Source organism: Mytilus californianus, unplaced genomic scaffold (genome assembly GCF_021869535.1).
Source record: "Mytilus californianus isolate M0D057914Y unplaced genomic scaffold, xbMytCali1.0.p SCAF_22, whole genome shotgun sequence".
Taxonomy (NCBI): domain Eukaryota; kingdom Metazoa; phylum Mollusca; class Bivalvia; order Mytilida; family Mytilidae; genus Mytilus; species Mytilus californianus.
The window spans coordinates 3,899,149-4,007,506 of NW_026262671.1; the positions used below are offsets into that span (position 1 = coordinate 3,899,149).

The following is a 108,358-nucleotide window of genomic DNA, read 5'->3' on the forward strand; positions in this document are numbered from 1 at the left end:
CGGAATGGATTTAAGTACAATTTCTACCACCATATTAAATTTCAAAAGAAAACAACGATTAACTTGAAATTTGTACATAATGTGTCCTGGAATACTTTTACATTAATTTAGCAAATGCAAGCAACATCGATCAATGATATCATTTTTTCCGTTTTGCCAAAAAAAAAATACTGCAAGAGTGTGCCGCGTTGAGGTTATAAAGACCTTTGCTTTTAAACCCATAAAGCCCATTATTTTTTTTTCTTAATTGAAATTAAACATGTCACTTCATTCTGCAGCTCCATTACTTAGACATGAGGGTCTGAACGAAGTTTTTCATTTCTGTACCCATTTTTATCTGTTCTTCATATTTTTTGCAGATTTACATTCTCTATTCTTTACTTTTTACCAAATATTCTATTTTTTTATGTTTTAATCCAATATTCTAATTTTTTTTTATGTCTTAACCCAATATTCTATTTTTTATGTTTTAACCCATCATTCTCTTTTCTGTAAACCCCATCCAGACCCTAAACCATTATCTTTTTAACAAGGGCAACTTATGGCAATATTTATCAGTCAAAAAACAATTTTTTTTCATGTATTAGTACATACGTAAGTAAGTCACTTTAGTCTGTAGATAAAAAGAACTAAAATTATATATTACGAAACATGAAAATAAAATTATACATTACGAAACATATGAATAAAATTTTATATTACGAAACATAATGGCGACTGATTCATTGGTTGGATCGGTTGTTGACATTAAATTAATTCATGTGTAAATATATAGGACGTTCCAGATTAAATCCCACAAAGGTCACGAACTTCGTGAGACCTTAATGATAGTTGTGAAATGACCCTGTAAAATATTGTCATGATGATATATCGATTACTTTCCGTTATTTCGAGAAACATAGATCATTGAAATAATTACATCTTGCCAGGTTGGGGAGGGAACAATCCTCTAATATAAAGTCGAAAACTTAGTAAACATTAAGCGACCGATCGAAAAAAAAATATTTAGATATTTTACTTCTATTTGAAACAATTTTGCTTCCTTAACTCCATTCATTCCATTTCATTAATTGTACCACCACGGCAAATATTATATTTTTCTAAACAAACAATAGATACTTGAATCCCATAATCGATTTAGGGCGTTTTGTTAGCATGTTACATATTTCCGTGGCAAACCCTTATCATATATGATATATTCTCTTTCCCTGAAATAAAATTTATGTATCCAATGCGTCAAAAAGGATATCCATTGACCTCATACTAAAAAAAGCGCATGCAAACTTTTCAATATATTCAAAAGCCATCAATTAAGAAGGCAAAAGATGTTGTTGGCTATGGAACGTTGTTTTAGCATGCTTCTGCTTCTGCAATATAAAGGCCCCAATCAGCAAACTTATTATACTGCCATGGGTTTGGTTCGCACACGGAACCACCCCTCCCCCAAAATATTTAATTCAGTTTTGTCAGGCTTTAAAGACCTCGGCTGACGATGCTGATACAAGAGGGTGGTAATGGGGGTACCTTCATGACGAATAACGGTAAAAAATCTTGCCAAATGACGTTAACGTTAATTTTTGGTGCATGACGATAAAATGAAGACTTTCGTCAAGACGATAAAAAGATCGACAGATTTTGACGAATCACGTTAATTTTTTTCCAAAAATAACGGTAACGATAATTATTTGAGACCTCTGACGAATCACGATAAGGATATGTTGACGAACCACGGTAAAATTTTAACCAATTTGACGCTAACGGTAGCCGAAAATGACCATTTGACGCCTGACGGTAAGGGGCATGCATACCCTCATACAACCCCAGGAGGAGAGCGTTCCAATATCGGATGTGACATGTTCCTGCAAGTCTTTCAAGCTGTCTGCATGGTTTTGTTAGCTTGCTTTTATTGTTTGTAAAGGCCTGCTTTAATTCTCTGCAGAAAAAGAGGTATTTGAATGTGCCTACTGAACTATGTACCATATGTATTATGTACTATGTGCTAAATGAACCTTATATGCATCATGGACTACATATGCATGTTCTAAATGTTCTATGTACTATGTGGTACACGTACCTTGCACTATATGTTCCTTCTACTATATGTATTATGTACTATGTGTACTATGTGTACTATGTGTACTATGTGTACTATATGTATTATGTGCACTATGTACCATGTAATATGTGCTGTATGTACTATGTGTGATATGTACTATGCTCTTTGGTCGGGTTGTTGTCTCTTTGACATATTCCCCATTTCCATTATCAATTTTATGTGTGATATGTACTATATACTCCGTGATATTATGTACTATATGTACTATGTGTATATAAGAGCTCTTTTCGTATATTTTGAATAGCTGCAGCAAAAATACATACAGGATCAAATGTTTTTTTGAAAAACCGTTGTTAGGGTATCTATTGTTGCTGTTTGCTACATTTTACATTAGAAAAAAAAATGTGTAAGGACATGGGCCATGGTATACATATGTATTAATTGGTGTGTTCTTGAAACGGTTTGGACTCTAAAAAAAAATGAGGAAAAGAAAAATATTTTTTTTCAAGAAAAAGGGAAATCCATTTTTTTTGTTCTTTTGAAACACCGTGATAAAAAATGCTAGTATAGGTGAATGCTAGTAAATTCATAGTCCCCATAATCACCATGACGACCTAGTTCTGGAACTTCTTATCATTTTTACTAAGCCGAAAATTTCATAAGAGCTGTTTCATATCAACACATAGACACAACAGTCTGAACATATCACTTTAATAATAAGACAGTTGATCCACAACTAATATGTCAATGTTTCTCAGGTCACTCGGAAAACCGTGTGTACAACAAAATTTAAATTTACCTTTCAATGAGAACACCGTCATCATAGAAAAAGCCACATGTGACCGTGATTGAAAAAAATGGGTCCAGATGTGCTATATACATATTTTCATTTTTTTTGCATTTTTTCAATGCTACTAATGTGCTTACGATGTATACAAAATTTTATAATGATATCTCAACTGTTTTTGAAAATAAGACACATCCTAATTCTGCATGCGTTTCCGTACATTAAATTTTTAACTGAAAAATGTGAAAATTCAAACGAAATTCTGATTAATTATTTTCTGTGGCAATTTAAAGGTATCAAATGAGTCCAACCTCAAAATTGCATTTTTCATAATGATTGAAAGTGTTTACCAGCGTAATTGAGCTGCTTTCCCATCATGCAGTTGGCAGAACCATCAAGCTGTTTCTCGTTGGTCTACGTTCATTTTCACATATCGATGACCAACTATTTTGATAAATAGCTCCAGTTTATACATAATTGGCTTTCAAATTTTTGAGTTCGCGTGTTCCCGGTGGAGATTTATCCAAAACGCGCTTTGGACGTGCGAAAATTTACAAGTATTATTTTCATTCAAAATTTTAATAGCTACTAGTATTTCAGTGAGGTACGTAATGATTTTAGAAGGTCTGGATGAAAGGGTCTTCATTTTTCAATTCTTACATTTTCAGGCTATTTTTTCTCTTTTATTTACCATCATCATCAATTCTTTATATTTTAGCACCCTATTATTCTCTTATCTTTGTTTTGTGTGCCTTATATTCTTTCTTAACTCTTATTGTTTTTACCAAAGCATGACGGGAGTCTTGGTCTTATTTCGAAAGGCAGTCATGAAAACCCTTGCTAATGTTTGGCGTCCGTTTGGCTCTGCGGGATGAATAAATACGCAGCCACATACGATCAGAAAAGTTTGTACTATATATGGTTTAAATTATACTCTTTTAGAGTCCTTCATTGATGGAGATATTTAACATCCAGCAATAACTATTACATGTACATTCTGAATATGAATATGGTATGATATGAATATGTATCCTGCTTTGCTAAATACTAATATGTTTTACCGGATTGGTTTTGTTTTACTTCGCAGTTAACAGTCCCTGTCCAGGATAACATGTAACCCAACATGGAAACATTATTCCTAATTCAAGCTGACAAGTTTTTACGTGCTTTTACAATTAAGTGAAAAAAGCGAAAAAAAGAATAAAATAACTTAAACCCCTTTGATTCATTGTGAAATCACAATCCCCCATCCCCTGCACCCAAGCTCCCATGCTGTTGTTTCAGTAGTTGTATTATCAGTTTGTTTAGGTTAAATATCAAATATCATTTATGTCAGTCAATTTTAGAAAAAAACACAATCTGATTAAAATACAGATATAATTCTTGTGTCAAAGCTTTGTTTACAAGGCAAAGCTTCGACACGGGATCTGTATTTAAATTAGATTGAAAAAAAAACATTGAATATATGTACCCATGAAGTTATCGATTTATATAAACAAGTTTTAGATCTTGGAGGGAGCCCATTTCGCATACCGAAAAGAGAAAAATGAAAATATATATAAACTTCCAGAAATAAAAATTACATGTTTTTTGTAGAATAAATGAAATCTTTGGCTTGTGTCGTTATTATTTCAAATAATCTATCGTTTTGTAAAATGTCAGTTTTCATGTTACACTTCAACTGTAACTGATTTTTTTTAATTTGCATTCTACGTTTTTATCTGTACTTTATAATTACCTTGGTTCTAAGGTTCATATCGTATCCACGCTTTACCTACTTATACGGATACGTGTAACTTTTTACTACAGGACATTAAAAAATTAAACATCACGAACTAGATCGACGTAGAATATTCTGGAGAAACGCAAATTACATTCATTCTAGATAGAGACCTATTCATACCAACAGGGTTTTAAGGTTATTTTTTCGTCCAGAATCAACTCAAGTTTAATGACAGACGAATTAACAAAATTATGATTTTTTAAAATAAATATCTGACATCAAACTGAGGCAATGATATCATTCCTTTCTCTTTTTAAAACGGTTCGCACTTGATGAACGTACGAATGCTACGAAATGCACTAGAGGCTCTAAAGAGCCATTTTTGGTAAGAATCATCATGAAAGGGCAATAACTCTATAAAGATAATAGACAAAAACTAAAAAAAATGGCAAAAATATTTATAAAAGGAAAAATACATACTCTTCAACTGTTTGTACTATTTGCTACATTTTACCTCAGAAACGAATTTTATGTAATAGCATTGGCTGTGGTATACTTATCTTGGCATAAATTGTTGTGTTCTTGAACATTTGGCATTGACCCCCCTTCCAAAAAAAAAAAATAAATGAAAAATAATAGGTGGCTTTATTTTTTTAAGAAAAAGGATTTTTTTTTTGTTCACACATTTTTTAAACAGTACTTTTAAAACACTATTGATAAAAATGTCATATATTTTAACATACCAATACTATCAATGAACACTTCCTTTTCCTTGATCTTGATATCTATATCTTTAACGGGAAGCTTAATACCAAAATTTACGATAAAAGAGATGATTTTTCATTTCCTATTGTTAATTATCCATTTTTAGATGGTGACGTTCCCTTGTCACCATCTTATGGTGTTTATATATCTCAACTTGTTCCATTCACTCGTGTATGTAACAACGTATATGATTTTAACGAAAGAAATCTCTGTATTACTTCAAAATTATTACACCAGGGTTTTCAATATCACAAACTAGTCAAAACATTTACTAAATTTTATCATCGGTACCAGGACATCATTCGTAAATAGACATCGTATACGTTCAGGTATTTCACATCCAATCTTTTATGGTAATATTCTATACAAAGCACAAAAATGTCGTCATTCACCTCGCAAGCTAACCAAACCTTTAAAGACTTATTGAGAATGGAGATTGTTACGATACTGTTGTCAGGTCATTAAAGATGGCATATTTTGGAATTAATATTGATTCACTCATACTAGGGTCTTTGCATCGGAAATAAACACATTTATTCTAAAACCAGTTAATGGCATGATACGGGTTATGCTCTTCTCGTATTTTTTATGATGGTATGATACTAAACCCTAACGGTAGGGATTGTGCTTGATTTTCATATGATGAAGACATAATCTTTCAATCAGTTTAATTGAGGTCTGGAGCTGGCATTATCAGTAACTGCTAGTAGTCCTTTGTTAATGTATGTATCATTGTCATTTTGCTTAGTTTCTTCTGTTACATATTCTGACATCGGTCTCGGAATTCTTTTAAACTGAGTTTTACTGAACTAGTACACATTTTTGTTTAGGGGCCAGCTGAAGCCCGCCTCAGGGTGCGGGATTTTCTTGCTGTGTTGAAGACCCATTGGTGGCCTTGGGCTGTTTTCTGCTCTTTGGTCGGGTTGTTGTCTCTTTGACACATTCCCCATTTCCATTCTCAATTTTAATACAAGTAAATTCATAATAATCACCATGACACCTTAGTTCTGGAACTTCTTATGATTTTTACTACGCCTATATAAGTATATATATATATATATATCATAAGGGCTGTTTCCTATATAAACACCTAGCACAACAGTGTGCAATCGTCACATTAATAACAAGACAATTGATCCTTAAATAATATGTCAATGTTTCTTAAATCACTTGGAAAACCGTGTGTACAACAAAGTTTAAATTTACAATGCAATGAGAACACCGTCATCATAGAAAAAGTCGTGTAAGGATTGAAAGATTAAAGATTGAAAGTGTTAACCAGTGTAATTGAACTGTTTTTCCATCATTCGTTGGTAGACACAGATCTACAGCCAACTATTTTGGTCATATATAGCTCTTATTTTTACATTACTGCCTTTGAAATCATTCTCAAGTTTTTATATTTTAGCACCCTATCATTCTCTAATCTTTATTTTTTGTGCCTATTTTTCTCTATTAACTCTTCGTTTTTTTTGGCTTATTTTTCTCATTATATATGCCCGAAGTTTTACGGGGTGTATAGAAATATGGTCAGTCTTGGTCTTTTTCAACTTGCAGTAAAACTCTTGCTAAAGTAGGGCGTCCGTTTTGCTGTGTAGGATGAATTAATACGCAGCCACGTACGATCAGAAAATTTGAATATACGGATTAAATTATATTCTCAACAACTTCCCCGTCCTTCATTGATGGAGATGATTAACGTCCAGCGGTAACTATTAATAAACATTTTGAACATTATGATATAAATATGTATCCTGCTTTGCTAAATACTGGTACGTTTAACCGGATTGGTTTCATTCTACTTTTCAGTTAACAGTCCTTGACCGGGATGAATTATAACCCTACATGGAAACCTCATTCCTAATTCAAGCTACCAAGTTTTTACATGCTTTAAATAAAAGCAAAAAATAACTTAAACCCCTTCGATTCATTCGGGAATCACGACCCCAACCCCTTTGCACCCCTGGCGCCAATGCTATCAATCGGCAATTCTCGGGTGAATCCGCTACTCTCAGGTACGGAATCGGCCGAGTTGTGACGAATGCAATGCTATATGTCGAATTCATTTCTGCAGTTTTTCCTGTTACAGTAGTTGTAGTATCAGTTTTTTTAGTCAATTTCGAAAAAAACACAATCTGATTAAAATACAGATCTTGTGTCAAAGTTTTGTTTACAAGGCAATTTAAAGCTTCGACACGGGATATGTATTTTAATTACATTGGAAAAACATTGAATATTTGTACCCATGATGTTATCGATTTATAACAACTAGTTTCAGATCTCGAAGGGAGTCTATTTCGCATACGCAAGAGAAAAAAAAAAAAAAATATATAAACTCCCAGAAATACAAATTACTATGTTTTTTTGTAGAATAAATGAGATCTTTGGCTTGTGTCGTTATTATTTCAAATAATCTATCGTTTTGTAAAATGACAAATTTTCATATTACCCTTCAACTGTAACTGATTTTTTAAACTTTTCATTCTACTTTTGTATCTGTACTTTATAATCACCTTGGTTCCAAGGTCGGGGAAATACCTATGATATGATCCATATCGTATCCACGCTTTACCTATATATACGGATACGTGTAACTTTTTACTACAGGACATTAGAAAATTAAACATCACGAACTAGATTGACGTAGAATATTCTGGAGAAACGCAAATTATATTCATTCTAGATAGAGACCTATTCATACAAACAGGGTTTTAAGGTTATTTACTGCCCCAGTTTCAAGACAAGTTTAATGACAGACGAATTAACAAAATTATAATTTTTTAAAATAAAAATCTGACATCAAACTGAGACAATGATATCATTCCTTTCTCTTTTTAAAACGATTCGAACTTGCTGAACGTACGAATGCTACGAAATGAAACTAGAGGCTCTAAAGAGCCATTTTTTTTGTAAGAATCATCATTAATGGACATTAACTCTATAAAGAGTTAACTGACAATTTCAGTCATGTTGAAATATTTGTAGATCTTGTCCTGTTGATCATTATTGCTTTCTAAAGTTTCTTTCTACATTTGTATCTATTACATTTTTCAAGATAATAGACAAAAATGACAAAAACATTTTAAAGGGAAATAACTCCAATAACGATGATGGCTTATTTGTAGATCTTGTCTTGTTGATCATTTTTTCGAAAGTTTCTAACGATCTATCATATTTCAAAATAATAGATAAAAATAAAAAAAAAAATGGGAAAACTCGTCATTAAAGGGCAATAGCTTCAATAAGGAGTCAATTATTATAAATTTTGACTTGGATGGAGAGTTGTCTCATTGGCACTCATACCACATCTTCTTATATCTATCAATTGTCGATTTTGTCCATGTTGACTTATTTGTAGAACTTGAATTGTCGATCATTTTGACTGTCTTAAGTTTCTTTCTATCTATTATAGTTTTTAAGATATAAGACAAAAAAGCAAAAAAATGGTAAAATTAATTGTCATTAAAGAGCAATAACTCCAATTAGGAGTCGTCTATTTCAGCCAAGTTGATTTATTTGTGTATCTTGTCTTGCTAATCACTTTTCCTAATACAGATTTCTCTGTATCTATTATAGTTTTCAATATAATAGACAAAATGAAAGAATGATAAAATTTGACATTTAAAGGCGATAACAATTATAAAAAATCGTCTGACAGTTTTTACATTAATGGAAAGCAGATAAATCTCAACATTCTCCACATTTCTGCCTGTGTCAGATTTTCTCTATTCATATTATGTTCCATTTTCAGCCATATACGCGGGGTCATTGGACACTTTTTAAAAAGTATTTACCCCAATAATGATTGTGGTCAAGTTTGGTTAAATTTGGCCCAGTAGTTTCAGGGGAGAAGATTTTTGTGCTGGGGAGCTCATTTCCCAAATCCCACTTTTTTACCACCTAAATTGCACATTCCCACTTTTTGTATCCTCTAGATCCATCATACCCACTTTTTACAAATATATTCCACATCCCCACTTTGTAACCCCTGGATCCATCATATCCACTTTTTACCCCTATATTCCACATCCCCACTGTGTACCCCCTAGATCAATCATACCCACTTTTTACCCCTATATTCCACATCCCCACTGTGTACCCCCTAGATCCATCATACCCACTTTTTACCCCTATATTCCACATCCCCACTTTGTACCCCCTAGATCCATCATACCCACTTTTTACCCCTATATTCCACATCCCCACTGTGTACCCCCTAGATCCATCATACCCACTTTTTACCCCTATATTCCACATCCCCACTGTGTACCCCCTAGATCCATCATACCCACTTTTTACCCCTATATTCCACATCCCCACTTTGTACCCCCTAGATCCATCATACCCACTTTTTACCCCTATATTCCACATCCCCACTGTGTACCCCCTAGATCCATCATACCCACTTTTTACCCCTATATTCCACATCCCCACTGTGTACCCCCTAGATCCATCATACCCACTTTTTACCCCTATATTCCACATCCCCACTTTGTACCCCCTAGATCCATCATACCCACTTTTTACCCCTATATTCCACATCCCCACTGTGTACCCCTAGATCCATCATACCCACTTTTTACCCCTATATTCCACATCCCAAAAGAGTGTCATCCCCCTCATTTATTATCAATTGAAATGTTATTTTTTTTGTTATGCTTTGTTTTTATTCTTTGTCACAAACAACCATATGCTTATATTTTATGACAAAAAAGTATTATCATTATTATACTCCATGCAACCAACCATTTATCGATTCGGATTTTCCGTACATCGTCATTGTCGTAAACTGTGCCTCGATGGCCGAGAGGTCTAAGTAGTCGAACTACTGTATCACCTGTTCATCAATGAGGTTGTGAGTTCGAATGCCGCACGTGGCAGGTGCGTTCGACTCCAATCTTAATTGACTAGGATTGTCAGTTTTCCTACCGAAGGTTGGTGGTTCTCCCCCGGCACTCCTGCTTTCTCCTATAAAAACTTACCGCCACGACATAGCACAACAGTGCTGAAAGTGGCGTTAAACACCAATCTATCAACAGGGTTGGCAAAGTATTACCCGGGCGGGAAAACGTTTTCCCGGGCTAGGCAATACTGGGTAATATATGATTTTTCAAGCTTATTCTTAAACAAAATAGTAAAGACTTCTTTTCACATTTTGGACGTTTTGGACATTTCAGGATAGCTTGTTAATTTCCAAGCTTTGTTAATATTATATTATTAAATCCAAGTTGAAAAATGCATTTTATTGCAGTGTTTAAGTGAATTGTAAATATTAATCAATCACTTATTGTCGTAAATAGGATACCGTAATCTTTTCGAAATACTTAACCAAAAATAAATTGCATGCAGAGAAACAAATTATAAAATAGGGAAAGACTCTTTATCAAACATGCTCGTTTCAACTATGATAAAATAGTCCAATGACCTTCAAATGCGGAAATGACTGAGACTATAATCAAAGTAACCATACAAGTAGATACGTATGTGTCACTGTTAAAACAATTGAGATATTATTCATCTTGTATTGATGGTACTCATAACAATTATGTGTATATCTAACTCGTGTATAGTATATATGATGAAATGTAACCCAGCCTGTTGAACATCTGAAATTCAAGACCGTTCAACTGACTAAATCATCTCGGTCCTCGCCGGGAAATTTTGTCGCAGATTTGATAAAGGGAAATGTAACTTACACATATAATTACGAGATGAGATTAGGGAGCTACCATTTGATTTTTATGGGGGGGGGGGGGGGGGGGGGGGCTAGGATGAAATTTGAAAAAAAGGCAGGATGAGCAACTTGGCAAAAAAAAGGTAGGATGACAATTTATGTAAAAAAAAGTCAGGATAAACTAATAAAAAAAAGGCAGGACCGAATAGAGTGAAAAATAAAAATGCAGGACAGAATTACAACTAAAAAAAATGCAGGACAAAAATTTTCAGCCTAGCCCCCCCCCCCCCCCCCCCCCCCCCATAAAAATCAAATGGTAGCTCCCTTAGCCCAAAGATGTGTTTTTCTTAAAGTTTTTTCGTAAGTCCGCTTGTTTATACAGATTTTGTTGTTCTTAGATAAAAATAAACTGAAATAATGAATAAATAAAGTTAAGGAAATCTTTTGTTAATCAAGAAAATTTGATTTATTAAGGAACACTTGATGTTTAGTTTATAGGTATGAGGGTCTGAATTTGGGGTTCACAGAATAGAAAATAATTGGAAGAAAGGGATAAATGGGTCAAACAATATTTTCAAAAGAATTGAGAAAATATGAAAATATGCAAAAAGATAAATAATAGAGAATGATGGTCAAAACAGATAAAGAATAGATAGATTTGACCTAAAAACCATCTAGACCCTAAGCTTTGTCCTATATCAGTAAAAATGGTCTATACTGATGCGTACTTTGCTAGATATGATGTTTGAACATAATCAGAAAACACAACTTATGTATTTACCTAACAATACGAGACAGACAAACCGGTCATTGGGGCCGTCTTAAACTTGCAGTAAAATGAGAGTTTTTTTTTTGCTCCGTGTTGAAGGCCTTATTGTGACTTTGAAATGAAGAACAGCAATAAAAGCACTGTTCCTTTGCTTTACGTGTGATTTTTGCTGTGCATGTACGGATTTTTGTGTCATGGATGGATACCCCGTATCCTTTATTTTCTATTAAAGTATTCAAAGAGGTATACCCTTTTTCCCGATTTTTTTCACACCAAGACCGTTCTCGAAAAGTCTTTCAAATTTGTTTTAATTTACAGTATCATCTTTTTACGAAAACTTTGAATTTCTTACAACATTATAACATATTTCTTAACACGTCACCAAATGGTGACCAAAATTGCAATTTTGATGGAAGTTTGGGAAATTTTGAGTATTTATTTCAAAATCGACTTCGGAGAACATTTAAAATGTAAAATTCGATTGAAAGTATTCTATTTCAAAACACATTGAAATTATTTCGTCAACGATGTCCTTACATTTATCGTGAACTTTGTTGTCGACCTGAAAATGCATGACATATTTGACACTGGACAATAATCTGTCAATCCTACATTTTTGAGTAACTATAAATTAACGAGCATTTGAAGGGTGATAAGTTACTCGGATTTCTTTGATTTCTATCAAGATTGTTTTCGTTGGGGACATTTTTTTTAAAAAACAAACGTTTTTTTTTTTCTTTTGTGTGTTCTGTTACTTGCCCTTTGTCTGTTTGATTTTGTTTTTGGTCTTTTCAGTGCTGTTTTGACAACATGACTGTGCAAATTGAATATTAAAAATATGTAAATTGATATTACAATCAGATCGGTTGTTGACTTTTAAATTTAGTCATGTGTGAACATTTGTAAGGACGTTACACTTGATAGCGTGAGGGTAATGTAGTACAAGAGTAAAGGTTGTACGTAAAGGTTGTACTGAAATGACCAAAATGGTGTTGTGAAATATCTTTTGAAAAAGTAGCCCTTCCCATGGGAATGTTATTGTTTACTTTATAGTCACAAAAGATTGACCCTCTGAAGCCAATTTTCACAGTCATGTTTGTTCGAAGAAGAAAATGAAGCTAAAAGGCGAATGTTCCAAAGCGTCCTTCAATGATAGATTAGTGTACAATTGAAAAATTCTGTATCATTTCTTCTCCATCTTCTTCTTCTTCTTTTTCTTCTTATGAACTTCGCAATTTAAGCACGATTTAAGTACCTGAAACAAGAATACTTTTCTGATCTATATATCCCCCCTCCCCCCGAAAAAAAAACCAAAACAAAGCAAAAAAAGATATGTTTCATTGAAAGTTGTTTGCTTAACGTTCAGTGGAAAATATTTCATGCATATTCAGGACGATAAAACGAAAAGATGTCGATCATCAAAGAAAACCTGCAAGTATAAGATGTGTATCAGAGTTAACATTATTCAGACATTATTCAACTTATTCTGCTAGTTCTTATTTTATTTTTTATATGTTATATTCAATATAATTTGTGTGGAGAATAGTACATGGCCCATGGTAGCGTGTGCGCTTTCGATTGCGAAAAGTCGCGAATACAATCCACGGTCTGACAAACCAATGACTTAAAAATTGCTATTTTCAGCTTTTGCGACACGATTGTGGTAGTTAGGAGAAAGAGCAAGGACTGGTTACTTCGGATTCGTGTTAAAGTTTCGGGGGAAGGTGGCATGCTTTCCTGTTAGCTAGTATATCAAAAAATCTGACTCATCATATGCGTCAGTATGCTACAGTGCAGAATATTTCCATATTTCATAAACATGGTATCGTCCTTAATATGCATGTACTATTTGCCGCTGGACGTAAAGCATCAAAATCCATAAATATTTGTATAATCTAATTGGTCGAATATCTGAAATGTTTTACCATTGAACTGAATTATCTCGTTTCCTGCCGAAAAACTTCGCTGCAAATCATGAAATTTTTAAATACGTTTCTTTCATAATATTTTTAGTTTAACATGTACGGAGTTTATATTCACCTAACAATAGTTTGTCGTGCATATAAATTATACTTACTATTACCATACTGAATTTAAGGGCTTCATGTGTGTTTTATTTATCTTATTGCGTGATTGTTTGTATTGTTATGACTTGCATATATCGGTTAAAAACTCAGCAGAGATCAAGTTATGTCTTTATTATGTACGCTATACCGACTTCGAATAACGATTTTTTTTTATTTATCATTATGATATTAAGTAATCGAAAATTAGAATTTCTAGGTTTACGTCACGTTCCGACAGAGTATATCACCATGAAATGTTCTGTTTTTATATTGTTTTTCACCATGCAATCAATGTCGGCAAAATCTGATCCATATATCTACACTGACAATACCGTAATACGCATACACATTTAGATATACATGTGAAAAAGGGAAGAGTTTATTCCACAAAAAATAAAAAAAAACCGTCACTAAAAATTACAAGGAAATTCATTTCCACAATTCACCCGAACTCCCTGTCATTACGGATCCCAACTCTACCCCATTAGGGATCATCAGCGCCCAAGCAGACTGAACCCGACTTGGGTTTGAAAATATGTATATTAAATTTCGCGCATGAATAAACTTTAAGATAGTTGACTTTGAGTGCAGGTAGTGTATTAATTTCGACAGGTTGCTTGGTTCAAGTCTGTCCTCAATCTAATGAAAAGATAAGTAACGGAAAAGGACTCATAGCTCTACTCGAACTACTACAAGTCATAAGCGATGCTCGTTTTGTCCGTATCAAATAAATACTCTTCATTGAAACTGGTACTAGTATCTCCAAGTCTCACATTCAAACAATTAGAAAATCATCACCTTCTTTAATGGTATTTACATCGAACGTCATTTACACCAAAAGAAAATTGCATGGAAAAAAATAATCAAATGTATACATGTATGAGAAAAGATCTGTTTTGAATTGCAACAAATATCACCCAACGGCCTTCAATTCAGGAAGAAATGAGTATATACAGTACTTGTGTATGGTAATGTGTCATGCTAAACTACATGTAGTCACGTGTTATTCATGTAGGTACAGAACATACTTAAAATAGTATGTTTATGATATGTACACCCGTTGTCACTAACCTCAAAGGTCGAACAAATTATTCAGTGACGTAATTTTGGTTACCGACTTAATATGATAAAACAATTTCAGTTACATAATTCAGGTCTCCGACGAAATATCATAAAAAACCTATCCATAATCTAGGACACTTAACATTATCTGCATGCATCTACACATGCGTCAAGCCTTTTTTTTTTGTATACATGTAGATTATACTCCTTCATACAATAATACAAAGGTTGATTCAAGGATACACGATTCTTATAGTCAATGGTAAATTATGATCGCATGAAGCTCTCTACAAAATAACCGCTTCAGTAGCAGGGGCGGATTTAGGATTTGAGGTTAGGGGTGGCGTAAACTTAAATAAATTTTTTTGAGGTAAAATTATCGAAATATTCTTTATTAAGCTGCTTTGCAAATTTTAGGGGGGGGGGGTTGCACGCCCGCCACGCCCCCGCCTGAATCCGCCCCTGAGTAGTTGTTCATTTCCCTACCCGGCAACGAATAATCCAAACTTATATCAAAGAGTTTAAACAATGGGATGCGGGATGATTGCCATTAAGACAACTACCCATAAGCAATTTTAAAGATGCGAACAATTAAAGAACATTACAGAATAATTATTATACAGATATGGGTATTTGACGAGCAACATAAGTACAGCCATCATAATAGTATATACCCGTCATTATGTCGCAACAATCGAGTGGTACAGTTAGGGCTGACAGACAGATAGATGGCCCATTAGTGATGCAAAAGTTCCATTGTGTTTTCTAATGATACTGTTTATTAAAATAAATACATCCAGATTCATGTTCACTCTAAATCAAGCCTTACAAAACAATAACCACATATAATAGAATAACATCTCATATCATTGGGAATTATCAATATATAGTATTCCATGCCATTTTTAAAGCATCAAACGCACATTATTACCACGGGGGGTCTCAACATGGGATTTTGGGTGCAGTTGTGCAGCTGGGAATAACCCCCCCCCCCCCCCCCCCCCCCCACATTCATATATTGAATAATTGTGAAATCCTTACCTATACATATATTTCACAGCGAAATCATAACCCATTCAATGAAGATCTTTGCACAACAAACTGAAAAATTATGACCCATTGATATATCACAATTGGTCAATTACTACCTATTGATATATTTCCTCGGTAAAATTGCACCCCATTGATATATTTGACGTATCAAAAAAGGGACCCATTCCAGCGGCTTATATGTATATACCTTCATATAGGAAGAGACCCCCCCCCCCCCCCCCCCCCCGTGATTATTACATAATCATTCACTATCTAAGTTTTCTAAATAACGATCCTTTAAGGCAGAGTAAAGCAAACACACTATCTAACTGCCTTAATAACTATATCCAATAAAAATAATCGCATTCCTTATATACATACGCCCTATCTAGTTATGATTTATATCTTTCCTCCAAACTTTCTCCTATAGCTTTTTTCTAATTTAATATTCTCTTACCGCGAAGAACTTAACAAGAAATGTAAAAAGAACATTTTGTGTGTGTGTTTTTTTTTTGCTGTGCATGTATTGATTTTGTGACATGGATGGATACCCCATATCCTTTGTTTTTCTATTATAAATAAATATTATACCACGCATGTATTCATGAGTTACAAAAACGTTGGGACACTATAGATATAAAATCACAGAAAATAGGAGTTTTTGGTATCTTCTCGTATCCGCGCTCTCTTTTGATCAAGGAGGGGGGCAAGGGGGGATCCAATAACAGCAAAACAGCAAATTGATTTGGCTTAAAACAGATAACAAGGAATTGAAAAAGGATAAAAACAGATAACAGTAAATGAAATATTAAAATCAGTCGGGTCCAGGACCAATCTAGCATATCTTATTATAACCCATTTTAAATTCCATTTTCTATGAACATGTATTTAGAGTTATCTAGAACTGGTTTACTCAATATATGATAATAATTTTTTGTTACCGCAAAACTAGTAGACTCAACCCTTGGATCACTATATTTTGTAGATGATCTACTTTTGAATAAAGAAGGTCTACAGAACAGTATAAATAAATTTAGTAGTTTCTATGAAAATTGGCAACTTACTATAAATATAAATAAAACTAAAACCATGATTTTAGAGCCACATATTGCCAAAAGTGTAGGTTCATTTCTTAACTACAATGGTAATATATGATTAAAAATGTATTAGAATATAAATTCCTATGAACTCTTATAAAGAGTAATGGTAACCTTATTTCAAGTTTAGAAGACCTAGCGAAAAAGTAAGAAAAGTCATGTTTTGGGTTAAAGCCAATGTAGCTTCATTGGGAAATCTCCCAATAGAAATTTCGAGTAATCTTTTTGATAAAGAAGTTCAACCAGTTTTAAATGATAACTCGGAGATACAATGTATCCTCTATGGATAGCTATATATTTTTTTTCCCTTGTGTTCATTTCTTTTAGAATTGTTATTTCTTTGCTATATTATGTTTGTTTTTGTTTTTTGCACAAACTAATTATGTTTTAATATATGACATTAAAGATAGTATATGATAATGGCCATATGTTTTCCTTTTTGTAATATTAAGAATTGTTTGAATTTAATTTTTACGTATGGGGATACATGGAACATTATCCCCATATATACATAATAATCAAATTCGACCAATTCTTAATATTACAAAAAGGAAAACATATGGTCAGGGATACCTGATCAGGATAGGCCTAAGTCCATACGACCTTAACAGAAACACCTTTTTAAATAGAGCTGAGTCTGTGTCCCTTATTGCATAAATTTTATACAATAAGGAACACAAGACTCAGCTCTGTGATTCTTTTCTAAAAATACACACACTATTTAAATTACAAGCATGCATGAGTTTCTTTAAAGGCACAAAAATAAATGCTGAAAAAGTATTCCATAACAAAAAATAATTATATATAGAGTAAACCAATTCTAGGCAACTCAAAATACATGTTCATAGAAAATGGAAATTTATTACAAAGAATTATAAAAAGATATACTGGAATGCTTCTCCGAATAAGGGACCACCATATTACCAGTAGTAAGACCCAAATGTTCAACGAGTTTCAATTTCTACCGAAGATTGGTTATCAAAATGCTAACATTCCAATTTTCAATAACAGTTAACAGCAAATACATTCTCACAATAACAGATAACAAAAAAAATATTAGTCCTATAACAGCTAACAAGGAATAAGACAATAACAGCTAACAGCAAATATATTTTCAGAATAACAGATAACAAAGAATTAAATTACCCCAAAACAGCATAACAGTTAAACTCCTTGCCCCCCTCCCCCCTCATAAAGTAGCCGGGAATAAATCACATTCCTGATATGTTGCAGCATTTTCCAAATATTTCTCGAATGGTCAGACTTAAATTATGTGTATCGAAAGGAAGACATTACCTGCTATTCACCCATCACCCATAAACAGGCGCATGTTGGGAGAAGGGGTGACAGTTTTGAATGATCTGTAAGACAAGACCTTCTTAAATAACCTTGACTATCGACAGTCATTTATCTATCTCTTAACTGCACTTTTGTAAGCTTAAGTGGTTTGGCAATGCATTTCGTATAATTTACAAAATGGTTTGCTCTCCTGTGATGAATTGCCTATCAAAAACCAAGGTACATTTAGAAAATTACGACAGCGGATTGAATAATGTCTGTCTTAAATAAAATAATCATATGACCTTAGATTCAATAGTTCTGCAGTTAAGAAAAACAAATCAGCGTTATTAAAGTACCAAATCCATATAAAAACAATGAAAATGAATCAGAATGAATTGGGGTTTTACCAAAAGAAGAAAAGAAAACCCTGCATTAATCAACGCATTTATAAACTCGTTGGTGGATATGACTATAGATATAGTGTAGATAAAATGTCTTTGCATTTAAAAAAAACTACACAAAGCAGTCGCAAAATATGAAAATAATTTAGTAGACTGATTAAATTTCTGTGTGATGTCATACTTTAATGGGGAAATGCCATAACAATATCAACCCACATTGTTTATTTAAAATACAGTATGAATACTATCTTATTTCCTATATCCGATCTATTTTTAAAGCGTAATCACTGTTTATAGGGTTATACAGGTACATGTATGTAGTTATTCATTATATTGTTTGCTTTATTGTTTTAAAGGACAATGCAAAATTACAGTAAGGCAAAAGTGTAAAACCCGAATATTTTAGTAAACTGTACTTTCGGAAAGAATAAAGATGATTATGGAAACTTTTCCCGTAGTCTTGTTTTCGAAACTTATACCCTAGCTGTTCCAAGAAACCTTTTACCTTTACTGATTTATCGCATAAAACGCCCTCTTCTAAGAAAGAATATTTTCAGCGAATAAAATAAAATCGAGTAAATAGTCATTTGCTACCCCGATAAAACATTACTACCTAGGAAGATCAAACGACCTTATGTCATTGACAAAACCTTTCGGAATTTTGGGTCTTCACTCTGATCAAACACATGTGAAACGGTTTCTAAGAAATGAAGCTAGATGTTTACACGAGTCTGTATCACTTACTAGACACAGTTCGTTCTCATCAAATCTTATACTAGTACATATAAAGGAGATATTAAACATCGTTATCCCGCCAGAAGGTTTAAAAAGTTTGTAAAATTTTATTGGAACAAGTATGTTAAATTTTATGCAAATAATTTAGTTCTTCACCAGATGTTTACTTTAAACACTGATAAGTGATAAAAGTGGAATCCTATAGTTTCTATAAAAGGCCTTAGATGAGGTCCAATCCCCGGTCTAAAATTGGTATTTGCTGATTCTCTACCAAGCCTGTAGCATTTGAGAAGAAGTACGGATCATGCTCGAAGTTAAGATAATGTTTGCACCTATATGGTGGTATTTTGTCATGTAGACAATGTACCTTGTGAACTAGTAAGTTTTTACCACGTCTGGTGCAAGTAAAAAGAATGGATTGGTCAAATGTCATTATGAATTTAAAATTCAATTCACCATTGTTTGCTATCGGAGTGTTAGCTCTCATCACCGCCTGCCTTTCTAACACTAGAATACTGGTTTTAAAATACATTCCCATCTTCTGTATCCTATGATTTGTTGCCCTCTAGCTCTTACTTCTTAAAAATATTAGCAAAGTGGGAAGACGATTATTTGATGAAATGATGGCAAACAGTTGTAATTAATATTAAATGGTATAGACCTTTGAAATACTAAAAATTCATTAGCATTTAGAACTCGATCTCATACTACCTGCACCTACCAAACTTATTAATTTTCAAAACTTAATGTCTTGGGTGAATATAGTCGGCAGATGCGGATCCAGGATTTTGAAAAAAGGGCCATTGGGCCCCAAACTATACAAAATTTGTACTGGAAGCGGTAAAAAGTCTGTATTAACCATAAATTAAGCTCCATAAGCACCATAAAGGGGGGCGGCACCGCCCCCCCCCCTAAATCCGCCCCTGGTCGGTCTAAAAAAACCAAAGCTGATTCTTATTCAGTACACAGTCGATCAGCATTATGCAAAAGCTTGTCTTAATACTTTGAGTATTTAGTCCACAACAAAAACCTTGTGGTTAAATGCATTCTAGCACTATGAAAGTCATCCTGTATACCTATATATAAATGATCGAAAGACCGGAGCATGCAATTGAACAGTCGCAGCTTAAAAGGTTTTGAGAAAACTAATAAGTCCTTTTTATATGATACCTGTATATACATGTAATTGTAATTAACTCCGTCAGCAGAATATATTAACTCATGAAGTACCCACTCATACATTCTTATTTAAAAGCGTGATCATAAACAGAAAATCAGGCTATATAATTTTCAATGACCTATTATCAAATCCTTACGTCATTAGATCTCATATATCAAATGTTTCATTATTTTTGTCAATATACCCCGCGATACTGGCCAATATTTGAATTTGCCTTGTCGACAGGCTATATTGAGTTCAGTTACAATCCTTTACTTACGCAAAACGTTTTTTTTTTCTTCTACTTATTACATATCAAATTTTGAAAACCAGAGATGACATCACATCTATTAATATGCAGTTATTGACCTCTTTACTGTCACAGGTAATTAGCCAGAAGAAGACAAATTTCGCAATAATATTATTGACTTTGATGCTTTACAAACATGGAATCATCGAGTTCTTATCTTTAAAGACAATACGTAGAATTTTATTTATCACTTGCTTGTTACTTGTTGGCATCAGGAATTACATCGCATTCCCCTTCTGGGGGGGGGGGGGGGGGGGGGGGGGGAGGGAGGGAAGGGGCAGAGTTAAAGTTTAACAGGAAGAAAATAAGAAATTAAATTTGACTGCGTAATTTTGTTTTTGGTGGTCAGGGAGACAACTACAATATGCAAATAGAATATTTAATACCGGACTTGGTAGATTTACCTCCCTTATTCTGTATTAAATAAGTAGATTCTTAAAACGTCTATATATTTTTTCATCGTTTTTTTTTTGTTTGAAACATGTAAGTAAATGTATTCAAAACGTATCTTGCATTGATAGCACGATTTCCCTTTTCTGCTCTGACCATCTTTACAATAATTTGTATAAAAGAGAGAGCAAAGGAACATTCAAGTTAATAAATCGAAAACTAACTGACAATTGACAAAATAAAGATAAAAATATAAATAAAAGTATACAAGCTTCCTTATCTACATAAGCTTCGGCTAACAAACAAATAGAAGTTGATTGGTTGATTTTTGGTGTTTAAAGCCACTTTCAACAGAATGGTTTTATCGGGGGAGGGGTTTTATTGGTGGTGGAAGCCAGACCTCCAGAGAGAACCATCGACCGACCTTTCGACAGGAAAAGATTGGAATCAAACGCACTTGCCGCGTGCGGGGTTCGAACTTACAACCTCAGTATTGACAGAACAGTGATACAGAAGTTGAACTACTAAGACCATTCGGCAATCGAGGCCCCAGTATTAATAGACAATTGGAAGTTAACCATTTGAATCACAGCAAACATAATTGTTCTTTTTGCAAAGAGATCCAATATGGATCTGGTTTCCTTACAAAACTTGGCTCGATAAAACATTCGTTAATCAATTTAGAATACAAAAAGAACGTGGTTAAAAGTCCAAAGCTAACTTTTTTCATACTCCGCAAGTGAAATAAGATCCAGAACTTTCAGTAACGTATCTACTGCTTTTACGTTAAATGCAATCCTGCAGAAAACTATTATTTTAAGGTTGGAAATAATGTATTAGAATAGATCTCCGTCAGTGAAACAACACATTGATATGTAACTGACATCCATTACCTATAGATTTCACATTGTTAAGCCTTTTGGGAGTGACTCTTAACAATCCAGAATGTTGATACAGTAAGATGTCATGTATAGAAATAAAGTTCATCCATAATCAACTATATGTGCCATATCATTCACATGTTGAGGACTCAGCTTTTGTCTGAAGGTTCCTGAAAGGTTTATCCATAAATGTACATCAACCGCAGCAAAATCTGCCGGTTTAATAAACTTTTTTGTCTTAGGGTGTTTTTGAACAAAGGTTTATTTCCAATTCATAAATTGTCATTTGTACTTAAACTAAGGTAACGATGACCTCTGTGCAAACCAACAAACGTTGTTTTTAGAGTGCTGGTGGATAATGTATAATGTAGATAAGACCTTGTCTAATGCACAGAACAAACCTGCAGTGAGTTCTTATGCAGAAATACAAACAGAAAATTTAAGTCTTGCTTACAACTATAACTTAGCGAATTGACGTTCATCTCCACAAATACTAGACACAATGATTGAATAACAAAAGTACAATCATAAATTTGTGAAAAAATCTATTAAGCAAAAACAAAATGTGTATACTAATTCCCAAACTTGTTATATATAGGTTTATAAATAACATAACCGTAAAAAGCTGGGTGTGAAATACTACTTTTTATTGAATCAAACTTCTACAATAAATCTCTTTATTTGAAATATTAAATTTAGTAAAAGTTTTTACAAATTAATATCTTTATTTCCCTGCAGTAAAATATATTAAGTAATAAAAACCCAAAAAGGATTGGCTTAGGTATAGAAATATGGTCACCTTTTATCATCTGGCAATAAATTCCATGTTTAAGGCACGATCGGTCAAAATACGGACTTCAGGTCTGATGCCTGGTGTAGGGAGAGTGCCGAGATCTCTGCAAGTAAAAGTAAGCTTTGCTCCTTGATAGATCCATATGGTAGATGGTCTCCGCCATGTTGTAGAGGAAACTTATATGCCATATGACTCACACATGTGAAATATGCAAAACATTCAAAGTCAAGACCATGACTGAGGAGGCAGTCAAACAATATCCATGAAAATGAGATGTGCCAATGCTAATGCATCTACATACCAAATACCATCGACCTACCACTAATGATCGCCCTTTAAACAAAAGTTTCAAAGTCAATAGACCATGACTGAGGGGGTGGGGCCAAATAATCTGTATGTAAATGAGATGTGCTAATGCTGACACAACTGCATGTCAAATATTATTGACCTACCACTAGTGGTTCTCCATAAACTGACCTAATCACAAACTAAAACATTGTTGAGGCTGCTGCCGTCGCCATTGGAAACAGCATAATTAAGTCTCACTTTTGGATTCCATGAAGGTGACAAAATACTATCTGTTCTTTAATAGTTGTAACCTCATTTTATATATGTGCTTCCAAAAAAAAGTGATTGATGTTTTAAAGTGGTTCCTCGCTTTTTACTTTTTAATTCCAGTCACCAGTGGATAATATTATGTGCACATCAAGACAAAACAATGCTTAGCTGGATTTTAAATGTAATAGTTCACAAGAACAAGTCCTACCAGAGACATCATTTGGACTCTGATCCTATCAGTCTTTGCTCTTACTCCTAAATGCTCTATGCTCAGCAGAAAAGCAGCAAATACCAAAAAGAAGCTGAAACAATTGCTATGCTAAGAATACCACCACCTGTAAATCAATCTACATGAAAACATGAAGTAGTTGTTTGCCAGATTAGAAAAGCATTCACACCATACAACTTATCACTGTCTGGTTGCTGACAAAATATGTAGTCATTCTGTTCAGCAGTTCATGAGAAAAGTGTGACAAGAATGTTATGGTTTCATTCAACACATTTTAAAATCCAAAGAACCAGCAAAAAGGAAGTAATTGGCAGATTCGATAAGAGCTCACATATAACATATTATCATTGTCAAGCTGCTGACCAAAATATAAAGTACTGTAAATTCAGAAATTATTGCAAGGTTTTTATAAATGCGAATAATGCGACTGGGCGAGTATCGCATTAATAAGAACTTGCCTTCTGAAGTTTATATATATATCTGTATGCAGATTTCCCTGAAATCGCAATAATAAATCTCGCTTTTTTGTCCATTCTTCAAAAATCGCAATAATAAATGCACACGATAATTTCTAAATTTACAGTAATTCTGTTCCGTTGTTCCTGAGAAAAGTGTGACAAAGTATTTGTTGGAAGAATAGAAAAGGTGAATGCAATATAGCTCCCACTGCTAGCGGAGATATAATTTTCTTCAAGTCTTTGTTTTAAGACCCTGACAGACATTGAACCCACAACCCCAAGAATTAAAGATGACCACCCTTACACAACACAATTTGGCCAGGGACAATTAAAGAAGACAATACATTTATAATTTTTATTCAGATAGCACTTTTATATTGCACAGTCTACTGAATCATATAAAATTATCTTCAGGTGAAATATACATTGTAATAAAAGTGTTATAATATGACTTGCTCCTTTGGCTATTTTGTCAAATATGTAAGCTATTAATAGAGATCAAGCAATGAATTTCTTTGTTTGACATTAGCTTTTTTCTAAATAAAGAAGACTTTAAAAATAATTTCAAAATTTTTATTGTGACTCAACAATTATCTGAATCGAGTAACAATTAGGAAATGCTGAACAAAATTTGATGAGCAGTGATAGAGAGAGACTATGATGAATAAGTTCTTTTTGAATAGTGGAAGACATTATGATGAATTTTTATCTCATTCTACAATTGACCAAAATATCATTGGCATTTAAAAAAATTGTCCACAGAAGAAAATGAATATTCTTTTGCATTTTATAACTTAAGTAATTAAATATTTTAGGTATAAAATTATTTCCTTAAGTAAATAAAATGGCAATATGAATTGTTATCCTACTGGTCACACAGTTTATATTTATAACAAGATACTAGCACCATCAAACGCTTCACGTTACTATACAGAAACTAATGTCACTCAACGAAAAATGTCACATAAAACAATCATGAAGATAATAAAATTATACAAATGAGATAAGTTAATAATAATATGATTAATATCATAAATTAAGATTAAGCCCAAGATGAATAAATGTAAGTAATTCTAATAAACTTAATCAAAGTATTAGCAAGCAAATAAGTTTGTATTGTGCTCAACCAAAACTATGATCTATGCCAGATTGAAAGAGTCTTCAAATTGGCAAAGGACTATTTTTACTGATGTAATGTGACATGTGTGACAAACAGATTATTGTTCCCAATTTTTTCTTAACTGAATAAAAAGTAAAGTGCAAGTTTATTGTACCCTCTATATATTTTTTGGCAGAATATAACACCATACATATCTATAATATTCAATATCAATTTAATCAATCTATTTTAAATATTTTATATTAATAATTCATTATTTAATCTTAATCTTTTTGTTGCATAGACGAGACAGAAAGTTACATCACAAAAATATCAAGTGTGTGTTATGAAACATTTTTGTCTTCTTTTTTTTTTATAAATGTACAAAGTAAAAATAATAATACTTTTATTGAGCAGAAATTATATCGTAGCTCTGATGTCAGAAAATAAAGTGATTGGAATGGCCTGATATGAGTTATCTCCCTTTGTGGCACTTCCTCATCAAATGCTGTCTGTACAATTAGTAACAAACTTCTTGCCGTTATAGATCGTCTTGAACTGTTCTGGTAATGGAAATTCTGTCTGTAAAACAAACAAAATCATTTGCTACAAACTTGTTTAAGTTCAACATAACTGTTTGTTTGTGTTTTGGTTGTTTGTTGCCATGGTATTGTCAGTTTGTTTTCAACTTGTGCATTTGAGTATCCCTTTGGTATCTTTCGCTCTCTTTTACCGATTATCTTGGGATTTCGTCAATTTATGTGGCTGATGGAGTTGACGTTTTGTATCAATTTTTTTAATTGTTAAAAACTTGGATGGTATACAATTTAAAAGTTATCACTGAGCAGGCAATGTTCATCTATTACCTAGGGTAAAATAATTTACATGACAAATAGTTTATGAATTTCATGATGTCTTAGTGTTAGATAAGAGACATTTTTATTATATTGGTTACAATGAAATATTGTGATTTCCCAGTTAAATCAAAACTGATAATTTTGCATGTGAAATAAATCCAATAATTTCACTCCTCTCCCAATATACAGCTTTGGGTGTTGTCAAGACATTGTTTATACAGGTATCGGACTCGGACTTCTTTTAAACTGAGTTTTACTGTGTGTATTGCTTTGTGTTTGTTTTTTCTACATTGGCCAGAGGTATAAGGGGAGGGTTGAGATCTCACAAAACATGTTTAACCCCGCCACATTTTGCACCTCTCCCAAGTCAGGAGCCTCTGGCCTTTGTTAGTCTTGTAAGATTTTTAATTTTAGTTCAATTATATGTTTTGTATTTTAGTATGACGTCCATTTTCACTGAACTAGTACACATTTTTGTTTAGGGGCCAGCTGAAGCCCACCTCCGGGTACAGGATTTTCTCAATGTGTTGAAGACCCATTGGTGGCCTTAGTCTGTTTTCTGCTCTTTGGTCGGGTTGTCTCTTTGACACATTCCCCATTTCCATTCTCAATTTTATATACATAAAAGTTCTTTTAAACAACTTAATTCTGGTTATAATGATCAGAGCTAATAATAAAGTAATAAATATTCAACCAACACAGTACCAATTTAAAAGCGTCAACTTACAAAGTCTCCATCATCTTTAGGAACTAGTATATTCATTTCAGAGGATTTTGATGTTATAATTTCACAGTTGAGTGAATCTTTACTTAAGTAAATCATACATCCATCAGTTTTATCTATAGAGACTGTTGGCATAGTTCCTTGAACCTGAAAAATATACAAATATGTAACCTAAATATTGCCCACTCCCATTGTCATCATTTTTGTCAGAACTATTGTACACTTCTGGTCGAGGACCATTTATCGTCACCAGTCAACTGCATTTTATGTAATAACAGAATAGTTGCGGTAATATTCCATGCTGCTGTTAACATTGGTTAACTTCAGAAAAATATTTTTACTGACAGGGAGTTTTTTTAACTTGTTTGAGGGGAGATAATATCCAGCTTTTCGTTTGTTTTCCTTTGCATTTTTGTACTGTTGTCAGGAAAGAACATTCAAGGGGAGGGTTGGCGCCCAAACACATTCTGTGTGTGCCTGTCCCAAGTCAGGAGCCTGTAATTCAGTGGTTGTCGTTTGTTAGTGTTTATCATATTTGTTGTCGAGCCTTCGACTTTTGTCGAAAAAGCGAGACATAGCGATCCTACATTCCGTCGTCGGCGGCGTCCACAAATATTCACTCTGTGGTTAAAGTTTTTGAAATTTTAATAACTTTCTTAAACTATCCTGGATTTCTTCCAAACTTGGACAGAAGCTTGTTTATGATCATAAGATAATATTCAAAAGTAAATTTTGTAAAAAACAAATTCCATTTTTTCTGTATTTTACTTATAAATGGACTTAGTTTTTCTGCCAGGAAACATTACATTTATTCTGTGGTTAAAGTTTTTGAAATTTTAATAACTTTCTTAAACTATCCTTGATTTCTACCAAACTTGGAAAGAAGCTTGTTTATGATCATGAGATAGTATCCAGAAGTAAATTTTGTAAAAAAAAAAATTCCATTTTTTCCGTATTTTACTTATAACTGGACTTATGTTTTTCTGCCAGTTAACATTACATTCACTCTGTGGTTAAAGTTTTTCAAATTTTAACAACTTTCTTAAACTATCTTGGATTTGTACTAAACTTGGACAGAAGATTGTTCAAGTTAAAAGCTAGTATCTAGAAGGAAATTTTGTTAAAATTTTGTTCCATTTTTTCTGTATTTTACTTATAAATGGACTTAGTTTTTCTTCCAGTTAACATTACATACAGTCTGCAGTTTAAGTTTTTAAAACATTTATTAGATTCATAAACTATCCTGGATTTTTACCAAACTTGGACAGAAGCTACTTACAATCAAAAGATAGTATAGAGAGGAATATTTTTATTATTTTTTTTTCTCATTTTTGTTGAGCCTGCGATTGACAGCAAAAGTAGGCGAGACACTGGGTTCCGTGGAACCCTTACGAATTTTTTTTCCTTTATTGTTTTGTACATAAATGAGGTTGTTAGTTTTCTCGTATGAATTGTGTTACATTTGTCATTTCAGGGCTATATAAGCTTGCTATGTGGTATGGGTTTAGCTCATTGTTAAAGGCTGTATGGTGACCTATAGTTGCTAACTCTTACATCATTTTGTCTCTGGTTGCTCATTGGCAATCATACCATATCTTCCTATTTTTATTGTTATAGATATCGCCTGCTATTAGGAAATAAAATCTAATTTTGGCAGGCCTCATGCTTGTTGTCTCCCAGGATCTCATTAAACATCCATGTTATGTGAATATGAACATTTAAAACGCAATCTTTTGTTCTAATTACGGGAAATCTGTTCCAGTCAACTACTAAACCTCAACACCCAAATGATAGCCAAAAGGATTGACACTAAATAAAAGATGACTTGATATTCCCAAACAATGCAGCAATCCAACAACACATGAAAATGATATCCATCAATATGCAGTCTTTAACAATAAACCCAGTCTTTTGTATTGTCTATAAAATAACTTTAGCAGCATACCTACTTGTAAAATCCCAGAATTGTAAATGGGGAAGAATAATAAATTAGATATTATATACAGCAAAGCAATGTAAGAAAGATAACTCTTACCTGTCCTTTAACACTCTGACAGTTGACAAATTCTAATGAGGCTAAAACATCATCAAACGCTATTCCTACTTTTTTACAGCTATCTGTTAAAATAAAGATTATTTATTTGAGAGATATAATAATATTGTTGTCCTATGTGAAGTACTGAGGATTCATTATTATCTGTTGGATACAAATTTTCATGGATTTCGTGGGTACAGGTGAACCACGGAATTAAATGTTCAACGAATGACAAATTTTCTATAGGTTTGTATGCAAAATCACGAAATTAAATATCCACAAACATGTAAGTTTTCCTTAATTCACAAAAATAAATTAATCCACAGTACATACAATGTATATACATATGATTAAACACAGTCCACCTTTATTCATATGATTAAACACAATCCACATTTATACATTTGATAAAAGTTTAACTTCAGTAATAAAAGGAAAGTGATATTTTTTTAGTTTCAGTTTTTGAAATATTACATAGATGGGTTCAATTTCTATTTTTGGTTGTGCTGAAACTTTAACAGGTTCATTTAGTCCTGAATTTGTTTTTTTTTTATTAAAAAATAAGTAGATACCAAGGAGATATAACAGTTGAATTGAAAGAAGGACAGACAAGGTTGTGGTTTAATTCAGTGGTTGTTGTTTGTTGCTGTATATCATCAGTGGCAGATCCAAGGGGGGGTGTTCCAGGGGTTGGAACCCCATTTTTTTGTTTGACGATCAATGCATTTGAATGGGGACATATATTTGGAAACCGCCCTTTCTCCTGGGTTGGAACCCCCCCTTTTAATAAACAGCTGCGCCATGAGCGCATGATACGCCCGTCGTCTTGTGTGTGAATTTTTATGCAATAAGCATAAATAGTTTCTGACATACGGCGTGACATGCGAAAACCCTCTTTTTTTTTTTACAAAAAACTCAATATCTATAAAATAAAATTTTGAATCAAAACCAAAAAGTATACAGATCTTTAGATAATATAACTAAGAAGTGTGTAAAATTTTAAGCAATAATCATAAATCGTTTTTGAGATACGGCGCGACATGTGAAAACACCCCTTTTAAAAAAAAAAATCAATATCTCAAAAATAAAATTTTGAATCAAAACCAAAAAGTATACAGATCTTTAGATTAATATAACTAAGAAGTGTGTAAAATTTTAAGCAATAATCATAAATCATTTTTGAGATACGGCGCGACATGTGAAAAACCCCTCCCCCTTTTTAACAAAATACTCAATAACTCAAAAATAAAATTTTGAATCATCACCAAAAAGTATACAGATCTTAAGATTAATATAACTAAGAAGTGTGTAAAGTTTTAAGCAATAATCATAAATTGTTTTTGAGATACGGTGCGACATGTGAAAAAAAACACACACCTGTTTTAGTTACTAAGTCCCGTAACTCAAAAAGTTTTAATCTTATTTTCACCAAAAAGTATACAGATCGTTTGACCATCATAAGAAACAACTATGTTAAGTTTCATGAAATTTGGATAAGTCATTCTCAAGTTACGGTGCGACATGTTTACGCCGGACAGACAGACGGACAGACGGACAGACAGACGGACGCCGGACATTTGTATAACATAATACGTCCCGTCAAAAACTTGACGGGCGTATAAAAATGGCTGGATCCGCCCCTGATCATATTTGTTTATAGTTCACTGTTTAGTACTTAAATCAGGCTGTTAGTTTTCTTGTTTGAATTGTTTAACATTTGTTATTTTGGGGCCTTTAATAGCGGACTATGCGGAATGGGTTTTGCTCATTATTGAAAGCCGTAGGGTGACTTATAGTTGTTAACTTCTATGTCATTTGGTCTCTGGTGAAGAGTTGTCTCATTGGCAATGATACCACATCTTCTTATTTTTATAATTAAAAACACAAAAGACAAGAAATAGTCCATCTAGGATTAATTGATTTAACCTTTTCTCAACTTGAATAAAAGAGCTTACTTTTTCTTCCGTAGAATAAAAGATTTAACTTTTGCTTGTCTAGGAAAATAGAGGTTACTTTTCTTACCTGAGATAACAGAGGTGACCTTTCCTTTGATAGGATAAGAGAGTAGACCATTACTTTGATAGGATAACAGAGTTGACCTTTCCTTTGATAGGATAACAGAGTTGACCATTCCTTTGATAGGATAACAGAGTTGACCTTTCCTTTGATAGGATAACATAGTTGACCTTTCCTTTGATAGGATAACAGAGACGACCTTTCCTTTGATAGGATAACAGAGTTGACTATTCCTTTGATAGGATATAACAGAGATTTGACCGCCATTACTGGAAATCACAAAGGTTCCTGTAAAATTTTGACCTCACAATAGAAAATGTCTGATGCAACAAAGGAATAGTGATTGTTGTACGATGTCAATAGTTGAAGTGTCGCAAATTCTCTGGTCAAGTGATACAGAGTCCCAAATAGCGATAAGGTCTATTATTGAGGTGACTTTTCCTTCCTCCCTCCCATTCAAGAGGTGACTTTTTCTCTCTACCGTAATATAAGTCACTTTTTCTCTCTACCATTATAGAGGTGACTTTTCCTCCCTACCATTATAGAGGTGACTTTTCCTCCCTCCCATTAGAGAAGTGACTTTTCCTCCCTCCCATTAGAGAGGTGATTTTTCCTCCCTACCATTAGAGAGGTAACTTTTCCTCTCTACCATTAAAGAGGTGACTTTTCCTCCCTCCAATTATAGAGGTGACTTTTCCTCCCTCCCATTAGAGAGGTGACTTTTCCTCCCTCCCATTAGAGAGGTGACTTTTCCTCCCTACCAATATAGAGGTGACTTTTCCTCCCTACCGTTATGGAGGTGACTTTTCCTCTCTACCGTTATAGAGGTGACTTTTCCTCCCTCCCATTAGAGAGGTGACTTTTCCTCCCTACCATTAGAGAGGTAACCTTTCCTCTCTACCGTTATAGAGGTGACTTTTCCTCCCTACCGTTATGGAGGTGACTTTTCCTCTCTACCGTTATAGAGGTGACTTTTCCTCCATACCATTATAGAGGTGACTTTTCCTCCCTACCATTAGAGAGGTGACTTTTCCTCCCTACCATTAGAGAGGTGACTTTTCCTCCCTACCGTTATAGAGGTGACTTTTCCTCCCTACCATTATAGAGGTGACTTTTCCTCCCTCCCTACTGTTACAGAGGTGACTTTTCCTCCCTCCCTACCGTTACAGAGGTGACTTTTCCTTCCTACCATTATAGAGGTGATTTTTCTGTACCTAGGATAATAGAGTTGACCTTTCCTTACCTATGTATTATAATATTGAACTTTTCTTACCTAAGATAATAGAGTTGACCTTTCCTTTGACTATGATTGTACTATCAGTACATTTAAAGGCGTAAACTGTCTGTTTTAACTCTGTATTATCTATAACAATGTTTTTGTTGCCTTTTTGGTATTCCTGAAAACAGAAATATGACATGATTAAAATAAATGGAGAATGTGACCATGGGACACAGATGATGCCCCTGCTTGTATATAACGTTATAAAGGGACATAACTCAAGAACGGTAAAAGTGACACCACCCAAATTCGAACTTGATCTGAGTTTTATGGTAATAAGCATTGAGTATAAGTTTCATAACATTTGTTAGTTAGAGAAAGGACAAGGGTAACACTTAATGTCCCCTCTGCTGCGACGGTGGCATAAATATCTTAGAATTTTCATTTCAAATTGTTAAATCAACATAATAGGGTACTGTAAACCAACTAATTCTTGCGAATGATTTATTTTCATGAGTAGATAAATAACAAGAATATAAATCGTTATGAATATGTAAAACTTGGATCTTTCCTTATTCAACTACATCAAGTAGATTTGACAGTCATGAAATTGAATGCAGAAAAGTGGGTTAGAAAAGGCTAAACACGAAATAAAGTATCTAAGAATATAATTTGATTTACAGTATATTAAAATAGATCAAAGACTCAATGGCTTGGATGCTCAGAATGCTTCTTAACCCTTACCATGCGGTGACCGTCATATGACGAGATTACCCAAACTACCGTTATTTGGCTCCAATGGCTCTCCATACTTTTAGAGGTCAACTATATGACATTAATTTCGAATTTGATGCATGCTCCCTCAACCTGACGCTATTCATTGTCATGTTTCTCAAGTTAAAGGTGCATTTTCAGAGCAAATACAAATTTGGAAAATTGAAATCGAATAAAACTGGTTTTTCTGGAGGGGTGGGCTTCACATCGGTATCAGACACACGCAGTTCAGAGGACTAAAACTTTAAAAAATAGTGTAAATCCGCGGGAATATAACTACTGATCGTGTTTATTATTGAAATCCACTTAGTGAATGACTACTTCCGGTTGCAGGTCCAGTTGAAGCTAAAAAACGTGAAAAATCAAGAAATTCTGGATTTTTGGTGCAGATGACCTTCTTTAGACTGCTGTACCAAGATCAGTTTGACTCCGACCTAAGCTTTGTTGTGATTAATGTGTTCACTGGGGTCCACTCTACATGCAGACTACAGTAAGATACATCTATCAGCATCCCTCGGTCTTCCTGGTCAAGAAATAGGACGAAAAACTTGTCAAGATTGACGCTTTTTGCACCTGATGACCAACTTTGGGGCAAATTCCTGCCCAGCCACCCCTGCCTCCTCACCCCGACCACGCCACCCCGTGATCCCCTATCTTAGATTTAAAGGAATCAATATGCATCAGCAGCAGGGTAAAGCTCATTTGCATGTAATTTGTATATTTTTGCAAATAAACTAAAATTATACATTTTCTGAAAACAATTCAGCATGGTAAGTGTTAAACTAAAGCGAATGGTCTATACTGAACATTTTCATATAAAATGCAAAAAATAGAAAAAATCTTTAAACAACTCCATAATGGAAGGAGCACAATTTCAATAGGTTTGCAAATTTTCTTTGAAGTCCGAAAGATCTTCATTCAAAACAAAAATTGGTACCATCTTTTGAAATTTTTGCTGAAAAAATGACCAAGTTCTTGAGTTTGGAAAATTCCTCTAACAATTCAATAATAGCAGGTACACAACTACAATATGTGTGCAATCTATCTGGGAAGTTTAAAGGATCAGGGTTGAAAACTGTAGGAGGAGATGATTACGCAAAATATGTTTTGTCTTTTGTCAATTTTGCCAAAAAAAAAAGTTTCAAAGTCTTGAAAAAATAGGAAAACATTCTTCAAACAATTGCATAATAGCAGGTGCACAACTTCAACACATGTGCAATATGTCTGTGAAGTTTCAGGCATCTAGGTTGAAAACTGAGGTAGGAGTTGATTTCACAAAATATGAATTGTCTTTTGTCAATTTTGCCCTGTATAAACTAAGTCTGGAAAAATAGAAAAATACTCATCAAACAATTCCACAATAGCACAACTTTAACATATGTGCAATCTTTCTGTGAAGTTTCACAAATCATGTTTAAAAACTGTAGGAGGAGTTGATTACACAAAACAGGTACACCCCCTCCCCCCCTCCACGGCCAACATAACAATATTAAATCTTACTTTATGATATCAAAATTGAGTTACTTACAACGGCCCATTTTTTATTCTGTAATTCAAACACTGGTGGTTTATCAGCTGCTACAGGCTTGGCTACTGGCTTGACTGCTGTAGCTGGTGCTGTAGGTTTAGAGTAAGGCTTTGGACCCTGTTGTGTGGCCTTGTATGGGGCTGGGCCTTCACGAAGTTTGGGATTCTTATGTGTTTTCATATCATCTGTTACTTTCTTCAATCCTGAAATATATATCTACTTGTCAACATGGCTGTCAGTATGGTAAATATCAATATCTATACTACTAAAATAACGAGGTCCAATTTGTAAGCCCGCATTACGTAAAAATGACGAATCAAAGAATATAACTAATATAGGATAATGGTGTTGTTTAAAAATTACACCATTCCAGGCCCTTTTGTTTTCCACATAATTAATATTACCAATAATTAACAAGTTCAGGGTCGAAACCGATACCGATACCAATAGTATACGTCACATGTAGTTTCCGGTTGTAGTTACCCGTTACCTTCTGTAAACACCTCCTCTATCAGGAGAACCTGGAATTCTTCCAGTAGTTGTTTTATATCTATGTTACACTATAGTACACTATTTAACAAGTCTGTTTTCTTCCACCTCAATACCACTATTAATTTTGGTTAATTAGTTAAAAAATTTAATTTAGTTTATAGTAAGTTTATTGTAGTAAGAAAACAGACAGATTTTGAAGGAGGGAAAAGTGTACACCTTACAATCAGCATGACTTTATCAGATGACAATACGAATACTAAAAATCCAGGATTAAAAAAAAGGCATAGGTATTTTAATTCAGTCACAGATCCGCGATGTAGCGGGTGTGTTCTAGTTGAATGTAAACTGACAATGGTAAGCGCTATTCCATTAAAATGTATGTGGGAGGGTAGGAAGGGACTTTAAAAATATCCCTACAACCAAGAACCATTTTTTAGATAATTTTGCATAATGGTAATAGACACATATTGAAAAAAGACCCATGACCCACATTCAATAATCAAACTTTCCTTCCTACCCTCTCACATACATTTTAATGGAATAGCCTTAATGTGAATTCAATCCCATGCTTCAATTTATTGTCAATTAAGGGGCAGATATAGGGTGCCCAGTAACCTTTATGACACTAATTCAATCCCATGATTCAATTTATTCTCAATTAAGGGGCAGATGATATAGGGTGCCCAGTAACCTTTATGACACTAATTCAATCCCATGATTCAATTTATTCTCAATTAAGGGGCAGATATAGGGTGCCCAGTAATCGTTATGACACTAATTCAATCCCATGCTTCAATTTATTGTCAATTAAGGGGCAGATATAGGGTGCCCAGTAACCTTTATGACACTAAATTTGTGTGTTCTTTTAGATTCTTCATATTTTTTTACTTTTTTGTGGTTTTTTTTTACGTCTTTTTCAGTTTGGCTATTGCTGTCTTCATTTTTCCTCCTGTGGTTTCAGATTTTAAATGGCCCTCCTTTTTGTGATTAAGAGCAGTAACTCTAACTTTTACTTATATATATATATGTACTAACCTTTAGTAATATCAGTTCCTTTCTGAAGACTTTCAAACAGCTGTGCCCTGCTGTCATCTCCTCCATTATTATCACCTGCCTCAGGAGTGGGAGCTGGTGGGGGTGGTGGAGGTGGTGGGAGTGGAGCACCACCTGGTGGTGGTGGTGCTCCTCCAGAAGCTGGTCCTGATTTGGTAACAGATAAGGCATTACCGCCCTGAAAATAGAAAAATAATATTTAAACTTTCAGAAAAGAAAAAAATTATGTGATTATACAAAAAAAACTGTGAAATATGAAGGAAATATTCTCTACAGCTGGTTTGAAATGTCCATTCAGTAAAACATGACCCATGGTCAAGTAACAACTACCCAGGGCTTACAATAAGGAGTGCACTCTCTTTGAGTGGTTGTCAAGTTAAAACAGGCTTACAATAAGGAGTGCACTCTCTTTGAGTGGTTGTCAAGTTAAAACAGGCTTACAATAAGGAGTGCACTCTCTTTGAGTGGTTGTCAAGTTAATACAGGCTTACAATAAGGAGTGCACTCTCTTTGAGTGGTTGTCAAGTTAAAACAGGCTTACAATAAGGAGTGCACTCTCTTTGAGTGGTTGTCAAGTTAAAACAGGCTTACAATAAGGAGTGCACTCTCTTTGAGTGGTTGTCAAGTTAAAACAGGGAATCTCCACTCTACCAAACACACTTTTTACACATAAGTCTACATTATTTTAGTGATTTAGAGCTTGCCGTACACTGTGGGCGCATTTCCATCATTGAAAACTGTCTGATGACTTCTAGATGTTAATCTTTGATGAACTTGTATTGTATTGTATTACCTTGCTGTCTCAAATAAAAATTAGGAAATATGTTATGATTGCCAATGAGACAACTATCCATCGGAGTTCAAATGACGAAGATATAAGCAATTATAGGTCGACGTATGGCATTTGACAATGAGAATTGTTTTTAATACGCATTAACTTGCTTTTCAATTGCATCATGATGGATTATTTAGCAACTTTGTGACAATTAAACCATAAATAATTGCTACTTTAACTTTCAGTATAATTTGGGAGCATTAAGCTATGGTTTGCTCTTTGGCACTAAGAATTAATTACAATACTTAAATGGATGTACACTCTTTTTTTAGGGTTCAAGATTCACTCCACTTCAAACACTCTAAGAAACTATCATCATGAAAGAGAAATCATTAAGTTTCAATCAATTTACCCACTCTTTAAATCTTTAAATTGATAACATAAAGTGGTAGAGTTCCTGACTACAAAGAATTACATTATAATAACAAGAGGTTTATGGAGAAGAGAAACTTAAAACAACTGGATTTCAATAGAAATTTGTTCAAAATCTCCTCTCTAACAATAAACATATGTGAAGATTAAATAAAAGTGAATCTGAATTACCTCCCTTTGGCCATGTTTATGTTTTAAAATCTTTTTCATCTTAATACGATTATCAACTTTTTTTTTTTACTAATAATAGATTCTACAGTTTTCTGTTGGATAACTCCATTATCGGCCTGTTTTAAGGCACTAGATTTTATTTTGAATATTAGGTCTAGTAATACTTTGCCTTTAATAAAACAGCCCTTTTATTACAATACTTCATCTAGATGTTTGCTGGAAGGTTGAACTTCAGAGATTTCACTGTATAGCAAGAGTTAAATCTATATATATTCTTTGATGAATTTGTGATATAAACATTCATCGCTATTTTGTGTATTTTTCCTTTGATCTTTTTTTGTGATAATTTGTTATATCACACTACTCGCTTGAGATGGAAAATTATCGCCAGAAACTTAGGGCGCAAGTGACGTTGTCAATGAAAACATCAACGATGTCATAGGCAAAATAGCAATAAACAGATTATCAATGGTCTTTCAAACTCGAGGATGTTTCTCAGCTTCATCTCATCTCAGGGCTTATTAAAATCGCCCTTCGATGAGATTGAATATGATAAACACCCTCTCGTTTGAAAAACCATCGATAATCTATAACTACCAAAGAAGACACATGGCTATGTGGTAGTAATGGATAAAATGTCTTCTTACAAATTATATCAATCATTCCTTTATTCAGAAGCTGAGTTTCAAGTTAAAAAAGTTACAGACAGATGAAAAGAAGGACAAAAGGATTGCAGTAAAACACACACTCTGTGTTGTAAAAATTAACCACTTTTATGCCTTAATTGAGTGTAGGAGAAATTATTTTAACAAATGAACACTCCATAACTGGATCCAATAAACGAAGAGCATGCATGCTCAGTATATATAATGTACGTAAGCTATAAGGATACCAAAAGTTCACAGGTACAACAGCTGACACACAAAAATAAGTTTTAATTGACCAAGTCATATGTTTTCACTGTTTTCCACAGATGCTATGTAAAAACATATGCTGCTCAAGCGTCAGAAAAGGCATGTGGGTGTCTTCAAAATATTTACAATACAATGATTTCTAATTACAAAAAGATTCTCAAATCTTCAATCTGGATTTATCTCTTACAGCAACCTGAATATTTTTAAAATTATTACAAAGTATTCACATACAGTAGCCAGCCCTACCTAAAGTTAACACTCTTAATTAAGGAAGGATTGATTGATTGATTGATGTTGTTTAATGCCACTTTCGGCACTGTTGGCTATATCATGGCAGTCAGTTATTATTGGTGGAGGAAGCCGGAGTGCTTAGAGATAACCAGTGCTGAGTTTTGAACTCACAACCTCTGAGTGTTGACAGGCTAGTGATCGCAGTAGATGAACTACTTAGGCCACTCGGCCACTGAGGCCCCCTCTAGTTAAGGAAAGCACATGTACTAAGTAACCTTTCTTGGTTGATTGACTGTTGTTTGCTTAATGTCCAGTGGCAAATATTCCATGCATGTTTAGGACAAGAACAAATTAACAACAAATCAGAGAGGTTACCAGGGTTTTGCAATGTGAGTCTAGCAAGATGAATTAAGTGTGGATTATTTGGATTGCCACTGAAATAATTAAGAGAACATGTTGGGGAAAGCAAAAATTTGCCTTGCAGTAAGCCACCTGAATACTCCTCTAAGAGATATAATAAAAGAGAGGCAAAATGTACCAAATGAATATTAACTGTCTAAATGTTGGTAGCTAACAAAACAGCTTTCTATTTGTATGAGAAAGATGCATATATATATATATATAGCAAAAGAAATTTTTGGTTAATGGTTGTAGAGTTAATTGTATTCTAATTTTAGTAAAAAAAGATTCACAAAATCCCAATTTTCTGCTTATTTTTCTAATATCATTTTTTATAAAATAAGGAATATGTCAAAAGATTTTGTTTTAAAAAAATCTAAAAATGGGTAAGCATATACTATTTTCAATTTGGCATACAAAATTTAAGTTTACCTTTATATTTAGTATTTTAAACTTTAAACAACAAAAATTTTAGTTTATGTCCATTTATTCTGCCCTTCTTGGTATATATATTGGCTTCTGATGAAGAAAGGAAAGAATAGTTCACATGCCATCAAACATTTCTTATTTGCAAAAAATTAAATACCAAGCATTTTTTAATTAATAGGTTACTGAATTTAATTAATTCAAACCTAATCTAAAAGTCGTTCAATTTTGTTTCTGGCAAATCACTGAAGAAATTTCAATGAACAGTATAAAACAAATTAGTAAAATTGTAATCTGTCTAATTTACTCTCAATGAGGCTTGAAATGATAAGGTCTCCACTCAATTATTCAAACATTGAATTGACTCTGACTGAATCAAAATTTTCTATTTCTTTTTTGGTGCATTCTGACAAATCAAAAGGAGAAACAAATAAAATGAGATAAAATGATTAAATTATATCTTTTCTGGAGGATTAAATATAATTTAATTGTCTGCCATTCTTCTGATTTACAAGGTCAAAGTTTGATGTTGGTCAGATTTTATAAAGTTCACAATTTTTAACTGACTTATTTATGTAAATGCCATATTTTTCAAAGAACTGCTTTAAGCACTGCAAAACAACAAACAATCAAATCTACTTCATCTTGTAGACATTGGGATTATCGGTATTTGAATTTCCTTTGAAGATTAATGTACAATTCTTAATTATATAAAAATCACATAAGTACATAAACCATGATTTCTTCATCTTTTATAGCATTTAAAAAATTGCAAAAATCTATACACATTTTATTTTGAATTCCCCCAAAAAATGAGGTTTGCTATATATGTCAACTGTTTATTTGAGATGAATAACAGCAATAAAAACACATTTCCTTTAATTTAAGTTTTTTCCAAATGCCTTTCTGGATACTCAGTGTCATGTATTGATACATTTGTATGTCACAAACCTTCTTTCCCTATTGTGATAGATATAGCATTATATAAGGTGGCAATTTTAGCTGGTTGCAAGCTCAAATACTTGAAGAACTTTCTAATTAATTCCTGCAACACTATTTTCTACTCATTTATACCTAATTGAATCAATATTGAAAGAAACCTCACTAACTGATCTACAGCCACCTTTATAGTATATAATAGTCAGAAATTGAAGTTCAGGTAATCATTTAGGCTTGTTACTGAGTGGTGGGCACGGTGCACACACACACAGAATTGAAAAGAATAGTACCTATATTTCCTAAGTCTGCCAAATTTTCCTGTACCTAAAGTCCCTTACTTTTTAACAAAATGAATTCACCAATATACCGTTTAAAACTGTCCTCACCCTTGCTGATTCCCACTGGACGCTAACCAACCAACAATCAATCAATTAATCACCCTTGCTGAACCTCATTCCCCCCTCCTAATTCATGATCCTCCTAACCTTCCTCTTTAACTTCTCATTCATCATCTTTCACAAGACAAAACAATGACCTTGAACCATCCCCTGCCAAGTTAGGTGACATTCATTAAGACGGAGCAGATTCTAACAACCTCATAGAATGAAAAACATTTGTATTATGTGTAAGACAAGCTGTTATTATTTGTAGAATTATAATGAAACAATGCATTAGACAAAAAAATCAACACTTTAACATCTTAATCTCTTTTAAAGATGGAAGATGGCTTCAGATTCAGTAGGTCGCCCAAAGGTGTCGGTGACATCTCAGCAATCGTTTACTTTGCCGATAAGACTCATCTTGTGATTGTTGTTGTCAAGAAAAAGAAAACTCATCCAAGATACCAGGCTTATAATTTTGTATGCCAGATGAGCCTTTCATCTATAAAAGACTCAATGAAAAGATGCTCAAATAAAAAAGTTAAAAAATGGAGGACCCAAATTCTGAAAGAGGATACCAAATAATAAAATCAGGTGGTCTATGTCAATTTTTGTCAGATACATTAAAACTCTGTTTAAATGTAAGCCCTTTCCTAAAAATGGAGAAAGTCCATTCAAAAATGAGTATGGTTTGGATTTGAGTTCTTCAAAAGTATGTGCCAAAAAAAAAATTAAAGACATTTAGTGATTTAGACAGAGTTTACATACCATTAAAAGATCAATTACAGACAACAGAGACAACATCACAGAGAGGAGTACAAACAAGTTATTGTGGATTCATTATTATTCGTGGGATACTTATTTTCCTAGATTTCGTTGGTACAGGTACTACGAATTTAAAAGTTCAACAAAGTACACCATTTAAATAGCCTTATATCCAGGCAAAACCAAAAAATAAAATATCCCTGAAATTACAGTTTTTCCTCATCCAAGAAAATTTGTACCAACGAAAATAAAAGTATCCACATATCACCTAATTCCCATCAGACATTAGATAATGAACTTTCAATAGTATTATTAATTGCAAAAAACTTGAATGTCCTAATAACCAACTGAAATAATTGACTTTTAATTGCATTTTAAAGCCTCTGATTCATCTTAGAAATTGCAATGATCGGTTTTCATGGTTTAGTTACATTCCTAATGGGGCAATACATTTCTACAACTGAACTTTCTTTTTTGTCTAACATCATTATTATACTGCTAAAATTAACTCTTTCAATACTAATTTTTTGAACTTTGACCCATGAAACAACAAACACTAAGAATTTTCAAATGGATTTAACAGGATCGAATTGTTCCTCATTTTAACAAGATCAAAGCTGGTATATAGTCAGCAGATGTTCCCAAAACAGCATACTTATAGAACCTATTTTGGGTCATTCCACTAAACAATCAAACTTCAATCTGAATCTGAACTTAAATAGTCTTTAATAGTATGTATTGTTTTTAGAACCCCATGAAACATCCCCTCCCACTCTCTATGGGTGTGCTATTTTTCAATTGTTCATGGGTATTAATGTTAGACAGGAATGCTGCAAAATTACAATGTCCAAACTCTGATTTCTAAGGTGGAAAAATTCTGGTTCCCCAGAATAATTTCTGAACCCCTCGCGGTTTCCATCTTGGTTTTGTTAAAAGTTCTTATTCGCCTTCGCAATGTCTATCAACACTGTCTTATAACAAATCTTTAAATTTCAAAGCACATCAAATTTTAATATTCATTTACATTATCATGATTATCAAGACATGAACATCCTAAAAATTGTGAAAATGTGATTAATTTTGTAACTTTTATTGAATAGATAAACATGCATGTACATTAAAATTTCAACAGATAATATGCATAAAGCAAGAGCGTTAAAATTTTAACAGATTATATGCAAAAAGAAAGAGCATTAAAATTTCAACAGATAAAAGGAATAAAGAAAAAAACTAATTTTTCAAAATGTCTTCCATCAGATCTGGAGTATTTAACAAGCAGAAGTCAGATTTAAAATAAAAACTCAGTTCAGTTATCTCCCTTTGTTTAAGTACTCAACAATTTATTCTTAGATCAATGTTCTGCAATGCTTATTATAAAAACAAAACACTCTAAGATTTTGACCCCCCACTTCTTTGTACCTGAATAAACAGATGGAAACCAGAAAAAATCTTAAATTTCTTCAGGAATTTAAATAAAATTGATTCAAAGTAAATTCTGCTTATTTTTCCATTCATTTTCTCCAAACACCTTATGTTCTGCTTAAATGATTTTCAAGATTTTTATAAACTTTTCTAGGCAGAAGGATAAACACTGAGAAGTGCTGAATGTGTTTACATTTTGTGGGTATTAAATAAAAATAAATAATTAATCTAGCAAATGGTTGGAAATCAACCATCTTGAAAAGTTCAAAAGAACTTTTATTAATCATTTTGACTTTCTTTTCAATCATTTGTTGTATTTCTTATCTATGTCTGGGTCAGTTGGTTAGCTTTTACTTTTGCAAAAAATTATTTAATTGTTTGTTCCACAAATGCTTTACTTTTCACTTCAAAGTAGGCTACCAAATTCATTGCTGATGATTATTCTAATTTTTAACTCATTGTTAAGAAATTAACAATATCCATTTCCAAAATTATTCTGCAAGTACATATTTTCTATTTGGGAGTCCTTTTGTCAGACTAAAAGCTAATAAGTGTAGGTTTATAAAAATTGTAAATCTGAATTTATCACCATCTTGTTTTATACTTTATAGTGGTTTTAACATTCAATCTGTTTGGTTCTTTTGAAATGAAAAAGAGATAATGTCCTTCCTTCAAGGTTACTCAAAATAAAGATCTACATGAATCAAAGAGTTGCTTCTAGGGGTCTGGATGTTTGAACCTCCTCTTTCTTTTTCTTCAGATTTTTTTTTAATCAGTAAAATTGATGAAAGTAAGAATGTAACTGCCCTTTGAAGAATTTCTGGATCTGTGCTTCGAAAATAAAGGTCACCTGGCACTCTTGTGATTCAAGGTATTATAGCAGTCTAGTGTCTACTCGTTTAGAGACTCAGGATTTTCCACTCCCATTGGGTCTCTGCATGCGTTCGTCTGGGTAGGCAACTCCTTGCGTTTCTCTTTGACTCTGTGCATGGATCCATCAGGAAGCAACAGATTGCAAGGTCACCAACAGAAAAGTACACACACATTGTTTGGCAAGATAAATCCAGACAAAGATATGGAACATAAACACCAAATTCACAAAAGACAAAGACACTTAGAGACATTAACAAATACCAAAGAGATTCCTTTGTTGGGGTCAGCACAAACACGGGCTTTCTTTTACTTTACGCGTCCCAACCCTTATAGAGCTTAACTAAGCTATCCTTAACTCTAAACCTTACCCTAACCTATACCTAACCCTTACACCAACCCTAATTCTAAAATCTAACCATAACCCAAAACATCCCCATACCTAACCATAACCATAAATGTACCCTTAGCCTAAAGTTTAGGGACAGTGTAAACTATTTCACTTATACAGATCTACTCCCTCTAAGAAAAGTCGGCTAAAGAAAATATTTAATCTGTTATATAACCAGTGAAGATAAGTAAGAAAGTGTTGCACTCCCGCACACTTTCCTAATAATGTGATGAGCATGCACGCGAACACATTTTTTACACATTTCAACATGCCTGACTTTTTTTAAATTCCAAGATATCTATCAATTGCTACTCATTAAAGTAAACATATACTGTAATAATATAAAACTGTTATTGAAAGATCAGACGCAGGCAAGATCTGTTTTATACCCAAGACAATTTATTTGTAAATTTTGAACTAATTATTGGTGTTATACTTTAGTATAAACTATCTATCTTTCTAAACTGTAGGATATTGAATAGACAACATCGGAAATGTGTATTAGAGATTGGGTTGTCATTAGTTTAGAAAATCAGGAGAAAGCAATTTGGAGAAAGGAGAGGATCTAGGGAAGGGGAAAGAAAAATATATTCTTCTCCTTGATGTTAAGCATTCATCAATCAATGAAATTAATCTCACAGAAGCATGCCTTCATGCCTCTCTCCATTGGTTTGTAAGACTGTGCTTAAAAACTGATAATTTTTTTTAATTGTCCATTCAGAGCCAAGGAATGACAGATAAACCAGTCAAAAGAAACAGTCTATAAATATCTTTAAATGAAACATGAAGAATGAAAACAAATGGGTATAAAATTGGCACCCAAATCCTATAAATTTTATAATTTTGTTATTTTTTTACTCTTAATTGATTGATATTTTTCAATTGAAAGTCATGATATATTTCAGGTTTTAGTTTTTGTAACTTGAGTACAAATACAAATGTGAAAGATTATTTTTCCATGAGAATGATAATTTGTCACCTTGATGGAATTAGAAAGCAAGATTTAAGTCCGGATCCAATAGCAACAAAACTACATATGTCACATTCATCATGTATGTATAGCCATATTTTTCTTTGTTATAGATTTCTTCTGGATTAAGGAGTCAAACAAGAAATATGTGTCCATAGGAAACCATTCCATGATCACTCGATCACATTTCAATGTTCAGTAAAATGGAAAATCTTAGTTAAAGGGGCACTAGCTACGAGATATATAAAAAATCTAATATACGATTTTTTTTGTTCAATCATTAATGAAAGTGAAATAGTGAAATAATTATTTGCTTTTAGCCGCCAGTATGGTTCAATTTTGTCAAAATAAGCTAAGAAACATTCATGATGAATTATTCACTTGCAAGTGAATAATTCAACCTCATTGAAACCGTATTCATGTGAACTTCAATTTAACCCCTTAGCTAGAGATGGATAACACGTGAATTGTATGTGTAGAGTTATTTAAAGGAAAAGAATGTCAACATTGAAAGTGAAACAAAAGTAAATCATTTGATTGACTGATCCGATCCACAAAAAATCATTCTTATACAGGTAAAAACGATAATAAACATATATTTTTAATCTATAATATGAAATTAAACAGACCTAGAAAAATCCAATAGCACGAGTTCGCTTAATCTATTTATATCTTTATTTATGTTTAAATCGCTTATATGGTCATCGGATGACTTTGGAGGTCAACTCAATAGTTAATTAGATGGTACGTGTCTAAGACTAAAATACACACGAAACGAAGCTACGTGTTATCATGCCCATGTCCTGTTAACTGTTTATTTTAGACTTTTAATAGTTTGGATAAATGTTTTACATTGTTATAAAATAAATATGAGAATTTGAGTCAAATCGGTGAACATGAATTTGACAGCTAGTGCCCCTTTAAACCTTAATTTTGCATATATTTAAAAAGTTTACATCATAATGAATACAGGTATGTGTACTCATTTAAGTTTCAAGTTGATGTGTCCACAACTCCAGGTAAAGTTCTTTTAATTAGCTTATAAACCAAAACATTAACCTACCTAAAACACAAACTTAAAACTAATACGAGGGTCTGGATGGGGGTCCTTCATTTCTGTATTCTTTAATTTTTTAGGTCTTTTTTGCTTTATTCTTTATAATTTAGCACCTCATTATCTATATTCTTTATTATTTATGTCTATTTTTCTCTATTCTTTATATTTTTTGCTCATTATTCTATATTCTATAAACCCCGTACCACACCCTCAAATACGGGGCGGACAACAGACAACTACTATCTAGTTTTGTAACAGCAAGATAGATGGATAATGGGTGATGTAATCTAAGACAGCAACCCAACAGATCTTTCATAGTCTCCATTTTTTTTTTTGGTATTCACAACTCCCAGACTGTTTAAAGATTGATATCATTGACTCCTTGATCGTTGTTGAAAAGTGAATTAAGACTTATGAGTTCTACATGTCTACTTTGTTTGCTTATTTTGTGTCGTGGGGTTGCTGTTTCTTTGAAGTTTATTGACTCCTTGTTCATTGTTGAAGGATGAATTAGACTGTTTGTAGTTCGACATGTCTACTTTGTTTGCCTATTTTGTGTCGTGGGGTTGCTGATTCTTTGAAGTTTACTGACTACTTGTTCAATGTTGAAGGGTGAATTAGACTGTTTGTAGTTCTACATGTCTACTTCGTTTGCTTATTTTGTGTCGTGGGGTTCCTGTTTCTTTGAAGTTTACGCTAAATCTTCTTTTATTCATAGCATCATAAAAGCAGAAAAACTTGTAGATAGTTTATTGTCTAATGAGTGAATGGAACCTGCTTTACCAGAAAGTATAAGCTTTCAAAGAATTATAAGCTTATAATTTCCATTCAATTCTATCTACCTCAATGATTCTCTCTAGTCAAGACAGCAAAATAAAAACAGATTTTTTAAAAAGATAACCTTTTCACTAAAATATAAAACATGGAAAGATCCTAGCGATTATTTTCACTTTGATCAAAATCGTAAATGAGAAAACAGATGGTGCTTCTAAAAAAGAGAATTGCGAGTGTTCTGAAAATTGAAATTTAATTGCACTTCTCTGTACAGAAGAAATAAGAATGTTTATCAAAACATGAAAGTCAAAAACAGCTTTCAAATGTAAAGCTATACCAAAGAAAAAATTAAGAAGAGTCAATTTGACTCACTTTTATCATGTGTATAATATTATGAACTAATTGTTCTGAAAATTACATCTGTTTTATAAGTCGAAACTCTTTAATTGATTTGATAATTAATTACTGTATAATCAAGAATAGACTACAATAACTACCATTTAGAACATTCTTTCGATTATGATGCAGTTGTTATATAACTACACAGAAGTTAAGTAATTTGGTCTTAAAGCTAAATGTAGACTATTTTAAGGTTCAATATCGTGTTCTGCATAAGTTATATAAGGAACATTAACATAACATTTTACCCTTTAGTGCCAAAATATCACCAAATGTACATTCAGTCATGCCCTGTAAAAAGTTTTTAACTTTTAACATTTTACTTTTTCTTGAGAACCAGATTTTAATGTACAATCAAACCTGTATATAACGGTCACCCTAGGGACCAAAGAAAGGTGACCTTTGAATTAAAGTTCAAAATGGATAGTTGTTACTACAGCGGGACAAGTAGAGGGCTTTGGTTAAAAGAGGTGACTGTAAATGCAGGTTTGACTGTATATAGAAGTTTTTTTTGCAGAAAATGACTGTGCATGTAGTGTTTTTAAACTTTGCAAAAACAATAAAGTTTACCAATCTAAAGGGACATAACTCTTAAATAGTAAAATTGAAAATCAAACTTGAACTGCATTCCATGGAGGATAGTTATGTTGCAAATTTATAAAGTCTAAATCCACAGCAAACAAGTTATTGTCCTATTCTTTTTAGTGTTAACCAATTTTAACTGCTCCAACTTTTGGATTTTACTTTGAACTATATGTACATTTGCAAAAATTGAATGTATGAGCAATATATCAAATAAACAAACATTTCAAAATATTTGTCAGACTACAGATTTATTTGAGATCCAAGTTTATAAAAAGTTAAGAAATATATTAAGGCTGCTAGTGGAAAGAGCCAGAGTGTTACAAAATATATTTTAAAGTTCAAAACATGTAAAACATTCTAAAATACTGAGATAATCAAGGATGTCACATTTGCAGCGTTCTTATTTGAGAAGGTCTGTTTGTTTTTGTTTTATGAGTTATCTAAGTGCAGAACGTGGCAAATCAAAGATAGTCGTTTTCTTTATTGTCAAAATAAACTCTCATCTGATCGCTGAATTTCATCAAGATATTATTTCAAGGCATATTTTTTCCTTTTTGTATTTGTTTTGTTCTCGCTATCAAAACCAAGGGCAGATAATTAAATCATGACCATCCAAACAATTGAACTAAACAATGAGCCAAGTAAAGGTGTAACTTACGACAGGTGAAATTTATTATTGGGTAATGAACAGCAATATATTATCAATTCTTATCATTGATGCTGTTAGTTTTAAAGGGCCCCGAAGGTAGGTTTATGTTTTTTATTTGAGCGTCACTGATGAGTCTTTTATAGAAGAAATGCATGTAGGGCATACAAAATGTTCATCCTGGTATCTTTGAAGAGTTTATTAACATTAAAAAAAAAAAAAAAATACATGAAAATTTAGTGCCTCTTTGAAGACTCCAATAAGTTTCAACTTTATCATCAAGAATGAAAAAAATACATTTCACTGCTAACAAATTTAAAGTTTTTATTATTTCATAAGTAATCCAATAGATATAAGAAGATGTGGTATGAGTGCCAATGAGACAACTCTCCATCCAAGTAAAAATTTATAAAAGTAAACCACTATAGGTCACAGTACGGTCTTCAACACGGAGCCTTGGCTCACACCGAACAGTAAGCTATAAAGGGCCCCAAAAAATTACTAGTGTAAAACCATTCAAACGGCAAAACCAACGGTCTAATCTATATAATGCATGAATAAAAGGAGATGTATGACAAATGTCATGGAAGGAACCTGCTCTATCCAAAAAAGATTTTTACAGTGTAGTGTACTACTTTTGGGGCAAATTATCTCAAAATAATGGAAAAGTCTACCGGCTCTAACTCAAAATATGGACAATTTTATGTTATGGGGGTCTATAATTCAGTTTGACAGCTTCAGACATACCAAGACTGCCGCCAAAATATAAATAAACAAATACCTAGATGTCAGCATTACTTCTACAAAGTGAACACAACATATAACATCAACACCCTATTCTCAGACTTTGGACAAATGAGGTCAGGAAGGACACCAGTCAAACAGTCAACACCATGTTCTCTCCAGTTTCATGATTGACTGATTGTTGGTGTTTAAAGCCCCTTTCAGCACTCTTTGCTATATAATGGCGGCTAATTTTTATTGGAGGAGAAAGTGGGGATGCTGGAGATCGAGAACCATGACCTTTGGTAAGAAAACTGGCAACCCTTGTCAATTATTAAAGATTGGAGTCAAATGTTAGTAATTGCTGAAGATAAAATTACACCACTTGGCCACAGAGGGCCCCTTTCTCCAGTTTTAAGTAACTACACTCAAATGAAAACACGCATAAGAAAAAGAACAAAGACAAGAAAGACTATACATATTCACATTAAATAAATTAAGTCTTGCCAAACAGGATAAATTATAAAAGCAATCTACACTGACCTCATTTAAATCAATTAGTCAATTTAGACTTGATCAAGAATGAAATCTGTAACCCCAATTAGCAGATCATTTCAAAACCAACACATAAAAGTACCTTCTTTCACAATAAGCTGTTAATAAGACATTAATTACCAAGGTAAAAGATTCATGGAAATAATTAGCCATCAATCAGCTTACATTTCTATAACAATGAAATATAAAATTGTACCTGCATACTCTTGCCTTTTTTTCTCCTCAATAAACCGACAAAAGTATAGTACTAAAACCCTATATATTATCATCTTTCAAATCCATGCCAATAATTATAAGTAACTGATTTGTATCTGGTATCTGATAATAATGATTCCAAATCCTAGTTTCTCTAAACCACTAACCTTGATAATACAGTGTATATTAATAGTGGTAATTATAAAGGTATCTTTTTCAAATCAGAGGATGTAAAGCAACACACAATTATGAATGTGACCTTGAAGGAACTTTCTTATCTACACTTTATAGTGTAAAAAACTGCAGGAATCTTTGTTGAATCTGTGTGGTTTTGTTTACTTTTGTCAAGATCCAATCAATTTTGCTGAAATTTACATCAGCCAATCAGAAAATTCTCTTGGAAAATTGGAAATTGACGTTGTCAATCAAAATTTGACTGGCAGTTGAGGTTTCTTATCTGTTTTGAGATTTTTACTATCAGAACATAAATAAGTAATTTATTAGTTTGGCGTGTGTCTGCGCTATAGGTTTCACAAATGTTGTAAATAATTTGAAAAGAATTACATCAACATGTTTCTTTGTAAATGTTAAGGAGATTTTCATCTTGATTTCAATTTTAAAGTGTTGTAAGTTTCCAGTTTGGAATTTAATAGCTTGTTCATTTCAAATCTGATTTGCTGCAAATTTGTTGGACTTTTTTCAGTTTTTGTGAAATATCAAATAACGCACAAAGTATTTCAATATTTGACATACATTTGCACATCTTTTTGTTTAAGCACATATTGTTTTTTAATTACTTAATTACCTCTCTTTCTAAAGTTTAAAGTTAACATGTACTCTTGGCTATTATTAGCCTTTCACAAAACTGATAATACAAGAATTAAATAATTCTATGTTTGTAAAAACTGCAGACTCATCACTATTTGTTGATACAGTAGAATAATTGTCTCATCCTGTGTTTAATAAATATTGAGGATCTTGAAAGATGAACCATACATATATATATATGTTACCAGGATAAATATTAACTTAGGCTATCATTTTAAATTATAGTTTTTATAATAAAATTGAGAATGGAAATGGGGAATGTGTCAACATGGTCAAAGAGACAACAACCTGACCAAAGAGCAGAAAAAAGCCGAAGGCTACCAATAGGTCTTCAACACAGCGAAAAATCCCACACCCGAAGGCGGGCTTCAGCAGGCCCCTAAACAAAAATGTGTACTAGTTCAATGAAAATGGACGTCATAACTCATTTTACTTGAAATACCAATTGTTTCCACAAGGATTGTTTTGAAGGGGGTTCTCTCAAAAGTGGCCAGTTTTACTTTAAAAGAAGAAGATGAATTATTTATAATTTCAAATCACAAGTCCACTGCAGAGAACATGCACATTTTACATGACTACAAGATCAATAATTCAAAAATTTAAACAACATATGGACATTGTTTTTTTTCTAAATACTGGTATATTTTGAACATTGCTATTTCTTATTCTAAAATGTAAAAATAAGTTCTGGTAAGTCAGATTCCGCTGTACAAATGATTTGCCCATACTTTAATCATTTTTCCCGAATGACTTTTATATTACTAATATTTATATACTGATTTCCTAGACACAAACTTTGATGCTTCTCTGATCAGAAGAGAGAGAGTCCATCTTGCCATAACACAAGCTGTGAAAATATTCCTGTTTACAACAGAGTTCCACTGCACTTATATGCTCTGATAACCTTTAACCTTGGATGTACTGTTATCTCTGTATACAGGTATCAATACAGGGATACAGTATGATGTTTACATAAGATGCTGATAGATATTTTTTTAACGTTTTCATAAAGGTACAGAAAACATTGATTTGCTTAGCAATTCTTAGGGTAGAGTAAAAAATAATGCAATATTCAGATGAGAATTAACTAAAAAGCATACAGAATACACCAAGTTATCAACTAATCCAACTAAAATTAATTCCTGTATGACCCAAATGACCAGTTTTGGTATAAAAAAACTACTTCAAAGGCATTAAAAAAAAACATTGCCAAAACACCTTGATACATTCCTGGAAAATAAACACTTGATAATTTTAAATTTAGGGAAAAGGGGTATGTAGTAGGTTAATACATAATACATTTCAGGTGAATTGTTACACCTGTGCATAGTGGGCAAAACCTCTTACTGGTTCCCTGTGCCTATCCTATATATATACATATAGATTGGACCAGCAATTTTTTTTCAAATTCATGATTTACCTTAACAAAACACAAAATAAGTACCCCAAAAAAATATGTCTTCTAAGTGGAACTTACTCTTTATAAAATTAAAACTACTGGTATTTGTTTAGTTGTTAGATGTCTTGGACATATATTATTTCTAATTTGTTGATATTACCCCACAGATGTGTTTTTCAATGAACAGCTGTAGCATGGTCAACATCCTGCAAAGAATTCCGCTCAAGCGCAGACCCCTTGAGCTTGTAGTGAGGTAATTAAATTCTGCTCTCTGTTAAAGGCTTGTGTGACTTTGGGATGAAGAACAGCAATAAAAGCATTGTTTCTTTCTTTTGGTTTTTCATGTATGTAGACTGATTAACATCCAGTGGCAAATATTTCATGCATGTTCAAGACGAATGTGTATGTAGAGATTTTGTGACATGAATTGTTATGTCAATCCTTTCTTTTCCATTATATATATATATTTTAATTTAGACTTAGATAATTCAATGAAGAACGTAACATTCAAAGAAATGAAAGAGCAAGAAAAATATGTCAGAAACAACCTCTTGTGAACTTTCAAGATTGCACCAGCTCCATCCGTGTCTTTCATTACATTATGCATGATACAAAATAGAGGTAACATCACAAATCATCCGATTACAAACAACTACATAACCGTAATTACTTTTTTCTTTTTAATTACATCTTCCGAGGTCAAATACCCATCTAATTAACTTCCTGAATCTTCATCTAGGAAACGAAAATTTGAACAAGTTTCTATGATTCATCAACACTTTGGAAATGAGATTATTTCTCCATGCCCGAACAGGTTTAGGTAAAGTATTATATGAATTTTAAGGTATCAGACCATGTGTTTAAGATATCATCGTGAATCGAAGCATTCTCAAACATCACCTCGGATACAAGATTTTCTGGAGGAAGTGGGAAGTTTCGTGGTACATTGTATTTCGTTACAAATAAGTTTAATAGGAAAGACATATGGCACCTACTAGTTGTTTTCATTAAAAAAGTTTAAACATTATCTATTTATTTTGAAACATAAGTTTTGATTACATGTCAAAATTTTAATATGAGCTGAGGGTAACGACCTTGGAACTAGGTATGTAACGACCTTGGTGCTAGGTATGTAACAGAGTGATGTAAATTCAGAAACTTTTGCAATGTTTTTATAATTGCAAATATTACTAAATTACATGTTTCAGACAAAAAACACAACTTGCATTTTAAAATTTTGATAGCATTATTTCTATTGCAGCATTACCTTAAATCGCTATAATTAATCTTGCATTTTACTTTATTTAAAAATTCAAATATCAAATGCCACAAAATTAACAGTATGTGTGGGTTTTTTTCCTGAATAATAACTTTTTACAATGACAGACAATATCCAAAAACAAACAAGAAAAGAAGAAAGATTGCCAATTGTTCTCACAAAAAAAAAAATTTCATTGTTCAAAAAAAAAAGTATTTGTGATTAATGTAGTCTGTTTCCAGAAAGCCTTTAAATGTTAAACTGAGGATCCAATATCTGACTATACTTACAATAAATTTAAGTATATGATTTTTTTTATAAAATGAGGTATATCAAGAACTTTCTTATCATCTTTCCATAACAGCTTACAACATAATCTCTGTAATTGTCAAACAGCTGTGTTTCACTTAAAATTGCACTAATTTACTGAAAACGAGGGCAAGTATTCTTCAGGTCTAACTGATATACGTATCAGTCCACCAAGTCTCAAACAGACTGCTTGTTGGACAATGAAGATATAGTGCAAATTTTAGTGTCAGTTTTTACGATTCAAATTAAGCCCTATGGCCAAGGCCAGTAAAAATGTTGTCTGACCAGAAAACTTTTCCTGCAAAGAGGCCTCACAAGCCATACAAATTTAAAAAAAAATTACAAAAGAATAATTTTCCGTCTTTCAAGTAAAAAAGTTTTCCTTGAAGACTGCAGCTAAACCTGTGATAAAGAGACTAATGATAAAGAAGATTTATAAATGTACATTTTAGTCTTTTTCTGACAGCTGGTAAATTTAAATTATTCAAATCTATCAACCATATACAAGCCACACATGACCTATCATTTGAACAAAATTAATTGTTTGAAAAGGCAGACTCAAATTTGATAAGATTGGTAAGAATCGAGTAATTTTCATTCAAATATGATTTCTAACCCACTTGGGGGCTAACTTCAACTCATTAAAATGAGATACTGACAGTAGCGAACAGCTAGGAATTTCAAATCTGAAAATTTTGATCTAAATAACATAAATCGCTGGCTCGTAATCTTTTGAACAGGTTAAATTTTATACTACAATCAATGCATGAACAGCCTTTTTTCAAGTCATTAAAATTTCGTTGTTATTTTGTTTACAAGCTTGAATTATTTTTATAAACAGCTACTTTTTTGTAAGTTTATGAGAGTTTATTGTTTTAAAGACTCTTCAGTTTTTTTTTGCAAATCTATGGAAGACTAAAATAATGTTTTGTTTCAGGAGAGTCAACAGATGATAAAGTGTATTACTACCTTTTGTTAAAAAAAAAACATGCAATGGTAAAATTATTCAGGGCTGTTCCAGATTTAAACACATGGGGAATGGAGGCACTCAAATTAATAAATTGTGGGTGGTTACATTTTCTTTTATAGAATTTTGCAAGAATGATGAAAAGTAAAATAAAAAAATTATACCAGTACTTTAGTAGTATAAGTATGCTTTTGACTATAAACTATAACAGCCTTTTCTTATTTTTTTTACAGGTGAATGGAGACATGTATTCTCTATAGACAGGTCAATCATACTTCATGTCTAGTTTTTACATAAAAAAATAAATCCAAGCAGGTCGGGCAAAACAACATTAGGTGATCACTAAATGCCTATTTATAAATATGGCCGAGTTAAATGGTCCATACCTTTAAACCATTAACCATCTCAATGACAGATGGTCTTTTTTTACAGGTGAAAGCTTACCTGTGGATTCCATGACAAGCCTGTGGTATGGTTTTCTTTGATGTAACTCTGAAGTGTTGACAGAGTGGATGACCATGCCTTTACCCAGTTAACATGGTTCTCATCTCTGAAATATAAAAATGTTAGTCTTAGTTTTTAAATTTTCTGTACAGAAAGGTCAAACTTTGAACCAGAGAAAACTGACCTTATAAGAATGGTGAACTTTGAATGCAGGATTAAAATACATAGGTATTACTGCCAAGGGACAAGACGAGGGGGACCTGACAAGATAGGATTGTAATCAATAGAGACACCTTTAAAACAGGTTTGACTGTATTTACCAGTTGTGTCAAATCAAAACAGATAATTGCATACATCCACGTCATTTCTACTCTGGTGGTTAGTTGTCTTGTGATCTCCTCATTCATAAACCAACATCAATGACAATGGTAGGTTAGTTTTGGGGGATTTTGCATGTCTAATAGAGGTCAGAGGTTAAAGTTAACTCTAGGGAAATGACCTTCATACAATACAACAGTAACATTTTTTTTTTAATCTAAAGATATATTTTATAAACTTCTAACCCTGTGTTTTCTAAATTTGTCCACATTCAGGACATTTAGACTTAACACACTGAGATTTCAAGGACTATAATTAATATTCATAAGTATATATTTTTTTTATTGAAATTGTCTACTTACAAACATAGGTTTAAAAGAATATTATTAATATTCATAAAGTATACTTATTTGTTTCTAAATTTGTCTACATTTTATAACATTTAGACTTAAACACTTAGGTTTCAAGGAATATCATTAATATTCATAATGGATATTTCATTTTTTAAACCTAAAAAATCTTCATTTGTCTTCATCCTAACATTAGAAAAATCTATTCAATTTATGGGTTTAGTAGCAGGAAACAAAACAAACCCTCAAACTTCGATTATCAGGATAAAAAATAAATCTACAAATTTCCTCAGACTAAAGATATCTTTGTTTGATTTATTTAATGCAATGACAGAATATCTCCTTACAATTTAAACTATTTTGTATCTTTCAATGATTTTCAATTCTATCTAAAATTATTCGTCTCAAGTTTAAACTTTGATTATCAGGATAAAAAGTAAATCTACAAATTTCCTAGGACTTAAGATATCTTTGTTTGATTTATATAATGCAATGACAGGAATTCTCCTTACAATTTAAACTATTTGGTATCTTTCAAAGATTTTCAATTCTATCTAAAATTATTTGTCTCAAGTGTAAATGGATGTTAAAAATGAGCTCTTCAATAACACTTAGTCTGTTCTTCAATTAAGTAAATAAAACTTGATTTATTTTAAAACATCTGAAACATGTAAATAAAACCTTCAAAATATCTGTACTTTTAACGAAAAAAATTTGTTTACAAGATAATCGCTTTTTTATCAGTTTGAACTGATGAAATCTTAAATATCATCTTATCTAATGAGTTTTTTTTTTAACTGAAATCCAGAGTTATCTTTCTTTAGCTGCAAATTTTTCTTTAAGACAGAAAGATATTAGACAAGTAAGGCATTGTATTGATTATATTAAAAGCTCTACAGCTTGAAATAATGTTGTGCATCTGTCCCAAAAGAGTTCTTGAAATCTTATTTTCCATGGTGATCCTTGAAGAAAATCTGCTGGTCCTCACTATTATTATTTCTATTGCAAAATTCCGAAAAATTGTGTCAGTCCTTTGCAAAATTTTGGTGATCAAAACCTTAGGACCACCATTTTTTGAAAACTTTATCCAAAGTCATTCATTTTTTTTCATTCATTGTTTAATTGTTATTAATCAGGAGGTTAGTTTTTTTTTCGTTTGAATTGTTTCACATTTGATCATGATGGTGTCATTTATAGCTTTGTATCTGGTATGGGTTTTGCTCATTGTTGGTGAGCTATAATTGCTAACATCTACGTCATTTGGTCTCTGGTGGATAGTTGTCTCATTTGCAATCACACCACATCTCCTTATATTCCTATTATGGCAGCCAGAGCCATTTACTTTAATTAGAGATTAGAAATATAAGACAGATTCATTTATATATAGTTAAATTCAACAGGGAAAAAAAAAGCAAGAGTTTTCAAATCTTAAATCTGAAAATTCCTCAATATTTAATTGGCTAACCATTAAAAAAACAAAAAATGAAGATTATATTGACCTGTGGAAAAAACATTGACCACAGATTTTGTCCTCGATCAATATACTTCTGTTTGGTCAATATAATAATGTTTCATTTATACCATAGGAATAGAAACATCATTATTGTATAATATATTAAACTGTCTCAATTCTAAATTTATAAATTTTACTATAATTATAGCTTTAGGTTTTTAACTTCCTTGAAAAAAAATCAAATAATGTTTATCACTAAAAGTCTATCATAAATCTATTCAGGTTCACAATTCGGGAAAACAAATATTGTGAATACTGTAAATTCGTAATTTTTTGCAAAAATTGTGAAGGGAAAAGTAACGCAAAAATTAACTCCATTTTAAATTTTGATAGCACTATTGATATGAAAACTTCATAAAATCAAATAACAAAACTCAGATTTGTGTCCATTATTCAACAATTTCAGTAATAAATTCAGGCAAACATTTCTGAATTTACAGTATTAAAGCTACTATTACATCTGTAAGCAGGGTTTTGGCAATAAGTTCAACAAATGAAACCAGCATTTAAAATCTGTTTAAACTTCGGATAAACATTTCAACACAAAATCTTTACAGAGCTTAAAATTAAGCACTGTAGAAAAGCACTACAAATTGTCTCAAGATGATTTCAATTTGCACAAGAAAGCCATCAGATCTACCTTTTCTTAAAAAAAACAAAAACACAAACAACTCTGTCAAAACAATAAAAGAAACCAATTTGCAGAAAAGATCTTAAATAATTCTGAAGTTTTAAAAGAAAAAAGTAATGTAAAAACATCAATTTTGACAAGTTAGAACATAAAGAAATACCTTTTCCAATACCCTTAATTTGATATACAGATCAGTTAAATGTTTTGAGTACTTGATAATTAGCACTGCAAATTTAAAGCATTAAAGTGAATGATAGATGGATCGTTTAAGTGTTTTAACAGCAGGACAAGATAAAACACCATTCATCCATTTTGCTGATGCAGGTGAAAGTTTGAGGGAGTTTTTTGTTTACAAAGTTTGAAGTTTAATTAGCAATGAAACATTTATGATGTTTCTGTAATAAAATCATTGCTTGCTGGTATTTTTTAATTGAATAAGAAAGAAAAGATGGAATGCACTGTAATGTCTGTCTAGTTTAAAATCTGATAATGATATAAAGGTGATGGGAGTTTTTGTCATTTTGTATGTTATCTCTCAAGATTCCTTGCAATGTAAAAAAATAATTAGTTCAGTTTCCAGTTTCCATATATCTACTCGAAATTTTTAAGCCATTTTTAGTTAAGAACCACTGAAGTCCAGAATATAATATGCTGTCTACATTTGATAAAATTATAATTTCTTAGAATTTCAGTATAAAAGCATCACTAGATAGGGTTAACGGATACCAGTTGACAACCAGAATACAGCCATAACCACATGAACTTACTTCCCCTTGTAATCTTTAAGAACACGATTGGAGTAAAACATGCCGGCATCAGCCATATCTTTGACAAATGGTCCTGGTGTTGGTGCCTATCAAATAAAAACACACACAAAGGCATGAAAGTTTCATCAATATATTAATTACTTCACCTGTTATTTTCATATTCAATATTCCTGTTAATATATCATGTATATTATATGCAAATTAAGTTTTTTTTTTTTCTGTCAGGGCTAAAGGTCTGTTGTTCTCTTCAGCTTTCTCTAGCATTTAAATCTAGCCACCACGATGTAACCAAATGTGATGAAAGTGAAAGTAGCATTAAACACAATCAATCAATAGTTTGTCAAGGTTCTAAATACAACAGTTTCTACATTCATATCAGTCTATTTAATTGGTGAAGAAAATCAAGAGTTCCAAGGTAGACCACACACTTTGAGAAGAAATTGACTAACTCTATCAAATACCAGTACTTAGTTTTAGTAAATCTTGCTTTACTGGCAAATGGCTCAACTCAAAGTGTTGTCTGAATCACTATCCAGCGGAGATCCCTCAAAATATTACAATGCCTGAATCACTATCCAGCGGAGACCCCTCAAAATATTACAATGCCTTAATCACTTTCCAGCGGAGACCCTTCAAAATATTACAATGCTTGAATCACTATCCAGTGGAGACCCCTCAAAATATTACAATGCCTGAATCACTATCCAGCGGAGACCCCTCAAAATATTACAATGCCTGAATCACTTTCCAGCGGAGACCCCTCAAAATATTACAATGCTTGAATCACTATCCAGTGGAGACCCCTCAAAATATAACAATACCTGAATCACTATCCACCAGAGACCCCTCAAAATATTACAATACCTGAATCACTATCCAGCAGAGACCCCTCAAAATATTACAATGCCTGAATCACTATCCAGCGGAGACCCCTCAAAATATAACAATGCCTGAATCACTATCCAGTGGAGACCCCTCAAAATATAACAATGGCTCAATCACTATCCAGCGGAGACCCCTCAAAATATAACAATGGCTCAATCACTATCCAGCGGAGACCCCTCAAAATATAACAATGCCTGAATCACTATCCAGCGGAGACCCCTTAAAATATAACAATGCCTGAATCACTATCCAGCAGAAACCCCTCAAAATATAACAATGGCTCAATCACTATCCAGCGGAGACCCCTCAAAATATAACAATGGCTCAATCACTATCCAGCTGAGACCCCTCAAAATATAACAATGCCTGAATCACTATCCAGCGGAGACCCCTCAAAATATAACAATGCCTGAATCACTATCCAGCGGAGACCCCTCAAAATATTACAATGCTGAATCACTATCCAGCGCTGACCCCTCAAAATATAACAATGGCCTTGATACAATGACACTACCATGAACATTGACTGTTGATTCTATTGTTTTTATTTATAAACTAAGAATTTATTACTAATGTTAACTTTTAATGAAAATGTGATTAGATCAATTAGGCATTTAGTAATTTATTATATTGTGTGTTTGTTTATCTATATATCAAGTCTTTTTATATCAAACTCACCACGGAAACCCATCCAAGAGCTGACAAGGATTCGCTCAGGACTGACAAATGGTTGAAAAACTGACTTCCACGGTTTCCTTCTCTAAAGTTCTGAAATCATAAATTAAGTTTACTTAGTATACAAATTAAAAGATGTGGTATAATTGACAATGAGACAACTACATTTATCAACCAGAGACCAAATGGCAGTAATGTAAGCAACTATAGGCTATCATTGATGAAGAGACTGATTGATAAGGGTTTGAAGCCACGTAAAAATGTGGCGTGGGCTATGTCAAGGTGATAGGAACTGTTCAGGTACAAGCACATCTCTAAAACTTTTGTGAAACAACAATAAATAAGAGTTCCAAAATCCATTAGAACAGCCAGCGTATTTATTTTTGTTAAAAAAAAACCAACATCACATGAAAAAATAATTGATATCAAAGGAAAAGGCCCTGGATAAAATATAAACAATTTCATTGCTTCAAAAATAGCAGGATCATTTTCTCATAGAGAATGGGAAAAAATCTCTTAAAGATCATAAATTCATAATTAGGTAATAAAAAGAACTAGATATGTCATAAATTATTAGAAAGTGTATTATTTTTAATTTGCAAAAGATTAAACAAAGAGAAATTGTCGGACTAGAAAATTTCAGAAGATCAAACGAAAACAAGGAAAATAATAATTTACTTCATTGGTATCCGTGGTAATGATTTTTTAATTCATGAAACATTAAAAGATGGGTTAAATGAGACCATTCCTAAGAGGTTTTTAAACGATACTTCGTTCAGATAGAAAAATTATCCTTCTGATTCAGAATTACAAGAATTTATAATGTTTAACATTCAACATTTTACAGCAAATCTAATGTTAACTCTTAAAGTGCAAGAATACTTTCTTGATCAAAAAATGCTGTTTTCTACATTTTTAGCAAATTTTTAGAAATTTTGAAGATATTGAGCAATCTCCTTGGTGTGATTTGTTCTGAAATTTTTCTATAATAGTAAAGAAAGAATATCAAGGACAGATCCAGGGTTAGAGAAAGGGGGGGAGAAGGCATAAGAGTCCACAATGGTAAAAATAGAGGCAAGTGATCTCATAATCTATATAAGCATATCATAACATACAATACTTTTTGAACAACTTATAAAAAATGCAGTCTTAATGTTATCATACAAATATAAACTCAAATGTTTTTCAAAGGAGGTGCTATTTTGTCTATGTTTTTTTTTTCAAAACTAATACCAAGTTTTTACCACAATTTTGACATCAGGGAACAATTTGGAACACATTTTATACCTATACAATATTTATCAATTTTCATTGAAATCCCAACACAAAAATATGATTCTCAAAATTTTTGATTTTTTTCTAACAAAAGTTTTCTTTTTACCCCATATTTGACATTAACAAACAATTTGGAATAGTTAAATATATACTCTTATATCAATTTTATTGTAATCCTGACATAAAATTATGTTTCTCAAAATTTGTGAATTTTAAGAATACATGTAGTAATTAATGTATACCATTTTTTACTATTTTTTTTGGGACCTTCACTTTAAAATAATTTATTACATCTACATATCAATTTTTGTTGAAATCCTGTCATGCATGTAAGATGTCATTTCTCAAATTTGTGATTTTTATAACAAAATAAGTTTTAAACACATGTATGACACACTTTACACTAAAAAAAAATCATTTTTTGACACCAGGAAACAATTTTGATTATTTTATAATACCTATAAATCAATGTTTATTTAAATTCTTTTACAAAAAGATGTTTCTTAAAAGTTTTGATTTTTTAAACGAGAGCTTTTTAGCACATTTTAATTTCTAACACCTGGAATCAATATACATGATATACAAAAGAATATCATACCTATAAATCAATTTTCATTAAAATCCTAGCAAAAAAAGTTGTTTATCAAAAGGAGTAGGGGCATTAAGGCCTGGTTTTCGACGAAGAAAATAAAGTTTTTGAGAACTATTTCAAATTTGCACATAATGTTTGGAAATGCATAAAATCAAGAAATATAAATGAAAATTATAAGATTTTTGATGTTGAGGCGTCGCAGTTACATAATAATATGTACCGTTTTCATGAAAACATAGAAAAGTTTATGCAGTTTTCCATCATCATTTCATTTGTGGAAACATTGTGCGCAGGCAAGAAACAACAAAATAATTTAAGAGAAGCTTTTATATAAGTATTGACATATTCTCACCAAATATAAAGGTGTTTCTTGTGTGCGCACATACTTTCCAATGATCTAATATATGCTTTTATAAGTTGATGTAAACAAGAGGCTCTCAAGAGCCTGAATCGCTCACCTGTATTTCAGAGGAGAAGATTTTTAAATGTTAGCAAACTTGATGAACAAATGGTGTAAAATTGTCTGAACATTATTGCTGCTTACAGTTTCGATTCGTCTGATAATTTCAGGGCCGATAGATCTTGACCAATTAAACAATTTTACCCCATGTCACATTTGCTCTAAAAGATTTAGTTTTTGAGATATAAGCCAAAAACTGCATTTGACCCTTATGTTCTATTTTTAGCCATGGCGGCCATGTTTGTCGATGGATACAAACTTCAGATACAATTTATAAACAAGATACCCTAAGGAACATTTAGTTAAAGTTTGAAGGTAATTGGCCCAGTAGTTTCAGAGGAGAAGATTTTTGAAATAGTTTATGACGACAGACGACGACGACAGACGACGATGGACACCAAGTGATGGCATAAGTTCACATGGGGCCCTTCGGGCCCCGGTGAGCTAAACAAGGAAAATCAAGAAAATTTACAAAATATACAAATTTTGTCATGGTTTGTTGCTATAGTAATTCGTGAAATTTGTTTTTATTTTCTGAACACCTTGTACCTTAGTGTATTTAGGACAAATTTAAGAATATGTACGGTAACTTTTCAATTTACACTGATATTTGGCCTAAATAAGGGCCTTATTGCCCCTTCTCCTTTGTGTATTTTAAAAATAAAAAAAAATTAAAAAATCGATAATTTTTTGTCATTGGAAATGATTTTGAATAGCATATTATAAAATTAATGTCAAATTTTGTTGATATACTAGCAAAAAAGATGTTTCTCAAAATTTATAATTTTTGAACAAAAACAGTTTTTATAACAATTTTTGTCCAATTTTCACCAAAAAACAAAAGGACCTTTCTTTTATGGGTATAAACACTGCATAAAAATGATAAAATTGTTTGAGGCAATCTTGACTTACCTTACACCAAAGAGGTGCTGATGGACAGACAGAGCGACTACCCTAATAAAATGTTTTTAAAATGAAGAGACACTGTTGTCTGTATATGCTGGTGGTTGTTGAAGTGGCATTTCAGAAAATACTCTTTTTCAAAATGTAAAGGTATCCATGCAAAATGTAAAGGTATCCATGTAGTTGTGTAAGATGTATCAAATACATAACCTATCAGTTGAAAAGGAGCCAATGATTGTTCTAAAGGTATAGAACCACTAATTGGGGCCCGGTCAGAAAGAACATACAAGAAAATAGTACATATTTTAAACAAAATAGTTCCTACGCATAGCTGTAACTTTGTCAATAAGTAAAATATTTGGGAAAATTTGGTATCAAATGAAAGCTTAAGAACTTGGAATCACTCTAGGACCCTTTTTTGAGTTAATATCGAATAAAACAAAAATATATGAAATTTTAATAGGAGGGCACATTTGCCCTGTTGTTCAGATCTGAAGTATCTGTTTTTGAACTATCAAACTTCCGGGAACCAGTGCGCTGGAATATGCAAATAAAGGTATACTGAATTTTTCAGCAAAAGTCAGGATAAGGTATAGTTTTGACATGAAATAACTGCCACTATATTTGAAGTTAAGACAAAGTAGTCATTAATGCTTGAAATTGCAGAATTTAACATAATGGGGCTTTGAAATAGTGGTTTTGTTCCTAAATTAGGAGAGTGCCACAAATACGTAATTGGGCTATTAAACTTTATCCCCATGTTCATGTATAAAAAAAAAAAACCTTTTCACTGATGTCTATAATCACGATTATACAATGTTTATAACTTCATACTTATGTGCACAAACTTTATAAGTTCACTAAAATAAAAGATGTATTTTGATATTTTGTGTGGTTTTGTAGCTGTCTAATTCAATTCAATATCTTCATTTATTCATATTGATTTAATGCATATATCTAACACCCCCCCCCAAGTGACATCCTCAAAAAGTTAGTGTAATTGCTATTTTTTCATGAATTTTTTAATTATTTTTTCTCATGACAGAAAATTTACTTTCGCAATAACAGGTAAGAGTTATTCCTCTTTGGATAGCTTCTCAACATTCAAAATAAAGAGCCTGCTTGTCTGAATGCTGTCTTATAAATGTACATACATTGTTTTCTCTATAACTTTAAAAAGTTAGACCTTTGAAGTAAAGCCTCTTAGGTAAGCAGAAGCAGTATGCCCTTTATCTAATACATAAATTTGTCGTTTGGTAGACAAAATAAAAATAAATACTGAAAATTCAGATATTTTTGCATCAATTTATTATTGGCTGTTTCAACAAAAGACACAAATGTAAAATTTATTATTGCAATTTAAGGAAATGCTGAATACAAATAATACTATATATTGAACTAAAATTATTAGTATTCATTTTTGCAAAACATATCCCATTTTTGCAATAATAAAAATAAAATAAAATCCCAATAGTTTCTGAATTTATTGTAAGAAGATGTGGCTAATGAGACAACTTTCCACCAGAGAAGTTCTCTTTCAGGCAGATTGGACTGTACAGATGAACTTAAAAATATACATACCACTGCAGCACTGATACAGTCTGATAATGGCTGTAACAACTTGGCCAAATCTCCCTGTAAAGTTAACAGAATTATCATTAGCCTATATATTTACTTGAACACAATTTTATTTGAGGAAATATATCCTACCATAACAAGTTTCAAAACATACACATACAATATTCTAACTAGAGGTTCTAAAGAGTCTGTGTCCCTCACCTAGGTCTATGTGCATCTTTTTCAATAGACACTCTACAACATTTTAGACTGGAATATTATTCATGACTCAAAATCTCTTTTTTGTGGCTGTTGTATTGGCGAAAGACTTTTCTCTGTTTGCTGAGTTTTCTCTCTATCTTCTATAGTTTTTGCCCAAAACACAAAAAGTGTTAAAATCATCATTTAAGGGTAAGACAACTGACTAGTTCATCTACATGTTCCCTGACCTATTTGTAGATGCGGTCTTGTAGATCATTTTTGCTTTATAAGCTTCTATCTATCTATTACAGTTTTCAAGATAATAGGCAAAAACAAAACAAAATGGTAAAAAAAAATTTGTCATCTAAGGGTGATAACTCTTATAAGGAGTCAACTGACGATTTCCGCAATTGACTTATCATGCTTATTTGAAGATCCTGTCTTACTACTCATTTTTGCTTTTGAAATATATCTATCTATTATAGTTTTCAAGATAATAGGCAAATATTCAAAAACATGGTAAAAATGATAATAAAAGGGCTGCAAATTGCTACAAAAAGAAACTGATTGACAATTTCAGCCATGAGACTTACTTGTAGATCTTGTCTTGCTGATCATTTTAGCTACATAAAGTTTATGTCTATTAATTAATTTCCACTATAATCAGCGATAATGAAAAAAATTGGTAAAACAAGTTAAACTGAGAGCTACTGCTCACTGATGATACCCCCAGCCCAAATACTTGACAGAAAACAGGAAGTTGATGAGTGATGAATCTGAAAACATATCACACGGTATAGCTGACTTATATAAACACTGAAACCAAATTTCAGAAATCCTTGTAATGTAGTTCCTGAGAAAAATGTGACGAAAATTTTCAACTTGGATATGTTGTGTAAAATGGTGTAAGTGTTCGGTAAACAGGAAGTTGTTGAGTGATCAATCTGAAAACGCATCACACGGTATAGCTGACTTATATAAACCCTGAAACCAAATTTCAGAAATCCTTGTATTGTAGTTCCTGAGAAAGATGTGACGAAAAAAAGGGGGTGTTTGATTATCTAGATGGCATTTCATTGTATCCTAACATCTATCACATCATATTTTAACTAACTGTTTTAACTATTCTTTAAATCTAAACTTCAGAAAGAAACACCATAAATCCAATATCATTTAAAGTGTCTCTAATATATATTGCTGTATATATATATATATATATATATATATAACCAGAAGTACATGTAGCATTTTTCAAAGAAATCTGAACGAATATTGAGGTCCCACTCATACTAGGATTCAGACAAGAGATTTTACTTGACAAAGGTCTGTGCTACAGTATCATTTTATGTATCTATCTATCATAGACAAGTGTCTGTGCTTGACAAGGGTCTGTGCTATAATATAACTTCATGTATTTGTCTAGACAAATGTCTGTCAGTCCAACACTGTTACTTCACATGCTATCTAGACAAGGGCATTCCTGTCTGAATATCTATATTGTTGGTATTTACATGAATAATCTGCGTGTTGCAGATGATGAAGACTATATGACATCGGAGGGATGAAAGGATGGCTGATTAACTTCCAGTGGCAAATTAAATTTAATATTCAGGACCAGAACAGGTTAATTGGAAATGAATATGAACCCCGCTTTGTACTAGGCCGACATGCTGAGCTGGAATTTTTAACATGCTAGTTCACAGGTAAGTCCATAGGAAGGCATGTCACCTTACCCAGATATATTATTCTGACTCCAAGCTGACCAGTCTTTCTTCTTACTACTTAATGTTGTGTGTTTAACAGAGAAGCAGAAAATACCAATTTTAAAGTTTTTGGTTTGTTTATAAATGTTAAATGCCACAATATTATATCTGGTTTATGACCTTGACCTTTCATATTGTGACCTCAAGATCAAAAGGGATCTAATCATCTCATTATAAATGTTAAATGAGACCATATATCAAAGTCAGGTTTAAATTCACTGGATATCTCTTTACACTGGACTCATTTAAAGGCTTTTTGATAATGTAAACATATATGACAAGGACATTATTCGTAAATATAGATCACATGCAGACATCTTATACATTCAGGTATTTCACATCTTTTATGGTAATATTCTATACAAAGCACAAAAATGTCTTTATTCACCTCAATAGTTTAAACCAAACTGTTAAACAGACTTATGTAGTTACGATACTGTTTTCACAGAGTTCTCGAAAAGTGGTGGTCCTTAGGTTTTGAAAACCAAAAATAGCAAAGGACTGACACAATTTTGGAATTTTGCAATAGAAATAATAGTGAGAGTCAGCAGATTTTCTTTAAGGACCACCAGAGAAAATAAAATTTTGAAATCTCTGTTGTCATGTCATTAAAGATAGCATCTTTTGGAATTAATTGACTCACTCATACATGTCATATAGGGTCTTTGCATTGGAAATAAACACATTTTTCCAAAAACAATTGTTGGCATGATATGGGTTATGTTCTTCTGGTATATTTATGATGACATGATTATTTAAAACCCCTTAGACAGGAGGAATTGTGGTTGATTTTCATATGATAAAGACATAATCTTTCAATCAGTTTAATTGAAGTCTGGAGCTGGCATGTCAGTATTTAAAATGCTAGTAGTCCTAAAACATTTTTAACCCTGCTGCATTTTTGCACCTGTCCCAAGTAGGAACCTCTAGCCTAAGCCCTTTGTTAGTCCTGTATGTTTTTTTTAAATTTTGGTTCATTGAGTTTAGTGTGGAGACTTTTTTGCTGAACTAAGGTACATTATTGTTTAGAACCAGCTGAAGCTCGCCTCCAAGTGCAGGATTTTCTCCATGATTCATTACTGGCCTTGGGCTGTTTTTTTACTCTTGTGTAGGGTTGTAACGTCTCTTTGACAAATTCCCCATTTCCACTCTCTGTTTTATTATACATGTACAGAATGTAAAATTGAGAATGGAAATGGGGAATGTGTCAAAGAGACAACAACCCGACCATAGAGCAGACAACAGCCGAAGGCCACCAATGGGTCTTCAATGCAGCGAGAAACTCCCACACCCGGAGGTGTCCTTCAGCTGGCCCCTAAACAAATATGTATACTAGTTCAGTGATAATGGACGTCATAAGAAACTAAAATTAAAAATAATACAAGACTAACAAAGGCCAGAGGCTCCTGACTTGGGACAGGCGCAAAAATGCGGCGGGGTTAAACATGTTTTTTGAGATCTCAACCCTCCATCTATACCTCTAGCCAATGTAGAAAAAACAAATGTACAACAGTACGCACAGTAAAACGTATCTACCATGAACCAATTCATGCTTTCTGACAATGTTAACATACATGTACAGAATGTCTTTATGCAAGACAATTCATGCTTTCTGACAATGTAAACATCATACAAGTACATAATGTCTCTTTACAGGACCATTTTATGCTTTCTGATAATGTAAACAGGACTGATACATATGTTTTGATAAGGTAAACCAGTTGCATGTTAAGAATGTCTCAATACACGACTGATTAATGTTTTTTGACATTGTAAGCACTATTTAAATCAGTAATCCCTTTTCAAATTAGATGTTTAAATGGATTTTTTTTTTCATCTAAAATATTTTAAGTTCACCTTGATCACTGTCAACTTGTATCTGTCAATCAAATGGTGACAGGCAGGTGTATTCAGATGAACATGATGACATTTAAGATGTAGAAGCACTACACTGTAACTTAAATACCCATTTACTTAAAATGGCCTTTTAAATCAATTATCTTCAATACAAGAACATTAAAATACCTCCATTGATTTCACTACTGAGACTTTTAACCTTTTAGGAATATCAACCATATCATTAAATTTAATGTAAATAAGGCATGGCTAATATATGCAGTCAAACCTGTTTACTGATTTTATACAGACGAGACGTGACGATGAGTTGAGGTTAAAATGCATAGGTATTACTACAGCAGCAGTCATTCCCAAGGTAGCCGGACATTGGGCAAAGTCCAGTAAAAATTGGTTTGGTCCAGTCAAGTGATATTTTTAATTTAGTCTAAATCATATGTGTAAATGTCCTGTAAAAAAGAGTCTGGTCCAGTTAAGAAGAATGGTTTATTGGACCAAATGTCCAGTTGAGTTCTCAAAGCCTTGGGAACCACTGAGCAGTACATGATTGATTGATTGATTGAATGATTGGTGTTTAACACCACTTTATGCACTGTTGGTTATTTTTTGGTGGCTAGTTTATATTAGTTGAGAAAGCAGGATTTCCAGGAGAGAACCACAGACCTTGGAAAGGAAAACTGACAATCCTAGTCAATATATATTAAAGCTGAATGCACCTTACACATTGTGTTCCAACTTACAACCTCAGTGTTGACAGGCTAGTGATACAGTTGTTGAGTAATTGAACTACTTAGCCCACTCTGCAACCGAGGTCCAGATTTAAAGTTAAGGGGTATAATAGTTTTTACATCCCATGCACGAAGCAGCTAAATGACCAAATATTCAATGAAAATCAAATCCAAATCAGCATTCATATTTCATGAATAATATTACACAAATTGGAGGATAAACCCCTGCAAACAGGCTGTGAACAAAGAAAATATTTAATACAGTAAAAAGGTTGGGCGTGGATTCAGATGGGGGCCCAACCGGCAGGCAGTCTCCAAAAAAGAACTAGATGTGTCGGAACGGCACAAATGGTCCCGCTTGCATAAAAAGCATGAAGCAAATTTTAGGAGTGGAAAATTTGAGAACAAAAATCCAGTATCAGTTATTTTCACGAAATTTTCAAAGCCCAAAACCTGTAATTTTGACACAAATCAGCGGAGCAGAACCATACTCAATCTGTAACTCTTCATTGTAAACTCACATACTAAAAATATGCTCAATATGTGAAATTGATTAGAAAAAAAGTCTGTACAACTGTTTGTTACCAAATGTAGATGAGACGGAATGACAGATGGGGGAATAAACTGCTTCGCTGAGCGCAGCTGGATAGGGCCGCAGAGGTCCAACCCTGAACAGTTGGGGCAAAAATGAACACAATATTCAAGCTTGAAAAAAAATGCTTGATACAGGTCTGAATTTGGATTGTAATTAAATATTTGATATATTATAGGTTTCTGAATAAATGTAGTCAAAGAACTTGAAATTGGTTATATGAAAGATTTCTTGCTGTCGTGCAATACACTGTGCTGTTGCGCAATACTTAGTAAATCTGTTGTCAGACTATAAACAAATAAAATCTTATAACTCAGAAATGTAAAATCGAAAATTTATAAAAATCAAAAGGGAGCTTACAAAAAAAGATATAAACAATTTACCAAAGTTTCATAAGTTTGAGTTATTGTCCGAAAACTGGAAAATCCCCCCTTTTTTAATGAATAAAACCCCAAACTTGGAAACGATAAATCCGAAATTTATAAAAAACGAAAGGGAGCTCAAGTCAAAATATATGAACAATTCACAAAGGTTTCATGAAAATTGGTGATTTGTTTATAAGTTATTGTCCGAAAACTGGAAAATCCCCCCTTTTTTGTCGAGCCTTTCGACTTTTGTCGAAAAAGCGAGACATAGCGATCCTACATTCCGTCGGCGTCGTCGTCGTTGGCGTCCACAAATATTCACTCTGTGGTTAAAGTTTTTGAAATTTTAATAACTTTCTTAAACTATCCTGGATTTCTACCAAACTTGGAAAGAAGCTTGTTTATGATCATAAGATAAAATCCAAAAGTAAATTTTGTAAAAAAAAAAATCCATTTTTTCTGTATTTTACATATAAGTGGACTTAGTTTTTCTGCCAGGAAACATTACATTCACTCTGTGGTTAAAGTTTTTGAAATTTTAATAACTTTCTTAAACTATCCTGGATTTCTACCAAACTTGGAAAGAAGCTTGTTTATGATCATAAGATAGTATCCAGAAGTAAATTTTGTAAAAAAAAAAAATAATTTTTTCAGTATTTTACTTATAAATGGACTTAGTTTTTCTGCCAGTTAACATTACATTCACTCTGTGGTTAAAGTTTTTAAAATTTTAACAACTTTCTTAAACTATCCTGGATTTGTACGAAAATTGGACAGAAGCTTTTTTATGATTAAAAGCTAGTATCTAGAAGGAAATTTTGTTAAAATTTTGTTCCATTTTTTCAGTATTTTACTTATAAATGGACTTAGTTTTTCTGCCAGTTAACATTACATTCACTCTGTGGTTAAAGTTTTTAAAATTTTAACAACTTTCTTTAACTATCCTGGATTTGTACCAAACTTGGACAGAAGCTTTTTTATGATTAAAAGCTAGTATCTAGAAGGAAATTTTGTTAAAATTTTGTTCCATTTTTTCAGTATTTTACTTATAAATGGACTTAGTTTTTCTGCCAGTTAACATTACATTCACTCTGTGGTTAAAGTTTTTAAAATTTTAACAACTTTCTTTAACTATCCTGGATTTGTACCAAACTTGGACAGAAGTTTGTTTATGATTAAAAGCTAGTATCTAGAAGAAAATTTTGTTCAAATTTTGTTCCATTTTTTCAGTATTTTACTTATAAATGGACTTAGTTTTTCTTCCAGTTAACATTACATACAGTCTGCAGTTTAAGTTTTTAAAACATTTATTAGATTCATAATTAACTATCCTGGATTTTTACCAAACTTGGACAGAAGCTACTTAAAATCCAAAGATAGTATAGAGAGGAATATTTTTATTAATTTTTTTCCTCATTTTTGTTGAGCCTGCGATTAACAGCAAAAGTAGGCGAGACACTGGGTTCCATGGAACCCTTACGAATTTTTAATGAATAAAACCCCAAAACTTGGAAATGGTAAATCTGAAATTTATAAAAAAACGAAAGGGAGCTCACGGCAATAGATATAAACAATTAACCAAAGTTTCATGCATATTGGTTAAAGCATTTTTGAATTAATGTCCGACATGTTGACGACGGACGGACGGACGGACGGACAGATGGACGGACAGAGGTCAACGGTATACCATAATACGTCCCGTAAATGGGTGTATAAAAACTATATGGCCCCGTCCACTTTGTGTCAGGGCCATAAAAAGAAAATGTAATTTATAGGTAAATAAATGTGGATAGTGTCCACATGTGGACACAGATGATGCCCCCGCTTGCATATCATATAGTTATAAAGGGACATAAATGAACAACGGTAAAAGTGACGCTACCCAAATTTGAACTTGATCTGAGTTTTGTGGTAATAAGCAGTGTGTGTAAGTCTCATAACATTTGGTTGAGGCTAACTTAAGTAGAGAACAGAAACTAAAAATCAGCAATTTTTCTATTTGTAAACACGCATAACTCTAGAACGGTTGTGTATAAGTTTTATAACATTTGGTTGAGATAAACTAAAGTTAGAGAACAGAAACGAAAAATTCAGCAATTTTAATGTTTATAAAGGGATATTACTCAAGAATGGTAAAAGTGTCGCCACCAAATTTCGTACTTTATCTGTATTATGTAGTAATAAGCATTGTGTATAAGTTTCATAACATTTGGTTGAGGCTAACTAAAGTTAGAAAACGGAAACAAAAAATTTGTACTTGATCTTAGTTTTGTGGTAATGAATATTGTGTATAGGTTTCATAATGTTTGGTTGGGGCAAACTAAAGTTACAGAATGGAAACTAAAAATTTTGCAATCTTTCGATTTATAAAGGGGCATAACTCAATAATGGTTAAAGTGACACTACCCAAATTCAACTTGATCTGTGTTTTATCAGTGGAAGTCAAAATTAAACATTGCATTGTATAAAGCATTGATTGTAGTTGATTCAACTATAATCATGGACAAAGGAAGATAACTCCAATTTAAAAATATCTTGATATTTAGAAGAAAATAAAAATTTTGCAATTTTTCCATTTATAAAGGGGTATGACTCTAGAACAGTTAAAGTGACGCCACCAAAATTCAAACTTGATCTGTGTTTTGTGGTAATAAGCATTGTGTATAAGTTTCATAACATTTGGTTGAGGCAAACTTAAGTTAGAGAACGGAAACTAAAAATTTTGCATTTTTTACATTTATAAAGGGGCATAACTCTCGAACGGTTAAAGTGACACCACCAAAATTCAAACTCGATCTGTGTATTGTGATAATAAGCATTATGTATAAGTTTCATAACATTTGGTTGAGGCAAACTCAAGTCAGAGAACGGAAACCAATTTTGGGACGTAGGTTCGTACGTACATACAGACGGACAAGGGTAAAACTTAATGCCCCCTACGCTACTGCAGGGGCATAAAAAAAAAAGTAAATTTTTTGTCATAATATGGTCAACAATCTCCTTATTCTGAGGAGCACAGTCCCCTAACATCAATTCCTGGATCTGTCCCTGAAAGTAACAAGTTTACCGCCATGACAGTAGTTCATTGCAAACATCAAACTACAGATAATGATTATATAACTTACATCAGCTGGTTTCTTGCTCTTAGAAGCTACCACTAGAAGTTGCCTCTGTTCCTGGAAGGCCTTGGATACAATTTCTCCCTAAAAATATACATATTGTTAACAATTTAAAATATACAATTGACCATTTTTCATTTGAATCAAGGACCCACAAGAAGCATTAGATCATACATGCATGATATAGAGGGAAACAAATATTGATTACATACATGGAAAGCAACGAATTAACTCTTCTTTGATTGAGGAGGTTAAGAGGCCTATTATATTACATTTGACATGAGACAATACCAGTCATTTAGGCCTTACAAATAAAAATACAAATGTGTAAAAAATTCTTGGGTATAAAAATTGCAGTTAGATAGAGTTATCTTTCTTTGACATATACATGTATATTGATTACACATATATATTTCACTTAAAAAAACACAACATCAATCGAATAAAAAAATAATCAAATAACAGGTATACAACTTCATGTCCTGTAGGAAATATGAGTATACAACTTCATGTCCTGTAGGAAATATGAGTATACAACTTCATGTCCTGTAGGAAATTTGAGTATACTTCATGTCCTGTAGGAAATATGAGTATACAACTTCATGTCCAGTAGGAAATATGAGTATACAACTTCATGTCCTGTAGGAAATTTGAGTATACAACTTCATGTCATGTAGGAAATATGAGTATACAACTTCATGTCCTGTAGGAAATATGAGTATACAACTTCATGTCCTGTAGGAAAAATGAGTATGCAACTTCATGTCCTGTAGGAAATATGAGTATGCTTTTTAGAATTCTGTCAAGTTGTTTTTCAGAAGTTTCAGATTAACAAACTGATATAAGCAGAAATGGCTATGGCAATGAATAAATATTGTGGATTCATTTATTTTCGTGGATTAAGGGAAAAGAGACTCGGTAGTTAAGTTTCATGGATATTTGATTTTTAGGTTTAGTGTACATACTAGCCTATAGAAAATTTGTACAACGTTGAATATTCAAATTCCTGGTTCAACTATACATGTACTAATGAAATCCACAAAAATTGGTATCTAACAAATAAAAATGAATTCCCAGAATAAAAATAAGAAGATGTGGTATGATTGCCAATGAGACAACTATCCACCAGAGACTAAATGACCAGAATGTAAGCAACTATAGGCAACCATACAGCCTTCAACAATGAGCAAAACCCATACCATATTTTGTAAGTCATAAAAAGCCCCAACATGTCCATATTTTGGTATGTGAAACCCTAAAAAAATTCCTCTGATTCACATGATTTTATGTACAAGAATCTGTGCATGTTTGGTAGATTTCTGTCATGCTTTTTTCTCAAGTGGTTGCAGATTGTAAAGTGTAATAATGTTGTTAATATAAATACAAGAAGACAGAAGTGATCCTAATGGGTTACTAAGGTTACACAATAATACTGTTATGACTTAAGTAAGAAATTTGTGCTGGGGTTCATTATTGCTTATTTTGTAAATTTATTCTTGTAATCATGGATAAGGAAAAGTGTGAAAATTAAACCTTTAATAGGTTCAGAAGAGAAAGCACGAAATTTAAACCATGAGAAAATAAAATAAACGGCAATAAAACAAATTTTGACTGTATGAAAATAAGGATATGTGGTTTGATTGAGAAAACTATACACCATTGTTCAAATGAAGAGACATATGATTCCTTGTATTACATGGATTATAAACATGATCTAATCACTAAATGCTATGTCCTATAGTAATCTATTTAAGGCCATACCAATAAATATTCTTTTGATCTTTCAACAACTTTTTTGAAAGATAAATGTGTAAGCTTTGACATATGGTCCCTTTGGAATTTCTCTTTCAACTGATGTCTCATGTACATGTACTGTGAGAGGCTCTATCTAGATCAGACACATTCTCTGAGTCAGACATTCTTTTATATCTTATTATTTTCATGAAAATTGTGTGTTTATATTACTTGTGTTGTCTAACTCTTGGCAAATTATGTCTAACTTACGACTATCCATTTCACTACTCAAAAAGACTCATATCCATATACTGTAAATTCAGAAATTATTGCGATGTTTTTATTATTGCGAAAAATGCGACAGGGTTATAATCGCAATAATTTAAACTCGCATTTTGAAGTTTTTTATATGAATTAAACAGGATTTTTCTCAAAACCGCAAAAATTAAAATTGCAGTTTAGTCTAAAATGACAAAATCGCAATAATAAATGCACACAATAATTTCTGGATATACAGTACATGTATTACTACATGATTTTTCTTTAAAACTCCCAATTTGAAACCCATGAAAAGAATTGTGATTGATTCCATTATTTGTGTTTTTCACTCTCGACATTCTTTGAAAAACATTGTGTTTCTTAGCAGTTTACACTTGATTTGAACATTAGTCATAAGAGATTATGTTATATTATTTACATATTTATTGGGTCAAGAAATCCACAAAAATGTGCTGTTTGAAAATTGAAATAATGGTATCCTTTAGGAAAATTTTGGCCTCAGCTCTGTATATATAACTTTGGATATAAAAGGATTTTCTATGAACCAGTATACATTTTTTTAGGGGCCAGCTAAAGACCCGCCCCCGGGTGCGGGATTTTCTCGCTGTGTTGAAGACCAATTGGTGGCCTTGGGCTGTTTTCTGCTCTTTGGTCGGGTTTTTGTCTCTTTGACACATTCCCCGTTTCCATTCTCAATTTTATTAATGGCTAAATCATAACAATCACAGCTAAAGAGATGTTTAGTACAGAGTAGTGTTCATTACTAAATCATAACAATTACAGCTAAAGAGATGTTTAGTTCAGAGCAGTGTTAATGGCTAAACCATAACAATTACAACTGAAGAGATGTTTATATGTTCAGAGTAGTGTTAATGGCTAAACCGTAACAATTACAGCTGAAGAGATGTTTATAAGTTCAGAGTAGTTTAATGGCTGAATCATAACAATTACAACTAAAGAGATGTTTAGTTCAGAGTAGTGTTAATGGCTAAACCATAACAATTACAGCTGAAGAGATATTTAGTTCAGAGTAGTGTTAATGGCTAAACCATAACAATTACAGCTGAAGAGATATTTAGTTCAGAGTAGTGTTAATGGTTAAACCATAACAATTACAGCTGAAGAGATATTTAGTTCAGAGTAGGGTTAATGGCTAAACCATAACAATTACAGCTGAAGAGATATTTAGTTCAGAGTAGGGTTAATGGCTAAACCATAACAATTACAGCTGAAAAGATGTTAAGTTCAGAGTAGTTTAATTGTACATTATTTCTTGAGCATGAATTAGATTCTGGTTTCAGTTTCTAAGGGAATATGAAGCTGTCAACATATAGGTGTGTTACCATGTTATATAAGCCTTTTCATGCCCCCCTTTCCCCTGGTCCCATTCAGTCTTTAAAAATAACTACAAGCCCTACTGCCTGGAACAGTAAAAATATTGTCAGGCCAGTTTAATTTTCCTGAGAAGAAGTCTGACAAGCCATTAAAAAGTGTAACATTTTATGAAAGACTGTCAACTACAGAAAGAGAGACATCATCATGACCATAAGAAACAAGAGAATTCTGGACAACACGAATACTCAATATACATGTACAGATGGGTCAATATCCCTAATGTGCCTCAAATTGAGGAACACAAAAGTTGTGTGTAACCAAAAAGCTCTGTGTAGTGATATTGGACATGTTTCTATTTTTAACAAGCGACTGAGCTTAACCATTTGTGTTTATTTGGAAAGGTTAGGACCATAGAATAAATGTGTAAAAAATATGGAGTTATTAAATGTATCCAAAGTATTAAATTTTCCAAGAACTTATTGTGAAAAAAGGGATTTTTTACCACGAGGAGCCGCAAAATTTCGGGGTGTGCTTATTTACGGAAAAATAAATACCCCGAAAATTAAACCACATATGTGAAAATGTCTCTGCCTCGAAACGAGCCATCATACATATCCAAGTTTATAATATGGGTATTCCAATCTGTATGGACAAAATAATTTTCATGAAACATTAAGGTCCAAGTGCAGCAATTATGCTTAAATTCATTCAATGCAAACAGAGCAAACCAAAATTCTATTTAAAAAATTGCTATTTTCAAAATGTACACTTTAATGCCAAAAACCAGATCAAGGTCTGCAAGTAAAAAGAACAATAATTTCTTTTCAACATTGGATTTACATGTAGCAAGAGCGATCAGCTTTTTTTTAATCAAAAATCTTATGATGAATACTGACATGTTCATTTTTGTGGAAATTACAGAGGCAACCTAGGAAAACAAGTAGGTATTAGAACAATAACATAGAGAAGTAAAAGGTTTTTACGTAGAGTACCATGACGACTGTATAGTCTGCCAACAACATATTGTAAGTGGTTGGCTACAAAATATTTGCCCAAATTTTATTCTATTAATTGCTGCTGTAACCATGACATTAACCTAAAAATCTAAAGGGGTCTAAATTCACTCCTACAGATTATTCACAAAAGACAAGTAAAGATCTATCTATGGTTCAAAAGATATTTTCCTGAAAGAAAACTTTTCCCCAAACTTTCAGTCTATTGTACTGTGAACTTGACTATTGACCAACTGACTAAAAACTTTTTGGAAATGACATTCTCCAGCTAACATGGCTAAGTTTACTGAAGTTTGGATATGGTTCAAAAGAGAAAGTCCAAACACTTCATTTTGCCCCATTTTTGTGTATCAGCTTGAACTTTGACATAATAACATCGAAATTAAGAGGGTTTTTGACATCTCATAGTGTATTACCAAATGAAATATTAAAAAAAACAGGACATATGGTTTAAAACACAAAATGTAGTAACCAAAATTTTGCCCAAATTTAATTCTATAACAGGAGCCTTCCTCATCTCTTGGGGAATTATCCAACCATGTTTGGTAAATATTGGACATATGGTTTAAATGATAACATCCAGATACCAAAAGTTTGTCTATCAATAGCTGCTAGACCTTGAACTTTGTCTCAACCCCAAAATGAATAGCAGTCATGACATCTTCCAATGGGGGCATTATCATTTTAAGTCTGATAAGTACTTATTCACTGGGAATGCTGTGAAATCTGCTAAGAGATATTACTATATTACTCACCATTTTAGCAACATCTCCACCGATTTTATTGGATAAGTCTATAAACTGTCCTACTGATCCCTTCACCAGCCCATCAAAGGCGGCTACATATGGTGCTACAACATCTGTAAAATTACCAAAATTGTTTTGAAACATTTTATCAAGAATAGAAACTGCTTCTTTAAGTTTCGAAAAGACGTGAATTCATAACTTCTTAGTTCTAGAAGTAGTTTGTATGCTACATGTATGATGCACAAGACAAAAATATACAATTAGGTGATGTACAACAGGTAAGTTTTTCTTTCTTTTTGTCAGATTAGATATATAACAAAACATCATTTCAGTCAGTTATCTCATGTTAATTTGATGTTACATTTTATCAACAGAAACTGCAATAGGCCAAAAAAATTATTTATGTGTTTAACGTTTCCTTCTGAAGAAAAATAAGGTCAGTAGGCACTTGTAATGACATTTTCTTATATTTTGATCAATTTTAAGTACCTTGAGCATGTTGAGTACCAGTATATTGGAAAAATGAAAGAAGAATATGTGTTTGACACAAATGCCCTCACAATTTTTCAAGTTAAGAAGGGACATAACTCTAGAATGGTTAATGACTCACAATCCAAATTTGAACTCTGTCTGTGTGTTGTGTTTCAGTATATATACATACTGTGAATGAGTCTCATGAAATTTGAATGAGGTAATCTTAAGTTAGATTGCGGAAACGAAGAATGGGACAGATGGAAAGACGTACGGAAGGTCAAGGGTAACACTTAATGCCCCTGATGCCTACAGAGGGGGCATAATTAAAAACCTACAATATTGTCATCAGTCACAAACAAAAGTGTCCAGATCTTTAGAGTAGCCATTCAATGATTAATGAGGTATAAGTACATGGTCGATAATAAAATTCTAAACACAATTTTAAGAATATTTCTTTTTTTCTTTTTTAACTTAATAAACATAATTTGTACAACATACATGATTTATGTATATATCATGTATATTACATGTGTAGGTGTCTTTTCAAAAACAGGAAATATTAAAATTTGTAAAACTATTTATTCAATTCATCTCAGATTATTTCAGATCATCTTGCTTTTCCTGGACTACAATGTATCTTGGGATAACAGCAATTTCATAAGAAAACTCAAAATTTTGCAGATTCAGGTATCCATTTCCTAAATCCATAAAAATTCTATATATATATATAATTAGTACCTACTCTTTTGGGTATATTTATACAAACTAATTTTTAATGTCTTAATTAGGGATGTCAACGAGTACTCGAGTACTTGAGTATCGCTCGGTAGTACCGAGTATCGATTACCAAAATGATACTCGACTAATCGGTTTCCTGTTAGAATGTCGTTGCTTTTTTAAGTTTAAAACAAAAAATATTTTTGTTGAGAGCGCCTCCCTCTTTAGTTAGAGATCGGAAATGAAAAATTCAGCAATTTTTCCATTTGTAAAGAGGCATTACTCTAGAAAGGTAAAAGTGACGCCACCAAAATTCAAACATGATCTGTGTTTTGTGGTAATAAGCATTGAGTATAAGTTTCATAACATTTGGTTAAGGCAAACTAAAGTTAGAGAACCAAAACCAATTTTGTGATGTACGAACATATGTACAGACGGACAAGGGTAACACTTAATGCCCCCTCTGCTTCTACTATTCATTCATTTTGTTGTATGGCCAAAAATGAAATTTAAATTGTTTGATGTTGCCTCCCTACCAACCTAAAAAGTATATAACACAAATTGTTTCAAAATTTTTTTGGGAAGATGTTTTCCTTCTCTAATGTTGTTTTCTTGTCTAAAACATGAAACTTATGTTGACGTGTTGTTGGCCCAAAAATAATGAAACCCCTACCTTCCTACAAGGCATGGGTAGGCAACATCAAACAAAGAATTTTCCAAGGTTGGCCTGAGGTTAATATATATCATCTATCAACTTATGCATGATATGCTATCTTTGAAGAATTAACTTGTTCTAACTGGTGTAACTGGAGGTATGTGAATAATAGGATATGTGGAGTATACATCAATGAGACAGCAACCCAATGACACAACAAATGTATATCATCTACAATTAATTTACAGATCAACATACCCTATAGCGTCATCCCCAGCATTTTCAAATAGCACTGTTTTCCTAATTTTACCAATTATAAAAACTTTTCAGAAAGCACCAATATTGGTAAAAAAATATAGTACCATGGGACCATGGCCATGGGGAAAACACAGCAAAGTCTTCATGCAAATACATGTATATGTAGATAAGTGCCTAGGCCAAGGCGGCCATTAGTGGCGATTAGAGGACTAGGTGCTAAAACTCACAAATATCAGAGGGAATCACCCACTCTCATTTGTATGGCCTTCAACAATGAGCAAACCCATACTATACAGTCAGCTATAAAAGGGATGACAAAACGTGAAACAATTTAAACCAGAAAACTAACAACCTGATTTATGACAAAACAATCATGCTAGTTTAAATACCTATGAATTCCTCACAAGGATTGATGAAAACTCAAAGAGTAGAGAAAGTTACACAATCAAAATACATGTATAAGGAGCAACCATCCCAGTTGACAGCAACAATTCTAATATACATGTATATGAATTAAAACGGTTTTTAAACCATAGCAATTTACAAAAAAAATGTAGAAACAAGCCTACAAGTCCAGATACTCACGATGTCTGCATGCCGAGGGTATTTTTGGACTCATTACAGGAAGCTTAAGGCATCAAAGCAAAAGTTGAAATAGCCTTCCCATGCCACATGTCATAATTATAAGAACAACAAAAAGACTATTTCAATTCATTTGGACTACAACAAGGACTATTTCGGTTCATTTGGACTACAATAAAAATATTTCAATTCATCTGGATTGCAAAAAGACTATTTCAATTCATCAGTCTGGAATATAACTCTATAGGGTTATTACCGGAAATATCTTACATGTGTTATTACAGATATTTTTATGAGTTGTCTACTCTTTAATCCTTAAATTTTCTAAATCTGTAATAACATATGTTTGTTATTTGTAAAATAAATCATCAACATTATAATTTTTAGTGGACTCTAGGGAACTCTTGAAACTTTGCACAGAAACTAAATGCATAGCCTCGATAACTAATTTTTGAATTAAATTAATACATTTATCATTAACCATGGTAAATCAAGGAGATGTGGCTTTTAAGTGATTATCTTAGCTGTAATAACAAGGCTTAGTTATTAAAGGCATGTAACATATTATATGAGGCACTTGGAAATTACTGGGAAGCTTGCACAGAACCTCATTACATGCTCTGATCATTATTTCTTGCAATGAATTAAAATATATTGTAATTAAACATGATGTATGTCTGAGCAAATACTTTGGAGTGATAAAGAGAAGCTGTAATAACACCCTTTAGTTATTACAGGCATATTTTTTCTGTAATAACATAGGTGTACTATGCATGATTGGCAAAATATGAACTGCTATATCTTTCTATAGTCAAGTATACATAAAGACAACAGTAATATCAATAAAACTTGTATACATTTTAACAAAACTAATGATGTATATTGTCCCTTTGAAACATGTAACATACATATGTTATCACAGGTCTTTGATTTTTTAGTCCACAATAACAAATGTATGTTATTTTTCTCTAATAACCCTATAGAGTTATATCCTTGACTGTTCATAAGGACGACTATTTCAATTTATTTGGACTACAAAAATACTATTTTGATTCAATTTGACTACAAATAAACTAATTCAATTTATTTATACTATTTACATTTGTCATGTCGTGCAGTTAACAGCTTGGCATGTGGTATGGACTTTGCTCATTGTTGAAGGTGTATGGGGACCTATAGTTGCTTATTTTATGTTATTTGGTCTCTGGTGGAAGATGTCTTATCAATGCTTATTGGCAATCATACCAAATTTTCTTATATTATTAATTCCCTTTATTTAGACTACATAATGACTATTTTAGTTAATTTGGAATACAAAAGGACTATTTCAGTTAATTTGGAATACAAAAGGACCATTTCAGTTAATTTGGAATACAAAAGGACTATTTCAATTCATTTGGACCAGATAAAATTTTTTTTTTCATTCATACACACCTGAACTTGCACTAGGAGATCCAGAGCTACCAGTGTTGACTGCCAGACCTTCTAACCTGACAGCGACAGCCTCTAGACGATCCACTGCTGATAACAACGCTTGCTGAGACATCTCGTCGGAATCGCTACTTTGTATTTCCTGTAGAATTACTTGTTTAAGGTCCGCAACTTCCTGCTGAGCGAGACTTAATTGACTCTCTGGTGAACCTTCTCTCGGATTATTAGTTACTTCCCTTCCTAAAGATTTCTCTTTAACAGGTTGTGCTACTTTCTTTTCTAATGATTTTTCTGGAACTTGTTTTTCCTTGTTTAAAGTCAATTCTCTTTCTGGAGAAGACTTGACGCCGTTCACTTCTGTTTCCTTGGTTTGGAGGGATGCAAATTTGCCCCCCTGAAAAGAATCATCATCTGAGTCAGAATTAGCACAACAACAAAGCATAATTAATTAAAGGTGAAATCCATCAAATCTAAAAATAACTTCAATAGTTAAGTCTAAAAATATCCAAACTGATGAGTATTTCAGTGTGTCATACCATGGATATGTAAAATATGTGTACACACCCTAGTACTCAATAAAAGTACACGTGTAAAGTGGTATCCTCAAAAAATAGTGGGAGTTCCTTTTAACATATACTAATCTCTATTTACACAAAACACATAAATTAGCAGACTGTGAATGTACAATCAGTACAATCCAATTTCCTTGTCCAAATGTAACAACAAATCATTCAATAATAATACCTTGTCTATTTCCAATTAAATACAAATTTACACAGATCCAGACACAATAAATTATTACTAATAATTTCACACTTCGATGAATATCAATTTTCACTCATCCGTCAACTTTACAGGTATAAAGTAAGCAACACATGTGGCAATTGAATTGTGTTAAAGAAATGTAAACTTTATCTGACATTAAAGATCTAATACATATATATATCCTATATCCAACTTGAAAATCAATATTTAAAGTCTTAATCAACTGTTGACAGCTAGAACCTGTATCTGATTTCAATTTCTATAATTTTGCATAAAACATAAAAATTTTCAGAATTTTTTCATTCTCAAGGTCACCTTGATTGTAATGCTGATGTAGGAGTGATTAGGTGTAAAGGCACTTGTGAATCAGTTGAAACCAGGCCAAGAGATATGGAATCTTTGTTTTTTTTTCTAATAATAGCTTAGCTGTAAAGCTATAGTACTACCATGAAGTCAATGAACTTTATTATAATTACATGTTCTTTGTATTTTTACATACATTTTCAGATGGATCTGATGTAAAAGAAAGGACTTTAATTTGTTTTAGTAGTTATATTGCAACTTTAGAGACAGGCAGATTTATTTATTACATTTTTCCAGATGAAATAACAGGTTTTTTTTTAAGACTATCTGAATAAAAATTAATCGACAAAATTATAAGTAAATTTGTACAACAAGCAAATGTACATGCATGTTCATAAACAAACACTTTTTAATCAATTGAAACTTTTATTATAAAAATAAGGAGATGTGGTGTGATTGCCAATGAGACAAATATCCACCAGAGTTCAAATGAATTGGATGTAAGCAATTATAGGCAACCATACGGCCTTCAATAATGAGAAAACCCAATACTGTTTAGTCAGCTATAAAAGGCCCAAACATAAACAAGAGTGCACACGCTGAAATGTCTCGCCTTCTTTACTAATCATTGATATTATGTTGATAGTCCTAAATATAAAGCTTTATTACAACTGTCACATAAACTTAACATTAACCAAGTAAACTAAACATTGACCAATGAACCATGAAAATGAGGTCACGGTCAGATGAACCATGCTAGGCAGGCATGTACAGCTAACAATTCTTCCATACAACAAATATAGTTGACCTATTGCTTATAGTTTAAGAAAAACAGACCAAAACACAAAAACTTAACACTGAGCAATGAACCTTGAAAATGAGGTCAAGGTCAAATAAAACCTGCGTGACTGACATATAGATCATAAAATATTTCCATACACCAAATATAGTTGAACTATTGCATATAGTATTAGAAAAAAAGACCAAAACTCAAAAACTTAACTTTGACCACTGAACCATGAAAATGAGGTCAAGGTAAGATGACACCTGCCATCTAGACATGTACACCTTACAATCATTCCATACACCAAATATAGTAGACCTATTGCATGCAGTATTAGAAAAAAAGACCAAAACTCAAAAACTTAACTTTGACCACTGAACCATGAAAATGAGGTCAAGGTCAGATGACACCTGCCAGCTAGACATGTACACCTTACAATCATTCCATACACCAAATATAGTAGACCTATTGCATACAGTATAAGAAAAACAGACCAAAACACAAAAACTTAACTATAACCACTGAACCATGAAAATGAGGTCAAGGTCAGATGACACCTGTCAGCTAGACATGTACACCTTACAATCATTCCATACACCAAATATAGTAGACCTATTGCATACAGTATAAGAAAAACAGACCAAAACACAAAAACTTAACTATAACCACTGAACCATGAAAATGAGGTCAAGGTCAGATGACACCTGCCAGCTAGACATGTACACCTTACAATCATTCCATACACCAAATATAGTAGACCTATTGCATACAGTATAAGAAAAACAGACCAAAACACAAAAACTTAACTATAACCACTGAACCATGAAAATGAGGTCAAGGTCAGATGACACCTGCCAGTTGGACATGTACACCTTACAGTCCTTCCATACACCGAATATACTAGACCTATTGCTTATAGTATCTGAGATATGGACTTGACCACGAAAACTTAACCTTGTTCACTGATCCATGAAATGAGGTCGAGGTCAAGTGAAAACTGTCTGACGGGCATGAGGACCTTGCAAGGTACGCACATACCAAATATAGTTATCCTACTACTTATAATAAGAGAGAATTTAACATTACAAAAAATCTTAACTTTTTTTTCAAGTAGTCACTGAACCATGAAAATGAGGTCAAGGACATTGGACATGTGACTGACTGAAACTTCGTAACATGAGGCATCCATATACAAAGTATGAAGCATCCAGATCTTCCACCCTCTAAAATATGAAGCTTTTAAGAAGTTAGCTAACGCCGCCGCCGCCGCCGCCGGATCACTATCCCTATGTCGAGCTTTCTGCGACAAAAGTCGCAGGCTCGACAAAAATTTGAAACAGTTCAAGTAGGAAAACAAACAGCCTAATTTGTAACAAAACAATTTAAGAAAAACGAATACGACAGACATGAACCAACAACAACCACTGTATTTCAGGCTCTTTGACTTGAGACAGACCCATAATGAATGTGGCAGGATTAAACATGCATTAATAACTGTTTATTTTGCCAAATTATGGTGAACCGCAGAACTTTTCTACAGAGTAATAAAGATAAAGGATAAAAGTCAATATCATTGCAACATGACAAAATTCAAAGTAGGACTGCATTTTTTTTGCCATTGATAATTTACCTTTTTTAAAGTAGATTTATCAGTCCAAGTATCTCTTGTACATGTAAACGTTTTTACATCCTGTACATTACTTAAACTGTTAAACACATAATTGAATAGTACATGTATACAAGTGATGTTGATGTTTCATCAATTTGTCTTCATACATAATTACATTTATACTGCATTTCCTAAATATAGTACTTAACAAAGCTATATTTTGTACAATGTCAATTTCATCATGGATTACTTTATCCACAATCAGGGGTTCATTTATAAAGGGATGAAAATAAGTTTGAAATTTGTGATACAATCTACAAAAATGTAAATACTATCAACATGATCAATGTATTAATTTAAGTTGCAGTATATATAAAAACAATATTAGGTCAATGTCAGAAAAATATAAACAGTTAACTTTTTTGTATTTAGCACAAAACTGGGGAAGGGCTTGGTACAACATTGCCCTTCCCCAGTTTCTCAGCCTCATACAAAAAAGTTTATATTTTTCTGACATTGACCTAATATTGTATATGTAGATAAATAACTGTTGCTGGTATCTCTTATAACTATCATATATATCAATTCCAGTGGGGTGAAAGTTAAAGTAATGAAGAAAACTTTAGAAAAACCTTTTTAGGAATTTTCGTGTGATCAATTATTCATTAATTACATTTGTACAATGTACACTACTGTACTCTATCATTAAGCCCAACAATTTTAAAGGAGGGGTATGATTTGGCCCTGTAAATCATTGTGAATTGGCTGAAAATTATGTAATTGGTTAACACAATTCTAACCTGCTCAATGTAGGCGTTTATAAAAATGTAAATATCAGGTTAGTCCTGAAGATGAAATTTAATATAACTGTAATATCATTGAAGTGACTTCATAGTGGCAATTAGCCTAATTTTTGCGAAACATTTATATGCTAATTTCATGAACATTGTACCTACTTGTCCTTTCCTGATTAAATTACTTCCCTTTTTAAAGATCATAAGTTTTGTCCTGAATTTCAAAATATCCCAGTTACCATGGTTATAAAAGCTTATCCGTAATTTAAATAATTTGTAATAAATGAAAGACTATTTAGCAAAAGATCACTTTTAATTGTTTAATATAATTGTTCAAATGGAATCCTTGTATTTTCAAGTCCCAAAAATATTTCAAAGCTAATATTATGCTTGACAAAAAATCATGTTCCAATACATAAGGCCAAAAAATATATAGTTCTGTTTTTGGCCTTAATTCCTATTGACCCTTATTTTTTGTGCCTACCCTAACACATTTTATGGACATTTTTTATTAAGCACTGTTACAGTAGAGGGATTTTTGGTTCATAAGTCTAGAACATTACCTTTCATGTATACAATGATATATATACTTGTATGTAAAATCTAAACAAAATAAAATTATTTTACATGCCTAGATTTTTGTACATGAAGGTATTTACAATACATGTACCTTGATAATCATTGTTACTGTAATCAAATAATGCACATGTTAGTTCAACAATCAGATAAATGTAATAAATGCACATTCAGTCTTCACGTTTAACAACAGGCCAAACATAACAGCAACAGCCCAGGCTTGTAAAACATTTTTTGGACGTGTAAAAATCATCATGGAATTGAACTAAAATTTTGTAAAATTGAGTTCCAGGTCTGTAAAAATCATCTCTACAGGCCAACAGAATTTAACTCAAATTTCCATAAAATTGAGCTTCGGGCCTGCAGATTTAATGTCTACAAAAGTTTATCATGAAGACTGCACATCATGTGAAACAGTTCAATTTCCATTCCAAACAAAACAAAAAAGTGAAACACAACTAAAGACGGAAAAAACATAAATTTTGTTTGAGGAATAAAAAGTTAACAAAATTTTTGGCGGTTTTCCCCACCATTTCTGTTGACCTTTAAACCTGAAAAAGAAAAACAAATGGCAACTTTAAAGCTAAAAGAATCTCTAATGGGGAAAATTATTTGTGAAAAAGAAATCTTAAATTTGCCCCAAATTTGTGTTAAATAATATGCCATAGACATGAAAGACTTCCAAGGAAATTATGGACTTCTAGTCCAAGCTATCAATATCCATGCCATGCAGTGGGAACCAGGTCTACCATGGACATTCAGCATTGGCAGCATAACTCTGTCATGTCTGTCAACAGTAGGCAAGTCAAGTGCAAAAAGCAAATTCCTGTTGAACTGTTGTTTGAACATTCTATTTCCTTCAGAATTGTGAGTCAATGGGGCACCCCTTTTTCAAAATCCTGCATCCGCATCTGAAACATTCTTTACTGACAAGCAATGAATACCTATAAACCATGAAATAAATGACAGGAAACAAATAGCAAATGAAAAATATTTTCTTTGGATGCCAAAACTGGGACCTGAATGAAAACTGTAAAGATGAATTTCCTGGCCTCAAAATTGCAACTCCCACTGATGATTATGAGGGAAAGTTGATTAATCCCAAAGATTAGTTTAAACAGTATTAATTATTTAAGTAGGACAATTTTAAAAAGAATTCAAATAAGATCAAATATGGGAATGGGAAACAAGTTTGGAAAAAACTTTAATAACCCATCTCCCAAAACAACAGTATATAGTTTTTTCCAACAGCATTTAATGTATGAATGTTAATTTTCTAACTTTTCAGATTTTGATTTTTGAATCTTGAAAACATGTAATTCCTTAATTTAATACTTAGAGGAGTCAAACTTGTCCAATTTTCTTAGCTGAGCGAGATCCTGCTTCAATCTCATAACCAAATGTACACAACATATTAATGTTTGATCACTTTTGAAAAGTTTTCAATTACTGCTAGATTAAAACGCACAAATGACTTCAGGTACCATTGTAAGGGTTGTCTCCCATATTCTAGGTCTACCCTCAGTGTTTGTCGTTTAATGCTGTCTGTCATATTTGTTTTTAGTTTTAAGTTTTGTCATAAATCAGGATGCTGTTTTTTTCATTTGAATTGTTTCATATTTTTCATGTCAGGGTCTTTTATAGATGATTACATTGTATGTGCAAAATGTACTTATGGGTTTTGCTGATTGTTGATGGCCATATCATAACTAATAGCCTCTTTATTGGAACTTGAATGGATAATTGTCTTATTGGCATTCATTCCTCATTTACTTATTAAATAAGTCTTATTTTACAAGGATTCCAAATCAACTAAATGACTGTTTTGTTGTACATTTTTGTACATTTTATTATTTATTCAAACTACATATAAAAATAAGAAGATGTGGTATGATTGCCAATGAGACAACTCTCCATAAGAGACCAAATGACACAGAAATTAACAACTATAGATCACCATACGGCCTTCAACAATGAGCAAAGCCCATACCTCATAGTCAGCTATAAAAGGCCCCGAAATGACAAATGTAAAACAATTCAAACGAGAAAACTAACAACCTGATTTATGTACAAAATAATGAACAAAAAAACAAACATGTATATCTAGATTAAAAACATTTTCAGACAAGTTGTGATTCCATTTGGACAATTTAAATTTTGTCACTTCTTGTCAGATGAGATCTAGACAATTGCAAGTACTTAACAAGTTATTATACAGTAGATGACTGCTGAAACAAGAATATATTAACCCTCTCACCGATAGCCATGCTGACAGAAGTTACTCTGAGACAATGGTTTCCTGGCTATTGTGACACATGTGGGAGAACTTCATATTAAATATCAATAAAAATTTATCAGTCAGTGTTCCCGCCTGCCCTAAATAGAAGGGCGGCCCGCCCTTGGTGCCCTTACCCCCGCCCTCCTGCCCTCCAAAGTAAAAGAATGCCCCCCTCTGCCTTTTAAAAAAAATATTTCCAAATTTCATGCCTACCCACGATTCTGGTAAAATTGTTACCTGATTAATGTGTAACACTAATTAACTGACAATGGGATTAAGTTAAATTTTAATGCTTTGGCAGTTTTATCACCTTTGTTAATGATTGTTTACTGCTAATTAGTAGATTTAAGATAATTGAACAAATACTAGATATTTAATTAATACAGAATGAAATGTCCACATGTTATCCATTTGTAATGTTTATGTACAGCAAGTACACCATAAAAAATTTATTTCAGTAGGCATAACATAAAAAATAAAATCTTAAACAATTTTAAAGGCATACATAGTTTTGACTTAATTGGTAAACAAATTTTTGTTTCATAACCATGAGTATGAAATTTAAAGAAGAATCAAAGAAATTTGTACTTTGACCATAACAAGATTCACTTCCTGTTTTACTTTTTGTATTTTATAATCCTCCTGACATAGGAGCACTCAACAAATTTATTTTTAACAATGATGGAGAAAAAAGTAACTGTTTATACCTTCTGCAATATATTATTGCATCAATATAATATGATCATCTCCTGTCTCGCCTATTATATTTATAAAACTCCTTAATGAGGAGCACACAGATAATCTGGTCATGCTGGTGTTATCTATGTCTTTTATTTTATTCACTTACACGATTGCCACAGTTTTGTTTATGTTTTACCAGTAATAAATTTTTTGTCAGATCTTCTAATTGTCCGCATTGAAATACATAAAATTCACGAAAGTCGTCTTTTGGACCCAAAATGGTAAATTTTTTAACACAAAAGTTTGAAATTTTTTACGAGGTTGTACAAATTCCTGACACTGAACGATGTCCATTCCAAGTGTTTCAGTACATAAAACAGCATCTAATGTCAAAATAGTTTATACTAGTCTGGCTTCAAATCTTACAAATTCTTTAAAAAAAAATGTTCCCCTCTTTCAAATTCCAGTAAAATCCATAAATTTCAGTTGATTTTGACATAGTTTTCAACAAAAAAGGAAGTGCCATGTTCACACTTTCATGAGGGCAACGAACAAAAAAAATAAATTGTGTTCACAATGTTTATTCTGCAGGATATACATTTTGTACATGTACAAAAGAGGTATGCTGATCCCCTTAAACTGGGACTCATCATCAGCTTCTGAAGCATGAATCGCGGTAAACCAGGATTCATCAGCGAATTAGGGTTAAAATGATTTTGTCAACAGTTCTCAAATTTTTTATCTTCAGACACATGTAATTAATGAGCTTTTCTTTTCCCATTCGAAGGTAAATCTATCCTTGGTGACACTACTTTACTTTGATAACACAGCTTAAAAATTAATTATCAATTGCATTTTTCACATGATTAACAACAAGCCCTACAGCCCAAGCCAGTAAAGGTTTCCTGAAAAGATGCATCACAAGCCATATAGATTCACAAAACTTTTATGAAAGACTGATTTTCAGACATGCAAGTCAAAAGCTTTTTGTGATCAGTTGAGATTGAAGGATACATACATGTTTATGATGATGTTGCTCCATTCTAAAATAATTATGTATGACACATGTATCTTTAACAGCATGTTTGATTTATGTATGTACATGCAATTATTTATTTGTTTACAGATGTATATATATGCGACTGTGGGTGGTAATGGTAATGGTAATTTCTATATCTTTGAATTTTTTACCATTTCACTCTATTCTTTATTCTTCTGCCAATTGATCTCTATTATATTCGTCCTAAACATGCATGAAATATTTGCCACTGGACGTTAAGCAACCAACAATCAATAATCCTATTCTTTATATTTCACACCTCTTTATTACATGTATGTTATCTATATTTTTTGGACCCACACCTATAAATCTACATTTTTTGGACCCACACCTATAAATCTACATTTTTTGGACCCACACCTATAAATCTACATTTTTTGGACCCACACCTATAAATCTACATTTTTTGGACCCACACCTATAAATCTAAATTTTTTGGACCCACACCTATAAATCTATATTTTTTGGACCCACACCTATAAATCTACATTTTTTTTCCCATTATTCTCTTATCTATTTACCACATTCATATCCTCATAAATTTGGACCCATTCATAGCCTCATACATCATCGTAACATGATATGGTAATTGAAAGAAGAAAAATAATATACATATATTACTGTATGCTTGGACTAATAGATAAATGTATTAGTCCCAGAATATGTTATAAAGTAGGTCTTATAAAAACACAATAGCATTTTATTAATGATTATATATTAGACAATGCCAATTCATGTTCTGTGGAAGGGGGGCAAGGTTTTAAAAAAAAAATTGTTGGTTTCCTTTGAAAATAAGAGGGAAAAGAAATATGACATTCAGTTTAAAACAAAATCTTGTATGATATTGAAAAAAAACAAAATACAGTCACAAGAAATGGTAATGTGAGTATTTTGTTATGAAGACATATCCCATATACATGTATTAATACCAACATTCTTGACGCTAAAGTAAACATCTATTTGTACCTATTCTTTAAAAACACAGATTTTAGTTGGTAATTTCTTTCCTGATCAGAAGATTTCACCTGATTTGATATGATTTTTGGTGCTTTAATACCACTTTTGAGCACCGCTATTGGGCTATTTCGTGGCGGCCAGTTTTTATTGGTGGAGGAAGCCGGAGTGCCCGGAGAAAACCACCAACCTTCAATAGGAAAACTGACAATCCTAGTCAATTAAGATTGGAGTCGAGTGCACCCGCATGAGCAGGGTTCGAACTCACAACCTCAGTGTTGACTGGCTAGTGATTACATCATTACAGTAGTAACTACTTAGACCACTCGGCCACCGAGGCCCCAGATTTCACCTGTTAATTGATCTTAATCTGTATTATTGCATTAAAAACTAATAAAAATATTCGTTCTATTCAAATCAACATGTACATGTACATGTAAATTACATAAAAGCTTTTGTAGAGAAACAGCCTTCGAATTTAGCCACAAGTCCGACGGTCCTGGCCAGTAAAATCGGCCGCGGACTTGTCAAATTTGTTCTTCAAAAGTCCAACGGGGGGGCTTGTAGATTTTTCTGTAGTTGGTACACTCTTTTTGTCTTTGGTAATTAGTGACACCAATTAATTGGTTTCTATTTTGCGCTTTTTCACATGAATTGAACGTATTACGATTGATACTGGATCGAGACGTTGTATTAAATGACAAACCATTGGTTTCCTTCCCCCTTACTTATATTCCCCTCACAAAAATGTTTCTTCGGCAATGTACTGGCGGAGCTCGTCCGGGAAAGCCGTTTAAGCCCCCCGCCGACAAAAATGTAAGGAAGAGAAAATACGACGCTACAAGGTCGCGTCAGTTTTTTTTTATTACTCCAAAATATGAGAAGCCTGCAGCTGAACCATCAAAGGCTGAAAAATGCTACAGCATTCTAGTGAAGGCTGCTGATTATGATCGTCTTGCTATAAAATTCAGAAACACACATGCTACATGTACATTGTATTGCCAAACACCAAAATCTTTCAGTGATTATAATTTCCTGTGTAAACTGGAACGTGCCAAAGGATTGGACATTGGATCTAACTACTTAAATGACAAAGCAGCAGCTGTGTTTGTAAAATCCATTGCCAATGTAACGGGAGAAGATGTGTGTGGTATATTACAGAAGGCAGATTTTTTTAGTTTTTCCTGTGACGGTTCAACAGATTTTATGGGTGAAGAACTGGAGAATATTTATGTAAGAACTTGTCAAGATGGTCACATATTGGACACCTTCCTTTACATTGGAAGCCCTGAGTCATCTTGTTCACATGCCCCCTGGTAAATCTGCCACTGAAAGGTCAGTCAGTCAAGTTCCCTTCCACAAAAAAAGATGTCAGTTTCTACAAAGATGAGGGAGGGGGTACTAAAATAATATTGAAAGAAAAATCAAAATAAATCTTTCAATACCATCATTGGCATGATTGGCATCAAGTCAGGATAAAAGAAAATGACCAGTGGTCAGTTCTTAAAAGGTCACTCTCTCTTTATTTTGCTATAGATTGTTTGTGAAGTTATTTCTGTATCCTAATTACAAACAATTTTTATGCAGCTTTAACCTATATGATTCAGCATATCACTGACAAGCCAATTAAAGCCTATTAGTATTAAGATCTATTAAGGAAGTGATTCATCTTACACTGTTACATATCTTCAGTATATTCAGTTTAATAACATGATGGTCTAGCTACTCTGAGTACTGACCATCAATTCTTCAATTCCTTACATTTGTCTTCTAAAGATTGAACGAATAATGCATTTTGCCAAATGCAGACAATATTTTCTAGGACAACCCTCCCCCTTTTTGATAAATCCGATTTTCCTTTGATGTTTGCCATTGTTTCTCGATATTTTTTACTACATGATTAAGCAGAACTTCAATAAATGAACTTACACTAGCTGCTTAACTACCTTTCTTTTTGCATGTACAGTGTTTCTCTTTGGTTAAACTTACCAAGATTACTTTGCCGGTGTCACTTGTTTGCTTCCGCGTAGAGGGCGGGATGAAACGGAAGTTGAGATTGCGATGCGTTCATGAAATTGATTTAGCTTTTTCAAAAAGCTCACCATTAAAAAGTTTTTAAATCTATTAATTCAAAATTTTATTAAGCCCATTTTAGAGTCTTAATGATAACTAAACAATCCGACTTTGAAGAAAAATAAAATGATTGGTCAAGGGACAATCACATACATTTACATGAAAAAATACTGGTGAAAGAACACAGATATAATTTAATGGCAGTATCCTTACTCAAGCCGGCAAAATATCCCATTTCTATAGAAATGGCTATTTTACCGGCACCAGCAATATAGTGAATGTGTTATTTTGTAGGTTCTTTGTACAGAGTGAAATTTAATATTTACTTTTGAAAAGTACTATGAAAAGGTGCACTGTCAACATGAAATCAAAGTACTGAAGTACTGAACATCGGATGACCGCAAGTTCTTGTGGATGGTCAAAAGCACTTGTCACAGAAAAAAATCACATCTCTATACCTGAAACTGAGATTAATGTACAGAGATATATTTTTTCTGATACAAGTTCGTGCGTGGATGATGAATAAATGACATGAAATTCAACCTCACCGTAATAACTATCATAGATATTCATAAATGATTTGCCCAGATATTTGTCAGATACTAGAGACCCAGTTAATGTCAATGACAAAGATCTACATTGTTTAATGTATGCTGATGATATTGTTTTATTATCTACATCAGCTGAAGGACTACGAGAAAAGCTGGGAATGCTTGATAAATTTTGCAAAGATTGGTGTCTCAATGTGAATACTAATAAGACAAAGGTGCTGATTTTCAACAAGGCAGGCAGACATGTAAAACAGATATTCACATTTCAGAATATAAATCTGGAATGTGTTTCAAAATACAAATACCTAGGTTTATATTTAAGCTCATCTGGTTCATTCAGTTATGCTCAAAATGAACTATACAAAAAATCCCTGAAAGCTCATTTCAAATTAAGGAAAGATCTTTTATCACTTAATCCTGATGTAAAAACAAGTATTCATGTTTTTGACCACACTGTAAAACCTATTTTATTATATGGTAGCGAAATATGGGGGATGTTTAATTCTCTTTCCTCTAAATGTAAGAAGGAAGATATATCTTTTGAAAAATTATATTCAGGTTTACCCTGTGAGAAACTTCATATAAAATTTTGTAAATTTATACTTGGGGTACACAAGAAAACAACAAATGCTGCAGTGTTATCTGAACTTGGAAGATTTCCAATATATTTTAATATTATAAAAGGAATGTTATTGTACTGGTATAGATTAGAGAATTTAGGTAATAATTTTCCTCTATTAAAAGAGGCATATACACAATCAAAGACACTACATCACATGAATATAACATCATGGTATGGTTCAATAAATGTTGTTTTTAAAATACTTGGTATTGACTATACAAATGCCATAAATGCTCCATTTTGTGAATCCTTATACAAATTTAAGAAATATATACAAACCAAGCTATCAATATTGTTTATTAGCTGTTGGAAAAAAACAAATAGATAAATTTTCAGACAGTAAACTGAAAACCTACCTTTTATATAAAACAAATTTTGGATTTGAAAAATATCTAACATTGATCAAGAATTTTGAACTTAGAAGAAGTTTTACTAAATTACGTGTATCTTCTCATAGATTACAAATAGAATTAGGTAGATATCAGGGTATTCCCCGAATTAACAGAATATGTAATAAATGTTCTTCCAATACTGTCGAAGATGAGGCTCATTTTCTATTTGATTGTAACAAATTTGAGGATGATAGAAATTGTATGTTAGCTAGTATTGCACAATATAATTCTTATTTTAATCATATGAACAGTCAAAGCAAAATTATCTGGTTATTTAGTGTAGAAAATGTTGAGTTACTTAAAATAATATGTAATTTTATATACAAACATCTTCCTTAGTGAAGATTAGTTAAAGGAAATCTATGTGTGTATATACATTTGATTGGACATAGAAAATTATATTCATCTGAATATCACAAACATACTAGCCGATTAAAAAAAAAATAATTGTTAAGATAAATTATTTATTCAAATGTTCTCTTATATCCTTGAGGCATCGTCCCCTGGTATCAACTGCATTCAAGTTACCTATGATGCTTCCTTGTTTGCTTTTGATACAGGTAGGAAAGAGACATTTACACACATTTTACATGCCTATGGCCCATAAGGTATCGCCCCCTGGTGTCAGCTGCCTTTAGGAAACCATAATGCTTTCCTATTTGCTGCTGACACAGGATGAGTCATGGACATGTTTAATTTCTACTTTCTTTTTGGCTAATTATTATATATTTAATTGATCCAACTTTTTGTGTACTATACATATGTGGATATCTATTTTTCTTTTTTTCTTTTTGGGCTGCTTGTTTGTTATCTATATCAACCACACTTGCAATAAAATGCATTAGTATTAAAAAAAACAACATACTATAGATTCTTTATCTACGTATTCTTTAAGAACTTAAATAGTTCTCGTTTAACTTTTTTTTTTTTTTATCTCATTGTTTGTATTTAATTATGAAAAAATTATTGATGTTGTAATGTTTATGCCCTTTGGGGCCCATAATTGGAAATAAAATATCTTATCTTATCTTATCTTATCTTATTGTAGTGATACAAATCAGTATACAGTGGTTTGTTGTTATAATTCATATTAATATAACAGTTACATGTATATATAATTTTCATCCATTTGTATATCATTCTATTCTACTATTCTAATAATAGTGCAGTGCAAGTCATTATGGACACTCTTCTGTAAACATTCGATTTTTCTAAAAGATTGGATATGAGTAGGCATTCATATTTTCCCGCAGAAACAATTACAGAGTTACCGGTCCTTGCCGGGATTGTCGCAAAACGTTCTTGAGATATTCTTCGGCATGCTTTAACACAATTTTTCGGTACGTGTGCATAGATATTCGATCAATGATGTTTTACTTATATATACATATCTAACGAAAAAACATTTTCATATTATTAATTTATGTTCTTAACAAAAATATTTTTATCAGTATTCATTGAAGAGATGTATTTATAACAAACGATAAGGAATGTTAGTTTGCACTCGTTAATATCCGCGTATTTATCATGTTTATAGATCGGTTACAAACCGAAAACGAAAGTTACGTAATGGAAATCTAGGCGATAGCAATACATCGGAATGCCCTCACGGTCATCGCGATGTAAAAATCAAATAATTACTGATATACCAGTAGTTAAATAAGAAAAAAGCGAACAAGACATATGTTTTAAAAACATTTATCAGTCAAAGTATAAATAAATTTTAAGAATTTATAACAAGAAAAAAAAATCAATATAAAAATATTTAGCATCCATTTGTTGCAATTAAATCATATCTAAACATGTAGTTGATATTATTTCTAAAATCAGTCAGTGACAGTCTAATGCTATATGTATGCATAAGAATAATAAAATCTCAGATTTTTTAACTGTGTGTTATAAAAAAAATAAGTTAAAAATCTCATTGCATCGTAAATTTGATAAAACATTATACAATATAACAAAGTCAATCACATAGCTTCAAAAATCAAAAATGTTTGAAATAATAGTCAGTTAATTGAACTGCATATGTGTAAACAACATAGATTTAACTTGGTTTCCGCTTACATTATGCCAGCAAAATAACATATTTTCTATTTTTTCCAGCACCGGCAACACATTCACTATATTTTTGTTGCCGGTAAAATATTCATTGCTATAGAAATAGGCTATTTTGCCGGCTTGAATTAAGATATTTTAATCAGAGCCGGCAAAATAGCAAATTTGCTATTTTGCAGGTGCCGCCAAAATAGCCACTGCCTAATTTAATATGGCGTCAGTCTTTTTTGTTTACTGCATAATAATTCAAATTTAATGACATACAATTAGATGTAGCTCACCATTATTCCCTGTAAAATGGAAAGAAATATAACTTTGTTTCTACACGCCCACTCTAAACGAAAAAAAACAGGGTACCGGTTCCCAGTCTTGTCCCGGTCCGCCTGCGAGTCACGGTTTATCTGCCAATAAAGGTGACGTTTTATTTTCGCATTTTTAGCAGCATCTACAATGAAATAAATATTTTTTTTATGTACGACACAAGCACGATCTGGTTATGTTATACTGTTTCCCACGTCGCAGTATTAAGTTCCTTCGCAAAAAAGTGGCTACCTCTGTTCTCTTTTCACAAATGTTGACTTAACTTTGGTTTCACATGTATAATGGATACACCTTGTCACTTTACACATATATTTACGTTGTTTACCTCTGGTCACCTTTCACATATGTTGACGTTGGTAACCTCTGGTCACCTTCAAAGATATTCACATCGGATACCTTTGGTCACCATACACGTATGACGACTTTACTTAATTCTGGACAACTTACACATATTTGGTCCCCTCTGCTATCTTCACACAAATGTTGACCTTGGTCCTCTTTTGTCTTTTTAAACATATATTGACTTTGGTTACCTCTGATCACCTTCCTTACACAAATGTTGGCCCTGTTTACCCAATGGTCACCTAACACAGATATAGGTTTTCGTTACTTCTTGTCATCTTACACAGATATCAACTTTGTTTACCTGTGGTCACTGTCACTGATGTTCTTGTCACCTTACACATATATTTGATTTGGTCACCCCTGGTCACCTTACACAGATATTGACTTTGGTTGCCTCTTGTCACTTTACACAGATATTGACTTTGGTGACCTCTGGTCACCTTATACAAATCTTGTTCCATTTTGTCTCTTTACACAAATATTCATTGCATGACTTTGGTTCCCTTGTCCTTTTTAGAGAGATTTTGACTTTGGTTAACTCTTGTCACCATACTTACACATATGTTGACTTTGTTACCCATGGTCATCGAACAGAGATTTTGTCCTCTGTTACCTCTGGTCACCTTACAATGATGATCTGGTCACATTATACAATTATTTAATTTAGCAACCTCTGGTCACCTAACACATATATTGACGTTGGTTAGCTCTGGTCATTTTACACAGGCATTGCATGACTTTGATTACATCTAGTCACTTGACACAGATATTGACCTCGGTTACCTCTGGTCACCTTACACAGTTTTGGTTCCCTTTGTTCTCTTTACACAAATGTTGTATTTTGTCCCCTTTGTTGTGTTTAGAAAAACGTTGACTGTTGTAATCTCTGGTCACCTTACTTACACATATGTTGACTTTAGTTACCGATGATCACCTAGCACAGAGATTGATCTTCGTTACCTCTGATCACCTTACACGGATATTGAATATGTTTACCTCTGGTCACCTTACACTAATGTTCTGATAACTTTACACATATATTTAATTTGGCTACCTCTGTTCACCTTACACATATATTGACATTGGTTACCTTTGTTCTCCTTACACAAATGTTGACTTTGGTTTCCTTTGTTCTTTTTAGAAAGAATATCGACTTTGGTTACCTCTGCATGGTCATCATACTTACATGGACATTGACTTTGTTAACCCACGGTCACATAACAGAGATCTTCTTTTTGATTACCTCTGGTCACCTTGCACAGATATTGACTATGATTACCTATGCATGGTCACCTTACAATGATATTCTGGTCACATTACACAGATATTTAATTTGGTTGCCTCTAGTCACCTAACGCATATATTGACGTTGGTTACCTGTAGTCATCTCACACAGATATTCCGGAGCACCTGAGATCACCCCCACTGTTTGGTGGGGTTCGTGTTGCTCAGTCTTTAGTTTTCTATAAAATTGAGAATGTTGTGTTTTGTGTACTGTCATTTGTCTGTTGGTATTTTTCCTTTTTTAGCCATGGCGTTGTCAGTTTTCTTTCCACTTATCATCGGAGTTTTAATGTTCCTTTGGTATCTTTCGACTCTCTCATAGGCGTTATTGCCCCTAAAAAAAACTTTTTTTTTTAATTAAATGTTCAAGTTTTCGTAAAATTTATGTTGATAGGGACAAACTTTAAGTGGCAAAATTGCGCAGCAAACAAATACCTACGAATAAGTTAACATGACCAAAATCGTCATTTGATCCTTCATGTGAATCGTCACCCTTGAAAGATTTTTGTTTTAAAGAAAAGGCAGTGCCTTGGTGCCTTCAATGGTATCAGGCAATAGCCATTTTGTTTCTTCGTGTGGGTAAATACGTCATCATAAAAAAATCCTAAAAAGTGGAATTCTTTCTTCTTCTATTTGTGATATTCTATGTTTTTTATTGTAAAACTTTGACACTGGGCGGTAAAGAATCGAACGGTGTTTTTTGTTAGTTTTCAAAACTTTCGACAGAGTATTTTTTGCATTATGAGCAGTCAACCGATTGACATACCGGGATTACTTAAAAATCCGTGTGAAAGAGTTCGGGTTTATTTCGAGTGGTATTTTAATCTAATGTTGTTTCAGTCGTTGGTATAATAATGAAAAGTCGACTACATTATGCGTAGTCGCCACATGTCAATAATAACTCAGCTTTATCAGGAATTTGATTATTTTTCTTTTTCTCATCAGAACATTTGGTACGACGAATTGCCGAAATCCGTCTAAACTATGAATATCCACTTGGACTTGATTGAAAACCAGAGCTGTTGAAAATCGTCTGACCGTTTGACATAGCTATCATGTCAGACCCTTTGGCAGGTAAACAATTTCGATCTATTAAGTCCGATAAAAGTTTATTAAATCCTAAACTAACAGTGCCAAGTTGACATCCGGGAATCGGTGGAAAATTCGATACACTCTAACCCGAATAATTCAGTCGTTATATTCCTCTAATATGGGTCGTAATGGGGGTACCTTCATGACGAATAACGGTAAAAAATCTGGCCAAATGACGTTAACGGTAATTTTTGGTGCATGACGATAAAATGAACACTTTCTTTATGACGGTAAAATAATCGACTGATTTTGACGAATCACGTTAAATTCTTTCCAAAAATAACGGTAACGGTTAATTATTTGAGACCTCTGACGAATCACGATAAGGATATTTTGACGAATCACAATAAAATTTTAACCAATTTGACGCTAACGGTAGCCGAAAATTACCGTTTGACGCCTGACGGTAAAGGGCATTCCTACCCTCTCTAATCTACGATTACTTCATGATTAACAAGTAGGTCAGATCGATTACGGAGAGGGGCTGAATTATTCTGGTAAGATACACTCTGGTTTTTACCTCTACAAACTGAAGATATAAAACCCGATCAGGTTTAATTGACATTACGCAACTTGTGCTGATTCACGTTTACCCCGGTCCAATGCTAATTAACAAGTGTTAATAGTTCAACTGAACAAACAACAGGTGATCGAATATACCAATTACTCGATATGGCTTCTGTTTATGGCACACGCCAAAGATGGTTAAAGTTAGGCCGATATATATTTGCGCCAAAAAATGAATCCTTTTGCGCCACAACTTATTTGCGCCAAATCTTCTTCTGCGCCACACCATTTTGAAAAATGTAGGTTTCATTTGCGCCAATAATACAATCATACAATTGCGCTAATGTTATCAATTTATTTGATTTTTACTTATATATATCAACTAAATTATTTTAGAAGGTCGCTCAGATAACATATCAGTTGCTCTTTGTTTGCATGCTGTTCTAAAAATCCGATGTCTTTCTAGTTGCTGAGTATTATATTCATGTTTATGGTCTAATTCCCCAATCAAAGTTTCTACAAGATTCATCTGTAAATAGCCTAACACAACAGGACTTAGCTGTACATCTCCATCTAATTTCTCCGGATGATTTTTCTTAATAAATGCCTGACGGAATTTCTAATCTTCTACAACGACGATAGGTTTCCCTCTATCAGACTCTATTTTCTTGAACAATATATCAGACATCTTTACATGTAACATACTTCTATTACTGAACAATTTATTTATTGGTGAGTTTTCTTAATTTTGATGGGGGTTCTGTTTACTGAATCTAATGTCGATAGTCTTACTATGCAAATCCTTGGTTACATGTATAAGTCAGGAACCTGATGTTCAGTAGTTGTCGTTTGTTGGTATGGTTCATAAGTGTTTCTCGTTTCTCGTTTTTTATATAGATTAGACAGTTGGTTTTCCTGTTTGAATGGTTTTACACTAGTCATTTTTGGGGCACTTTATAGCTTGCTGTTCGGTGTGAGCCAAGGCTCGGAGTTGAAGGCCGTACTTTGACCTCTAAGGCCACACCAATTTGATTTATAGTTCTTTGGATTTTCCCGCTCCTGTTTTGGAGAAATTGACTTTTCAATAAAAAAAAAATAATTACCGCTTCCGCCAATTTTTGGGCCGCATGCCGCTCCAAAATTAGTTTTCCTTGACATTTTTTTTTCTCTGAGACGTTTTTCTCGTGCATATATTGCTCCAAGCGATTCAAACGCACGTGTGATAAATCGATTTGTAAATAAAAGGTCAAAAATCGGGATGCCAACATAAAGTTGTGTCAGATCATTGCAGAGGACACGTAGTTATTAAACACACAGTTATTTGAAATGCATTTCGTTTTACCTGTTCTAGGAGACAAAAATAAAAAATCTTTCGTTAGATGACCACGATCACATCAGTACTTGTTAGAACCATTGTCAGCCCCGATCATTGTTTCAACAGACAGTCCGAGATTACTCCGACGTCCAACAGCTGTTTGCCAGACAAGATGGGGGGCTGTTGTCCCACGGCCTCAGCTTGTCTGGCAAAACAGCCGTTGGACGTCAGAGTAATCTCGGACTACAACAGACATAGATTTCTAGAGCTATCTGTCTTGGATGAAATTAATATTAAATTCACATGAATTTTTGAAAAATGACAGATTTATCTTATTTTAATGAAAACTCCATATCCCCTTGTTAGTCTATTGACATGCAATCAGAACTCTTTTGTAAGGGAAAATTTAAAAGTTCCAACATTCGAGGCCAAAGTGGTGGTATTGGGATTGGCATGCTAATAATAAGTAGGGATGTGTTATTGGTGCAACCACTTCCAGTTTGAAATACATTGCAGGTTTCAGGGGCAAAAGGAAACAGTATTTTGCTAAGTCAGAATAATGCATGTGAATGTGGTTAAATGTATTTTAAGGGAATAAATATAGGAAGATGTGGTATGAGTGCCAATGAGACAACTCTCCATCCAAGTAACAATTTATAAAAGTAAACCATTATAGGTCAAGGTACGGCCTTCAACATGGAGCCTTGGCTCACACCGAACAGCAAGTTATAAAGGGCCCCAAAAATTACTAGTGTAAAACCATTCAAACGGGAAAACCAGCGGTCTAATCTATATAAAAACTAGAAACGAGAAACACGTATGAACTACATAAACAGACGACAACTACTGTACATCAGATTCCTGACTTAGGACAGGTGCAAACATTTGCAGCGGGATTAAATGTTTTAATACATTGAGATCTGCATGCATAGCAATATAATTATCTTACTCAGGATGTTGTTGAAATATTGACCTCACTCATTATGTTGATCCTATTATGGATAAATAGTTCCAACTGGATGTCAAGCAGCCAATAAACAATCATTACCATATAATGAAAACAACTATATGAAAAGATATTTAATATTTTTCATGGGCATTTTTTTGGAATACATACACATATTTTAATTGTATTCAACACATTTCATTTACCTAACTAACATAATTCCTCTTGCTAAACTGCATCTGATATGCTTCCTTAATATATACACATGTATGAATTTAAATGAAAATTCACGCAGTCAAAGCTTATTTGACGAAAATAATCAAAATTATACTAAACCAAAGCGAACCAAAAAGTTGGGTATGGTACAGACTGTACTACAGGCACAAATACACCAACTTATATGCATAAGAGCATGTTTATCATCCTTTTTCTTTGAAGTAACCCAGTTTTAACATGTACAAATAATCGCACAATTTAAAAAAAAAAATTATACCGCTCGCTCCACTTGTAGAGCACCCGCCTCAACAAAACTCATTTTCAAGAAATAAATACAATAAAAAAAAAAATTCGCTCGCTCGCCCCATATTTTTTGGAGCTCTTGTCCGAAGAACTAAAAATCAAATTGGTGTGGCCTAATGGTTTACTTTTACTAATTGTGACTTGGATGGAGAGTTGTCTCATTGGCACTCATACCACATCTTCTTATATTTATATAAAAATATACAGGTGAATGTGGCGCAATTTGATAACATCAGAAAAATAGAGAGTGGCGCAATTGATACCTTTTTAAAACTGCAATTGGCGCTAATTGATTCTGGTCTGAAGTTAATACTGGCATTGATAGATAAGTGGAATGTTCTTTGATGCCGAAATAAAATTTAATAAACTGTCAACCCAGCAAAGAAATAATCACTATTCCACACTCCAATGCGGATATTAAAGGACCTTCAACATGTTCAAGAAGTTCCGAACTGACAGCAGGCTCAACAATGACTCAAAGACGATTCAGCCTCCTCAATGTTTAGATTAAAAACTACACAAACTGTTACAAGGATCGGGATTATTTTAGTAGAGTAAATGGTATTAAAGGCAACCAAGTTGGCTTGTACTTCTTACATGACACAGTGTTCCAAGACCAGTGCTTTGGTTATTAAATAACAATGGTCAATTTTATATACCGTAGACAGTGCTTTTATAGCTAATATATTTTAACACGTTTAAAACAATGAATCTTAAGTTTTTTAGCAAAATGACTTTATTAATGCTTAAAAAACCATGCATAACTTTTGTTATTTTTTGTTATTTTTTGATCTATTCATCTTGTTGTAAATTGTAGCATCTTTCTTTCTCATATATCTACACCAATGAAATTGAATACAAATAAAAAAAGATGAAGACATGAATAAAACACTATAATTTTAATTTTCTTTTTGTACTCTTAAATCATAGTATTTTATCTGAGAACAGTCAATTGTTCGATAAAAAACCAACTGATCTGAGGTGTAAACTCCTGACCAAAATTTACAGATCTGAGTTTCACAGTCCATCATGTGTATGGTAGTGATGCACGTTGTTTGAAGAATTTTTTGAGTTCTTGTAAAGAGGAGCAGAGCCAGTGAAAGAAAATATAATTAAGGCTTTCATATCGATCCGGTCTCAATCTAACAAAATTATAATTACAAGGGATACAAATTATACATACATGTATTTGATTTATGGTTCAAAAATATTAATTAATCTATGAATAATAGCAAAAGTGGACGATAAAAAATGTGCCTTTGACGCATATTCAGATATATAATTTTCTTTAGAGGAGATATTTTTTAAAAATATTACAAACATTTAGATTCAAATCAATTTACAGGGGCAGATTTAGGGGGGGGGGGGGCTTCTGGAGCTTCATAAATGCTAAATGAATAGAATTAAAAAGTATCATTCCAAACGTTGCGTATGCAGTGGGCCCCCTTTTCAAAATCCTGGATCCGCACCTGATTTATCACCCTAAATACATGTATATAATCTTTAATAACTCTTGTACAGAGATGTGTTATATATAACAATTATATAATTATAAGATCAATTCATTCATGAATAATAAATGTTTTTTATCACTTCCTGACTATAGAATTCTTTAAACAACAGAACCAACACAAACCACTGCAGCAGGCTTGTATGCCACACTGGTCAAGTCTTATAAATGTAAAGTATATAAATATGCATGTTATTTTAGGGTAGTAAGTTACCGTCCTATACAATTCATTTACCCTATATTCTCTTCCTTTTGAATCGCTGATATGCCAGACAATGTTTCTCTTACACAAACATAGGTTTAACAAAATTGAGAATGGAAATGGGGAATATGTCAAAGAGACAACAACCCGACCAAAGAGCAGACAACATCTATGTCGTGAAATTATATTTTCTGTCTTGACTCTCTTGCCATCTAGGCATAAGTCGGAGCGCCTTAACCTTGACATTCATTACTACAAATATAGGACTTTTCATTATCCAACTGTACTTTGAATCACTATCTGAAGCAAGTTTACATCCTTCTAAAGTTACCAGACTTGCATACATATCAGAAATATGGCAGTATCTTTTTCTCGGGGTTGGTCATTGACAATCACAAACAATAATTGGGGACCTTGCATGGTCATTTCATGGAGTAATACTTAGAATTGTCAACTTTTTTGCTCTGAGTAATTTTTTGAAGAATAATGATTTTGTTTGAAAGAGTGGACACTCCGAGATGCATTATATAACTCAATATTTTGAGATAAATTCGCACGAACTGGAATGGGCTTTTTGTAAATTCGAGATGTGAATAATCACACTAGTGAACACCAAAATTGACCCTAAATATTCGATTTGCACTTTTTTGTGTATAAATATAAAAAGAGTTTGTTTCTCGAAAAAGTCAATTCTAAGTTGCTCTGTAGCTGCATGGTAAAATTTTAATTGAAAAGATATTAGTGCATTAATATGCTCATGCAATAATATATTCTTTGGAAATTCAATGTAGTATTACCATTTGCATACCATAATAATTAAAAAATGTCTAAATGATATTGTTAGCCTTTCCTGAAAAGTAATATGATTGAATGTAATCAATCTGGACTATAAAATCACAAAACCTGTAGGTAACTGCCTTTACAGCGCTTATTAGCTTTGATTACAATTAGTGTAAGAAGAAACAAGGATAGATACAGATAAACTTTAAAATGACAAAGATTTTTTAACGAAGTAAAAGTTACAAAATGTTAAAATGACTGAAATTATAAATCGTCCTCTTATAAGAGTTATTGGCATTGCTTGGCATTCCTTGTCATTGTTTCAAAAACTATGGACGATATGTTAAAAATGTAAATTGCAAAAATGATCAAAATGGCAAGATGTTTCCATCCTGAGGATTGCAGAAAAATCGAACAACTTATTTTAGAGTTATTGCCCCTGGAATATCTATTTTTTTCTAACTTTTAGCAATTGTTGACTGGTATCATGAAAACTATAAGATCTTGTGTAAATTGCAAAAAGGTTCAGCACGACATTCATGAAAATTGGAGAAAAATATGTCGCCCTGTATTGGAGTTTTTTGCCCCTGAAATAATATTTTTTGCAGTTTTGGCTGTTATTTTGAAAACCATAGGAGTAAGGTTAAAAGTGGAAACTGCAAAAATGATCAGCATGACAAGATCCATTTACTCTGATATTTTTGACAACCATTTTGGATTTACTGCTCTTGAAATATGGATTTTTTTTACAGTTATGGCTGTTATCTAAAACCTGATTTGACCTAGGTTAAACATGTAAATTGCAAAAAATGATCAGCCACACAAAGAGAGACTATAAGTATGTGCATATAAAAGTCCTTATTAGCAAACTGGAGATTTTTTTCACGAGTCGAGCGATACAGACACAGGTGTGCTTCTTGTTATCATTTCTCTGCAAAAGTCAATTTCGAGAAGCAGTTAACAGGAGTTAAAGATAGATTTAAACCAGAGTAAAACTGAGTAGCAAGACCATGCAGTA

At 32.7% G+C, this 108,358-nt stretch overlaps 1 protein-coding gene and 1 long non-coding RNA gene across 3 annotated transcripts; one reads left to right on the plus strand and one right to left on the minus strand.

Moving 5' to 3' along the window:
• Positions 1–24,567: 24,567 nt before the first annotated feature.
• On the minus strand, positions 24,568–94,866 carry LOC127732122 (adenylyl cyclase-associated protein 1-like). Of its 2 annotated transcripts, none has more exons than XM_052241190.1 (14): positions 94,813–94,866; positions 83,023–83,413; positions 78,912–79,015; positions 73,802–73,879; positions 65,198–65,251; positions 60,390–60,479; positions 58,827–58,912; positions 55,248–55,353; positions 36,006–36,201; positions 34,479–34,681; positions 32,231–32,354; positions 28,942–29,024; positions 26,910–27,053; positions 24,568–25,907 (listed from the first exon to the last, which is right to left on the minus strand). In XM_052241190.1, exons 2-14 carry the CDS (start codon positions 83,132–83,134, stop codon positions 25,827–25,829), a joined length of 1,461 nt encoding a protein of 486 aa, XP_052097150.1. In that variant the 5' UTR covers positions 83,135–83,413; positions 94,813–94,866; the 3' UTR covers positions 24,568–25,826. The 2 variants fall into 2 exon arrangements, with proteins under 2 accessions (XP_052097150.1, XP_052097149.1); XM_052241189.1 differs by lacking the exon at positions 94,813–94,866 and adding an exon at positions 91,828–91,852.
• Positions 84,983–85,820, plus strand: LOC127732139 (uncharacterized). Its single transcript, XR_007996077.1, has 2 exons — positions 84,983–85,116; positions 85,264–85,820. It is a non-coding gene; the product is annotated as an uncharacterized LOC127732139 (long non-coding RNA).
• Positions 94,867–108,358: the final 13,492 nt, after the last annotated feature.

Bases quoted from the DNA above. Each gene is read 5' to 3' on its own strand.
- LOC127732122 (XM_052241189.1), bottom strand. From the start codon at position 91,851: ATGGAGCAACATCATCATAAACAT. The intron at 73,880-78,911 runs GTGAGTAATATA...GTATATTTTTAG, and splicing joins GTGGAGATGTTGCTAAAATG to GGAGAAATTGTATCCAAGGC. The intron at 29,025-32,230 runs GTAAGAAAAGTT...TTATTTTAACAG, and splicing joins GGTCAACTCTATTATCTTAG to ATAGCTGTAAAAAAGTAGGA.